General features: G+C 39.0%; 3 protein-coding genes across 10 annotated transcripts; all 3 read left to right on the top strand.

The window, feature by feature from the left end:
- Positions 1-8,862: 8,862 nt before the first annotated feature.
- On the top strand, positions 8,863-21,411 carry LOC131514861 (vascular non-inflammatory molecule 3-like). 2 transcript variants are annotated; one of them, XM_058735312.1, is made up of 8 exons: positions 8,863-9,058; positions 10,905-10,998; positions 11,113-11,243; positions 15,312-15,504; positions 16,719-17,010; positions 17,817-18,190; positions 19,937-20,110; positions 20,780-21,411. In XM_058735312.1, the coding sequence occupies exons 1-8, from the start codon at positions 9,024-9,026 to the stop codon at positions 20,906-20,908; spliced, it is 1,422 nt and encodes a 473-aa protein (XP_058591295.1). In that variant the 5' UTR covers positions 8,863-9,023; the 3' UTR covers positions 20,909-21,411. The 2 variants fall into 2 exon arrangements, with proteins under 2 accessions (XP_058591295.1, XP_058591294.1); XM_058735311.1 differs by lacking the exon at positions 8,863-9,058 and having other exon boundaries at positions 10,712-10,998.
- Positions 21,025-115,375, top strand: VNN1 (vanin 1). Of its 7 annotated transcripts, XM_058735305.1 has the most exons (11): positions 21,513-22,491; positions 41,246-41,357; positions 51,814-51,957; positions 60,960-61,209; positions 62,532-62,662; positions 76,244-76,436; positions 77,114-77,405; positions 77,853-78,214; positions 85,887-86,057; positions 87,299-87,477; positions 115,263-115,375. In XM_058735305.1, the coding sequence occupies exons 4-11, from the start codon at positions 60,997-60,999 to the stop codon at positions 115,354-115,356; spliced, it is 1,635 nt and encodes a 544-aa protein (XP_058591288.1). In that variant the 5' UTR covers positions 21,513-22,491; positions 41,246-41,357; positions 51,814-51,957; positions 60,960-60,996; the 3' UTR covers positions 115,357-115,375. The 7 variants fall into 7 exon arrangements, with proteins under 7 accessions (XP_058591289.1, XP_058591288.1, XP_058591287.1 ...); XM_058735306.1 differs by lacking the exons at positions 21,513-22,491; positions 41,246-41,357 and adding an exon at positions 21,025-21,136; XM_058735304.1 differs by lacking the exon at positions 41,246-41,357 and having other exon boundaries at positions 22,355-22,491.
- Positions 115,376-115,377: 2 nt separating this feature from the next.
- On the top strand, positions 115,378-118,174 carry TAAR1 (trace amine associated receptor 1). The gene has a single exon (XM_058735313.1). The coding sequence runs from the start codon at positions 115,378-115,380 to the stop codon at positions 116,380-116,382; it is 1,005 nt and encodes a 334-aa protein (XP_058591296.1). The 3' UTR covers positions 116,383-118,174.
- The last annotated feature ends 4,516 nt before the right edge of the window (positions 118,175-122,690 follow it).

Raw genomic sequence — 122,690 nt, 5'->3', positions numbered from 1 at the left:
AGTTTCATAGAAGTTAAATTCCTTATTATCTTTCAAATCACAAAAATCATCTTTCTGTTTATTTTCTATACCAGTTCATTTAATTACCCTTTTACAGGTTTAAGGTCAAATCCTAAAATTTCTACGTTAAAGTCTGAGTTTCAAGACTAAAATAACCCTATGGCATAATTTTATACTAAATGGGGGTAGGGAAGTATACTAAATTTTATACTTCAATGGCGATGTGATGTACATATCAATGTGAACAGCCTTCTTCCTCCCTATATTTTTTCTAAGCATCTTAAATTGTAGCCTCGGAATCTTTTGAGTAGAGAAATTGTCTCCTGGAAGTTCCAGTTAAAATGTAGATATCAGCCGAAAGGAATGATATTGAACCAATGATTTTCAAATGTTTTGATCATATATCCCTACTGGAAAAAAAAAATTTTTTTAATGAGTCCTCGGTATGTATATATTTATTTATTTTTGCATTTATAAGTAAAACACAAAACTTCCAAAACCTTTCCTCATAGCTTTGTGGGTTTTGACAATTTCTTTTCATATACAAGTAAACTTTCATATTCTCCTCAAAAATGTGTCTCATACCAGGAATAGAAATTTTTTTTTTTTGAGACTGTTCTTTTTTTTTTTTTTTGAGACTGTTCGCATTAGTATCATTTTTTAACGCACTTTCTTTGCAAGAATCATTTTAAGCTATTCTTCTATTCTGTAAATGTTGAATATTCTATAAATATTCTTCTATTCTGTAAATTCTTAACCTAGTTGGTTAAGCCACTTAACCAGGCCCATGTAAACTGCAGGATGGCACAGTGCAGTGAACGTGGACGAGCTAGTGAGGAATCTCCAGTCATCCTGTGTAAATTAAGGATCGTTCTCCCCTCAGGGTACCTTGGAGACCATTTGTGACCCATGACCTCTGACACATGGACCTATTAAGAGTACCTTTGTCCATCAATTCTTAAAATGCTAGTAAATTTCACTTTCTTTTTATATTTTTTTATATAGAAAATAAATGTAGGGAGACATTTTAATAGTCTCATTCCTAACCTTTGGCATTCCCTATGTTGCAGACCATTTTATTAAACTGTTGACCCTGACTACTGTGTTAAACTAGGTTAGTTTTTGAAGTTTACCTGGAAGGAATAAAAGAGAGTTGAATAAAATGTTTAGTTTCAAGAGCAATTTTGAAAGCTGGACAAGAGTCTCTAAAATTACTTTGGATGGAACATATGGTAAAGAGGGAGGTGTTATCCCTCATCTGATTAGCAGATACTTACTGTTCAGGACGATAACATGCACTATTCTTCTTTGAATCCCTGATACCTGGAAACATAAAAGAGGTTCTTCAGGTTTCAGGAAGCTCATAATCTTCAGGATTCATAGGAAGGTATTTGGCTCCTAACTGGGAGGAAGGAGTAAGGATAAGGTGGGGGGCATGGGACAGAAACAGAGACAGAAAGAGAGAAACTGCATTTTCCCCTGTTTTCCTTGGAAATCTACTTCCAATCACCAGATTCATACACTTCCTGTAGGGTGCCTACCATCGACTATAGCCAAACTTATTACTAACTTTGGAGGGTTTCTGTGAATTATGCCTTCAAGAAACAAGGTTTTTCTGACTGTCCTTTACCTCTGTAACAGTACCACCTCTATTCTGAGCCTGTTTGATGCCCCTAAAATGTCAGAGATAGTGACTTTCGACACCATCTTTGAAGGGTGGTATTTTCATATGCTTTAATATAGTTTTCCATGATTCTGCTGTGACCCTGGTGGAAGATTTTCATGTGGATACCATAGTGTTTCCCATAGTTTGGATGAATGTCTTGTCCCATTGGACAGCTATTGAATTCCGTGTGGCTTAGGCTGTGGGAATGGGGATTCATTTTCTTGTGACCAACACAAGTCATGTCAGCCTACCTTCCAGAAACTACCAAATACAAAGATTTTTATATTTGGTTTAATTATTCCTAATGGTAACAAATAATTCCATTATATTCAAAGTTCACTTGAAATGACACCTTTGTAATTTTCTCCAGTAGAGCATAGGGAAAGTGCTTGAGTATTCAGCGTAATTAGAAGCCTGTGTGCTATCTCAATGTAACTAATATGGTGACATGATCACATGCTCAGTTCTGATGGGGAATCTGGCAGTGTTGGTTTCATTTTTGTTTTTAGAAGATTTCTTCTTTTTTTTTTTAATTTTTTTTTTAAGTTTATTTATTTTTGAGACAGAGAGAGACACAGCATGAACGGGGGAGGGTCAGAGAGAGAGGGAGACACAGAATCGGAAGCAGGCTCCAGGCTCCGAGCCGTCAGCCCAGAGCCCGACGCGGGGCTCGAACTCACGCGAGATCGTGACCTGAGCCGAAGTCGGACGCTCAACCGACTGAGCCACCCAGGCGCCCCTGTTTTTAGAAGATTTCTATTCACAGTCGGTGGTATCTATGCACCATCCTCTCCCAAAGTTTACCATTATGATATGGGAGCAGAGTTGGGAAAGATCATCCTTTTGGAAGCCATAGATTTTTTTTTTTTTTTAATGTTTTTTTATTCTTGGGAGAGAGAGAGAGCATGCGCGCCAGCAGGGGAGGGTCAGAGAGAGAGGGAGACACAGAATCTGAGCAGGCTCCAGGCTCTGAGCTGTCAGCACAGAGCCCGACGTGGGGCTCAAACTCCCAAACCGTGAGACCATGACCTGAGCCGAAGTCAGAAGCTTAACTGACTGAGCCACCCAGGCGCCCCTGGACACATTCACTTATTAAAAAAAAAAAAACGCATATTGCAAGTTATTTAAGAACGTATCACAACAATGTGACACACAGAGGTGTATAAAGGATTGCATAGCAATCACCTGTGGATCTGCTGTTCAGTTTGTGTCACGAAGAAGGCACCCCTTGTATTCCCTTCCAATCACATTCTGGTCCTTTCTTGGGACATAACTACCTTGAGATTTTTCTAGATCATTCCCAGGACATCCTGGTTGTTTATTACACACGTACTTATTCCTACTTGGTACTTTCTGTATCTTTTTGAACTTTGTATATATGCAGATTTATTGCATGCAAATGTATTGCATATTTCTGATTTCTATATAAGAAACTGCGAGCTTAATCCATGTAAATAAGCATCAGTCTAATTTCACCCATTTTCACTGCTGTATGGTGTACAGTTATGTGAATGTGTTCGTTATTAAGCTATTGTCTTTCAGCTCCAAACCTACCCTTCAGTATTCTTCTTTGTGATGCTGGGCTAGGACTAGGCAAGTATGCTTCCCCTTGGCCGCCTGGCTCTCTATTAGATTCTGCCCAGAGGGGGCGCTGAAGGAATACAGAAGGTTGGAGGAGGGGCGACAGGACCTCCTTCCGTTTGCTCACCAGTCAGTGTTGTCCCATCTGCCTGGCAGCAGACCAGTAGTTTGTTCCGATAGCAGGTGCTTCCAGTTTTCAATTCGTTCCCATTCTTTCAGAACCAGTGTCATTGCCTTTCTTCCAAAGTACCAGCACCAGCCATTGTCCCCTCAAGAGAGGTGAGTTCTAGCTCCCTGGGGACAGTCCTCTCAGGATCTGTTCCTCTGCTCCAGCTGGAGAGCACACCCTTCTCAGGGGTTGGAGCCTCGGCAACACAGGCTCCTCTGGAAAGCTTCTCACCCCTAACACCTTCTCTTCCCTCTGTCCCCCCAACACGAGGAGTGGTAGCTGCTTTTTGCAGTTGCTTTGTTACCTAGGTGTTCCTTTCATGTGCTTCAATCATCAAATACCTCTTTAACCGAATCCTTATGTTCTCTGAAAATAACTGGTGTGGATTCTGTTTCCCTAGTTGCACCTTGTCTGGTGCCTGGATGAAAACAATCTTCATGTGTCCTTTCTCTTATTGATAAATAGGGCAAGCACGGCCCGGCTGACTGCACTAACATCTTGGGTAAACTCCATGATGTAGCAACAAACAAAATGTGCAGAAGTGGGGCAGTGGTGGTTCCACGCATGCTGTCAGGACCGCTCCCCCAGCCACCAGTAAAAAAGCAATAGGCCCATTGTCTGGCTTCCTCTGATCTGCTGTGTTCTTCGCTTCACAAGGTCTGTGGAAGCCATGAACTTTGGGTGCACATCTGTGAGAACACAAGCTTTGCGGCCACATGCAAGCAAGTGATTATGTGATTTCTTAGTAACAAGCTGAACCAAGAAGCAACCTTAGCTCACTCTGAGTCATCATTTTTCAATAGTCTTTGTCCCTGAACTTGTTTCTGTGGTTTAGCTTGTTCAACAGATGCTTCGGTTTTCGAATTTTATTTATTTATTTATTACAGTTATTACCACTATTAATTCCTATTTTAAGTAGTTCCTCTGAACGTCCTTGTATGTGTCTCTTTGATCTTAAGTCAAAGAGCTTTTTGGATGCTTACTATCTGTCAGGGAGGCCTTGTGCTGGATGGTGATGATAGAACAAAAGTTCTTTTCTTAAGGATCACAGTCGGGAAGAGGAAACAGAACATCACTATCATCACTGTCTTTCTTTAGCAGAGTCATAATCAAATTTGAACACTTAGAAAATGCTTCACACTGGGCTAAAGCATTTTCAAGCATCTCGTTTAATGCTATAATAAAAGCCATAGAATATGATAATGCTGTGACCAGTATCAGGGCCAGGAAGGAGTCCATTTTACCTTGGAAGACAAGAAAGGTGACTGAGACCAGCTGGGCAAGTCAGTAAGGGCATTCAGGTAGACTTAGTCATGCATACAAAGACATGGGAGAATAGCATGTTGCAAAAAGAGTCCAATAGATTTGGAGGGGTGGGGTGGGCAGGTAAAGGAGGAAGAGGAAGGGGAAACAATAAGAACATGAGCCAAGGACCAGATCACTGAAGCACAAATAAAATGTAGACTGTATCCTGAGGCGAAGAGAAAACCCATTGAAAGATTCTAGAGTCTAATATTATGGTGAGCTAAAGAGTCTTTAAATCATTGATAGTGGTTTGCAGGATGGAGTAGAAAGGAGTAGAGAGAAATTCTAAATGCAGCGTGGCCGTGTAGGAGACAATTCTCAGGGTAGTGGTGGCAGAATAGCCCATCGCGACATGGCTTGAGGAGCAGCAAGGGGACCAATACAGTTGGAGCCACAGGAACCTGGGGGAAGTTAGTAGGAGTTGATGTTAGGAGTAACAGGAGCCCGGATCATAGTGGGGCTTGTAAGCATGGCAAGAACTTGGCTTTTTGCTCTGAGCGAAGTGAGATGCCATTGGATTTTGAGCAGAGGACCGACACAGTTGTTTTTACATTTTAATAGGATTGCTATCGAGCAGAAGTAGAAGCAGAGACACCAAAACCAGGTAGGAAGTTATTGGGGTAATCCAGGCCAGAGATGATGGCGGCTCGGACCGGGATTGCAATAGCAAAAGGTCTCCTGATGCAACATGTGTAGAGTGAGAGACCAAGAGAGAACTAAGGAGAACCCCAAAGGCTTTGGCCTGAAAAACTAGAGGACGAAAAGCCATTAACTGAGATCTGAAAGATTGTAGGAGCGGCAGGAGGGGAAGGCTAAAAGCTCAATTTTGTTTGTGTTGATTTGATGTGTCTATGCAGCCAAATGCAGGTTTTGAGCAGACATTGTGGGCCATGGGCATCTGGAGTCCAGGGGAGAAGTCTGAGTGAAAAGTTATAAATCCGTGAATCACTGAAATATATTTATGGTGTTGAAAGCCATGAAATGAAGGTAATCACCCAGGCAGCGAGTGCAGATAGGAACAGAAGACTTCCAAAAATTGGGATCGGGACGCACTAATGTTAAGAGGTCTGAGGCGGTAAGAAGCAACCAGAAAAAGGCAAATAGATCCACAAAAACATCCAAAGTAAACAAGCACAGAAACTGAGAAGGAGGAAGGAAAAGGAAACCCAGAAGAGCCTGGGGAGAGAAAGCAGATTGAGAATGAGGTAATGGCAAGTGTGCTAATAAGTCAAGTCAGATGGGACCGAAAACTGACCGATGGATTTAGTCACGTGATGATCAACGATGAGCTTGGTGAGATGGTGGAATCATGGGGGCAAAATCTCGGTGGGAGGAAAGGAATTAAAACAGAATGGGCACAAGCCCGTAAAGGAGTTTCGTTGTAAAATGGAGCGGGGAAATGGGGCAGGAACCGTAAGGGAATGTCAGATCAGGAGAGTTCCTTTTTAAGATAGGTGATATAATGGGGTATTTGTATGCTGATTATAACCACCCAATAGGCAGAAATTGATGCTGAGTAAGCGAGAAGGATTCCTAAAGATATATCTTTGGGATCCGCTGCACAAGGACGGAAAGGGGCGTGGGCAGTCATTTACAGTGACAGGAGGGGAGGCAGAGTTGATAGGCTAAGATGCTGGCAAGTGGGCTGATGCTTGCTGGGAACTTAGGGAAGTCTCTGTCTTGTTGGATAAACAGGCCTGGAGTTCAGGAGAAAAGTTTGAGCTAAAGGTAGAGACAGCATAACAGGTAGTCGAAGCTATGCAACAGAAAAGATCTGCTATGGGGAAGAGACGGTCGAATATGGCATGAAAACACCAACTAACAAAATGTGGCTTCTGACCATAAGCACATTAAAAGTTCAGAGAAGAAATGAGCAACAAAGAATGACAAGACTTGAGTCAAAGGGGCAGGACTTAGCGAGACATCATTCCAGGATCAGAGCAGTAGCGAGTGTATTAAAAAGCATAATAAGAAGAGTGGTCTGAGCTAAGAACAGGAGAGAGAAAATGGCACCAAGTGGGAGAAAGTTCTGGTTGTCTGCCTTGATTTGCTATACATATAGGAAGAATTTTAGTTAGTGGGAGCAATGGTTAAGGGAACTTAAATGGTTTGTAATACTGATTGAAGATTAACGTGTCAGGGGTGGGATCAACCCTGTAAGTAAGAGGAATGCTTGGCCACAGAGTTAGGACTCTGATAATGGGAAAGGGGAGGAAGATTAACAATGGATATTAGAAATAAAGACTTGGGGAGGGCAAACAAATTCTTAGAGATTTTATTCTAGGGTGCTTTTCCCCTTTAAAATTTGTGCTTTACATATTTTAAAGCAGAATTATATTTATTTTAATACAAAACTCTCCCTAATCCTGCAAGAATTTCAAACTGTCATTCAGGTTACATAGAAACACCTTGTTTAAATAACTTACACCCACAATCCCCATTCTTTATACACATATGAGGCAAAGCCATTGCTAACCACATTTATTAACATTTAATCCGGGTTTCTGTTGATTTCAATATAATAAAAGTTGGTACATTTCCTGGAATTGGGTACTGGAGAGTAAAGGGAAATTCTCATATGTTTTCTTTTGGTTCTATTTGCACAGTAAGGTGAACCAAGACAATAGAATTTCAATTTGAAATATGAAAATAGTTTCCTTTTTCTCATTACAAAGCAATCTATTCGTTTTACAGAATTTCTATGTCACTTTCAATTTTTTTTTTTTTTTTTTTTTTTTTTTTGCCAAAATGAAAATTTGCATCTAATGAACATCATTTTAGCGTATAAGGACACATGGAAACTCACTGGGGAAACTGGGAGAAGAAAGGAGTATTCAGATAATGGAAAACGGTTACTGGAATGGAAAGATTTTGAACTCTAGAACCAACCAACCAAACAAATGAGAGGCATTAATCTCCAAAACCTATTGGTTTCTCTATGTCAGATGATTAGAAAGAATCCCGGAGAGGGAGAGCAAGTACCAGTATTAATGATTCTAGAATCAGAGATGTAAACCTTAAAAAAAATTCCTTTACATGAACTCACTTTCAAAAAAGGGGATTCATTCCAAAACTAGGACAGGAAATTGAGTTTAACAAATCAGAAAACATTTACAGAGCTTAGCACAGTACAAACCTCCACAAAAGCAGCAGAGAGAATCAAAATGTGGCCCCATTCTTAAGGAATTTATAAGGATAATGCATCAGAAAAATAAGAGAATTAAGAGACAATTTAGAACTCTCTTTGAATTATCTAATAGTCTGGAAGTAGGAAGCAAGAAGCAGGAGTGGATTTATTGTTCTAAACTGTAGAAGATACATGATGTAAACCTCAGTGCAAGAAAGGGTGTTCTAAAAATTTGCAGTGTTCAAACATGAAACAGACTGAAGTTTCAGGTAGCGGATTTCATTCAACAATCATTCATGTATCGGGCTTCCTTACCTATTACACATGTGGGCTGGAGTGATGAGGTTCATCAGTCAGCAAGACGCTTTCTTATCCTCCTGGAGTCACAACCTTGGGACGCATCATCTATAGAGAATTATGGATGTTCTGGAAAGATGCAACAAGATTCTTTTTTAATATCTTTTAAGAAGACAAGACATACATATACAGAACAAAATATCGGAATCGGATTTAAATTGAAGGTCAAGACAACAGCAAGCGGTGAGTGGCATTCACCAGGACAAGAAAAATGTGCTCTGATGGCTCAGAAATATTGCTTAGGACTAGGGGTAGGTTTGAGAGAACTGTACACGGAGTTAGAGCTTAGACAGCGAGCCAGGACATTTCAGGGAGAATTGGGCAGAGAATCATCTAGGTGGAGTAGTGCATGGCGTGTTCAGAGATCAGGGAATGATTCAACTTCACTGAATAAAGTGTTCATAAAGGCAGCTGTAGAGATAAATCCAGGTTGTAGGAGAACTTGAACAATGTCAGCTTTTCCCACATTTCAGGAAATCATGTCATTACGCCATTATCTTTATGATTTTCGTACTAACCATATACCATTTTACTTGGTAATCTTTTAAGACGGATGGACATCTTTTGTGTTGCCTCATCCTAAACTCTACTGTCCGTGGGTTTATGAGTCTTAAATTATCTAATAAACATGATAGTTAATCTGTAACTATTAAAAGTATTTGTCTGTATATCTTGCAAAATCAACCTGCTTTCCCCTCACGGAGCATGGACCACGTTTGGAGAATTAACGTTTTAAATAATGGCAAATCATGCTTTAGATAATGGAATTTAAGTGACATAACAGGAGCTGGATTTTGGAGAAAATTCATCTGGTGGCTATGTGTCGAATGAACAACTTTGGCCATTGTGGGCGGTAGGAAGATCAATTAAAAAGCAGGACCTGCTTTAGCATAAACAATCAGGACAGGAAGAGATTTATTTATTTATTTATTTATTTAATGTTTATATTTGAGAGAGAGAGAGCATGAGTGTGGGAGGGGCGGGCAGAGAGAGAGGGAGACACAGAATCTGAAGCAGGCTCCAGGCTCTGAGCTGTCAGCACAGCGTGCACGAGGGGCTCAAACTCACTGACCAGGAGATCATGACCTGAGCCGAAGTTGGATTCTCAACTGACTGGGTCACTCAGGTGCCCCAGGGCAGGAAGAGATGTTTAAAAGAAACTTTACAATGAATTAGATGTGGGAGCAACGGGAGAGGAAAATGTCTGAGAGTCCAGGTAAATGGATGACACCTATATCTAATATTTTAAAGATGTTCAGCTCTTTAGAGGCACGAGGAAATCATTTCCTGAAAATGAGATTTTGGATGATGTAATAGTACAAGTATTTAGGGAAGAGGACTTCACTTTAAAAAATGGGCAGATTTGGGGCGCCTGGGTGCCTCAGTCAGTCGGGCGTCTGACTTCGGCTCAAGTCATGATCTCGCGGTTCATGAGTTCAAGCCCCGTGTCGGGCTCTGTGCTGATAGCTCAGAGCCGGGAGCCTGCTTCGAATATGTGTCTCCCTCTCTCTCTGACCCTCCCCCACTCACACTCTGTCTCTTTCAAAAATAAATAAACATTAAAAAATTTTGTTTTAAATGGGCCAATTCTATAAAGATGAAGAAATTGTATGATCTGAAGCCTAACTTCTTGGTTTTCAACACATGAGCTCTACAGCAGTAGCCAGATTCTGGACACGCCCAGAGACTCAACTCAGTGGGCACTCATTAACTTATTGACCAGGTTATAATCTGTGTTTTGCAAAGCGGTCAGAGAAACTTCCTACATTTCAGACTATTTTACAGTCTTTCGGAGGGAAGCCAGCAACTGTGGTTCCTGCTGAAATCCTTTTATAATGCAAAAATTGAGGGCCCCTGGTTATGAACCCAATCATAAGCAGGTATATCTATTCTCCTTTGGCTCTGTTTTATGAGCTCTGTTGAAACTGGAGCTTGTCTTACGCTCTGTTCTGTGTCTGCTACAGCCACATGTATAAGTTCTTAGCACATTGTTGTTATGCTGGGTGCCTTCTAGGAGAGAGTTCAGTATTGGCCTTATTAATGGAACCATTGAGCTACCAGGAAAATATATTTTATTTTAAAAAAGAGTTCAACAGGGGTGCCTGGGCGGCTCAGTTGGCCAAGCATCAGACTTCTACTCAGGTCATGATCTCACGGCTCATGAGCCCGAGCCCTGCATTGGGCTCTGTGCTGACTCTCTCTCTCTCTCTCTGTCTCTCTCCCTTCCCCCACTCATGCATGTGCTCTCTGTATCCCAGAATTAATAAATAAACTTTAAAAAAGGAGTTCAACAGCCAGTGGTTTTTGGCTTGAACTCATCTGATTCACTCACTAATTTTACTTCTAGAGGTGAATAACCCTTGAACCACTGTCAACAAGAACATTGCCCACTTGAGTCAATGTCATTTTGTACTTCTGGCTGTCAGTTTTCTTGCACAACATTCTTTCTTAATGTGTTGTGTAATGTTATTTCTGTGAAAATATAAATACCCGGAAGCGAGCCGGGTTTTACCCTAAAACTTTCTCCAGTGATACCAAATATGAGAATCTGAGTTTACCGAAGATCACCAACTTCTAGCTATGATTACATCATATTTTCCAAAATATGTGGCACTATTTGCCATCTGTGTCCTATGTGTCGGTGCACTGGACACTTTCATTGCTGCAGTGTATGAACACGCTGTCATATTACCAAACAGAACAGAGACACCAGTTTCCAAAGAAGAAGCTTTGCTCCTGATGAACAAGAACATAGATGTTTTGGAGAACGCAGTTAAGCTGGCAGCCAGGCAGGTATTGTCCTTTCTTACGCTGGCTGGGATATTGTAGAGGAAATTTGAAACTTGGAAAGAGCGTGGGTATTTGGAATTTGTGAAAGACTGTTTTGCTCATACTTGTTTTGAGCAGGGTGCACATATCATTGTTACCCCAGAAGATGGAATTTATGGCTGGGTTTTCACAAGAGAGACCATTTACCCCTATCTGGAAGATATCCCAGACCCAGAGGTGAACTGGATTCCATGTACAGATCCCCAGAGGTAATGTCATTACCCTTTGATTTTTGAGCAAAAAAATTGTGATATTGCAAAAATACAAATAACAAATCCATTAAACTTGACTCGTTCTCTTTTCTGGCAATCGATTTATGGCTCTGGACCCACGAGCCTCTTCATACTGTGTGCCGTCTGGCATGGCTTGAGATGATGATTCTTGGTTGGTTATTTATTGTGGCTTTCTTTAATGAACGGCCTGTGTGTACATAGTTTTTATAATAAATACACTCCATGGGGTTTCAACAAAGTGAAAAAGTTGTACTAGCTGGACTTCTTTCCCCAAATAAAGTAAGCTCACCCATGAATACCTGCCTCCTTTGCAGGAATGGTGAAAAGATAAATGAACTTATGTTTCCAAAGAGCTCTGATATCACTCTCATTTGCCCTGTGATGAGTATGGCAGGTGGAAACTGCACAGGACTTGAAAAAGGAAACATCGTTTCCAAGACAATACCACCTCCTAGCTGTGTGATGGGCGGCAGATCACCTAAATACTTCACATCTCCGTTTCTTTATCCACGAAACAGCGATAATAAAATTTCCTGTCCTACTTCCTTTACAGAGTAGACAAGAGTGTCAACTGAAGTGATACACGTAGAATCTAAACACAGTTGTGCTGCCTCCAACGTTAGCTGTCACAATTCCTTTTTTTTTTTTTTTTTTTTTCACAAAAATAATTGGATCTGGGGGCACCTGGGGGGCTCAGTCGGTTAAGCGTCCTGCTTCGGCTCAGGTCATGATCTCACGGTTTGTGAGTTCCAGCTCCACATTGGGCTCTGTGCTGACAGCTCAGAGCCTGGAACCTGCTTCGGATTCTGTCTCCCTCTCTCGGTTCCTCCCCCACTCGCACTCTGTCTCTCTCTCTCTCTCAAAAATAAATAACGATTAAAAAAAAATAAAAATAAAGGATAATTGGATCTGAACTTCTTTGTTTTCTTGTCTTTGAGAAATGTAAGCAATTATTAATAGCTATAGTTTAAGCATAACTTTTCAATGTTTATTTTATTTTTGAGAGACAGAGAGACAGAGCATGAGGGGGGTGGGGCAGAGAGAGAGGGAGACACAGAATCCAAAGCAGGCTCCAGGCTCCGAGCTGTCAGCACAGAGCCTGATGCGGGGCTTGACCTCACAAACTGCAAGATCGTGACCTGAGCTAAAGTCGGACACTCAACCAACTGAGCCACCCAGGCACTTCGTTTAAGCATAACTTTCTTAGGGAACATCTGTATAAAACATAAGACAGATTTATGAAATTATTTTAGATGTATTTACCTTTTAAAATAGTTTATATGTAATTCCTTTAAAAGGCAAAATCTATGCATTAAAAAAAAATTTAATTTGCTAATTTTAAACTTGCAGGCATCTGTTCCGAACTATATCTATTGTACAAGAAAAAGAATGTCTTCAATAATTTTAACATTTGAAATTGACTGGGGGGGGGGTCAAGTCCAACGTTGCAACATGGGAGTTCTACTGTGTGGGTCAGTTTTGCCCAGGAGTTTCACCTTTGAAAAAATAATCTAAGTGTTGCATCGTCTATGTTTATAGTAACCGCATTAACTATAACTCAATGTTTACTTGATCATGAGGTTTGTTTTTTTTTCCCCCCAGAGCAGGAAGGACTCATTATCTGCAATAATCCAAGAGGCTGATTCTAAAATTCACTTTATTTGCCTGGGCTGATAATACTGACTTTCCTAGGGGAAAGAGGTCCTGAATCCTGATAATTAATCTCAGATGAATTATTTTAAGTTGGGAAGGTAGATGACTGATGAAACTTCAACATTATTGAGGGTTGCAGACATTTACTCAAATGGTAAGCTTTCAGCCTGACTTACAAAAACAGAAATCCGATATTTAATAAGACGGTAATATTGGTTTTTAAAAAAGCCACCATTTCTTCCCTAGTAATATTTATACTTAAAGGTGATAATAGAGGGCCACCTGGTTATCCGTGTGTATTTAAATACTATCATTTACAATACTGACCTGTCCCATGCTTCCTTGAGCATTACCCATGAGGAGTAATAGAAGATATTAAAATGCCCTAATTATTTAGCAGGAAGAAAGAAAGAAAGAAAGAAAGAAAGAAAGAAAGAAAGAAAGAAAGAAAGAGAGAGAAAGAAAGAAAGAGAGAAAGAAAGAAAGAAAGAAAAAAGAAAATAGGTGATAGTTTTATTGAAAGTTTTAAAGAATATCAATGTTAACAATGTTGCCCTGTTTTTTCCTGAGGGCAAAAAAAAAAAAAAAAAAGAAAAGAAAAGAAAAGAAATGATCTGAAACAGTAGTCATAAATCATAAATCATAAATCAATCACTGTCATAAATTTGCCCTTTCTCTTCAAAGATTAAGTCCACATCAACTGTAGAGAGGCTGGGAGATGCTGGAGAGAACCCAAATGGCTTCTAGAAGCAGTAAATCCATCAGTTTCCTGGGTTGTCCCCCTGTGGTTACAAAGTCCATAATGGCCATTATTTCTTTATGGAGCATCTACGTGGTTCCAGGAATTGTACCTGGTACACTAGACATATTGTCTCATTCACTTTATGTGACAGGTACAACTATTTCTATTTTTCATATCAGGGAAAAAAGGAGGCTTATGGTCTCATATTGGTAATTAACATGGCAGGAAATCAAACCCAGCCATTTCCATCTGAGCCCTGATAACTGGTAGACTTGGAGCACCTGGATGCACCATATTGTATTTGAAATCACCAGTGACCAGTGAATCCACTCCTTTGACAGAATGTTCTGGTTGCAAAATTTTTTTCTCCTCTGCATATCTGTCTCTCTATAACGTTAGTCTTTGTACTGCCTTTATTACTTTATATATTATCATTGTATATATATGACTCACCTCCTTCAGATTAGAGCCTTTCAAATATTTGAAGCCACCTATCATTCCACCTATTTTGTCACCTCAATCTCTTCTTATTTCTTGGTTAATGTCCCCAATGTAGATGGATTTGGCAATACTTTGAGAAGCAATTTCATAGTCTGTATTTATCTCAGGGTTTCTCGTGAACACCCTTGCAGGCAGGCAGAAAGCAATTATGTTATACTGACAGATAAGGAAACTGAGCCAACACAGTGAAGTCCCTTCCTTCCTCCCTCCCTCCCTCCCTCCCTCCTTTCTTTCTTTCTTTCTTTCTTTCTTTCTTTCTTTCTTTCTTTCTTTCTTTCTTTCTTCTTTGTTTCTTTCTTTCTCTCTCTTTCTTTTTCTTTCTCTCCTTTTTCCTTTTCTTTCTTTCTTCCTTTCTTTTCTTTCTCCTTCCTCCCTCCCTTCCTCCCTTCCTCCCTCCCTCCCTCCTTCCCTCCCTTCCTTCCTGAAATATTTCAAGTACATAATGATGCATTTGTTCTCTATAGAAGACGATTGACATAGGAACAACTATTTACTGCTTCCTAGTAAGAGTATGGCTAGAATTATAGAAAAGGTCCTCCCCATTAAAAGAGTGTGTTAAATTTCAAGCCCTTCATTTGCGCCTAGAAGCACTTTATAAGAGAAAGCTTTCCTTCTCTTCTTTCTCCTCTTCCTCCACCATCTTTCCAGTGTTTCAGTCTCACACTGCAGCTGAGAGTCTGGCACATTAAAATAGGTTAGCCTTCAGGGGAGGCGGGGGGATGGGCAAGATGGGCAAAGGGGAGTGGGAGATACAGGATTCCCGTTATGGAATGAATTAGTCATGGACTAAAAGGCATAGTATAGCAAATGTAGTCCATGGTATTGTCATAGTGTTGTATGACACTATGACAGATGATAGCTACACTGGTAGTGAGCATAGCACGACGTCGAGGACTGTCTAATCATTAGGCTGTACACCTAGAACTAATGTAACAATGTGTCAACTATACTTCAATAAAAAATAAACAAAGTAAACTAGATTAGCTTTCATAAATATGAAGACTATATTGCATGTGGAATTTTAGATCTTTTCTGATTTGATTCCTAACCTAGAGCTTGTGTTCTAAGTAACAGGCAAATAAAGTATGTTCTGGAAGATTAGAAATCACTCAAGTACAGTAAGTTTAAGGCCATATCTATTAAATCAGGTTTGGCTACACCCCAGTGCAACAAAGGCTCAGCTGCCTGGCCAAGGACAACTCCATCTACGTTGTGGCAAATATTGGGGACAAGAAGCCATGCAATGCCAGTGACCCTCAGTGTCCCCCCGATGGCCGTTACCAGTACAACACTGATGTGGTGTTTGATTCTGAGGGTAGGCTTTTGGCACGCTACCATAAGGTAAGAATATCTTCTTGTGTTTGTTTGTGGTATATATGTACATTCATTTGTTGAACATGGCCGAAAGAACTGTTATGAACGCGTCTCTTGATTATTACGCTTTAGTTGAAAAGGGGGTTTTATATGAAACTCTGGTCTCATATAAGGGTTCTGAGTTTGAATTAAGCATGAAGTAGAATTTGACAGAATATTGAATGTGATCATAGTCTCACAAAAATGTTAATAGTCTCTGAGAAAGAAGGAGAAATGCTGTTATACCCTGGTTAGTGTTTTGGCTCAATTCATTGACACTCATAGCATGACTGAGTTTTATCAGATGTAGTCTGTCCCTCAGAGGCTCAAAAGACGTCAGCTATTCCTCTAGCTCTCTTAACTTGTGTTACAGCTTTTACTCGAGCTGTGCTTTTAGAGACCCCATGGTGCTCAACATAAAGCTCACATTCTGTAGGAGCAAAATCCAGAGGAAGAGTGTATTTTTGTCCTGCCTTGTAGACCTCGTCATCACGCCTTGACTCCAGTTAGGCTACGTGCCTTCCTTGAGCCGATCCCTGCGTGATGAAGGACAAGCTTCCACCTGCGTGTAGGGTAGAGGAGCAAGTGACCCTCACTGAAGGGGAGGGGGTGTTGCCAGAGCACAAATATGTACACATCAAGCCTCATGGTACATAGTATCTGAGCAAGTACTCTTGACCCGGGGCAAAGTGGAATTGGGGAGCAATAATCAAGCTGGAAAAAAATTACCAATGGCTCACTGATTAACAAGTGTGAGCTATTACCTTGCCTAACTTTAAATGTACTTCACTTCTATAAACCTAGCCGTATCAAAGGGAGATATGACAAAGTTAATTTTATTACTACATGCTAGGTTTCACACTGGCAGTGTTGTTGGTATTTAAAGAATACAGTGACAAAAAATCTGAAGTTTATAAGATTCAGATTTTCAACCTGTGATGTTAAGAGAAATAGTCACCTTTCAAATACCGTTTTTAGATATGATTTCGTTCGTTAGTTGTGGAAAGGTGGAGTTTTCTGACCAGCACCGTCGTAATAAAACTCCTAGACAGTGGTATACTGGGTTTGATTTCTGCAAATGTATGTGCAATAGTTTTAAATATGCATGTCAACATGGCTGGGAAAAAAATTTGATGGGTATGAAACACCTCTCTTTGGTAGTTTTCTCATGAATTTCCCCCTTCTTTGCTTTTTGTTAACAGTACAATCTTTTTGCGCCTGAAATTCAATTTGATTTCCCCAAGGATTCAGAATCTGTGACTTTTGAGACTCCTTTTGGGAAGTTTGGCATTTTCACTTGCTTTGACATTTTTTCTCACACCCCAGCTGTGGTGGTGGTGGATGAGTTTCAAGTGGACAGCGTTCTCTACCCGGTGGCGTGGTACAACACACTGCCCCTTCTGTCGGCTGTTCCCTTCCACTCTGCGTGGGCCAGAGCCATGAGAGTCAACTTGCTTGCTGCGAATACCCACAACACCAGCATGCACATGACAGGTAACTCACACGTGTCCTGCACCGACTGGCCATGATAGCCTTAGACAGTCTTCATTGATTTCCAAGCCACACTTGTCTTTAATAATTCCTTTATTAATTCTAATGTCACAAAATTAATAATAGCCTGGCTTTCAGTGCCAATATGTTTTAAGGACTATTATCCCTATGAGTACGGAAGGAGGTAAACGCTATTATCTCAATTTCACATGAGGGAACATTGGAGTTAAAGAGAAGTCAAGTCACATAAACAAACAAACAAACAAAAACAAGCAAAAAAAGAAAAACAAAGCCAGATCTAAAGAACTTCGCTGCCCGCATCCATCAGTAATAGTGAAATAAATCTTTGTGGTTAAGGTGATAAAATGATTTTAGACTTAACCAGAGTTTATCCTTCATTGCATCCATGTTCAAGGTAATACAAGCTCCCCTCTTGACTGCTTGGGTTATTCATTGATCCAGATGAAGAAACTTAAACACAAATAAATTAGACAGGTCAGCAGAGAGCTAAAATTATTCTTCGTGTTGGGGAATTTTCTAGTTGTTTGTTAAGTCGGTTAAAAAAGAGGTAGTTTAAGTAAAAAAGTCAATTGACCCAAGTCAATTGATAATTTCAGTGCAAGCAGAACCTAATGGAGGACACAGAGGCAAATGGGAACTATGCCAGGCTAACAAGCTATCTCCTTAACTATCCTGAAAGTGCTTATGCTTTCATAAAGCCATATCGAATTTCTCTGGGGGATGATTTTATGAGTTTGTAACCATGCAAAATTTGGAACCAATATTTGCGTTGCCTTGTGTCGTCATAGGGAGTGGAATCTATGCACCGGAAGCGGTCAAAGTGTATCACTATGACATGGAAACAGAGAGTGGCCAGCTGATGCTGTCCGAACTGAAGTCCCGGCCACGAAGTGAACCCACCTATCCTGCAGCTGTTGACTGGAGTGCTTATGCCAGAAGTGTCAAGCCATTCTTGTCTGAACAGTCAAATTTTCCGGGAATGATTTATTTTGATGAGCTCACCTTCATTGAGCTTAAGAGAAACACAGGAAATTACACAGTTTGCCAGAAAGACCTGTGCTGTCACTTAACTTACAAGATGTCGGAGAAACGAACAGATGAGGTTTACGCACTAGGTGCTTTTGATGGACTGCACACAGTAGAAGGTCAATATTACCTACAGGTAAACAATAGTGACGTAAGTTAGAACGGATTGTTTATTAGTTTTTCTTCTGGATCATCGCTGCATTTTTTTTTTTTTTTTTTTTTTTTTTTTTTTATTTATTTTTGGGACAGAGAGAGACAGAGCATGAACAGGGGAGGGGCAGAGAGAGAGGGAGACACAGAATCGGAAACAGGCTCCAGGCTCCGAGCCATCAGCCCAGAGCCTGACGCGGGGCTCGAACTCACGGACCGCGAGATCGTGACCTGGCTGAAGTCGGACGCTTAACCGACTGCGCCACCCAGGCGCCCCCATCGCTGCATTTCTTTAAAAATCGTGCTGGATTCAGTTACTTGGTAGCCCGTTACAGTCATCACTGAAGTTTTCCCCCAGAACACTTTGTTTAGTCTTAGCAAGAACAGAATGTCTTCTCTTGGCTGCAAGGTAAAACATAAAGCGAGTTGATGAGCTCTCAGCCAGCTGGATTCAAGTTGAAAGGCTGCAACCTCCATGCCTTCTCGCTTTGTGTCAGGTTACTTTAGAACAGTGCTTTTCGGGGCGCCTGGGTGGCGCAGTCGGTTAAGCGTCCGACTTCAGCCAGGTCCCGATCTCGCGGTCCGTGAGTTCGAGCCCCGCGTCAGGCTCTGGGCTGATGGCTCGGAGCCTGGAGCCTGTTTCCGATTCTGTGTCTCCCTCTCTCTCTGCTCCTCCCCCATTCATGCTCTGTCTCTCTCTGTCCCAAAAATAAATAAAAAAAAAAAAAAAAAAAAAAAATGTTAAAAAAAAAAAGAACAGTGCTTTTCGAACTGTCTTCAACAGGAGTCCAGAATCAGAAGTCCGTTTCATGTTACGATGCTGTGCGGTCAAGATGCGTGATGGTAATTGAAACAAATATTTTATTTATTACTTCAATTAGAATTAGAAGTAGCCATAATTATGAGCAACAGCAGTCTGACTTTTAAAATCCAATTTATTGCATTTCACTTTATTTAAAAGAGACAGAGAGAGAGAGAGAGAGGGAGAGAGAGAGGGAGGGAGTTAGTACTGACCTGTTGAACTGATTTTCGGATTCACTAATAGCCTCTGACCTCCAGTTTGAAAAGACTGCTTAAGAGGTGTAGGGGATAAAGGCAGGCCATCCCAAGAGGAGCCATTTGGGCATGAAGATTATTGCGAATTAAAAAAGCAATTAAAAGCCAGAAGATTCAGAAAAAGCTCTTTACCTCCCCAACAACTGCCTACAAGAATTTAGGTAGAGGCTCTGCTTCAGAAAGGGAGCTATCAGGGTAAGTAAGGATGTGAGGACAGGAACCAGGTGTGGCAAACAGGGAGGAGCCTCACAAGGCCTGTTGGATCAAAGGCCTCCACATTCCAGAGTTTCTAAGAGGCCTGGCAAATATTTGTGTACCAAATGTTTATTCTTTCTCATCTTACTGTAAATTGCATTCCTTCCCTTTGAAGTCCCAGACCCCTACGCCCTCCTCCTTATTCCAGAACGATATGCGCACCTCATTTTGCCTGTCTTGGGAATTGCCATGTCTGTGTGGATTCCCAAATGTACAAAATTCAATTTGACGTTCTCCTGTTAATCTGTCTCGTGTCCATTCAATTCTTAGTCTGGCCAGAAGGACCTTGACGGGGACAGGAAATTCTTCCTCCCTGACAGATGCGACCTAACAAATCTTCCTCTATTCCTTGAGATTGTGTCTTTCATGGAGAAACTATTTCCAAGATCTCTGACTACTTCTCTCTCCTTCGCCTACACAGATATGCACATTACTGAAGTGTCAAATCAGTGACCTGCGAACTTGTGGGGAGCCCGGGGGGTCAGCTTTCACCAAGTTGGAAGAATTCTCCCTCAGCGGCACATTTGCAACACATTATGTTTTCCCACAGATCATTCTCAGTGGAAGTCAGCTTGCTCCTGAAAGGTATTATGAGGTAGGAGGAATTCAGGATGGTCAATTTCTTTGAACAGATGGGGTAAACTAGCACCATGGAAATCTTTGAGATTGTGACACAGTGTTGCAGTGCTGTGGTTCACATTATACAAGCAGAGCTTTAAAGACACAGGAAGCTTTAATATGGAAGAGAAATTGTGGTTCTAGATGTCTTTAGGCTGTGACAGAGAATTTGGGGTTCACTTTTTCTACATAAATGCGATGCTGAGATCCAAGGCAACAGCAGGGTTATGGACGACGGCAGCTAATGTTCTCTTTATTTGCATAAATAAATAAATTTTTTTTTAATGGTGTGGAAGGCCCAAGTTAAACACATTAAGCAATGCACCTACAGCTTATTTCATGGGTATGTTATTTTGAGAAGTTGTTATAATGATAGCAATAATGAGAGTAATAATGGCGGTGCTTCATGAGTTAAAAGAATTTTTTTTATACGTCATCTTTTTTAACCACCTGTGCGGTAGTTTATTTGCTACACTTTCACCCAAATCTCTCTACCCTTCGACCTTTAGATCTGACACACGGGTCTTCTGACACCAAGTCCCGTGTGCCTGTCTGTTACTATTTTAGAATGATGCTGTCAGAGAAGGTCTCTGGGCTGGAAACCAAAGCTCTGCATTGGAGTTAATCCTTTGCTCTCTTTGATCAGGTCTTGAGAGACGGACGTCTGAGGAGCCGAAGCAGAACCCCTCTGCCTGTCTTAGTTTTGGCCCTGTACGGAAGAGTGTTTGACAAAGACCCTCCGCGCTTGGGGCAAGGACCCCAGAGATTAGAATGATCCCTTTCCACTGGCACACTTTCAGGATTACCCTGGCAAAGAAAGGGAGAGGAAAAAAAAAAAAAAAGCTTCATGTCTGTTTAGAAGAGATGTCACAAATTGGCCGGAACAACAAACTTAAAACGTGAAGGGCAGTGGATGGGTTTTATATGTTTTACGTTTTCCGTATTTGATATATAGCACCAACTCATTTATGGGAGCTGCATGTGGGATCCGTGTAGGTGCAATGTAAGTATATGTGAGTATATGTGTGTGTAGCAGAACATGCAGTTAAATGGAGGGGGACTTAGAAAACTCCTTTTGTGTTAACTACTCTGATATATGTGAATGTTTTTCTATCATTTGTAAATACACAGGGGGCACCTTAAGTATGCAGAGGGCTTTTGATCCTCGTTGATTACGATATAGGAAGTAAAACAACAAAGGCATCTCCTAAAGTAATTATGAGTAACTTTTCAAAAAATTTTGAGCAACTTGTTAACTGATTAAAATTATTCTATTATCTGTTTATTATACTCTTCAGTTCTAATTGAATGGAAATCAGATCCTTAGGACGGAAACAAAAAAGAAAAAATGATCTCCCTCAGACCACACCCTGTCTCCTTCTGGAAATATTCTATCCTAAAATTTATCCAATCCTGATTAAGCCCCCTGGATCCTCAGATTTGTTGCAGTCTGTGTTACACTGGGAGCTTCCTTAGAAAGGGGCACCCTGTCACCTTTCCCCCAGTTACCATTGGTCTCTCAGCCCTGTTACCCCTGAGCTCTTTTTTTTCCAGGTGGTCACTGATTAACACTGGGAAGAGACACACAGGAGAGCAGGGACCTCTCTGGTTCATGCAGGAGTGGTTGGGGATCACTCTGGGCTGGGGACATCTTTTTCACACAGACGATGACAGTTGCTCTCCTAGGCTTCTCCCAGATGCTTATTTCCATTCCATTTCGTTCAACCCAGTTCCAGGAGGCTGGAGATGTTCTGAGCAGCAGACGATCCCCTTGATCTCTGCTCCCGTCAGGTCTGGATTTCCTCTCCAGGGGCTATGACATTCAGATCCCAAGATTGTACCAGTGCCCCGGACTCTTCCATGCGGGACATGGGCATCTTCTGTCCTGATGGTCTTGTGCTGGCTTTTTCTAGAATTCTTCCCTCTCTTTCCTAGACATTTGTCTGGTGACATAATTAGTACCTGGTGGCCCCAGCCTCCTCACCACCCTTCACCCCATGCATGTTATGTAAGCGACCTCTGCCCCCTTTCTCTAGCATGAGGACACTACAGAATCACCAGATCCTGTGAGTTTCTCCACTCCTACTCACGATGACTCAACAAACAAGCTGTCTCTCTGGAAGTTGTTTTGATCCTTATCTTTTAATACCACATGATTTTTATTTCTTTGACCTCTTTAGTCTCTCTCCTATCTCTCCCCCCCCCCCCAACTTTATTTACCATGACTTATAAATGAGGAGCTCTGATAGACTCACTCCTCAGAGCAGCGACTTCCTCATCTAAATTCTTTCTTTGGAGAGTGAAATCCTTCTTTTGACTTCAGCTAGTATTCCTGAGTCAGCAGAGTATAATCTACAGGTGAGCAAAAATGTTTTTTTCTTTTTATGGGAGCCAGTTTGGCCACAGAACAATGGTTAGGACTGATAGTTAAAAAAATAAATGTTTTATTAAGTTCTGTGGCAAAAATATATACATTCTTACAATGTAAATAACTGTACCAATCAGATTCACGTCTGTAGAAAGTTGAAAGTGTTCTAGTCAGTAAGTATTAAATAACAAGAATTCAACTGAGTAAATTTAAAGACTAAATTGGCTTCATTCAGTGATTTATGAGTCCAGCAGCATTTCATCTAGGGGGGAAAAAAACAAAAACAAAACTCCATTGAGGTTTAGAAAAAGGAAGGTTTTTAAAGGCAGAGAGGGAGTGGAAAAAGAAAAATTATTATCAAACAATGCATTATTTTATTCAAGGTGGCTCTCCTACGGGGAGCTTAAGGATTAAGTTCTAGTACAGCCCAGGAAATTTCAGGTTGTCTGGTTAAAGTTCACATTTCTGGGGGAAGCTGAAGCTACCAGTTAAGTTAGGTATTAAGTCTTGGTGGGGTTTAGAATAAGTGACTCCATTTTGGAACTGCTGTCTTCTTTTTAGCAATATTAATATCTAGGCATATATATTTAGTAGCAACACAGAGGCAGATTTCTTATCTTTTATCGTACATAACATACTATAACTCTGACTCTGATCCCACTTCTGATCACCACCTACAATTCTGACACCCAATTCTGAGGTGGGGGAGGAGGGTCCCGTACCATTAAGCAATTGTCTGACACCAGCTGGAGGTCCTACAATTCAACTCAATTCTGATACTATATACCTAGAGACAGTGCTGGGTCCCACAGTTGAGGGGCTTAGCCCCACAAAACTGCCCTCTCCCCACTTTAGACGTCAAGCCCAGATTGTCACCTGTGCTTCTGACTGACTGGTTATACAAAGGAGGGTCCAAGGACCCCCTCCTTCGGTTTGGTTAATTTGCCCTAGTGGCTCACTAGAACTCAGAAACATTTTACTTACTGGATTACTAGTGTAAAAAAAAAAACAAAATTCAACCGAGTAAATTTGAAGATCTAATTGTCTTTGGAAATGATTCATGAGTCAGGCAGGCAGCCTCCCATTGCAAGTGGGGGGGAGCTCCCCGGAGCTAAACAAGAAAAAGGTATTTAAAGGCAGAGAAAGGGCATAAAAAGAAATAAGTAGAAAAATAAAGTAAAATAAAATAAAATAAAATGAAATAAAATAAAATAAAATAAAATAAAATAAAATAAAATAGAAGAAGAAGGAGAAGGAGAAGAAAGGAATTTATTAGCAAGGAATGCATTGTTTAGGCCAAGTTGCCCTTCTAAGTGGTCTAGAATTGACCAGGAAATTTGATGTTGACTGGTTACAGGTTACATAGGGTAACATTTGGGGTGTTGCAATTGCAGTAGGTTAGGTAGTAAGTCTTGGTTTACTTGATGGGGTTTTGGGGTGATGATGGGTTGGTCCAGAGCCAATGGCCAAGGAAGAATTCTTGAAGACGTCTTTGGTGCAAAAAGGTGATTTTATGAAAGCACGGGGACAGGGCCCGTGGGCAGAAAGAGCTGCACTGGGGTTGTGACGGGTAACTGATTATATACCATCAGGTTGGGAGGGGGTCAGGGATAGAGTAAGTCTCTAAGGTATTTTGGAAGCAAGGTTTTCAGGACCTTGAGGCAGCTGAGCTCCTAGAGGGAGGTCACTCTGTCTGTTTCAAGGACTTGTCGATGGGCCATAGGCAGTAAGGGGATTTACTTTTTCATTTGCCTTTGTTTCCCACATCATCATGGCAAGTACTTAAACCCCCTTCCATCTTGATGAGGGTGATAGTAGGGCTCCAGGAAACAGAGTCTATAGGTTTCTGGAGATTAAGCTACGGATAAGATTGCCTTTTTTTTGCATTTTACTAAGTTATCTGTAAACTGAAGGTGACTCCTGTCCTGCATGACTGTGATCTCTATCAGTCAACCATTTGCTTTCTTTCCTTTCCCCTGTTCTTGGGCAGCCAGGGGTGTTTGAGAAATATCACGCATATCCCACCTAGTGATGGCAGGGGGTTCTGTTAGCTTGTACTTTGCCCTCAGCTTGCCCCAGGCTCCCTCATCCTACTTGACTTGGGGCCTTAACCTAAGTGATGCCATTTTGGGTCTGTGATTTTCTTTTTAACAATCCCCTCCTTTTGATCAGACTTTCAACTTACCTGAGAGATGTGATCAAAATTTAAGGCAGTAATGCCACTGCTCTGAAGTTCTTGAAGCTTTTGTTGATTCTTTGTGTGGCGTTCACAGGTCATGACTTTTTTCTTTACCTCTGTGATATCTGCGGATTATGAGTTTAGGTTTGCACCCTATAAGTCAGTCATCCTTGGTTCCTTTGCTGATGCATTTAAAAATTTTGAAAGAATATCAGGTACCAGGAAGGCTATTATGATTACTATAAGTGGGATAATTCCCGACGTTTGGAGTGTACTTTGAAGTCATAGTCCCTGCTGTTGGGTCGTTGAGCGCAACAGTCAAGAAAGAAACCTTGAAACATTTTTGGTGCAAAAAAGGTGCTTTTATTAAAGCCAGGGACAGGACCCAGGGGCAGAAAGAGCTGCACTTGTGATTGTGAGGTGTGACTGATTATATATTTTGGAGTTTAACACGCAGGGATTTCTGTATGTTAAAGAAAACTTCTAGGATCCCGGAGGTCTGGCTATTGTCAAGCTAAGGTTGCTTTTCGTCTCTAGCAAAGCATTAACATTAAGGCAGTTTGTGGGTTCCTTAAGGAATGTCACACTCTGCAGGTCTCAAGTATTTATCAATGGGCTGCAGGTTGTAAGGAAATTTTATTTGCATTTTTTTGCCTTTGTTCTCTTCATTATTCTCTTCCCATCCCGACTCTCCACACCCCACCCCCCCCAACAATTTTGACCATTAAATCTTTGAGATTGCTGAGGTGGAAGGTCTTGTCTTCTGTAACCTTTTCCTATGTAGAGATGTCCCTATCTATGGGTCAACATTGGTCAGTTGGGGAATTTATATAAAGGAGTTACGAAAGGCAGAGGCAGTCAAATCCAAGACAGACAACATACATGAATCTCTTTCATCTGTCAGCTTGAAGTCATGGAAGTGAAGGAGCTTAGGCACCAGGCAGGGAGACACTGGAAGAGACCACAAATTAAGATCAATATTATTATGAGAAAAAGAAGCCTAATAAAGAGACCTGTGGTAGTTGGACTGAAATTTTCCTTCCGTCCAGGAGTTTAACCAATCATTAAGGGAGAGAGAAGGATGATGTAAAGTGCCAATTTGGGGATTCATATCTTTTAGCAATCTTGTTATGTGTTTGTGATAATCTGGAATATATCTTTTAAATATTCTGGAATATATACACTACATTCCGTTTTGATAATGGCACAGGTAACTACTTGTGCAGCTGTTAAAGCATGTAAGGTCATTTAATTTTGTAGAACTGCTTTACATATCTGCTTAATGTCAGCACTGAGTAAGGAAATACTGCTTTGTGAGTCATTTAGTGCTTTTACAGTTTATTGATTAAGGGCTTCCATATGCCAAATGACATTCTCTAGTCCCATTGATGGAACAAAGATGGACATTAAGTGATCATATCGGTGAAGCATTGATCGTGTCCATTGTTGTTTTAAATTTGGAAGATTAGCCAGGGTTGTCATGGTTTTGATAATACACCCATAAGTCCAAGCAAGACTCAAGGGGCAATGACCTATTATCCATCCTGGAGGAAGCCAGGGCCATAGGTTAGATCCACATAACCATTGGATCCCGTTTGGAGCTACCCACCCAATTCTGGGCTACCCTGTCCAATCAGTAGCAAACCAATCAGAAGCAAACCAATCAGTAGCCTGGAATACAATGGTTTGAGAACAGATTTCTAGAGATAGCCAGCCCAAATGTCGTGTGCTGTTTGTCCAGGTATCATATATATGGTTTCTTTGTTTCCAGTGTAAAAATGCCTTTTGACTGAGTTGTCCAATGAAGGGGTGTGAGCCATAAATATTAATCCCAGATTTGGTATATATATTGTCCTGGGTAAATTGATAAGTAGAGTTTTATGATCTAGGCACTCCTTGATGGGCATTAACTAGTGGGCTTGTGAATTCAATTAAAACCTTAGTAGTTGGAGGGTATGAAAAAGTCTGGTTATGACCTGGAAAGTTCCAAGTCATACTGATCATGGGCCAAGAAGAAACATTATGTCTAATGATAGAATTATCACGATACATGCTAGTGTTAGGATTATGTATTATATCTAAAACATAAGTGCATAAGCAGTACTAAGCAGTGCCTTGTAAAGGAGAAACACATCAGGGTAACCCAGACATACGTGACATGGGCAAAACTCCACATATCCAACAATCTATTTGATTCTGAAGTCCAGTATAATGTTGTGCCCATTGTAGAAAGGAATTGTCTATTAAAATGGGTGCACGGAGAATGAAAAGAAATTATACAACCTTCATCGTCATTTGACATCTTCTACAGGTCCACAAGAGTAAGAAGTCATGTTAGTTTGTTCATTGTTTCCTATGAAGGAGTTACCGGTTTTATTCTAGATATGTGAGTCCAGGAAGAGTGTCCCTTTAATTTTATTGCAGTGGGAGTACATAATATGGCCTGATATGGACTTGGGGTTTAAGCCCTCCACTATATTTGACTTCCAATATTTTAAATAAACCATGCCTCCAGGGCTTGCATGGGGTAAGCTTTCAGTTATAGTTAAATTAGATTTGGGGAGCATACGTTCGGTATATGAAGTAATTTATGAATTAACCTGGCTTTAAGTGAGTAATTTAATAAAGTATTATAATCTTTATCTAATAACAGGTCCACTGTAAAATGGTTTTCCATATAATAACTCAAAACAGCTTAGTCCTATAAGTTGTTTTAGAGCAGTCCTCATTCTGAGATGTCCTATTGGTAAGAAAGTAACCCAATTTTCTTGGATCTCCAGACTAAGTTTAGTAAGGTGTTGTTTTCAAGTATGATTAGCTTGGGGCACCTGAGGGGCTTTGTTGGTTGAGCATCTGACTCTTGATTTCGGCTCCGGTCATGTCTCAATGTTTGCAAGATCGAGCTCCCTATCAGCTCTGCACTGACAGCATGGAGCCTGCTTGGGATTCTCTCTCTCAACCTCTTTCACTCTGCACCACCCCTGCTCATGCTCTCTCTTTCTCTCTCAAAAAATAAAAATAAAAATAAAAATAAATAAATATTTTTAAAAACTCAAGTATGATTAGCTTTCTCTACCTTTCCAGGGAATTGTGATGCCAGGCTGAGTGTAAAAAATATATAATTTTTAAGCTCATGCTATTTGTTGAGTTATTCATGCAGTAAAACAAGGGCCATTGTCACTTTGAAGGGCTCATGGAAGGCCAAGTCTAGGAGTAATTTCTCACAACAGGACTTTGGTCACTTCTGTGGTTCTTTCAGTTTTACATGGAAAGGTCTTGACTCATCCAGGGAAAGTATCAACAAACACTAGTAGGAACTTACAGCTTTTGCAAGGAGGCATCTATGTGACATCAAGCTGCCAGTCTTCTTCTGGATATGTTCAAGTCTTCAGACTGGTTTGAAAGACTGTACCTTCCAAATTTACTCGTGCACAAACAATATAGGATCGACAGAGCTATTTCATAGTAGTTGTAAAATTTATTCCATAATATATATATATATATATACATATATATATGTATATATATATATATATGTATATATATATATATTTTAATGATTATTTATTTTTTAGAGAGAGAGAGAGAGAGAGAGAGAACGTGAGTGGGGGAGGGGCAGAGAGAGAGAACGAGGCACAGAATCTGAAGTAAGCTCGAGGCTCTGAGCTGTCAGCACAGAGCCTGATGTAGGGCTTGAACTCATGAACAACGAGATCATGACCTGAGCTGAAGATCGGATACTTTACCCACTGAGCCACCCAGGAGCCCCAATCATCAAATATATTTTAAATTAAATGTTCTAAAGCATTTTTGCCCAAATGAGTAGCCTGCTGTAAACCCTGTACTACTTTTCACTGGTTATTTTTGGATATGAAGATTTTTTTCCCTTGTTATTAGTAAGCCAGTCCCATGTATTTTTTTTTTTTTTAATATCCTCATTCCTGGACTATGTGAATTTCTTGGTCTGAATAGACTGGAGTTATGGATTGTATTAGAATGAAGACTGGTATATGTTCATTTTGTGCTGCCTGCTTCACTTGCATGCTTTGCCAAATTGTTTCTTTTAGACTCTAAATTCATACCCTTTTGATGTCCTCTAGGTGAATTACAGGTCCCTCCTTAGGCAGGTGTACAGCCTCAAGAAGGGTGATTATTTCAGGCCCATATTTGTTTGGGGAATTATGATTTGATAAAAATCCCCTTTCCTTCCAACCTGCCCCATGGTCATGTAGCACCAAGAAAGTGTATTTAGAGTTAGTATAAATATTAATTTTTAGGGCTTTGGCCGATTGAAGAGCATGGGTACGTGCTCTTCATTCAGCCTTTTGGGCAGTTATTCACTGGAAGGGCTTTTGCCCCAGTGGTCTTAGTTAAGATCGCTATAGCATATCCAGCATTTCTTTCTCCCTTATCCAGGAAGCTACTGCCATCAGTAAACCAACCATCGTCTGCATTTTCAATAGGGGAGTCTTTTCAATCTAGTCTGCTAGAATAAACAAGTTTGATAATTTCTGAGCAGTCATGTTCTAGCATAGAGGCATGATGGTCACATCCAAGAATCAGGGTAGCTGGACAGGTTTGACAGGTTTTAAGTATTATTTTGAGAATATCTAAAAGCATAGCCTGTATGTTTAGTATATTGGTCTCCTGTTATTTTCACTGTTTATTTGGTGGTCTTTGGTCTCTAGGACTCTCTGGGCCTGATGTGATGTCATTACTGTCAAGGATGGTCCCACAGTAAGTTTCAAAGCTTCTTCCTCTTGGTGAGCTGTTGTAGCCACTGCTTGAAGACAAGATGGCCGCCCTTGTGCTACATTCTCAAATATCTCTGAAAAATAGTCCACTGTTCTTATTTTATTTCCTAATTTCTTGATAAGAACTCCCAAGGCTTGTCCCTGTTTTTCTGCTACATATAAAGGAAAAGGTTTTTCTAAATTTGGTAAAGCCAAGGCTGGGGTGGACAGCTGTCAAGTTTTTAGTGCTTGAAAGGCTGTCTGTTGGGCTTTAGTCATTAAATCATACAGTAGTGTGGTTAAGAGCCCAAATCCAGGAATCGATAGGTGGCAAAAACTTCCCATGTCTAAGGAAGTGTGGCGTTGCTTCTTTGTAGTTGGGGGCTCAAGATCTAATATAGCCTGTTTCTTGTCAGTAAACAGTGTCCAGTGATCTGGTGTTAATTCATATCCCAGATATTGTACCTTCTGTTTAGATATTTGTGCCTTCTTAGGGATGATGCAATACCCCCATCTGCCAATACATTAAGCAAAGTTATAGAATTACTATCAGACATTTCTTCGGTGGGACTGCAGTTTAAAATATCATCCACATATCAAATTATTCTTCTTTGAGGCAAGGATATATCACATAGGTCTTTGCTAAGTGCAGCCCCTGAAAAGGTGGAGACTGTCTCTAAATTCCTGTGTCAAAACTGTCCATGTTAATCGAGCAGCCTGTGGGCTGAAAGGTGAGGTCCATTCAAAAGCAAATAGTGGCCGTGTTTTTGCACTGAGAGGGATGTAAAGAAGGAAGCTTTTATTATTTATTATTTTTTTTAATGTTAATTTATTTTTAAGAGAGAGAGAGAGAACATATTCAGGGGAGGGGCAGAGAGACAGAAGGAGATACAGAATCTGAAACAGGCTCCAGGCTCTGAGCTGTCAGTGCAGGACCCGATGCAGGGCTCAAACCCACAAACTGGGAGATCATGACCTGAGCTGAAGTTAAATAATTAACTGACTGAGTAACCCCGGTGCCCCTAAGGAAAAAAAAAAAAGGCAGTTTTTAAATCAAGTATCCTAAACCAGTTAGCATCACCAGGGACCTGGGTGAGAATAGTATATGGATTGGGCACTATGGAATGAATAGGTAAAATTGCTTCATTTATAGTTCTTATGTCTTGTACCATTCAATAGTTCCCATATGGCTTTTTTTACTGGCAAAGTTGGAGTATTGTAAGGAGATTGGCAGGGTCTTAAAATATCATGTTTGAGAAACTTATCAACACATGGTTGTAACCCAGCTTTTGCCTCCAGCTTTACAGGATATTGTTTATGAGGTATAGTGGTTGAGTCCTTTTAAGATCACTTTAACTGGTTGGGCTTTAAGAGTCCATCATGGGACCTTGCAATCCCAGATCTGTGGATTTACATCCTTCCAAACATTAGAAGGGATATCAGGGTAAGGTTTTAATTCTCCAAGTGTTAAAGAGAGTAAGCCGTCCTCTTTAGTAAGAGCAAACTGCTTCCTAGTTTATATGTTAAGTCTCATCCAAGAAATGGAGTGGGACAAGACAGAAGGACTAGAAAAACATGAGTAACCAATTGACTTCTGTATTTACAAGTTAAAGGCATTCTCTGATAGTAGTAAGTAAACTTACCCCTCTGTATGAACAATTTTATGGTTAGAAATACCAGTAGGTGCGGAGTTTGGTGAGTTCTTTATAGATTTTGGATACTAGCTCTTTATCTGATATGTCATTTCAAATATCTTTTCCCATTCCATTGGTTGCCTTTTAGTTTTGTTGATTTTTTCCTTTGCAGTGCAGAAGCTTTTTATCTTGATGAGGTCTGGAGAGTATTATACTAAATGAAATAAGTCAGGCAGAGAAAGACATATACCATATGTTTTCACTCATGTACGGATCCTGAGAAACTTAACAAAGGACCATGGGGGAGGGGAAGGGGGAAAAAAAGTTACAGAGAGGGAAGGAGGCAAACCATAAGAGACTCTTAAATACTGAAAACAAACTGAGGGTTGATGAGGGGTGGGGGAGAGGGGGAAATGGGTGATGGGCATTGAAGAGGGCACCTCCTGGGATGAGCACTGGGTGTTGTATAGAAACCAATTTGACAATAAATTATTAAAAAAAAAAAAAGAAAAAGAAATACCAGTAGGGCCTGAGTGCTGAACAAGAACAGAGTGTCTTCTGTGTCAATAAGGAATTGATAAAAATTACCTTCCACATCCAGAGTAGCCTGGGACTCAGTCATCCTGATATCAAAGGGAGCCAGACTAGCCTCAGAGCTTCGTCATGTGAATTCTTCATATACTTGCACTTGTGCAGGGAAGTACATTCTTGTCTTCCTCTTTCTCTGGAGATGAGAATGGTCTCTTTTCCAATGTCCTTCTCTCCACAGATAGGACATGGCCCTACTGGAGAGCATTTGTTTGGACATTCCTTGCTCCAGTATCTGATGGCCACACCTCTAGCATGGGATCTTACCTTGTCCTTTGTCTGATACCTGCTTTTTCTTTGGCTCCTGGTTAGTCTGGCATTGTGGCGAATCTGTGATAGTGGCAGCCAATATTTGAGCCTGTATTTGTCCCTGCAATTTAGCTCTTCAGTCCTTTTCTTGTCTTAAAACCATACTGCTATTATTAAAAATTCCAGTAGTCCTACCTCAAGAAGCAAGAAAATTCTCATATACACAGCTTAACCTTACACCTAGGAGCTAGAAAAGGAACAGCAAAAAGGAATGCTGAGGAAACTCAGCAGAAAGGAACTAATAAAGATTAGAGTGGAAATAAATGATATAGAAACAAAAACAACAACAAAAAGCCCAGTAGAACAAATCAGCAAAACTAGGAACTGGTTCTTTGAAAGAGTTAACAAAATTGATAACCTCCTAGCCAGACTATCAAAAAGAAAAGAGGAAGGACCCAAATAAATAAAATCATGAATGAAAGAGGAGAGATCACAACCAACACCACAGAAATACACACAATTATAACAAAATATTATGAAAAGTTATGTGCCAACAAATTGAGCAATCTGGAAGAAATGGATAAATTCCAAGAAACATACAAATTTCCCAAGCAGGAATAAATAGAAAGTTTGAACAGATCCGTTACCAGAAATGAAAGTGAGGGGCGCCTGGGTGGTGCAGTCGGTTAAGCGTCCGACTTCAGCCAGGTCACGATCTCGCGGTCTGTGAGTTCGAGCCCCGCGTCAGGCTCTGGGCTGATGGCTCGGAGCCTGGAGCCTGTTTCCGATTCTGTGTCTCCCTCTCTCTCTGCCCCTCCCCCGTTCATGCTCTGTCTCTCTCTGTCCCAAAAATAAATAAAAAACGTTGAAAAAAAAAATTAAAAAAAAAAAAAAAAGAAAGTGAATGAGTAATCAAAAATCTCCCAAGAAACAAAAGTTCAAGGCCAGATGGTTTCCTAGGAGAATTCTACCAGACATTTTAAGAAGAGTTAATTTTTCTTAAACTGTTCCAAAAAATAGAAATGGAAGGAAAACCTTTGTTCCAACCTCATTATAAGAGGCCAACTTTATCTGATTCCAAAACCAGACAAAGCAAAGTTGGAGGCATCATGATTCTGGACTTCAAGCTATATAACAAAGCTGTAATCATCAAGACAGTATGGTACTGGCACAAAAACAGACACATAGATCAATGGAACAGAATACAAAACCCAGAAATGGACCTACAGCTATATGGTCAACTAATCTTTGACAAAACAGGAATATACAATGGAAGAATGACAGTCTCTTCAACAAGTGGTGTTGGGAAAACTAGATAGCAACATGCAGAAGAATGAAACTGGGCCATTTTCTTACACTATACACAAAAATAAGTTTAAAATGGATGAAAGACCTAAATGTGAGACAGGAAACCATCAAAATCCTAGAGGAGAACATAGGCAGCAACCTCTTTGACCTTGGCCATAGCAACTTCTTACTAGACATGTCTCCAGAGACAAAGGGAAACAAAAGCAGACGTGAACTACTGGGACTTCATCAAGATAAAAAGCCTCTGCAGAGTGAAGGAGACAATCAACAAAACTGAAAGGCAGCCTATGGAATGGGAGAAGATATTTGCAAATGACATATCCGATAAAGGGTTTGTATCCAAAATCTATAAAGGACTTATCAAACTCAATAGCCAAAAACCAAATAATCCAATTAAGAAATGGGAAGAAGACATGAATAGACACTTTTCCAAAGAAGACATCCGGATGGCTAACAGGCACATAAAAAGATGCTCAACGCCACTTATCATCAGGGAAATGCAAATCAAAACCACCCTGATGAGATACCACCTCACACCTGTCAGAATGGCTAAACTTAACAACCCAAGAAACAACAGGTGTTAGCGAGGATGCAGAGAAAGGGGAACTCTCTTGCACTGTTGGTGAGAGTGCAAACTGGGGCAGCCACTCTGGAAAACAGTAGGATGTCCCTCAAGAAAGTAAAAAGAGAACTACTTTACCATCCAGCAATTGCACTACTAAGTGTTTATCCAAAGGGTACAAAAATACAGATTTGAAGGGGTACATGCACCCTGATTTTTATAGCAGCATTATCAAGAATAACCAAACTATGGAAAGAACCCAAATGTCCATTGAGTGATGAATTAATAAAGAAGATGTGGTACATACATATATAATGCAATATTACTCAGCTATCAAAAAGAAGGAAATCTTGCCATTTGCTGTAATGTGGATGCAGCTAGAGTGTATTATGCTAAGGGAAATAAGTCCATCAGGGAAACAAACCAAAAGAGACTCTTAGAATAGAGAACAAACTGAGGGTGGTTGGAGGGATGTGGGTGGGGGATGGGCTAAAGGGGGGATGGGCATTAAGGAAGGCGCTTGTCTTGTTGAGCACTGGGTGTTATATGTAAGTGATGAATCACTAAATTCTACTCCTGAAACCAATATCACACTACATGTTAACTAAGTAGATTTTTTTTTAAAAATTGGAGAAAAAAATAAAATTTACCCTTCCCCCCCCCGGAAAACTAAAACAAACAAACAAAAAAACGAAAGCAAAACGAACAAACAAACAAAATTAAAACAAAAAACTCCAGGAGGTACCTCTAGTAGACACTGGGTGGGGGTTTGAGGCCCTAAAGCCACTTTAGTCAATTTTTGACAGATGTCAGGTGCCAACTGATTTTTTATAAAATGTACGTTTAATGTAGTTGTTCACTCAGGTGAGGTTGGGTCCAGATTTATATATTTAAGTATGGCTTCTTCAAATGACCCCGAAATAGAGCTGGATTTTCATCAGCTCCTGGAGTAATTTTCTGAATTTTAGCAAAGTTTACAGGTTTAGAGAATCCTTTTTTTCATTCCTACTATTGAACAAGTGATCATATGGTCTCATGTTTTCCTTTTCATCCTACCCTCCTGGTAATTCCAATGTGGTTTGGTATTTGGGCCAGCATTACCCTACTACATAATGATCTTTATCTCTGGGTGCTAGCTCATCAGCAAATTCTTGAGCCCTTGCCCAGAAGGTTCTTTTCCTGAGGGGTGCAGCCATGAGTTAATGTGATATATATATATCACATTATATATTGATATATATATGTCAATCTTGCCAGGTCAAGTGAAACATAATAGAAACTTGTTGAAAACCCTCAATAAATTGAGAAGAGTTTTCAGAATATCATCCTAATTGTTTTGTATGAGTCAAGTCTTCCATGAAGAATGGGATGCGGGTTCTAATAGTGCCCATTTCTCCATTAACAACGTCCCTAAGGGGATATAGTCCAGATGTAGGAGAAGCTCCTGGAAGATGGGGGATTCTGCTCCTGTTAAGTCCAGCCATGCTGGGAGCAGGAGAGTCTTTAGGGTTTGTAAGGAGGAGGGATAATAACAGAGCCAATGTTCTCCTTGTTTGAACTGGCCGGTGATTCCTCCAGTAGCCCAGGTTTGTTAGGAGGAGGGGGCCTATTTACACAATCATTATCCAATATGTCAAGAGTAAACCTTAAAAGAAAAAAAAAAAAGAGGGAAATCTTATGTTCCTATAAAAGTGCATAAGTTCGTTACCATAATTGCCTCCCTTCCCCTGGTTCCTGGGTTGCATCTCATTCAGAATAATGTCAAGGGTTCCTGGTGTTCAAAGCAACCAGAGGCATCCCTCAAAAAGCTGTTTCGAACACCAGCTTGTTTACTGAAGTGATGTTGACGTCTCTTTGCTTCCCTATTTTTTTTTTTTTCCGGGACACAATAGGTGCCAGTAGATGGACCAAAGGCAGACTGCCATTTTAACCCATGGAGATGCTAAGAATTTGCAAGAGCAGAAGTACCTAATATTACAACTTAAGTACTCAGTAGGGGACATTGATGAGGAATAATAAAGTGGAAATCCATCACGGTCTAAGAGACATTCCGACACATGTAGTCTTTAAAACTGACTTCCCCACGTAACACTCCCTGGTTGCAACGGTTTTAAATTCAGTTGCGTACTGGTTTCAGCTGGCTCTAAGCAGAGGTTTTTTGGCCAGAAGTGACTAGACTAGAGATGTGGAGGGGATTGCAGTGACCAATGAGGAGGAAAACTGATATTGGAGTCTTAAGATTGGCAACCATCTTAGTGACTTAGGTGACTGTCCTGTGCCCAAGAAAGACAGCTTTGTATAAGAATAGGAATGAAGAGAGGGCATCAAATATATCTGGATAAATATCTGGCATAAAAAGGTGCTTTCGTTAAAGCGCAGGGACAGGACCTGTGGGTATTGAAAGAGCTGCACTGGGGTTGTGAGGCATGACTGATTATATATTTTGGAGTTGGGGTGGTAGAGATAATGGAAGTCTCTAAAAGTATTTCTGGATGTTAAAGAAACCTTCTAGGATCCTGGAGATCTGGCTATTGTCAAGCTAAGATTGCTTTTCATCTCTAGCAAAGCATTAACATTCAGGCAGTTTGTGAGTTCCTTAAGGAATGTCACACTCTGCAGGTCTCAAGTATTTATCAGTGGGCTGCAGGTTGTAAGGAAATTTAACTTTATCTACATTTCTCTTGCCTTTGTGCTCCTCATCAGTCCCCTAGGCCCAATCTAATCAAAACCAAATAAAAAGACCTCAAGGAAGGAGTCACCTTTTTAATCCAAATGGATCGCTTTGTGACCTTATGTAACGGAGTTTTAACTTCCGCAGAAGTGTTGATCCAGGTATAGCAGGAGAAATTGGTTACAGCAGACACCTCCTTGCTGAGCCAACAGATGATCAAGGGCTATCCTGTTATCAAGAACAACTTTAGCCAGACGGTCTAAGGATCTTTGTTGGGAAGCTATTGCTTTCGCAGTGGATTCTGCAACAATTTCAAGAATTAAAGAGGAGCTCCTGATCACAGCCTCATTTATATTTATCCCTTGCCAGAGAAGTCGGAACCTGCCAAAGGAGTGAGTCCCGAATCACAAGAGCCTCCTGGTAGGCCTTTTCTAACTTGATGATACAAATTCAGGGGAGTCAACCAACGAGATGTAGGGGGTCATTTAGATTTCAGCTTCCTTGCCTGAAATAAAAGGTTGTTGTTCTCAATTCCAGAGGTCACCCATCTCAGAAATGGCCTGGGAGATAAAGATGAAGGGGTTATTTTTCCCAGCCAATTCCAGAGGGAAGGAAGGGGAAGAAGTGAAGAAGAGTGAAAAAGGACAAGGGGTTTCATGTTCAATTAAAGGAGGAAGTCGATCTGGCATCTTGGGTGGAAACAGTCTCCCTCAGCTACTTCTCTTCCCTGTCACTTTGATTCAGAGCTCTCCAGTGTCTCCAGGACCAGGGGTCAGATTGAGTCTTCTTCACCTGTGCAATATGTACCCAAGGCTGTACACCTTCTAGTTTTGTAGCCGTGTCAGTGGTCAGGAACACCTGGTAAGCTTCTTTCTAACGGGGCCGGAGGTCTTGCTCTGATGACATATTCAGAATACCCAATCACGAGGCTCTAAACTGGGACCAACGGGATCCTTTGAATTGGGACCCAGGAAGGCTTCTTTACCCTGTTGATGACAGGCTTGAGCATAAGGCATTAGAGACTTACAGTAGTAGTGGCCATAATAACATGAGACAGCAAGGAATCAGCAAAAGGTTATATATTGATAGAATTCAAGAAGTTTGCAAGGTTTTCATTAAGGCTCAGATGCTTCACCCAGTGAAGCGGGTGCCTTGATCACTGGAGATTAAAGAAAGTATACTCAAAGTGGGAAACACAGTTTTCAGCAGCATCCCACCCCCATCCCATGAGAGCTTCGACTCATCTGGGAAACATGCATACAATAACAAGGACATATTGGTAACCCCTACTAAGTGGCCATTGAATGAAGTCTAGCTGTAGGTAGGGGTTCAAAGAGTCTACAAGGAGATGGTCTGAGGACACTGTAGACAAAAATCAGTTTTTTTCAGGATTATGGGTCTGACACGTTAGACATTTTGGTAGACTGTTTTTGCAATTTTAGAGAGGCTTTCCCACTAATGTCTATGTATAATTTGAGTCATCTTAAATGCACTACAGTGGTCGAAGGAACACAAAAATCAAAAAACGGGGTTTGTCAAGGACCTGGCAAAAACGAAGCAACCATCTTGGGTTTCCGATGGCCCCAACTATTTACAGCCATTTAATTTACAGCCATTGTCTACCCACCTCAATTTCTCTGATTCAGGGGCAGACTGTTGCCATGTTATACGGATATCAGGATGACAACAGCCTGGCAATGAGAAACCATTTTTGCAGAAGCAGAATGGACCTCATCCAGCTGTGCTATAATCATTATAGATTCTGTTGCTGCAGCCTTGTCACAGAAGCCAACTTGATCACATATTGAAAGTTCTTTCCAAATTCCTTTTTTTTTCTATAAACCTTCTATAATTTTCTTTCTTTAACTCAGATTTGTCCTAGGTTTTCCCTCTTTAAATAACCAGCCTCACTTTAGGACAAAATTACTTTATTTTCCCTCAACAAGAATGCATCTCTGTATCTCATAATTTTTTTTCACTGGAAACATCCATCTTATTTTCTTTGCATACAAAGCTTTTTCCCTTATTATTTCCGGTGGTCTAATACATTACATTCATTAGAATTTTGAAGTCTTAGAAACCTTCATGTCTAGTGAACATTAAGTAGTGATTGCGAACTGTCTGTCTTAGCACAATTCTTCAGATTTGCACATTTATGAATATATTTCATAATTTTTAGAAGCATATGCCTTTTTAAATTTTCCAGTGGAGCATGAACAGATCAGGACATCTTTCAGTTTCTCTGTAACTAGAAGTCAAAAATACATAAACCTACGTTTAGTAATTAATGTTTTAGTATCTTGTTTTATTTGGAAGTGATCTAGATATTTAATGAATTTATGTATGTATGTATGTATGTATGCATGTATTCTCCATACCCAGCATGGAGCTCAGTGCGGAGCTTGAACTCGTGACCCCGAGATCAAGACCTGAGGTGAGATCAAGAGTCAGACACTTTTTGGACTGAGCTACCCAGGCGCCCCGATATTTAACAAATTTAACTGAACTCATCGTTTAACCTAACTCAGCAACTTTTTAAGGTTCTAGGTGACCAGTAAGATTTAGGAAAATTATTTAAAAGTTTAGCTTATTTATTTTTTTTTATTTTAGTTATGCTTATTCAATTTACTTGTTCTCAACAATTTATGCTTAGGTTACTCATAAAAACTTTGTGATACATCAAAGTCTGTCTTCCAAGTTATTTTTCTTTTTTGTGAATTATTTTATTTTATTTTTTACTCTTTGAGAGAGAGAGAGAGCACAATCAGGGAGAAGGGCGGAGGGAGAGTGAGAGAGATCATCTTAAGTAGGCTGCATCCTCAACATGGAGCCTGACACGGGGCTTGATTCCATGACCCTGGGATCATGACCTAAGCTGAAACCAAGAGTCTGATGCCCACCCAACTGAGCCACCCAGGCGCTCCTCCAAGCTATTTTTTTTTTTTTAATATTCTGTAACAGAGATAATACTGATTTATAGGACTTTAAGTAAACCCAGGCAGAATAAAAGTTTTAATTTTATTGCTGATAGCTCTGAAGACATGTTTATTTTAATCAAACCAACAACCTTAAACCAGCTTTCATATCGAATATTTTCCTGGATCACATGAACTTGAAAAAAAACACTTGGGTTAGTTTCTATCTTTTTCGGAGGTTTAGAATGGTCAGTCCTTATTAGCACTGGTCTTCAAACCAACTAAATAGAGCTCTTTTGAAAATTAATTTTGCTACAAATATTTGTGGAGATTTTTAACATTTGTATTTGCTCCTAAATTAATCTTAAGAAAGCTGTGTTGGAGTCTGGGCACAAGAGCCCTTTTAGCAGTTACTTTTATTTATTTATTTATTTATTTATTTATTGAGAGGGAGAGAGAAAGAATCCCAAGCAGGCCACACATTCCCACATTCTGTGAGACATACACATGTCATATTCTGACATGGGGCTCCAATTCACAAACCGTGAGGTCATGACCTGAGTCGAAATCAAGAGTTGGACGCTTAACCAACTGAGCCACCCAGGGGCCCTGGCAGTTGATTTTAAAAAAGACTCTTTTTCTTTCTTTTTTTCCCCTTCAGTCTCAGGTAGTTTGGGGCTATATTTACATTGCAAAGACGTGATAAGATGTGTAACTTTAAGGGAAGAGAAAAAAAGGGAGTTCTCCCAAGAAGGACTTTGGTTTTCTAAGGCCAATGATTTACAGGGTTTTTCAGATAAAGAAGAGAAGTTTTGGGATTGGTAAAAGAATAGGCGAATTTGAATAGCCTGTAGACTGACTTTTGTTTTGTAAAAGATTTATAAGAATGTTGTTTTTCTGAGAACAAACTGAGGGTTGATGGGGGGTGGGAGGGAGGGCAGGGTGGGTGATGGGTATTGAGGAGGGCACCTTTTGGGATGAGCACTGGGTGTTGTATGGAAACCAATTTGACAGTAAATTTCATATATTAAAAAATAAAATTAAAAAAAAATGTTGTTTTTAATTCCTCAAAGAACTGGGTTATAAATTAAATGACTTTATAGGTTAATCCATCTATCCTACTACATTATCCTCTTTTTTTTTTTTTCTTTCCTTCTGGATACATAGCTTTGTTGTTTTTTTAATCCCAGTATAATTAGCATACAGTGTTATATTTGTTCCATGTGTAGAGTATAGTGATTCAACAATTGTATACATTACTCAGTGCTCATCGTGATAAGTGTACTCTCAATCCCCTTTATCTATTTCACCCATCTCCCCACAGATCTCCCCTCTGGTAACCATAAGTTTGTTCTCCGTATTTATGAGTCTTTTTTTTTTTTTTGTCTCTTTTTTTTTCTTTGTTGGTTTGTTTTGTTTCTTAAATTCCACATGATGAAATGACATACTATTTGTCTTCCTCTGACTGACTTATTTCAGTTAGCATTATACCCTGTAGATTCATCCATTTTGCTGCAAATGTCATTCTTTTCTTATGGCTGAGTTACATTTATTTTGTGTGTGTGTGTGTGTGTGTGTGTGTGTGTGTGTGTGTGTATCTCACTTCCTTATCTATTCATCAATCGATGGACACTTGGATTGCTTCCATAATTTGGCTATTGTAAGTAATGCTGCATGGGTACATAGTTTTAATTTTAAATATTTCTGGCAGTATTGCATAACATCTCATGGGTGTCCAGCAGGCCCCCAAAGAGGGTGCAAAATATCCTATCTTTCTCAAATCCAGAGTCACTCCCACAGACAGCCAAAAGAAAGAAACAACTTGCATGTACCAGGCAGGCAGAAAGCCTAGCCTATTCACGCAAAAGGAGACAAGAAAGAAGGCAATTCCTATCCCTTGGAGAGAAAAGAACAATACACAATGGGTTTGCATTTGGAAATGAAGGGACAACAGTGAGATTTCATTTTCCTCTCTGGACTGGGCATCACAGACAGAGATTCAGAAGAACTGATTCTGGTAAGAATTTTCATCTTTCACTGGCCTTTGACAGTTTTTCCAGAATCCTGTCTGCAGGCTCTGATATCCACCAGTTCCCTCTTAGCTGTTTAAGGGAAGAATATAGCAGTTTACCAGAAAATTCCTCAGTTTCTTCAACTCTGGGAGGGGGCCCCATGGGGGCCCTTCTCTGAAGGTAGTTACAGGAGTGTCTGTAAAAGCATTAAATTGGCAGACTTTTGCTTTTAATTATGTAGTCTTTCCAGAGCGGGAGAACAATTTAGACAGAGGATTAGTAGAATGGAGTACTCAGAAGAGGATAGAGATGAGCCATGAGAGTTACATCAGTCTAATTGTCTTTTACTGTAGGTATATCAGGGAGCACGAATTTCCTTTTCCTCTCAAGGCCCATCTAGCCAGATTAGGAATCAAACTGACATGAGACAAATTAACAGGAGAAAATTGAATTTGATTTCGTATGTACTGGGAATCCACATGCACATGGAAATTCCAAAGATATCAGGCAAAATGAAGTATATCTGTTACTGTGAAGTAAGGAGAAGAGGGTGGGGCCTGGGACTTCAGAGGGAAGGAATGAAATTCACAGGGAGATAAGAAAGAGTAAATGGTTGGTAAACAAATGTTTGCTAGGCCTCTCAGGAAATGTGAGACAAACAGGACTTTGATGAAACAAGTCTTGCTAGGTTTCTTCCTGTCTGCCACACCTAGTTCATGTCAAAACATAGTTATCTAAGGTGATAGCTCACGTCCTGGAGCAGATCCTCTATCTAAATTCTTTTCAGGCAGTGTGGAGGAGGTAAAGAGCTTTTCCTGAATTTGCTGGATTTTGATTACTTTCTTTTCATCAAATTTTTACTAAATTCTAGTTAGCTAACATATAGCGTAATGTTGGCTTCAGGAGTAGAACTGAGTGATTTATCGCTTGCATACAACATCCAGTGCTCATCCCAGCAAGTGTCCTCCTTAATACCCATCCCCCATCTAGCCCATCCCACGGAACACCTCCTTTCCAGCAACCCTTAGTTTCTTCTCTATAGTTAAGAGTCTCTATGGTTTGCCCCCCCCTTTCTCTTTTTTTCTTTTCCCTGTGTTTATCTGTCTTGTTTCTTAAATTCTACATATGAGTGAAATCCTATGGTATTTGTCTTTCTCTGGCTGACTTATTCCACTTAGCATAATACAGTCTAGCTCCATCTATGTCACTGCAAATGGCAAGATTTCATTCTTTTTGATGGCTGAGTAATATTCCATTGTACCTATATACCACATCTTCTTTATCCATTCATCAGTCAATGGAAAATTGGGATCTTTCCATAGTTTGGTTATTCTTGATAATGCTGTTATAAATATCAGGGTCATGTACCCCTTTGAATCTGTGTTTTTGTATCCTTTGGATAAATATCTAATAGTGCAATTGCTGGATTGTAGGGTAGATCTATTTTTAGTTTCTTGAGGAACCTCCATACTGTTCTCCATACTGCACCAGTTTGCATTCCCACCAACAGTGTAAGAGGGTTCCCTTTATCCACATCCACGCCAACACCTGTTGTTTCTTGTGGTGTTAATTTTAGCCATTCCGTGGTTGAAGATTTATCCACATCTTTCCTTGTGTCTGTTAGCCATCTGGATGTCTTCTTTGGAAAAGTGTCTATTCATGTCTTCTTCCCATTTCTTAATTGGATTATTTGGTTTTTGGCTGTTGAGTTTGATAAGTCTTTTATAGATTTTAGATATTAACCCTTTATAAGATATGTCATTTGCAAATATCTTCTCCCATTCCAAAGGCTGCCTTTCAGTTTTGTTGATTGTCTCCTTCACTCTGCAGAGGCTTTTTATCTTGATGAAGTCCCAGTAGTTCATGTCTGCTTTTGTTTCCCTTTGCCTCTGGAGACGTGTCTAGTAAGAAGTTGCTATGGCCAAGGTTGAAGAAGTTGCTGCCTATGTTCTCCTCTAAGATTTTGATGGTTTCCTGTCTCACATTTAGGTCTTTCATCCATTTTGAATTTATTTTTTGTGTATGGTAAGAAAGTGGTCCAGGTTCATTCTTCTGCATATTGCTGTCTAGTTTTAATACCACTTGTTGAAGAGACTGCCTTTCTTCCATTGGATATTCTTCCTGCTTTGTCAAGGATTAATTGACCATACAGTTGTGGGTCAACAATATTTCTGGGCTTTGTATTCTGTTCCATTGATCTATGTGTCTGTTTTTGTGCATACTGTCTTGATGATTACAGCTTTGTCATACAGCTTGAAGTCCAGAATTATGATGCCTTCTGCTTTCCTTTGCTTTTTCAAAATTGCTTTTGCTCTTTGGGGTCTTTTGTGGTTCATACAAATCTTAGGGTTTATTTTCCAGCCCGTAAAAAAATCTGGTGGTATTTTCATAGGCGTTACATTAAATATGTAGATTGCTTTGGCTAGTATAAACATTTTAACAATGTTTGTTCTTCTAATCCATAAGCATGGGAAGTTTTTCCATTTCTTGTGACCTCTTCAATTTCTTTCGTAAGTGTTCTATAGTTTTCACAGTACAGATCTTTCACCACGTTGGTTAAGTTTTTCCTAGGTATCTTATGGTTTTTGGTGTGATTGTAAATGGGATCGATTCCTTGATTTCTTTTTCTGCTCCTTCATTATTGGTCTGTAGCAATGCAACAGACTTTTTTCTTTCTTTTTTTGTTTTATTGTCAAGTTAGCTAACATACAGTGTGGCGTTGGCTTCAGGAGTAGATTCCCATGATTCATCACTTACATGCAACACTCAGTGCTCATCCCAACAAGTCCCCTCCTCAATGCCCATCACCCATTTTCCCCACTCCCAACTCCCAACCCCATCAACCCTCAGTTTGTTCTCTGTATTTAAGAGTCTTTTATGGTTCGCCTCCCTCTGTATCTTATTTTTCCTTCCCTTCCCTTCCCCTATGGTCTTCTAATAAGCTTTTCAAATTTGATATATGAGTGAAATCATATGATATCTGTCTTTCTCTGACTGATTTATTAGCATAATACCCTCCAGTTCCATCCACGTTGAATGCAACAGATTTCTGTGCATTGATTGTATGTTCTGAGACTTTGCTGAATTAATGTATTAGTTCTAACAATTTTTTGGCAGAGTCTTTGATCTTTCTACATAGAATACCATGTCATGTGCAAATAGTGAAAGTTTGATTTCTTCCTTGCTGATTCGAATGCCTTTTATTTCTTTTTGTTGTCTGATTGCTGAGGCTAAGACTTCCAATACTTTGTTAAATATGGTAAGAGTGGGCATCCCTGTCTTGTTCCTGACTATAAAGGAAAACCTCTCAGTTTTTCCTCACTGAGGATGGTATTAGCTGTGGGTCTTTCATATATGGCCTTTATGATGTTGAAGTGTGTTCTGTCTATCCCTATGTTGTTGAGGGTCTTTATCAAGAATGGATACTGTATTTTGTCAAACACTCTTACTGCATCTATTGAGGGGATCCTATGGTACTTATCCTTTCTTTTATTAATGGGGTGTATCACGTTGATCAATTTGTGAATATTGAACCACCCCTGCTGCCCAGAAACCAATCCTACCTGATCGTGGTGAATAATAATTCTTTTAGTGTACTGCTGGATTTGATTTGCTAGTATCTTGTTGAGAATTTTTGCTGCCCATAATTCTCCTTTTTAGTGGGGTTTTTGGTTTTGGAATAAAGGTAATTTTGGCCTTGTAGATTGAGTTTGGAAGTTTTCCTTCCATTTCTATTCTTTTGAAACAGTTTGAGAAGAGTAGATATGAACTCTTCTTAAATATCTGGTAGAATTCTCCTGGTAAGCCATCTGGCCCTGGACTTTTGTTTATTGCGAGATTTGTGATTACTGACTCACTTTCTTTGCTGGTAATGGATCTGTTCAAATTTTCTATTTCTTCCTGTTTCAGCTTTGGTAGTTTGTATGTTTCCTGGAATTTACCCATTTCTTCCAGACTGCCCAGTTTGTTGGCATATAACTGTTCATAATATTTTCTTGTACTTGTTTGTATTACTGTGGTGTTGGTTGTGATCTCTCCTCTTTAGTTTGTGATTTTGTTTTCTTGGTTTTTCCTCTTTTCTTTCTGATTAAGTCTGGCCAGGGGTTCATCAATTTTATTAATTCTTTCAAAGAACCAGCTCTTTGTTCCATTGATCTTTTCTACTGATTTTTTTGTTTGTTTCTATATAATTTATTTCTGCTCTATGTTTTATTATGTCCCTTCTTTTGCTGGCTTTAGGCTTTATGAGGTAAGCCTGGATTGCTATATACTTCTCTTTTGTGACCTCCTTTGCTGCATCTGAAAGGTTCTGAACTGTCATATTTTCATTTTCATTTGCTTCTATGTATTTTTTTTTTATTTTTTCTTTAATTTTCTGGTTAACCCATTCATTATTTAGTAAGATGTTCTTTAACCTCCATGTATTTGTGGTCTTTCCAAATTTTTTCTTGTGTTTGATTTCATGTTTCATAGCATTGTGGTCTGAAAATATGCATGGTATGATTTCAATCTTTTTGTACTTGCTGAGGCCTGATTTGTGAGTCTGTATGTGATCTATTCTGGAGAATGCTCCATGTTCACTCAAAAAGGATGTGTATTCTGCTGCTTTAGGGTGAAATGTTTTGAATATAATTATAAGTCCATCTGATTCAATGTGGCATTCAAAGCCATTGTTCCCTTGTTGATTTTCTTTTAAGATGATCTGTCCTTTGTTGTAAGTGGGGTGTTAAAGTCTCTTACGATTATTGTATCATTATCAATGAATTTCTTTATGTTTGTGAGTAAGTGATTTATATATTTGGGTGTCACCACATGGGGGGCACATATATTTACAATTGTTAGATCTTGTTGGATAGACCCATTTATTATGATATAGTGACTTTCTTTATCTCTTGCTACAGTTCTGTTTAAAATATAGTTTGTCTGATATAAGTATGGCATGGCTACTCCAGCTTTCTGTTGATGTCCATTAGCATGATAGGTGGTGCTGTATCATCTCACTTTCAATTTGGATGTGTCTTTAGCTCAAAGTAACCTTCATGCCAAAATGGCCCTTCTTGGGACAGCCTCCCTTTTGCCCTACAGTCCCTTTGTCTGAAACTTCCCTGAAGTTTCACACATTAATAAATTGAGTTGGTAGATGATTTCATATTTTCAAACCAGTCTCTTAGTCCTGACAATAGGTCAATTTAGTTAAACTCATTTCAGGAGGTCATGATAAAGGTATATTCTCAAAGTTTGGGCTTTGGTATAAACAACCAGATATTAAATAAGAGACATTTTTATGGAAACAAAAGAAAACAATGGTTAAGGTTTGTATCAAATTATAAACCAATTTCCGAGTTTTGAGGGTAGCCAATCAAGAAGATTTTTATATGTCAGGCTATCTTTTTTTTTTAAATTTTTTTAATGTTTACTTATTTTTGAGAGAGGCAGAGACAGCGTGTGAGCGTGATCGTGACCTGAGTCGAAGTCAGATGCTTAACCAACTGAGCCACCCAGGCACCCGTCAGGCTATCTTTTTGAGCGGTCCACAGAGCAAGAGGCCTGAAGATTGTTTATACATGAGCTATGGTGGTGATTTCTCTAAAATTTATACCAAGTTGTTTATATTGTTTGTAGAGCTTCAGAAATAAAGGCAGTTTTAGTTTTTAAAAGATTTCAAGTCAGAAAGGTGAGAGAAAAAAAATGTTAGTTTGGAGAGTCATAACCAGGCATTGGGGAACACTAGAAGAAATCAGAATCTGGTCCAGTTTAAAAGAAGCAGTATTAAAATCCAATACAGTAAAACCTCGTGTTGCGAGAAACTTGCTCGTGAGTGCTCCGCAAGATAAGCAAATATTTCTAATACATTTTAACTTGATAAAAGAGCAATGTCTTACAATATGAGTAGCACATGATGCTGAATGCCACATGATCATAAGTGAGCCAATGGTTCTTCTCTCTCTCTCTCTCTCTGTGCGATTGTGGGTGATGGTCTCCCATGTTTGGATGCTCAGTCTCAGGCCACAGTGTTTGGCAGAAATCAGTGGTTTTTCAGAACATTAGAAAGTGCCCATAACTGGCACTAGTGTGTTTTTTATCACTTCATAGCAACTATGGACAGTCCTCTACTTTTCCATACAAGAGTAAGCTTAGGAACGCTTTGCTTCATTCTAGGTCAGGCTGCTTGCAGATATAGACCCTTTCCTCTGCTGCCTTATTTCCAGTTACATTAAATACAGTATATGACACTGTACTGTAGTCAACATCCAGTGAAAGTGAAAGTCATCCTATACAATAACCCTCCTCTCTCTTGTCTCCCTCACACCAGTCACTAGGGTTTTCAAAGGTAAGTGCAGGTTAATTTGTTTATTTTTCTTTATATTTTGTATTTTCTTTATTATTTTGTATTATATTACAGAATTGTAATCATTTTTATATGAATATTTTTGGGTTGTGGAAAAAATCATCTGAGTTTCCATTACTTCTTATGGGGAAATTCACTTTGATATACTCACGCTTTGGATTACAAGCATATTCCCTGAATGAATTATGCTCAGAAACCAAGATTTTACTGTACTTACAAAGATGTGTTGAGGAGGAAGAATTTCCTCTGCTATTCAAGGTCCTTCTAGCTGGACTAAGAATCAAATGGATATGAGACGAATGACAGGAGAAAATCAAATTCAATTTCATACATACAGGGAATCCACACAGGCATGAAATTCCTAAAGATACAAAGGGAAGAAAGATCATCAGCAGGAAGCTGAGGACATGTTTGGAAAACAATGCTTGCCTATTGTGCTGATAGATTTATTAGGTAGAGAGAAATCTCTGTTAATACCTGTTTTCCTGATGCAGGCAGTGGAGGAGGAGGTAAAGAGTTTTCCTGAATCTGTTGGGTTCTTTTGCTTTTAACTCAAAATAATGTTCATGCCAAAGTGGCCCATCTTGGGGCAGCCTGCCCTTGGCCCCGGCAGGTAGCTCATCTAAATTTAATTTTTCATTATCCTTTTGCAGTGGATCTTCTAATGAAACTATTTTGAAATTTTGAAACTCTTTGCAGGCGTCTGCTTGCCAATTAAAACAGGTATCCCATTCTGTTTACTTTGGGAACCTTTACTTTCAAGTGTACTCCTTAGATGGCCTTACCTAATTGAAACGTTCTGCATCATGGCCATCATAATTCTATGTTGTTTTTATTAAAGTTTTACCATTTCTGTAGATAATCACAGCCCCCAGCACCATAGTTTTTAGACATAAAATAAGCGGGTGTTCCAGAAGGTGACATGCTTGACTCTTCTGATTTTAAGAATCCCATTAGCTAAGTGTTTGTTCACAGGACACAAGACAAACAAACATGGACACCTTAATGCACCAGCAGTAAACAAAAGTTGTCACTGTGGACTGGCCAAGGGAAGGCTGTGCCCACCACTAGCAATTCCCACTGTGGACTAAACCAGCAGAATTCATTATGGAGACTGCAGACTGGAACTGGGGAAAGGACTAAACCGGGAAACCCCAGTAAATGGGGACTTCAGTGTGGAAGTTAAGAAGGAATCCCAATGTGGAATTGCAGACTGATCAAAGGGCTTAGGACTGGCACTCCATTAAAGCTTCCTATCTGTCTAGACCGACCTGTTGACCATGGACTGGAAAGCCAATTAGGTCAGGAGCTCTGCAAAAACAGCAGAGCTTAACTGAGAGGGACTTACCAATGGCCCTCAGAAGAAGCAAGACAGTGAACTCAGAAGTGTTCACAGAGCATTATACCTGTGTTTCTCATTGCTCCCAAATACAGTCAGAATTGTGCTTCAGATCCTGACAATGCCCCCAAATCTGTTAAAACAAAACAAAACAAAACAAAACAAAACAAAACAAAACAAAACAATTCAGCTGAGTATATTTGAAGATCTAACTAGCTTTATTAAATGATTCATGAATCAGGCAGCATTCCATCTAGCAAATAGACGGGAGCTCCCTTGAGCTAAAGAAGAGGCAGGTTTTGTAACTGAACCAACGTTAAGTTTGCTCCTTGGTGAATCAGAAATTGAACTGGGTTGAGTCGGCACACAAAGAAAGATTTATTTGCAGCAAATAAGGACATTACAGGGAATGGCTTCCAATGCAATGACTCTCCAAGCAAGGGTGAATGGATTCTCTTTACTTAGATTCAGGGTGAATATTTAGATTAGGAAGCCTCCCCTTTGTATGTAGAGGTAGTCATAAGGTCAGGCACATGCCTTAGAGAAACATGCCTATACGTGCATTGTGTGTTATGTCAATGAGGTCTGTGCTCTTCCTTGGGCAGAGATTTTAGTATTATAATGAGGTAAAGGTAGTTTTTGGTCATTCTGGAGGTCACTCTATGGTCCTCCTGTGCAGGTGCAAGTCAGAAGTTAAGCTCAAACTGGTCTTGTTGGTCTGGGCTGGCTGGAGGTCTTGTCAGGGCAGTCACTATGGCCTGAGGAGTGCTTTTGGTTTTTATTTGTCTGAGTTAGGAGATAAGCTGGAAAGAAGAGCTTACGGAAAGATGTGGGACAAAGGTTGGTGAGTACAAGCAGGTGGGGAGTGAGGGTCAGGTCTTGGGGGTCTTGCAGGTAACAGTTTTTGAAGGGAGAGAGAAAGCATAAAAAAAAAGAAAGAAAAAAGGAATTTATTACCAAGGAATGCATTGTTTAGGCAAGGTTGTCTTCCTAAGGGTAGTGGTAGGGGCCTATCAGTAAATTTTCTAGAATTGACCAGGAAATTCCGTGTTGGCTGGTGAATGGTTACATCCTTGGGGTGTTGCAATTATCTACAGGTTAGGTATTAAGTCTTGGTTTACTGACTTGGGGCCCTAAGTGATGCCATTTTGGGGCCTGTGGCTTTCTTTTTAACATTAGTTTCATTAAAAAGGATACATGGAAAGGATGCACAGGGCAAGGTACGGGGAAGGGGCACAGAGTTTCCATGCCCTCTCCAAGGGTGCTGCTCTCCCCATACTTCCATGTGTTCGCCAACCCCAAAGCTCTCCAAACCCCTTCATTACATAGGCACTCATGACTAAATCATGGTTCTCTTGCATTGACCTCCCTTAGATCATCCGGAACAACTGGATTAGCTGCAACAACTGAACAGATAACCAATGAGGGAAGTAAATTATCCAAAGTTCTGTCGAAAGCTGGTGGCAGTCCTGGGGTAATCCCTTAAATGGCACATTTGTTAGGTCTTTTGTGTACCAGGTGTTGTGCTGGGTATTGGGTACATAGAGAAATGCAACAGGCAGTACCCACCCCATTCGGTCTTTGTTCTCCTCTCCTTTCTCCTGTTTCTGGTTCTTTCCACTTGGGCTGGGCAAGATGTGCTGCTGAGTTCCTTTTGGGGTTTGCTACCTGGGTTGCTGTCAGGGAAACCCCAGATGCTGGAGGTCTTATTCCAACACCAGGCAGTGGGATGTTACATATTCCCTCTCAGCGGGTAATCATCTCTATCCTTGCAGGTTTGGTTGGATGTCTGGTGGTATTAATTAAGATTTCTCTCTACCTAAAAGATTTGTTGGGTTTGGGGAGGAAAGTGGTGCCTGGGTGGCTCAGTCAGTTAAGCTTCCAACTCTTGATGTGGACTCAAGTCATGATCTAACGATTTGTGAATTCAAGCCCCTGGTCCCTATGGAGTCTGCTCAGGATTCTCTGTCCCTCCCCTGCTCATGCTCATTCTCTCCTCTCTCTCTCTCTCTCAAAATAAATAAATAAACTTAGGGGCACCTGGGTGGCTCAGTCAGTTGAGCGGCCGACTTCAGCTCAAGTCATGATCTCACAGCCTGTAAGTTTGAGCCCCCCATCGGGCTCTGTGCTGACAGCTCAGAGCATGGATCCTGCTTCAGATCTGTGTCTCCCTCTCTCTCTGCCCCTAACCCACTCACATTCTGTCTCTGTCTCTCTCAAAAGTAGATAAAAATTTAAAAAAAAATTTTTTAAATAAATAAACTTAAAAAAATAAGTTTTGTTCAGACCAAGTTCAGGCCACTCCAAAGTGTGCCACTTTGGCATATTATTTTAAATAAAAATTACTTAAGAAACAGCCAATGCAAAAAGAACAGTCTGACTCCTCCTTGTCGTGAGAAAACAAGAGGGCAAATCTCTTGTGTAAAAAGGTAGTCTCTCTGTGCCTGGAGGTAAATAGATTCTTATCACCAGAGATAGGACATTTAGAACCAAAAAGGCTGTTACTTTTTATTTAATTTACTACCGTAGTCCCTAAATTCTGTTTAGAATTCCTGACTCATTGAAGTTTCCAAAGTTATGTTTTCTTTGTCCTGTCAATTCCTCACCACAGATTTACTGCCCCTTTGTCTAAAAAGTTGAGAAACTGTCTGCCTTGGTAATTTCTTTAGGACTCAATTTCATTATTGGGACTCTGTGTGCACGTATTAAAGCTTTGGCTCCCCCCCACCCCACCCCTCCCCGTTAATCTGTCTCATGTTCATTTAATTCTTAGACCAGCTGGAAATCTTTGAAAGCAGAGGAGGTTGTTCCTCCCCTATGGTTGGCGTGGCCAGCTGGATCAACTTCCGCTGGATATTTGCTCCGAAGATTCTGCAGCTTTGAGGTCTTGGGAGATCTGACGTACAGCCGGCAGAAGGTAAGATTTCTTACCATGCCAGCCTCCTGGAATCTGTGAGGTCTGGTGGAGTGAGAGTGATGACAGCCTTTCTCTCTCTCTCTGTCTCTCTCTCTCTCTCTTTCTCTCTCTCAGATTGGATTAGTAAGAGAAAATATTTGTGGAACTAGTTTCTTTGGCTTAGTCACTCTCGGTAAAAATTTGGTAGAGTACTGTTTGGTTAGTGATCCCTTTCCTCCCAGAGGTGGTCTTTTTTTTTCCCCCTTGGTCTGTGTCTTTCGTGTTATTTTTCTTAAAAGGGATTATTGTAGAGAAGAACTCAAGCATAGACCCTACCAGCCTGCTGTGCAAGCTGATCCCACTGAGTGATGAGTTCACAGTTTCTCATCAGACAGTGTCAGTTCGGACGTACTTTGCTGTGAATCCCCTGTGTCATAACCGGATGAGGGTTTTCCTTTCATGTTGTTCTATGTGGTAAGAGCTTGGCTTTGTGATCAGTGAGAACATTCTCTCTGGCATTCGGAGGGTGCATTTACTGGGGTGCACTTCAGTGGCCAGCTGAATACAGTGGGGATCTGAGACACCCACGGACGAGGAGCCCTCTCTTTCTCCAGCTGTGCCAGCTCTCAGGGGAATTTGTCATAAGAAAATGTCTTATGTCTAGACCATAAGGACCTTTGTCCTCTCAACTTTCATTGCTTGTTAAGTGCTAGAAAAATCCCATTCTGGCAGCACCTGCCTGCTGACACAAATTAGTGGGTCAGGAAGCTTTGCACCTTTTGTGGGAGGCTGGAGACACAGGGTATACCACGTCATTCTTCCCTACTGTCCCCCAAGGCCTTTGCTTTCTTAGGCTATTCTTGAGAGTAGACTTTTGGATCATGGGAACTTCATCAACTATGCCCTCTCTAGGGATGCCTTTTGTATCTTTGGTTAAGCCATGAAAAGACTTACTGGTTTGAGTCACTATTAATAGTAAGATCTTACTCATCAATGACCAGAAGATGAATCTTTTAAATTAGCTACATTAAAAAAAAAATCTTTATAGAGAGCTCTGAATTGTCTTATTAGTATAAGGCTAGCCTTAGGGACTCGCTTAACAAGACAAAGAACAGAAATTAAACTTTCCACTCCGTACAAGATTTGTAGACAGCATTCCAGCTTAATCTCAAGTTCAAAGTATACAAATTACTCATAAATGCTGAAAGCCAAAAAGTAAATTTAGCAGAAGCACCTGAGACAGGCAGTAGGGCTTGCTTTGCTCTAATCAGGCTCTGCCACCTTTAGGCATTTCTATGCAATGACCCTGCCCCCAACAACCATAGAGAATTCATGTACTTTGAACAGCAGCAGATCTTTTAAGTTAGAATGCCCCTTTTCCTCCACTTTCAAAAGACCCTACCAGCTTGGATTAAGTCGGCTAAGCATCCAACTCTTGATCTCAGCTCAGGTCTTGATCTCATGGTCATGAGTTCAAACCCTGCGTGGGGCTCCACCCTGGGCATGAAACCTACTAATATTTCAAAGAAAAGATCCTACCAAATTTAGAGGAATTGGCTTAATGGCTAGTCACAGCTTCACTCACAGAGAACTTGACTGGTTGCTAAGGGAAGTTTCTTTCAGCTCATGATTATATATATGGTTATTAGGCATGACAGAAGGCCCCCTGGAACTCTGCCCCCCTTCATAGAGGAAGCAGAAGACCAAAATTTCTCCTAGGCCCTCCTTCAATTAATCAGTGGAAGGCTGATTCTCAAGGCTTAATATAATAAAAGCTCAAGGTTAAATTTTGTACTTAGGGGGGGGAAAAAGGCTTTTATTAGAGTGCTTTATATAGAGTTTACACAGGCATAAAGGTTTTGATTCCTATTTTCGTTAATCATCTCCCCGGTATAAATATATAATGTTTAGCTAAAAAGGCAGGATGGGCGTCTGGGTGGCTCAGTTGGTTAAGCATCTAACTTCAGCTCAGGGTGTGATCTCACAGTTCATGAGTTTGAGTCCTGCTTCTTTCTCTCCCCCCCCCCCCCTTCTCCTTCTTTCTCTGCCCATCATGGGATTCTCCCTCCCTCTCTCTCTCTCTCTCTCTGCCCCTCACTCATTTGTGCTGTCTCTCTCTCGCTCAATCTCTCAAAAAAAAAAAAAAAAAAAAAAAAAGAGGCAGGTCAATCCCTTGATATTCAGGGTGCAATCCAAATCTTTGGGGGAATTAAAAACAAGTGTCTTTATCTTATAAATCTCTACAAAACTCTAAAATCAAGTCACACCCACCGATCTTTACTAATCTCAAATCTCACAATCTTTCCTATTCCTCTCAAAATGCTTATAGATATTATAAAAGATCAGGATATTGGAGCAAAATTGTCCTAAGAACAGAAATAAATTTTAAATAGCAATTAGCCCACATTTCTTTAAAAAACAAAACAAAACAAAACAAACTTGCATTCTTTCTCTGTCCCTTAAAATTATAAATTTTTATCATACCTTTGAAATGTAAACACAGCCCACAATTGCCTGAGACTGAAGGAAAAAGGCAGAGAAGAAAAAAGGTCTTTTAAAAATACAAACTACTAAGATGGCTCTTGTGCCCAGGCTCTAACATCTCTGATAAGAGGACAATATGTCCCCAAAAGTCCATGTTGGAGAAAACTTGGATGCTTTCTCTATGTCTTTGTGATATCAATTTTCTACCGAAAAGCCATCCTTTGAAATACAAACTCTAAGAAAAAAAGTTTCTCATCAGAAGGAAGACAGAGAGAGAGAGAGAAAAGGTATGTCAAAATCAGACCCATGATGTTCTCTCCATAAAACAAAAACGATAAGATCTTTGTTTACATCTGTAAGTATGTTTGTATGTATGTCCATACTGTTAAATCAACGAAAATCCAACAGAGTAAATTTTAAAGATCTAATCGGCTTTATTAATCAGTTCATGAATTGGGAGCGTCCCATCTAACAATTAGTAAGGAACTCCAGAGTGCTACAGAAAAGGAACTGTTTTTGAAAGCAGAGGTGGAGTGGAAAAAGATAGTTTTTAGCAAAGCATCCATTGTTGTAGGCTTGGTTGCCTTCCTAAGGGAAATGGAAGAGGTCTATCAATAAACTTCTTGTGCTGACCAGGAAATTCCATGTTGACTGGTTAAAGGTTGCATTCCTGGGGAATTGAAATTGCAGTTAGTTCAGGTATTTAGTCGTGGCTTACAGACTTGGAGCCTTAACCTAAGTAATTCCATTTTAGGCCTGTGGTTTTCCTTTTAACAACACATATGTTGTAAGTGTGAGATTTTTTCCCTACATCTGGATGGTATTACTAAAATTAATTTGTAAAAGAGCCCTATTTAGTTGGTCTAAAGGCAAGCGCTTATTTTCAAGTTCATATGATCTGGGAAAATATTCAATGTTAAAGGTAATTTAAGGTGGTTGGTTTAATTAAAATAGATATGTTTTAAAATTATCACCATTAAAACTAAAACTTTTATTCTGCCTCAGTTTAGTTCAAGTCAAATAAGTGGATACTACCTCTGTTGTAAAATGTTTTAAAAATATAATTAGCTTGGGAAGATTTTAATGTCTCATGTAGTTTTTATTGGTAACCTACGCATGACTGTTAAGAACAAGTAAATTGAAGAGATATAACTTTTAAAAGGTTTTTAGGTAAACTTTTAAAGTAGTTTCTCCAGGGACACCTGGGTGGCTCCGTCGCTTAAGCAACCAACTTTGGCTGGGGTCATGATCTCATGGTCCATGAGTTTGAGCCCTATGTTGGGCTCTGTGCTGACAGCTCAGAGCCTGGAGCCTACTTTGGATTCTGTGTCTCCCTCTCTCTGCCCCTCCCTACTCACACTCTGTCTCTCTCTCAAAAACAAATAATAAACATTAAAAAAATTTTTTTGAGTAGCGTTCCCAAATCTTTTTGGCAAGTTGAAACCTTGACGTTTTTTTTAAAAAAATTTTTTTTTCAACGTTTTTTATTTATTTTTGGGACAGAGAGAGACAGAGCATGAACGGGGGAGGGGCAGAGAGAGAGGGAGACACAGAACCGGAAGCAGGCTCCAGGCTCCGAGCCATCAGCCCAGAGCCTGACGCGGGGCTCGAACTCACGGATCATGAGATCGTGACCTGGCTGAAGTCGGACGCTTAACCGACTGCGCCACCCAGGCGCCCCGAAACCTTGACGTTTTGCTAAGTGATAAGTTAGGTTGAATTCATTGACTATCTGGGTCATTTCCAAATAAGATAAAATAATAAACATTAAATACTAAGCATAGGTTTATCTGCTTATAATTTCCTTATTATAGAGAAACTAAAAATAAATTTGGATCTGTTAGCAACCATGTTTTGTGCTTTATTAAAAGATTGCACTATGAAGAAACACATGTTTCTAGAAGTTATGAAATATATTCAGAAAATTGCCAATCTAAAAAATGCTGGAGAAACAGACAATTCACATTTTTTACTACTTAGTTTTCACTAGAAATTAGTTTCTAAGGGTTAAAAGTTGTGATTAATGCATGTGATTAAAGCTGTTAAAAATTAGGGCACTTGGGTGGCTCAGTTGGTTAAGTGTCAGACTCCTGATTTTGGCTGAGGTCATGAACTCACGAACTGTGAGATCAAACCAGGTATCCAGCTTGGCATTGACAGTGTAGAGCCTGCTTGGGATTCTCTCTTTCCCTCTTTCTCTGTGCCTCCCCTACTCTCTCTTTCTCTCTCTCTCTCAAATAAATAAACTTAAAAAAAAATGTAAATGGCTAAGATTAGAATACATTTATTTAAGAATAAGTTTTTGTATCACAAGTACACTCATGGAAAGAAAATTAGAATTTGTTTTTTTCCTCTGTTAAAAGAAAAAAGCTTTCTTAGGTGATTTGTTTGCTTTTTATTAGAAATTGTAATAAAAAATTTCTTTACCTCTAATGTAATCTGCCTAGAAAAAGATTTTGTGTTTTGTTTTAATCAAATCTTTGATCATTCAAGAACCGAGTCTTCTTAATATTAAAAGAGCTAAGATTTGTTTATAACTACGTAATCCTCTATATGTGCCTTTAAAATTTTCTGTTGTCAGAGGGTGCCTGGGTGGCTCAGTTGGTTAGGCATTTGACTTTGGCTCAGGTCATGGTCTTGCGGTTCATGAGTTTCAGCCCCAAGTCGGGCTCTGTGCTGATAGCCTGGAGCCTGTTTTGGATTCTGTGTCTCCCTCTCTCTCTGCCCCTCCCCCTCTCATGCTCTCTCTCTTTCTCTCTCAAAGAATAAATAAACATTAAAAAAAAATTAAAAATCTTTTATTGTCACTTTGTTTAAACTGATAAGTAGTTTTATAATGATCTGTGATCATTCTTTAATTAAATGTTTGAAACTTTTGATATTTTTTGATGACCTTCCCAAAATCAAATTTTTTTTAAGACTTTATTTTTAAGTTATCTCTACACCCAACATGGGGCTTGAACTCACTACCCTGAGATCAAGAGTCACACACTCTTCCAACTGAACCAGCCAGGCACCCGCCAAAATTGAGCTGTAAAATAGTGTTTTGACTACAAGCTAATTGAAATGTTCCAGAGGGCCCCTGGAATAGTTCGATGATTCTATTTCTCATCATAAAAGAGAGATATTAAACTACTTAGGCGTTCTTGGTATGTTAAATTACATAGGAAGTATTATCAAATAAGTAATACTAAACTGTCTTGTATTTGTGTAGATATATGTTACTAAAGTCAGTACTCTGGAAATTGTATGAAACGCCTAGAAATCTGATATGTCCTGGTATGTTATGATCTTAAAATGTTATGTACCAGAAAAATAACCAAATTTCCTTACCAATTACATTGTAATGATTTCTAATCACATCTTTAATCATGGATTTTTAAGGTCCTTTATCATTTACAGACAGTTATACTTTTTCTCAGACGCTTTTACAACAGTTTCCTGCACATGTATTTTATTTCCGGTGAGACTCATGGAAAGAACTCTGACTATAGGTTTATTGTTTGTAAAGCTTTTTGTTTAATTTTTTTAATGTTTGTTTCCTTTTGAGAGAGATAGACTGGGGGAGGGGCAAATAGAGGGAGACACAGAATCCTAAGCAGGCTCCAGGCTCTGAGCTGTCAGCCCAGAACCCGATGCGGGACTCAAACTCATGGACCATGAGATCAGAACCTGAGCCGAAGTCAGATATTTCATTGACTGAGCCACCCAGGCACCACCAGGTTGTTTTAACAACCCTAAGACGTTAAAACTAAACTTGGTTTAGTGGGGAAATTGGATTCAAGCAGAACACAAATTAATATCCTGAGACTAAATGAACTGAGGATGATTATACTTTTTATGACTTTTTTTGTTTGAAGCTTTGCTGATCTTTTAAGGTCTTGCTTTTCCAGATTTGACTAACTTTCTCTTAAGCTAACTATGACCTATAGCAATTTGACCAAGTAAAACTTTTCAACAAATTAAAACATATACCTTTTTCTTCTATCTGATCCCTTCAGAATTTTCAGTGAATATTCTTATATTTTCATGGCAATGTATCCACTTGCATAAGTTCAGTAAGAACCGGTTCCTGTAACAGAACATAATTGGAAACATTGACTGTACTACTGAGGCTTTGACTGGAATGTTATATTTGAGGGAGACCTGCAAAAACTTAGATATTACCAGACAGCTTTAAGGAACTAGTATTAATGACAGGGAGCCAATAAAGCTCCTTGGGAAAACAGCCCAATACCTTGTTTATGGGGTTGCTAGCAACCTTACAGGTAAAGAAGGTCACTTCTTGGCAGGTGCAGGAACCTCAGGATATTTTGAGGACTTCAAGAAGAGAAGAATTAACCTAAATCTATAAATATTAAAGGCAGAGTCTGATGGCAAGGATTTGACTTGGCTTCTGGCCTTCGGAGCCTGTTAAAAGTTGAGTCTAGAGGTTCTTTATAAAAAACTCCAGCAAAGCAGATTTAAAAGGGTCTGTATGATCAAATGCTATTCTTGCTGAACATTTATAAAGAATCAGGCCAATATTTTCAAACTACGTTTATTTTATAAACAAATCAGTCTTAATTTGACTACCTTTGGTAAAATGAGGGTGCTTATAAAAAGAAAATTATGTTTCAGTAACACATCTTTATAGATATTAGATTCTAAAACAGTTCATTATAAATGAGACTAGATCCATGGGGTGCCTGGGTGGCTCAGTTAACTAGAAATCTTTTTAACTGGCTACTCTCAGAACTCAAAACCAGTTTTATAATGTATCTAATCTTAACCATTGGTTTTTTTTATTTGTTTCCATAAAAATGCCTCGTATCTACTATATGATTATTTGAACCATCGGCTTCACTCTGAAAATACACAAGCAGCACAGCCTTCTAAAGTTCATTTAATTTACACTAACCCATTGTTACAACTAAAATACTGTTTAGTGACATAAAACAATCTGCCAGCTCAACTTTGAATGTGCGAAACTTCCAGGGAAGTTTCCGAGGAGGAAACTATAGGGACCAAGGACAGGCCACCCCAAAATGTGACCACTTTGGCATATTGATTATTTTATCTATTTATTTTTATTTTCTTTGCTATCTTTTTCCAATATTTATTATTTATTTATTTTTTTAAAATATAATTTATCGTCAAATTGGCTAACATCCAGTGTGTAAAGTGTGCTCTTTATTTTGGAGGTAGATTCCCGTAGTTCATCGCTTACATCCAACACCCAGCACTTATCCGAACAAGTGCACTTCTCAACACCATCACTCATTTTCCCCGGCATGTTGATTATTTTATTTTATTTTATTTTATTTTATTTTTTATTTATTTATTTATTTATTTTTTTGACGTTTTTATTTATTTTTGAGACAGAGAGAGACAGAGCATGAAGGGGGGAGGGGCAGAGAGAGAAGGAGACACAGAATCGGAAGCAGGCTCCAGGCTCTGAGCCATCAGCCCAGAGCCTGACGCGGGGCTCGAACTCACGGACCGCGAGATCGTGACCTGAGCTGAATCGGACACTTAACCGACTGCGCCACCCAGGCGCCCCATGTTGATTATTTTAAACAAAAGTGACTTAAGAAACAACCAAGGCAAAACAAAACAAAACAAAACAAAACAAAACAAAACAAAACCAGCTCTGGCACCCCCCATCTTCACCTCCAGAAAACAAGAAATACATCTCCCTTGTGAAAGGTAACCTCTCTGTACCAGGAGGTAGAGAGATCCTCATTACCAAAGATAGGAAATTTAGAGCCAAAAAGACTGTATGAACAGCCCTTGTTACTTTTTGTTTAATTTATAACTCTAGCCCAGATTCTGGAAGCCCTTACTAATTGAAGCTCCCGAAGCGTTCTTTGTCCTGTCAGTTTCTCACAGGTTTATTGTCTCATTGTCTAAAAAGTAGGAAAACTGCCTGCCTTGGTTATTTGCCAGAGCATCTGGCAATTAGTCAATGACAGTTAATGTGATCATACCAGTTCTGGCTCCAACCACATGTACCTTAGAATGTGACCTCATTTGGGAATAAGATTGTTTCAGATATAAGTTAAGATGAGGTCATTAGGGAGTAAGGTGGGCACTAAATCTAATGCTCCTGTCCTCGTCAAAAAGGGAAGTTTTGATTCAGACGTGCGCACAGGAGGAATCCATGAGTAGACACAGGGAGAATATCATGTGTAGACACAGGGAGAAGATAGCCGTCTACACAGAGAGAGGCCTTGCCTTCCCTTGTAGCCCTCAAGAGGAACCAGATCTGTTTTCCTCTGAAACCTCTTGCCTCCAGAGCTGTGAGAAAATAAGCTTCTGTTGCTTAAACTCCCCAGTTTCTGGTCCTTTATTATGACAAGCTTGGCAAACTGAAACATACCTTTCCTCATCGGACCCTCACAAATCCCTACAATAAGAGTCCTTTGTTATGTAAGATTTGTTCGCATCTCTATGATGTAAAACCACACGCCTTGCTTATAGTAGATTTTAATTTACTTGTAAGGTACTAAGTCCTGGGAATCACATGATTTATTGTGTTTTCTCTCTGTACATATCAGGACTTGCTCTGTTTATCAGCAGTCATTGGACTTCAGCATGATTACTCCCCAGTTGCTGGCTTATGTGGCAATTTCAGTTTCCTGTATCTTAAAAGTCAGCTCCCTGGATACCTTCATTGCAGCTGTTTATGAACACGCCGTGATATTGCCTAATACTACCCTAATACCAGTGTCCCGTGAAGAGGCATTGGCGTTAATGAACCGAAATCTGGATCTTTTGGAGGGAGCGATCACTTCAGCAGCAAAACAGGTACCATCTCTCGAGTGTGCTAGATTCCATATAGAGGAAGCGTTCGGGGTCTTAGGAGACAGGGTCACTGGAAAGTTCAGTTATACTTTTGGATGACGTAAGTGTCAGGGTAGCCAACAACTTTTGCTGTACAATCAGAGTCCTACCTCCTTCTCAAAATTATTACAGCAAGGACACTATTATGCCTCCCTGAGTGAGACCAAGTGAGGAAAAGAATGGCTTCCTCATCATTAAGGCTCACCAGGCCTTTGAGGAACTTGCTGTGAATTCTACAACTTTGCTCCCATCCTTTTGCTGCACATAAAGGGTGGAAGATAAATGGGTCAGGACCAGGTGCTGTGCTTTAGAGTGTTAGCAGCCTTGGTATACTTTTGTGCTCTTAAGTGGGTGCAGGTTTTCAGATTAGTTCATAACACCAAAATAAAGTTAGTAAGTTGCAAATTAATATGCATTATGTACTTCCTACTTCATTCTAATTACAGGATAAAAGTATATGTTGATGCATAGTAAGTCCTTGAGTTCAATGAAGGGTTAAGTTTAAGTGCATGGTCTGAATGGGTATGGTTTAAATAAGGCATTTGTAGATCAGGTGTAGAGGAGGGATATGTAAAGTGTGATGAGTCGTGAATACATACGTATAACGTACACATCACATCTCACACTTCATCAGCACACGTTCTTATACATACTTACGAACATTTTAAAGGCTACAAGAATTCTGAGGTTCTTTTTCACCCTTAGTCCAGCCATTTTCTCAAAGGCTACAGTAGCTTTCAGGGTGATTCCCCTGTCTGAAGGTGCCCTGGTTAGCGTGGGGTGTACCTCTGGGCTTGGCACACTTCAGGGAACCAGGGTCTGAGTGCCCTCCTTCTGAGAAGCCAGAGTCACTTTTGCAGGATACGGAGCAGGGAAGGCTGGAACGGAGGAGGAAGTAAAACCAAGACTTTGAGTATAAATCAACCCGGTGACACTCAGACACAACATCTGACTGAAGTCCAGAAAAGGGAAGTGATTTTGGGAAGACCAGGGTTTACAGTTAACTGCAGTGGATGGAAAACATGTAAGGCTATTGATGTTTATGGAAGAATGAAAAAGTTGTATAGAAATGGCGACGGTGGGATTAGACAATAAAAATGGCTGGGCCAAGAAAATAAATTCTAAAAATAGTGAAAACAAAGGATTAGGATTGAAAGGGGGGGAAAAAAAAAAGAAAGCCTGGATGGTTGTTTCTCATCCACTCAGTTGCTCAGGTCCTCTTATAAACCCTTCTTGGATCGTTTCCTCAATTGAGAAATATTTCAATTAAGCTACATTTTTCACAGGGTGCACATATTATTGTGACTCCAGAAGATGGTATCTATGGCTGGAATTTTAACAGAGAAACTATCTATCCATACTTGGAGGATATCCCAGACCCTCGAGTGAACTGGATCCCTTGTAATTATCCCAACAGGTAAAGAAACAGATGGTGGACAATTCAATCATGAACATGAACTTACTGTACCTGGGAGAACTTTGTAGAAGATCAGTGCATAAGATTCACTATCAACTCGAAGCTCAAGATGATTTTATTATTTTTCACCTCCTATGGGTACATTTATTAGGGAAGCAAATACGGATTGTGAAATCACAGAGATCAGTGTTGGAAGGTCTCATAGAAACCACCAAATTGTGAATATATTTTCATTGAGAGAATGAATCTGGAAGACAATAGCGTAACTTGCTTATGGTTTACAGGGGTAGTTGGTTAGTGGGAGAACCAGAATCAAACTCTAGTCTCTGACTTCTTACCAGTGAACAAAAAATTGTTTCCCCATGCGGGCACTGTAATCTGAAAACTGTGAGAAAATGGCAAAATAGAGTCATATGTTAGTTTAAGATTAAAAATTTCTCTTTTACATCAATAAGATAGCTAAATGAGGTTAATGTGAATGAAATCCTGAGAGCTTAAGGTAATTATTGGTGTCCTAGAACTGTGTGAGTGGTTTAAGTCTGGCGTAAACTAAAGAAATACAATGTATGATGAAAGCAGCACTATTTTTTTTTAACGTAAGCAAAGCAATACCTTATAGATTTAAGAGAATTATCTCTGTTAACTCACTTCTTTCCAAACGTGCTATTGCTAACATCATTAGGAACTCCCGTTTTGGAAATGCTCTCAAAACCATGCAAACTAACCACTGTAACTGCGTATGGAGGCACCTTGATTTTGACACAGTTCAGTATTATTTATCTTAATCGTCTACTATCTTCATATTTCATTGTATCATAATTATTTTTTATTTGACCACCTCTCATGCCAGATTTTCGGCTGTTAAAGGGCAACACTCTGTGTTCACTTCCATTATGTATTGACGTCACTTGCTTCTGAATGACCTTTTCCCAGAACCACATTTCCAAGGGTTTCCTGGAAATCCCCACCAGACCCTTCCATACATCTCATTTCAAGAAATCTGGTTGCCCTTCTTTTTTTCCATCAACTAATGACATCTCCATTCCTTGCCTTCACTCATTTATTCAACATTTTTTTTGTGTGTGTACTTATTATGTTCAGGCACTCACTATTCTGGACAGTAGAGTAGACAAAATAGATTAAAAATCTCTGTCTTCCTGGAGCTTATATTCTACTGTGGGGAGATAGTCAATGAAAAAAAGATAATATCTATTTAGCTATCTGTTATCTATCTACTGCTCTATGCCATGTAGCAAAGGTAAATGTTACAGAGAAAAACAAAAGCAGGACCGGTGAATATGGCGGAAAGCATGGGGCTTACCATGGAGTCGACTCCATGGTAACATCTAAACAGAGACTTGGAAGAAGTGAGTGAGTAGGTAATAGGGGTGTATTTTCTAACAAAGCATTTTGGAGCCTTTCCTGGATAGAGTAAACAGTCTGAAAAATGTGGTTTAAATGTAAATATATTAGAATATCTGATGTACTTTCAAGATTAATAGACAGGAGGGAAATATGTAATCGGGACTGTTTAAGAAATCCCAAACACCAGGCTTCTATCTCAATATACTATTCTACCATTTGTGGAGATCTGAAAAGACTTGGGCTAAATATGTTTCAAGTGGTTCAATGTGTTGTGTTTACATCTATGTCGTTCAGGAATTAATTGAAGAAAACAGGGAGAACAACTATCAAATAGTTGTTCTTTATATAAATGCATTAAAATAATAATTTTTACATGTGGTTTATCATCCTCATTGGTCTTTTTCAAGGATATGTTTTGTAGATAATTGCTTATGTTAATGTTACCGATTTGTAGATCTAACAGTATAGATTTGATACTCAAAGAAAGCTCCAGCAGATGGCACCAATATCCCATTCATTTAACAGTAATTTTACCCTTCTCAGCTATTCTTCAATAACCTAGTATTAACCATTTAATATTTAAGGATTGTGCCAGTAGAGTACATATGGCTATATGTTATATATTCTGAGGCCTCACTTCTGAAGATTGTATTTTAGTTGATTTACTGGGACAACTTGGTAACATGATAAAGAATAAAGAAATCAAACATTAACAAATGTTCCAATATTTCCAGTTTTCCATACTGTCTGGCATCGCCCTAGCCCAACCCTTGTTGCTTTTAACTTGAACTATTCCAACAGTTTCCCAACAATTCCCTACATTTAGTCTCTCACCATTCTAGTACATTTTATACCCTAATGCCCTATTATCTGAAAAATAATTGAGATCATGTTACTTCTGTCTTTAAAACCTTTAATGGTACTTTTCTATCTATTAAATTTAAAATAAGCTTTTTAGCTTCTTGTGCTGAGCTCTATCTTTTATGACCCCCAAATGCATCTTTTTAAATTTCCTCTTCCCTTTTCTTCCTTAAGGATGTCTCTGCACCAGCCAGATTGACTAGTTCCCTGAACAAGATTTCCCTTTTCTTAGCCGACAAAAGGTTACTTTTTTCTAATATTCTTTACTGGGGTAAAATACACATAACATAAAATTTACCATCTTAACCCTTTTTAAATGTGCAGTCAGTAGTATTAAGTCTGTTTATGTTGTTGTTCGACCATCACTCTCATCCACCTCCAGAACTCTTTTTTATCTAGCAAAACACAAAACCTTGTGGCCCTTGCACAAGGATAACATGCAAATTCCTGAAGCACGCCATATTTTTAGAAATGAAAGAGGAGACATTATGTTTACATGATATCACAGAAGTACTACAGATCATAAGACACTACTCTGAACAATTATATGCCGACAAATTGGACAACTTAGAAGAAATTCATAGATTTCTAGAAACAGGCAACCTACCAAGACCAAATCATGAAGAAATAGAAAATCTGAACACACCGATAATGAGTAAGGATATTGGATCAGTAATCAAAAAACTCTCAACAAAGGAAAGCCCAGAACCAGATGGTTCACAGATAAATTCTATCAAACTTTTAAAGAATAATTAATTCCAGTTCATCTCAAACTCATCCAAAAAATTTAAGAGGAGAGAATAGTCCCAAACTTATTTTATGAGGCCAACATTACCTTAATGCCAGAGTTAGGTAAGGATACCACAATAAAATAAAACTACAGCCCAATATCTCTGATGAATATAGATGTAAAAATTCTTACCAAAATACTAGCAAACCAAATTCAACAGCATATTAAAAGGATCATAGACCATGGTTAAGTGGAATTTGTCCCTGGGATGCAAGAATGTTTCAACGCATGTAATCGAAGCATATGATACACCACATTAATAGAATGAAATATAAAAATCATATCATTTCAATAGATACAGAAAAATCATTTGACGAAATTCAACATCCTTTCATTTTAGAAACTTTCAACAAAATGGGTATAAAAGGAACATACCTCAACATAATGAAGGCCATAAATAGCAAGCCCACAGCTAACATCATATTCAGTGATGAAATTTGAAGATTTTCTCTCTAAGATCAAGAAAAGACAGTATCAGTACTCTATTTAATTAGTACTGGAAGTCTTAGCCAGAGCAATTAGGCAAGAAAAAGAAACACATAGACCAGTTGAACAGACTCGAGAGCCCAGAAATAAACCATGTGTATATGGTCAATGAACATTTGACTAAAGAGCCAGGAATACTCAATGGGGAGAGGACAGTCTGTTCAATAAATGGTGTTGGGAAAACTGTATATTCACATGCAAAAGAGTAAAATTGAACCTTTATCTTACACCATTCACAAAAATTAACTCAAAAGGGGTTAAAGACTTAAATATAAGACCTAAACAATAAAAATCCTAGAAGAAAACATGGGGGATAATCTCCTTGAAATTGGTATTGCCAGGGGCAGAAACTTCCTGAGAGAAAAAGCTCAGTGAAGACCAGGCAGGCCCATAAAAGGACAGGTCCTGTTGGCCATAACTAGGTTCTCATCCTTGAAACAAGTAGAAGCTCTGCATCTTGTAACAAGTCTCTGAAATACAAAGGGAAATAATAATCTGGCCAAGCACCTCTGATGAAAATCAAATCACAGGAGGGGCACCTGGGTGGCTCAGTCGGTTAAGCATCCGACTTTGGCTCAGGTCATGATCTCACAGTCCGTGAGTTCGAGCCCCATGTCGGGCTCTGTGCTGACAGCTCAGAGCCTGGAGCCTGCTTCGGATTCTGTGTCTCCATCTCTCTCTGACCCTCCCCCGTTCATGCTCTGTCTCTCTCTGTCTCAAAAATAAATAAACTTAAAAAAAAAAGAAAGAAAGAAAATCAAATCACAGGAGCAGCATCGAGACCCTGAGCTTGTTTCACTTCTGAAACACAGGTAGATCAGCTCCAAACCATTTTGAACACCTAAGAAACTGATCTGAGGATTAACACAACAATCTGCATAACTTGAGCCACAAAACTCGGCAGGTACATGGCATGGAAAGGTGAACAGGGGGAGAGAAAAGCCACAGAGGCTAGGGAGCTGTTTTTGCAGAGAGAGGACAGAGAAAGAGAAAGGGGGAGAGTGCAGCACATCAGATTGTGCAAGAAAAGTACTCCCCCAAAAGTAGCTGGAGAGAAAGAGAGGGAAAGAGTGAAAATACTTGCAGGGGCCTGATCAAGAAATCTGTTCCCCAAAACCGTTGATGGGAAGAAAAGAGAGGATTACCACCAGGATTCTATAAACACTGGAGTGCAGAGTGTGAAGTTTCTGAGCTCAATGCCTGGTGGTACTCTGGTGAGGAAGTAGTGTGAATTCCCAGGAGCAGGCAGTGGGGTCTGAGGGGTCCATGTGCCACACAGGGGAAGCAGTTCCCTTGCTTGGAAAGCATTTGGTAAAGGCCATACATTCTCCCCATAGGCAAAGGTCCCAGCAGACACTGGAGAGTGGCCACGTTTGCTGGTATTGGGACAAAGACTCCAGAGTGCAGTGAAATCTGGCACTGGCTGTGTGTTGTAATTTGCCATAATCTCTGAATCTGTGCTATTGAACGATTGCACAAATGTTTTCTGGGGCAAGCCAACACCTGGCCATTGCTCAGCGAGACCCTTCCCCAGAGAGTCAGATGGGTCCAAGCCACGGGGGTCTCTGAAGTGTGGGATTTTGAAACACAACCCCATCTGAGATAAAACTCTGGAAAGAGATGTCACCTGGCAGGTGGACAGCTTGGACACAGACAAGGTAGAGGTGGGGAGTGGACAGAGGCCTCAGACAAAGGAGTGGTGCTTGATCGTAAGTTGGTAAGAGCACAGAGTTTCCGTTTTAGAGATTAGGGAGCTGGATGAAGCCATTTCCACCTTTCCCACACACATGCAAGTGCACATGCACATGCATGCCACACTGATCCACCCCAGTAAGCTAAGCAGCACCACCTAGTGACGAATGGAACTATTACACCAAGCCCTGCCCAACTGCACCCTCCAAGCACATCCCCTAGAAGACCAGCACAAACCACTCCACCTGTTTAGTGTATGGACTATAGAAGGCTTCATAGTTTCAGTTCTAGAGGAAACTGGATGTAACTTCATCCAGAGTTCACTCTGTTTGCTGATTCATTTATTTGTTCCTTTTCTTTCCATCTGTTTTTGCTTAAATTGTTTTCTTTTTTCTTTCTTTCCATCCTCTTTCTTGGATACAGAAAGAGAAACATTTATTTTTATTTCTTTTTTACATTATTTTTTATTTAAAAAATTTTTATTCTATTTCATTTTATTTTATTATATAAAATATTTTATTTAAAATTTTTTCTTACCTTTTTTTTCTTTCCTTTTTTTACTCTATTATATCAAGCTTCTTTCAACAAGCAGACTAAAACACACAAAACAGCTAGGATCTAGCTTCCTTTATTTGATTTTTTGTTTTGTGTTTAATTTTTTTATTTTAATTTTTAATCTTATTAATTTTTTTCTTCCTCCAAAATGACAAAAAGAAGGAATTTACCCCAAAATAAAGAACAGGAGGAAATGACAGCCAGGGGCTTAGTCAATACAGATATAAGAAAGATGTCTGAACTAGGATTTATAGCCACAATAATAAGAATATTAGCTGCTTTTGCAGAAAGCATAGAGTCCCTCTCTGTGGAGATAAAATAAATAAAATCTAGTCGGGATGAGATTAAAAATGCTATAACCAAGATGCAATCTTGAATGATGCCACGATGGCAAGGATGGGCAGAGCAGAGCAGCGAATCCATGGTAGAGAAGATAAAATTATGGAGGATAATGAAGCAGAAAAAAAAGGAGGGAAACAAAGACAAAAGATCATGATACAATTAGAGAACTCAGTGACTTGTCAACAAGGAATAGCATCCAAATCATAGGAGTCCCAGAAGATGAATAGAGAGAAAAAGAGGCAGAAGATTTATGTGAGCAAATTATAGTGGAAAAGTTTCCTTAATCTGAGGAAGTTCACAGACATCAAAATCCAAGAAGCACAGAGAACTCCCAATAGATTCAACAAAAACCAACCATTACCAAGACCTATCACAGTCAAATTCACAAAATACATAGACAAGGAAAGAATTATGAAAGTGGCCAGGGAAAAAACGTCCTTAACCTATAAAGGAAGACAGATCAGGTGCACAGCAGACCTATCCACAGAAACTTGGCAGTCCAGAAAGGAGTGACAGGATATATTCAATGTGTTGCAGGATATACGCAGCCAAGAATTCTTTATCCAGCAAGGCTGTCATTCAAAATAGGAGAGATAAAGAGTTTCCCAGACAAACAAAAACTAAAGGAGTTTGTTACTACTAAACCAGCCCTGCAAGAAATTTTAAGGGGGACTCTGTGAGTGGAGAAAAGACCAAACAAAACAAAAATTACCAAAAGCAACAAAGACTAGAAAGGACCAGAGAACATTACCAGAAACACCAATGCTACAGGGAACACAATGGCACTAAATTCACATCTTGCAGTACTCGCTGTAAATGTCAATGGACGAAATTCTCCAATCAAAAGACATAGGGTATCAGAATGCATAAGAAAACAAGACCCATCTATATGTTGCCTACAAAAGACTCATTATAGACCTAAAGACACCTGCAGAGTGGAAGTAAGGGGATGGAGAACCATCTATCATGCTAATGGTCATCAAAAGAAAGCTGGGGTAGCCATACTTATATCAGACAAACTAGATTTTAAAATAAAGACTGTAACAAGAGATAAAGAAGGGCATTATATTATAATTAAGGGGTCTATCCACCAATAAGATATAATGATTGTAAATGTTTATGCCTCCAATATGCAGCCATCCAAATATATAAATCAGTTAATCACAAACATAAAGAAACTCATTGATAATAATACCATAATGGTAGGGGACTTCAACACCTCACTTACAGCAATGGACAGACCATATAGACAGAAAATCAACAAGGAAACAATGGCTTTGAATGACACACTCAACCAGATGGACTTAACAGATATATTTGGAACATTTCATCCTAAAGCAGAAGAATACACATTCTTCTCAAGTGCACGTGGAACATTCTCCAGTATAGATCACTTACTGGGACACAAATCAGCCCTCAACAAGTATAAAAAAATTGGGATCATACCTTGCATATTTTCAAACCACAACACTATGAAACTTGAAATCAACCCCAAGAAAAAATTTGGAAAGACCCTGAATACTTGGAGATTAAAGAACATCCTACTAAAGAATGAATGAATTAACCAAGAAATTAAAAAGGAAATTAAAAAGTACATGGAAGCCAATGAAAATGAAAACATGACAGTCCAAAACCTCTGGAATGCAGCAAAGATGGTTATAAGAGGGAAGTATATAGCAACCGAGGCCTTTCTAAAGAAGGAAGAAAGGTCTCAAGTACACAACCTAACCTTACACCTAAAACATTTGGAAAAAGAAGAGCAAACTAAGCCCCAAACCAGCAGTAGAAGGGAAATAGTAAAGCATAGAGCAGACATCAATGATATCGAGGAAAAGCAACAACAGTAGAACAGATCAATGAAACCAGGAGCTGATTATTAGAAAGAATTAATAAATTGATAACCTCCTAGCCAGATTGATCAAAAAGAAAAAGGAAAGGACCCAAATTCATAAAATCACGAATGTGGGTGCCTGGGTGTCTCACTCAGTTAAGCGTCCAACTTCAGCTCAGGTCATGATCTCACGGCTTGTGAGTTCAAGCCTCGCATCGGGCTCCGTGGCTGACAGCTCAGAGCCTGGAGCCTGCTTCAGATTCTGTGTCTCCCTCTCTCTCTGCCTCTTCCCTGCTTGTGCTCTGTCTCTCTCTCTCAAAAGTAAATAAACATTAAAAGTTTTTTAAAAATCATGAATGAAAGAGGAGAGATCACAACCAACACCACAGGAATGCAAACAATAATAGAATGTCATGAACAATTATATGCCAACAAATTAGACAATCTGGAAGAAATGTACAAATTCCTAGAAACATAAACTGACAAACTGAAACAGGGAAAAATAGAAAATTTGAACAGATCCATAACCAGTAAAGAAAGTGAATCGGTAATCAAAAATCTCCCAAGAAACAAGAGTCCAGAGCCGGAAGGCTTTCCAGGGGAATTCTATCAAACATCTAAAGAGTTAACACCTATTCTTTTGAAGCTGTCCCAAAAAATAGAAGCAGAAGGAAAACTTCCAAACTGTTTCTACAAGGCCAGCATTACCTTGATTCCAAAACCAGACAAAGACCCCACCAACATTTTTGCATGAACACGTATGCAAAAATTCTCAATAAGGTCCTAGCAAACCACATCAAACAATACACTAAAAGAATTATTCACCACGATCCAGTGGGATTTATTTATGGGATGCAGGGCTGGTTCAATATCTGCAAATCAATCAATGTGATACATCACATTAATAAAAGAAAGGATAAGAACCACATGATCCTCTCAATAGATGCGGAAAAAAGCTTTTGACAAAATATAACATCCTTTTTTTATTCCTTTAAAAATTTTTTTATTGCTTGATTGATTGTTTAATTTGCATCCAAGTTAGTTAGCATATAGTGCAATAATGATTTCAGGAGAAGATTCCAGTGATCCACCCTCTATGTGTAACACCCAGTGCCCATCCCAAGTGTCTTCCTTAATGTCCCTTACCCATTTAGCCCATTTAACCCCCTACCCAACACCCTGCCAGCAACCGTCAGTTTGTTCTCTGTATAGAAGAGTCTCTTATGGTTTGTCTCCCTCTCTGTTGTTATATTATTTTTGCTTCCCTTCTCTTATGTTCATCTGTTTTGTTTCTTAAACTCCACATCTGAGTGAACTCATATGATATTTGTCTTTCTCTGACTAATTTCGCTTAGCATAAAACCCTCTGGTTCCATCCATGTAGTTGCAAATGGCAAGATTTCATTCTTTTTGATTGCCAAGTAATACTCCATTGTATATACCACATCTTCTTTATCCATTCATCAGTCAATGGACATTTGGGCACTTTCCATACTTCAGCTATTGTCGATAGTGTTGCTATAAACATTGGGGTGCATGTGCCCCTTCGAAACACACACCTGTATCCCTTGGATAAATACCTAGTAGTGCAATTGCTGGATCGTAGGGTAGTTCTAGTTTTAATTTTTTGAGGAACCTCCACACTGTTTTTGAGAGTGGCTGCACCATCAGCAGTGCAAAAGAGATCCTCTTTCTCCACATCCTCACCAACATTGTAGTTGCCTACGTTGTTAATTTTAGTCATTCTGACAGATGTGAGGTTTTAATTTGTATTTCCCTAATGATGAGTGATGTTGAGCATATTTTCATGTGTCTGTTAGCCATCTGGATGCCTTCTTTGGAAAAGTGTCTATTCACATCTTTTGCCCATTTCTTCATTGGACTATTTGTTTTTGGGTGTTGAGTTTGATAAGTTCTTTATAGATTTTGGATACTAATGCTTTATCTGATACGTCATTTGCAAATATCTTCTCCCATTCCATTGGTTGCCTTTTAGTTTTGTTGATTGTTTCCTTCAAGGCGCAGAAACTTTTTATCTTGATGAGGTCCCAATAGTTCATGTTTGCTTTTGTTTCTCTTGCCTCCGGAGACATGTTGTGTAAGAAGTTGCTGTGGCTGAGGTCAGAGGTTTTTGCCTGCTTTCTCCTCTAGGATTTTGATGGCTTCCTGTCTCAAGTTTAGGTCTTTCATCCATTTTGAGTTTATTTTTGTATATGGTGTAAGAAAGTGGCCCAGGTTCATTCTTCTGCATGTCTCTATCCAGTTTTCCCAGTAACATTTACTGAAGAGACTGTCTATATTCCACTGACTATTGTTTCCTGCTTTGTCAAAGATTAGATGGCCATACGTTTGTGGGTCCATTTCTGGGTTCTCTATTATGTTCCATTGATCTATGTATCTGTTTTTGTTCCAGTACCATACTGTCTTGATGATTACAGCTTTGGAATACAGCTTGAAGTCCAGGATTTTGATGCCTCCATCTTTGGTTTTCTTTTTCAGGATTGCTTTGGCTATACGGGGTCTTTTCTGGTTCCATACAAATTTTAAGATTGTTTGTTCTAGCTCTGTGAAGAATGCTGGTGTTATTTTGATAAGGATTGCATTGAGTATATACATTGCTTTGCGTAGTATCAACACTTTAACAATATTTGTTCTTCCAATCCATGAGCACGGAATATTTTTCCTTTTTTTGTGTGTGTCTTCTTCAATTTCTTTCATAAAGTTTCTATAGTTCTCAGTGTATAGATTTTTCACCTCTTTGGTTAGGTTTATTCCTAGGTATTTTATGGTTTTGGTGCAATTGTAAATGGGATCGAATCCTTGATTTCTCTTTCTGTTGCTTCATTATTGGTTTATAGGAATGCAACTGATTTCTGTGCGTTGATTTTATGCCCTGTGACTTTGCTGAATTCATGGATCAGTTCTAGCAGTTTTTTGGTGGAATCTTTTGGGTTTTTCAGGTAGAGTATCATGTTAGCTGCAAAGAGTAAAAGTCTGACTTCCTCTTTGCCGATTTGGATGCCTTTTATTCCTTTGTGTTGTCTGATTGCTGAGGCCAGGACTTCCAACACTACGTTGAATAACAGTAGTGAGAGTGGACATCCCTGTCGTGTTCCGGATGTCAAGGGGAAAGCTCTCAATTTTTCCTCATTGAAGATGATACTAGCTGTGGGTCTTTCATATATGGTTTTAAGATCTTGACGTATGGTCCTTCTATCCCTACTTTCTTGAGGGTTTTTATCAAAAAAAGAACAGACCTACCAGTAATATTGGCCATTTGTATGGCCTTTTTTTTTTTTTTTTTTTTGAGAAAAGTCTATTCCAGTCTTTTGCCCATTTTTAAATCAGGGTTTTTGTTGTTGAATTTTAAGAGTTCTCTGTTGTATTGTGAATGTTAATATACAATTCTCTTCTCTGTCTCTTATAATCTTTTTTTTTAATTTAAAGTCAATTATGTCAGATATTAGCATAGAATATCTTAATTTCCCCCTCACATTTGAAGGACAGTGTTGCTGAATATAGGATTTTTAGTTGAAAGTTTTTTTCTTTCAGTGCTTTAAATATATTGGCCCCCTGCTTTCTGGCCTCTAAAGTGTCTGATTAAAAACTGTGATAATCTTACTGAGGATTGGTTGTATGTTATCAATCACTTATCTCTTGTGGCCTTCAACATTCTTATTTTGTCTTTGGCTTTTGATAATTTGATTAGAATGTGTGTTGATATGGGTGTCTTTGAGTTCATCCTTCTTGGAGATCATTTAACTTCTTGGATCTTTATAGTCATGTCTTTATTCAAATTTGGAAAGTTTTTGGACATTATTTCTTCAAATAATCTCTCTGTTCCTTTATCTCACTCTTCTTGAACTCCTAGAATGTGTATATTCGTCCACTTGGTGGTGTCCTACAGCTCCCTTAGGCCTTGTTCACATCAGTCTTTTTCTCTTTTCATTCTTTCAACTCAATCATTTCAATTGCATTACCTTTAAGTTTATTGATTCTTTCTTCTGCCAACTCAAATCCATCTCTGAATCCCTTTAGTAAATTTTCTTATTTTAAACATTGTAATTTTCAGCTCCAGAATTTCTTTTTGGTTTATTTTAGGTTTTCCATCTTTTTTATTGATATTTCCTTTTTGTTCATACATCATTTTCTTGACTTCCTCTGCATTTGCTTTTAGTTCTTTGAGCATCTTTAAAACCGTTGTTTTTGTCTTTGTCCAGGAAGTTTGCCATCTGGTCGTACTCAAGGATAGTTTCTGTAGGTTTATTCTTATTTTCCTTGGAATGGGGACACACTTTCCTCTTTATTTGTATACCTTATGATTTTTTTGTTGACAAGTTGGTATTTGAATCTTAAAATGTGATAATTTTGGAAATCAAATTTTCCCCCTTCCCCAGGGTTTACTGCCTTTTGTTTGTTTATCTGTTTTGATTGGTGTAGGTGTTTCTGTGCTAGGCATAAGCTTGAGGTATAAAATCTTTTGAAGCCTTGTCTTAGCCTTTATTTTACCCTGAGCATATGTGGCGACTTTTTAAAATCTCCTATATATATGATTGCTTTTGTATATCCTAGTCCTTCAATGTCTGGTTCCCAAAAGAAAGAAAAAAAAAAAAGCAAAATTAAGGAAGGGGGAGAGAAGAAGACTCTGGCTTTTTAAATCCTCTAGAAATTACTTCAGTTAGTGGGGGAAGGACTGACAACATTATAGTGGTGGAGATGCAACAATGGCTACCTGTCCCTGTGTCTGCACCTCCAGGACAAGAGGCAGTCATCAGTGATCAGAATATAGTTTCCTGATATTTAGAGGACAGGGTTTCTATTGTCTAACCTGATCCCATAAACTACCTACACAGTATTGCAGGAACACTTGCATGGCTGCCTGCCATGGGGCTTGGGGTGGGGTAGAGCATGGGTAGCCACTACTGAGATAAGAGCTGAAATTGACTGAAACTAACTGAAATTTAGTGAAATTTAGTGAAATTACTGAAATAGTTAGCTTAGACAGACTAAATGTTAATGTGAGTTTAAAATAGCAATAGCAATCATGCAATCCCTTTTCACTTCTCTATTTCAAATGCCATTTCCAACATCACTTTCAGGAAGCGGCATCTATGCACCTTCCAAGCCTTCCCCCTGGAACTCACAACCCTTGGAATAGACTCCAAAATTTCAGTTAGATTCTGCCAACACAAATATCATTTACATGGAAGGATGGATTCCTGGTGCTTTGTACTCAGCCATCTTCCCCAAATTCTCTTAATTCCAAGTTGTTCTTATTTCAATTGAAATATTTTTTTTAATGCTTCTTTTCTGCCAGGGTTAATGAACAGAAGATGTATATCTTTGCCCAAAATATCTATGAGATATGACACGGATCATAAGATAAACACATAAGGAATACTGATTATAGATGATGATAAATGCTGTGAAGAAAAAAGATACATGACCTAGAATCTTATCCTAGAACAGTTTTCTACAACCAAATTCCCACAAGTGTGTACTTCCTCCAGTCTATTCTTGTTTTAATCCTTCCCTTCTATTATGTTATTTAGAATTTAGTTTTGTGTATGTCACATGATAGCTTCAGGCAATATAACGCTGAATTTTATTAAGAGGTAAGCTTGATTTTTGTTTTCCTCTTCAAATGAACACATATTAGGTTTGGCCACACCCCAGTGCAAGAAAGACTCAGCTGCCTGGCCAAGCACAACTCTATCTACGTTGTGGCAAATATTGGGGACAAGAAGCCATGCAATGCCAGTGACCCTCAGTGTCCCCCCGATGGCCGTTACCAGTACAACACTGATGTGGTGTTTGATTCTCAGGGAAAACTGGTGGCACGCTACCATAAGGTAAAATTAATTTGCACACAGTTCAGATACTGAATGTTTTACAAAATAAAGTGGGAAAAAAGGGGGAAAAACATTAATATTTATAAGAAGCATACTTTAGAAGCAGAGTAGAGACAAAGCATAAAAAACGATGATTAGGCGTGGTAAGCTCCTATAAAGAGGCTCAAGAGGTTTTCTATGCATTTAGGAGCACAGGAATGTATCTTTGGAAGTATGTGAGAATCAGCAGGAGGTACCTGCACTGAAATATAATGTTGCCTTTTAGACTTTGTCTTTTTAAGGACATGCCCTGGCAATGGGTCAAGACTAGAACAAAAAAAACTACCTACCAGATAGACTTGGTTTTGAAGAGAAAGGAGCAATTTTGTCTACAGAAAATATTTAGGTGTTCTTGGCAAATAGAAGTTACCTATTTCACTCTTAGGTCTTGTAAGATTCAGTAGGGTCTTAATACATAAGGATTCCCTTCTACAGATCTCTAAAATGTAGAGATTGAACCAAAGGCTCCTATCAGCCATAGTAATCTCTGATTCTCTAACACTTTTTCCCTGTGAGGACGGTGGTTATGGATGAAATTGGCACTAAGAGATGTTGGCTTGCACTTTTTCAGACACATTGACACCCAGGCCAACTTCTGAAAAGAGACTTTTACCCACTTCATCTTCTGTTTATTGCAGTACAACCTTTTCATGGGTGAGAATCAATTCAATGTACCAAAGAAGCCTGAGGTTGTGACTTTCGACACCATCTTTGGAAGATTTGGCATTTTCACATGCTTCGATATACTCTTCCATGATCCCGCTGTTACTCTGGTGAAAGATTTCCATGTGGATACCATAGTTTTCCCAACAGCGTGGATGAATGTCTTGCCACATTTATCAGCTATTGAATTCCACTCGGCGTGGGCAGTGGGCATGGGGGTTAACTTCCTTGCAGCCAACATACACCACCCCCACAAGAGGATGACAGGTAATGTGTAACCTCTAAGATGTACAAACTTTATGCCATAACCAAAAAAGCAAAATAATGATTTTTTTTTTCTAGCTAACGTGTACTCCCTAATATAATGTTTTCCAACTCTTATTTTTTGCACCTCTGGCTGGTGACATACCGTAGAAGCCATCTCAATCTAAATTGTTTTGTAGATTTATTTAGTTCTATTCAACTTACAGGCACACTTTTTTTCCCCCTCAAGATTGACCACTTCTGACCCGAAAGTTTCTCTTATTGGCTTCTCAGTATCAAACCCTGTTGGATTTCCTCTCACCTGTTTCCTTGTCAGTATATTTTACTGAAATTACTGAAATAGTTAGCTTAGCCAGACTACATGTTAATGTGACTTTAAAATAGCAGTAGCAATCATGCAATCCCTTTTCACTTCTCTATTTCAAATGCCATTTCCAACATCACTTTCAGGAAGCGGCATCTATGCACCTGACTCTCCAAGAGCATTTCATTATGACATGAAGACAAAGGAAGGAAAACTCCTCATCTCACGACTGAATTCTTCTTCATACGACCCTGGAGTGGTAAATTGGGCTTCTTATGCCAGTAGTATAAAAGCATTCTCCACAGGAAATCAGGAATTTAAAAGTACTGTGTTTTTTGATGAATTCACCTTCTTGGAGCTCACAAGAGTCACAGGAAATTACACAGTTTGTCAGAAAGAACTCTGCTGCCATCTAAGCTACAAGATGTCTGAGAAGAAACCAGATGAAGTTTATGCCCTAGGGGCATTTGATGGACTACATATTGTCGAAGGGAGTTATTATCTACAGGTAATGCTTGTTTTGCTGGCAGGGGCATTAACCAAGCAAAATATAGGACACCCAGTTGAATTTGACTCTCAGATAAACAATGAATTGTTTCATTGTAAGTGTGTCCCACTTCAAGAAAAAAAAAAATGGGTCCCACTTTTGAGGATATATGCACACTAAAAATTTTGTTATTTACCTGAAATTCAAACTTAGTTGGGCATCCTGAATTCTTATTTGCCAAAACTTGCAATCCTAGATGTCCAATTTTAAACTGGCTGGAAAAAGGCAGAAGATTTATTTACAGTACCCGCATTTAAAATGATACAGTAATCAAATTACAGATGATTTTAAAGGATGATTAACCTGTGATAGTTCTTCCCTGAACAAACATACCCATTTTCTTGATATGTTCGCTAAAGCTTTTTATTTTTATTTTTAATTTGTTTCAATATTTATTTTCGAGAGCAGGAGAGACAGAGCGTGAGTGGGGAGGGGCAGAGAGAGAGAGAGAGAGAGACGCACAGAATCTGAAGCAGGCTCCAAGCTCTAGGCTGTCAGCACAGAGCCCAACACGGGGCTCAAACTCACGAAGTGCGAGATCATGACCTGAGCCGAAGTCGGACGCTCAACCGACTGAGCCACCCAGCCCCCCCCCCCCTTTTTTTTTTTTTACTTAAGAACTTGACACTAAGTATGTCCTGGAGACCTCTAGGGTTGACCTCTGAGACATGCAGTAGAGTAGTTTACTGGTGCAGAGACTTGGTATCTCGCAGCCCTCAACATCAGAGGAAGAGCTATGGTGAGTTGCAACAAGCAACTTTCATGTTCCTCTCATTCTGCTCTCCTCTTCCTTGATCGGGCTCCTATCCTATGTCACCCACACTGTGCAACATCTGAACAGGGCTTCCTGTTGACAGTTTCAGCTCCATCCCATCCACTTCCCATACTCTAATTATACCAATTACTAAAAGCCATTTCTGATTATTTCCCTGCCTTGCTTAAAAGGCCTCACTGTCTTCTCATTGGCAAATCAATTTCCTCACCAAAAAGCTACTCAGAAATGCTTGACGTGTACCTCTTCCTACTCTCTGTTCTCTTCTCTCACTTCTACCCACATGTGCCCTGGGCTCCTCTCATGTTGAGGCATTTCTTCATCCCCAATGTGCCGGCATCTGCAGAACCTCTGGATGTTTGCACAGGTTGTCTCCTCTATCTATGATGGCCCCACCTCCTCACCATTCATGGTGCTTTTCGGGTGTTATCTTCACCCCGAGGGCTGCCCTGACACTTCCTGTAGCACCAAGCCCACCTCCCCACCCGAGCTAGATACCTCAGGCATCCTACGCTCAGCTTTATTAAGGACGTACTATGTGAAATGATGCACATACTTGTGCATAAGTGCTGGAACTGTGCCCAATGTGCAAAATGTTGTTTGCTGTGTGATAAGCACCGTCTTAATGCATCTTTACCTGGACACTTGTTGGTGTATATATTCAGTGCTAATGATATGAAGACAAATAAGCCAAGCCCCTCCTCTTGAAGAATTTAGCAGGGGGGAAAGACATAGGACCAGGTAATGTCAGTACAAATCAGCATGTGATAGAACATAGAGTGCACATTTTGTTGTAGGAAATACTAAGGAGCTATACCTAGCCTGATATGGGGATTCAGGGAGGTTTCTGGAGACATGATGTATGAGCTTATGCTTATGCTATTCTCCAGATGAAAAAGAGTGGGAGGAAATTCTAGGTGGAGTGGAGAGTGTGAGCAAGGGTGAGGACATGTCAAGAAGTAGGGTATACGGGTCAGTGTCACCAAGGCATAACGTAAGAAGCAAGGATTGGTGGAAGATGGGCTTAGAGGCAGGATCACGTTTGGCAGGATCTTACCCGTCATTCCTAAGGTTTGGGCTTTATTCTCTGGGTGCCAGTCTCCCGTGGGAAGGTGTTCAGCCAGGGAATGATGTGATCAGATCTGCTGTTGAGTTAGATCGCTGTGGCAGCACTGTGGAGGGGGGAGCGAGGGCACAAAGACTGGTTAGATTTTAAAAATAGTCCTATTAAAACCTGTATCAAGATTATGTCAGTAGGAGTAAGAGCAGGGTGTGGAGGCTGGCAATATGTAGAAGACTAAACTTAGTAGCTAATTGGATACAGAACAGGAAAGCAGAATGAAGGGGCTAGAATGCCAGGTTTCCGACAAGAGTAGCTGGGTGAATGTATGTTTCAGGATGTTAGGAGGGGAGCAGGCTGGCAGAGGAGAGATGCTCAGTTCAGCTTTGGATATTCTGGTTTCAAAGTATTTATGGGACATTCAGCTGGAGCCCTGGTACCTGACATCACCAGCAGAGTCTGGAGCAGCACCCCAGATAAAACGTATTCATGTGTCTGCTGGAAAACGTGGGATTATGCACCCTAAATAACTTAAATAAAAACAGGATAGCCTTATGTTAGTTCAAGTTAGGTTTCAATGTCCAATGTGCTACAAAAGCCTTTATTTTCAGAGAAGTTTGGCCTTGGAATTAAGAATGAGGGATTTGGGAACTGGATTATATTCATAATCTTTCATAGTCTGTGACGATAATTAATGCCAGAAAAATCTCTATAACACCAACATCTAGTTCTTAACTAAGAAGAGAAGACAAAAAAAAAAAAAAAAAAAGAAATAAGGGTACAATAACTCTGCATCTTGCCACGGAGATTTTCCTAATGTTCTATAGTGAATTTTAAGGACGTAGGGAAAGAAGGTGCTTGTAGCATGTTCTAGAGTAGAGGATGGTAAAAGATTGGGTAAAAATTTATAGCAGTGGTTATAGGAGAGTGGGAGAAGCAGCCTACATATTTTAAAGAATCATTGAGTAAATCAATTAATAAAGAAGGAATAAACTAAACAAAAGTTCATTCCCTTTACCCCATATAACCTGGGAGATCTTCCTCTTGAGATTATTTTCTGTACCCTTTGTCCTCTCCATTTCCTCCCACCAAGGTAAGAGTCATCCAAATCACCAGCCTGTCTCTTCTAGAATGTAAAACTATTTCCCAACAGGGTAAGAAATTAGGGATATGACATGGTGAGAACATAGATTCTGGAGTCAGAAATTCTGGGTAAATCGCTTCTTAACTGTATAGTGGCCACCTGGCCCTGGGCCAACCTCTTTAAATCCCTGGTTCCTCATCTGTAACATGTGGAATCATTTTCATTCACCAAATATTTATGTAATGCTTTCTGTGTGCAAGCACTTGGTACAGCCTGAGGATATTAAGATGAGCAAGACAGATACTGTCACTGTCTTCATAGAGCTTAATGCTGGTGGGGACACAGGCATTGAAGAGAAAACTAAGGAAATCACTAGTTGATTTTAGCTGGGACAAATGTTACCAAAGGAAAGTACCACGGACAATTAAACCATACAACTGTAGGACCTAACTCAATCCTAGGAGAGAAGTAAGAATGATGACAATAATAATAATAATAGCTATTATTATTATTTATGGCATTTGGGGGAACTTTGATTTCATAAATAAATGTAAACAGGGACACCCGGGTGGCTCAGTCAGTTAAGCGTCTAACTCTTCATTTTGGCTCAGGTCATGCTTTCATAGTTTGTGAATTTGAGCCCCACGTCTGGCTCCGCACTGTCTTCCTTTCTCTCTACCTCTCCCCTGCTTGTGCTCAATCTCTCTCTTTCCCTGCCCCCCCCCCCCCGCCCCGATCAAAGTAAAGAAATAAACATTAAAAATAAGTAAATATATAAACTAACAAATAAATGTAAAGAATTCAGCACCGTGCCTACACATAAAAAGTCCTCAATGAATGTTAACTTTTATTATTGTTGTTGTTGTTGCTGCTAAAAAAAAGTAACATAAACTTTTCTTTTAACTGTCAGACCTATACGACCAGGTTTGCTCACGTGAACACTGGCTGCATTGCAAGCAGCTCCTGAGTCAACTCCTTTGTTTCTTGAGTCCTTGTCATATGCCAGATGTTCTCTCCCTTCCTACCACCTGGATTGCCTCTATCACTTCTTTCTTCATTTTAATAAAAGTAATGCATGGGCACACCTAATAAAATCTTGTGAAACACCGGTTTCTTCCCTAATCCATCTTGTCCTTCTTTCTGAAAGCAAACACTTTTGAATCTTTTAACTGTTTCTTCTGAAATTTACTCGTCTGACATCATCTACCAGGAGCTAATGCGGAGTCCACAGACTCAGGGCTCAGTCCCACAAGACTGGTCCCCTCCCCATTTGAGACTCCAATCACAAGTCCAGGTTGTCACCCACGCTTCTGACCTGACTGACTGTAAATCAGGGGCTCCCGCGATCTCTGCCTTGGGTTTGCTAATTTTCTGGAATGGCTCATAGAACCTAGGAAAGTGCTTTATGTACTACTAACAATTTATTACAGAGGACGTTTCACAGAATACAAATGAACAGCCAGATGAAGAGACACATACGGCAAGGTCTGGGAGTATCCCAAGCATAGGAGTTTCTGTCCCATGGAGTTTGGGGTATGCCACCTTCCCATCATGTAGATACGGCATTCTTGTTCACCAACCTGGATTCTCTCTGAACTCCATACTTTAGGGATTTTCATGGAGGCTTAATTTCATGGACATGGTTGATTCAAGTTATTGACCATTGGTGCTTAATTTAGCCTCCAGCTCCTCTTCCCTCCGCAGATATAGGGGTGGGGATGGCGACGCTGAAAATTCCAACTCTCTAACCAGGTGGTTGGTTTCCCTGGTCACCAGTTTCCATCCTGTGGTTATTTAAGGCTCTCCAAAAATCTCCTCATTACCATGAACTCAGTCGTGGTTGAAAGAGGCTTGTTATTAGTAACAAAAGCCCCTCTTTTCACATTTCACCTCTCATCACTAAGGAAATTCCAAGGATTTTAGAGCTCTTCTTGCCAGGCACTAGAAAAAGACCAAATATATATTTCTTATTATATTTTCTTACACAGTACCACCCACCTCCTTTGTTGTTGTTGGTGTAAGTTCCTGGAAGATCACTCTGAGTGGGTGATAAAATATTTTCAACTTACAAGTCTGAAAATGCCTTTCCTTTCATATTTGACGGAGGATTTCCCTAGGTATAAAATTCAAGGTCATTGTATTGCTACTGAGAATTCTTGAGTTATTTTGATTCCTGGTGTTTTGTATGTGTATCCCTCTTCCTACTGTTTGCTCAGAAACCTTATAGAATTTCCTCCCCTCCACGGTTTCCTCTTTTGGAACTCCTATTTTTGGAATCATGTGTTTTTTGGGTTTGTTCTCTAATATTTTTGTATCTTTTCTTTGTTTTCTTTCTTTCTTTCTTTCTTTCTTTCTTTCTTTCTTTCCTGCTTTATCTTTCTCTCTTTCTTTTTTTCTTTCTCTCTTTTTTTCATTTACTCCTCTTGATCTTTCAAGCCTTACATTGAGTCATTTATTTTTGTTAACATGTTTTTATTTTTCAAGAACTATTTTTTTGGCTTTATGAATTTTTTTCTGTTGATGTTGTTTTGTGGATCCAGTATTTTATCTCTCTGAGACTGGTAAGGATTTTTTTTTTCTTTTTTTCTTTCTTTTAAATGTTTATTCATTTATTTTGAGAGAGAGAGAGAGAGAGAGAGACAATAAGGGTGAGTGGGGGAGGCACAGAGAGATGGGGGAGAGAGAATCCCAAGTGGGTGCTGCACTGTCAGTGCAGAGTTTGAAAGGGGGCTCAATCTCCAGAGCTGTGAGATTGCAACTTGAGTCAAAATCAAGATTCAGACACTTAACTGACTGAGCCACCCAGGTGCCCTACAGAAAATTTTTTCTTGAAGCTTCTTCTCTTTAAATAGTCTCTTTTTCCCTAAAGTTTCTTTTATCTACTTGTTCTGCTCTCTCTTTCATGTTAGAAGCTTTCCTCAGAAATATAGTAACCCTTTAACCTTACCAAAAACTAAGTGAAGGGCCGAGCATGAGTGATATTTGCCCACTTAAACTTCAAGGTAGGGTGATCTAACCAGGCATTTTGTTAGGGGAAACAGTAAGTAAGTATATTTGGAGACTTCCTCTTGGGATGGGTCAGGTTTCTCAGTCTTTAAAATTCTTCTAATTCTCTTCCTGAATAATGTTATCTAATTTAGCAAATTGAAATACAGGGTGCCCTAGTAAATTCAAAGTTCGGATAAACAACAAATACTTAAAAAATATAAGATTGTCCCATTCAATATTTGAGACATACTTACACACTAAAAACCATTTTTGATACTATTAGTATATTTAAACTTCAAATTTAAATTGAGCTCCTGTCCTGTATTTATCTGGTAATTTTATTTCTGAAGGGTAAATTCATTGCTGACAGCATTTAGAGAACCAGGTGGGAGCAATGACCTTGCTGGATGCATCCATGGTGGAGGGGAATGATCTCAACAAAATTTCATTCATGTAATCCCCTTCAACCAGGTTTTTCAAAACCTCTACTAAAAATCATCTGCCTTACCCTCTCTGGGAATAAATGCCCCATCTTTTACTGGAATAGAGGAAGGAGAGTTGCCCATCCGTGGTGGGGGACTCAGAATCTGAGGCATCCTTAACAAATTCCTACCAATTTTCCCTACATTAGCCACCACAACTTTACCAGTTCCTGAGGTACCTGGTGCTCCCAGGGGTGGAATCTTCTGAGTATTCTGCCGTGTAGATAGGGTTGATTTGTGGCTCTCTTATTGCCAGATTAGGACTTGGCTTTCCTTAGGCTTGGGAAATCAGCCACTACTTTTGCATCAACCGTCCCAACTTCCAGCATTAAGCCATGCTCTAGCCTCCTGTTTTCCTATCCTTATGGGTTCATGTCTTAAACAAACAAACTAAGTTTGGCTTAGGTAAGATATAGGGAATAAAACAGACGCATGTATTCGTTGTTCCTTTATCTGAAAGCTATTTGTATCCCATCTTAACATACTTGCTCTAAAGCTCTTACTCTCTGACTTCAAAAGTAGAAACAGGGAGACCAGTTAAAGCTGTTGCTTTAGTCAGGCAGGAGGTAAGGTGGCTTGAAATAAGGTTTGGAAGATGCAGTACAGGTTCAATGAATATGGATCTTCCTTTTGGGGACTTTGCATCTGCATAGTGAGATGATTCCTAAACTTAGATTTTACATTTACATTTACATGTACATTACATTTACATTATTATGTAGTAGAGTAGAGTAGAATATAACTGTGTAGTATAGTGAGAACTATTTCAGTTCTTGCTCAGATATAAAGTGTGTGACTTTTCCCATTCACAGGGATTGCCTCTAGATCAACTCTAGGGTTCATTACAACTTTAAATTTCTTTTATTGCGGGAAATAGGCAAAAATGCAGAGATGAAACTAGATTTAACCTTTTGGGAAAAAAAATGGAAGTCAATGATTAAAAGCATTGCCAGCTTGAGAACAATGAGGGTATAGTTGTTCATCGCTATAGACCAAGGGTCTGATTGTTTCTTCATGAGATTTAATCTGTTTGACCGTGAATGGCAGAAAGCATTAGGGTCTGAAGTCGTTTATTTTTATTACTAGTTGAATTAGCTATCCATCAATGAATTGAATTAATCGAATGGAAAAATAACATTGTTTTATCAAACAAAAGAGCCTAGGCATAGCAGAGGCAATATTTGTAGGTCAGAAGGGTGCATCAGTTGGCTTTCTTAGGACTCACTGGTTTGCATTTACTTTCCTAGATTTGTACTCTGCTGAAGTGTAAAACACCAGACTTACGCACTTGTGGTGATGCGGTTGAATCTGCTTCCACCGGGTTTGAAATGTTTTCCCTCAGTGGCACTTTTGGAACCCAACATGTCTTCCCTGAGGTGTTGCTGAGTGACAGTCAGCTTGCACCTGGGGAATTTCAGGTAAGAATCTTTGCTGAATATTGACAATTCATTTCATGTAAGAGGGAGCACTTTTTGAGTATGAAACCGACTCAAGTGTTTACAAATATCACAAAAATCTCCATTTGGAAAGGATAAAATTGTTCTTAGGAATCAGGAAGCGCACTGAGCACGTTGAATTTTTTGTCTGGAAATTCTTACTATAATAATTAGCGTCCTTGAGAATAGTATATATATGTATATACATAATATATATATGTATATACATATATATATTATGTACATAATATATATTATGTATATACATATATATATTATGTACATAATATATGTATATATGTATATACATAATATATATATGTATATACATATATACATATATTATGTACATAATATATATATGTATATACATATATATTATGTACATAATATATATATGTATATATATTATGTATACATATATACATATATATATTATGGAGACTACTGGGAGGAGGCTGGCTGTTTCGGATCCCCTGAGTAGGAAGAAGACTCCAGAAGGGTTTTAGGACCAGTCCCACCAGAGGGAACCCCTTCACATCAAGAGCAGTGATAGCCTAGCAAAATTAAAGGGAATTCCTTTCATTGTTGTGTAAAGACCTTTTGTGATCACAGGAGGAAAAAGAAGGAAGGAAAAGCTAAGGAGAGAGAATCTGATGGTAGCTGAAATCGTCAAGAAACAAAACACTTTTTTTTTTTTTAAAGACCGGAAATAGTTCCTTACTGTATAAGCTCTGCCCAGCCACATTCTTCCCCTGGCTTTCCTGCAGGTTCTGCTCTTACTCTGTATTCCTTGTAGGAACAGCTACTGTGGGGCATTGGGTCAATGAACATGTTGGGGGGCTGTGGTGAGCGAGTGACAGGGTTGACGGAGGCTCAGCTCAACCCCCTCAGTCAGTCCCTTCTGTCCACTTGGAAGAGCCTATTTTGTCTGAGAACATTAGATTTCCCAAACCCATTGCTTTATGCTTGTTTCCTCATGGAATGCTTCCTCAAATAAGTCAATTATAAGATATTGATTATAGCCATTTCAATAATAAATGAATCCATGCCAATTCCACACCTCCAATTTTTCCCGTGATCTGTACCATTTCAAAATTTCTGACAGAAGGTAGCCATTATTTTTACTGTTTCTTCATCCAGTTGCACTGAATTTTAAAAGTGTGTGGTGGGGTTGTAGAACTTCCAGGGAGACCCGGTTAACTTCTCTGTGCTTTCAATAGGTGTTAAGTGATGGACGCTTGTTTAGCGTGAAGCCGCCATCTGGACCTGTCTTGACCGTAACTCTGTTTGGGAGGTTGTATGAGAAGGACTGGATATTAAAGGCTTCATCAGACCTTAGGGCACAAGCACCGGGAGTAATGCTCGTAGTTATAGCACTGACTGTGTGCTCATTCAGTTGGTAAAATAGTTCTATTTCCCTTTTTATTTTGCATGATTTAAAAAATGATGGGTGACAACAGAAGCATGGATGTGGGCTTTTGATAAGAGTGGTCATGGTCTTTTGTACAAGTGAATACAATTATTTATACATATATATTTCTCTGTTTTTAGACGCATACACACACACACACGGACACCAGATAATAGAAGCCAGATACACAGTGACATAATTTTGAAAGGTAAAAATCCATAAAATGAAAATAACAATTATACCTACATTTTAGGGATTTTTGGTGAGGAAAAAAAAATACACTTAAAGTCCTTAGACCAGTTACTGGATCATGGAAAGGACTGCACGTGTGCTAACTATCACAACTGTGAATGGCTGTCACAGGAGAACCATGCACGATATATTGACTGCTAAAACTGTATCACTCTAATTGTCTAAAGTGCAAACATTTTCCAATGGTTCAGTCACCCTGCATATTTCAGTTAGAAAATCAGTGAATTCGGGGTGCCTGGGTGGCTTAGTCGGTTAAGCATCTGACTTGAGCTCAGGTCATGATCTCAAAGTCCATGAGTTCAAGCCCCGTTACTGCACTCTGTGCTGACAGCTCAGAGCCTGGAGCCTGCTTCAGATTCTGTGTCTCCCTCTCTCTCCCTGCCCCTTCCCCACTCATGCTCTGTCTCAGAGCGTGTCTCTCAATGAATTCAACATCAGCTAATTGGCTTTGGCTTGGTACCTAGCAATGAGGTATTCTAGAAGGCAGCTGGGCTTCCACCTAGGAACTTGTTAGAAGGCCTTCATGTTTTTTGTGGTTTTCAGTGTCTCTTTAGTGTTTTGTCTACCTTGTCAGCCTATAAGTATAGTAATAAGGAGGCTCTAAGACATTTACCACATCTGGCCTGTGATCTATTTTTGCATAGCCCGTTAGCTAAGAAAGGGTTTTATGTTTCTAAATGGTTGAAAAAGAGGAAGAATCCCAAGAAGAAGATTTTGTGATACATGAAAATGATCTGAAGTTCAAATTTTAGTCTTAATACCTAAAGTTTTATTGAACACAGCTACGTTTGTTTAAGTATTGCTGATGACTGTTTTTAATTAAAAAAAAATTTTTTTTTAACGTTTATTTATTTTTGAGACAGAGAGAGACAGAGCATGAATGGGGGAGGGGCAGAGAGAGAGGGAGACACAGAATCGGAAGCAGGCTCCAGGCTCTGAGCCATCAACCCAGAGCCCGACGCGGGGCTCGAACTCACGGACCGCAAGATTGTGACCTGAGCTGAAGTCGGACGCTTAACCGACTGAGCCACCCAGGCGACCCTGCTGATGACTGTTTTTATGCTATGGTGACAAAGTTGGGTACTTATGACACAGAAAAGCTGTTATGGCCAGTTATGGCCAGTTATGGCCAGAAAAGCTGCAAATATTTACTGCTTGGCCCTTTCCACAAAAAGTTTGTTAACTCCTGCTCTGAAGTATTAAATAACTACAGATGTTAGTATTAAAAGCCTTTAAAGAAATTCAGTGGGCAAATTGCCTGTGTCTTTCATAAAAAGAGAAATAGAATATCTTTATTTGCTTTGTATTATATACCATCACACACACACATGTGCAAAGATTACCTTGATTAACGTATGGCCAAATGTGCTAAGTAGATTAATACCCCAAATAAGATCATTTTTATAAACATGGTTCATGTCCATTCACTGTAAGATACCACATCACAAAGCCTTTTGATGGATTTGGTATGTTCTCAAATTCCTGGGAGAAAGCACATTAGTTTTTATTTTCAAATTTTTCCTGAAGATCAACTAAGAACTATTCATATGAATACACTATCTGGTATTTTAACTTCAGCAAACCCACCAGCTTGTCTTAGAATGATTTTTCTTAAAATTAAACATTACAGGCAATGAATTTACTTTTTTAAAAATCGTATTTACAACATCCATACCCAGATCTGATTACTTTTTCGCTGTGCATTTCTTTAACACATACGTACGTATTTTACAATAGTTTTGATGTGCTTTTTAACTGTGACTTTTTTTCTTCTGCGTAAAACATTTGTAATGCTCTTTTAATACAAACAACCCAATTCCAAAAAAGACCAATGCTCAAATATATGTTCCTTAATCTCTTTATACCTGGATCAATTTGAATGGTCCTGTCTATGGCCATACCACCCTGAACGCACCTCCTCTGAATGGTCCAGAGAGCAATTTTTGATACTTCCTCATTTAAAGATATCATTTGTTATCAACTTCATGATGATGATGATGTAACCACTTCCTCTCTCACTGTAGTAGCCTTTTTCCAAGCTGGTCCCCAGTGATTCCCACCCAGGCTCCATGGAGAAATTCTCCACGATTAATTGTTTTGTTGTTACTGATTCTTATATTAATTTTTATATGGCTTCTGAGCCTTGTCACTTATAATAAATATGAATTCATTCTTACTTGTGTTATAACATATCTGTTATTCAGCTCTGCTTAAGTGTTCTATTGATTTTACTTATTTGGTCTTTTAGTTTTTTTTATTGAAACAATCTATTTCAGGTCTCCTATAGGTTGAATTATGTCCCCCCTCAAGTTCACATATTGAAGTCTGAATTCCATGCCTCAGAATGTGATTGCATTTGAAGATAAAGTCTTTTAAGAGGTAAAATGATGGCATTAGGGTGGGCCCTAATCCAATATGACTGGTATTCTTATAAGAAGAGAAGATTAGGACATAGACACTATGGAAACTATGTGAAACTATGTGAAGACGCAAAGGAAGATGGCCATCTACAAGCCAAGGAGAAAGGCCCTCAGAAGAAATCAACCCTGTTGACAGTTTGATTTGGATTTCTGGCCTCCCGAATCTTGAGAAAATAAATTTCTGTTGTTTAAACTAATCTGTGGTACTTTATAATGGCAGCCCTAGAAAACCGGTACAAATTCTAATCCCCTCTCCTCTCCATTTCTACCATAAACTGAAGCTTAAACAGAATGGTTACCTAGTTAAGAAGATCCAGCTAGCCTGGTTCCGTGAGACTCAACTAGATACTCTCAGAGAAGCATTGCTGATGAATTGATGCTGAAACCATCAGACCATCTGGATGCTGGGAAAGCAGAAAGTCACACGGATGAAATCATGTAATTGATCTGTCCTTAAATATTCTTTTTTAGTAACAAAAGAATCTGTTGATACAACTTAGTGAAACAAAGGACATCGTTTAAGTCAAAAACATCTCTCAACCGGTAGACTATCCACATAGCCCTGAGATCAGCCCCACACTATACGAAGCATGCCCTTCTGCAAAGGAGAGCATGATCCATACCAGTAATATATCATTTTGAAATAAACATTTTTGTGGTAGATACTTTAAAAAAAAATACTATCTCATCCAATAATATTTGAGTAAAATTCATCTTATACTTTTGGGTGATATTAACTACCTTTTAAAAAGGGCCCATTAGAAAATAACCCCCTATGTATTTGGGGACCGCAATCATCATGGCAAGCCTCAATACTTCATACAATTTTAATTTAAAGAAGAAAATAGTTGTAACAGTGTTAAGTTTAAAATATTGAAGCCTTCATTAAACCCTAAGGGCTTCTTTGCTATTCTATTTTGGCAAATATATCACATATCCATTGTAGCACAGCAAATTACTGGTAATGTAACAGCTTAAAACAGCAAACATTTATTATCTGACACAGTTTCTAGGAGTCAGGATCTGGGAATGGCTTAAATGGGTTTTCTGGCTTAAGGTCTCCCTTAACGTTGTAATAAACCTGTCCCCGGGGTTACAATCATCTTAAGTTCCTCTGGGCCTGAAGACTCCACTGCTAAGATCACTTACATGGTTGTTGATGGTCCTCAGCTCCTTGCTGGAAGCTGGCTGTGGCCTTTTTCCTTATGCATGGGCTACCTGAAATTTTTCACAAAAAAGCAACTGGCGTCTCCAAGAGTGAGTGATGAGATAGACAAATATATCTATCTATATCTGTATCTATATCTATATCTACATCTATATCTATATCTATCTATATCATTGATATCTATATCATCTATATCTATATCTATCTATATCCATATCACGTGTATCTATATCATCTATATCTATATCTATATATAGAAGGGTGTGGATATTTCAGTCTTTTATAGCCTAATTTTGGAAGTGACGTCACTTCTGCCATATGCTATTTGTCACACAGACCAACAGTGGTACAATGTGGGAGAGAATCACACAAAGATAAGAATATCAAGAGACAAGGATCTTTGCAGACCAATTGGGATGCTGGCTATTACGATAAGTATGTATTTATATTTATACGTATTTCTATATAATTTTAAAACATAGGACGGTTTCCTTTTCTTTTTGCTATATATGTAATATGTCTTTCAAAATATACTCCCAATATTTACATATGAAAAGTATTGTGCCAAAGGACTTTCTACAATTATTTTCTATGCTAAAGATTAAATAATTTAATGATTTCTGCTCTTGGTAAAATTTAAATTGGTTGGATTAACTCATTTGTGGTGGCTTCATCTTCTCCTGATACACACCTGTGACTTTTACAGTCACTTCTTAGAAGTCTACTTTATAAAAGAATACACATTAAAAAAGTAACATAGAATAGGAGTGCCTGGGTGGCTCAGTCGGTTGGGCGTCCGACTTTGGCTCAGGTCATGATCACGTGGTTCATGAGTTCGAGCCCCGAATTGGGCTCTGTGCTGATGGCTCAGAGCCTGGAGCCTGCTTCGGATTCTGTGTCTTCCTCTCTCTGCTCCTCCCCCACTCATGCGCGCGCTCTCTCTCTCTCTCTCTCTCTCTGTCTCTCAAAAATAAACAAAGCTTAAAAAACAAGTAACATAGAATAAACAGCATAAGTTCCAGAATCATTAATTCATGAAATGACACTACTAGGAAAAAGGGTCTTAAGAACATCAACATATTAACTGTTTTTTTTTCTTTTTGAATCAGCAAGGATGTTTTTCTACTAATCTATAAAAATATAAAACAAATGGAAAATAACAATTGAAGTGTTCTGAATATGGCAACAATCAACTAGAAAGTCATTATCAATGTCAAAAGCTGCACTGAAATCTATCACTTGGCTCTTACATCGAAAATTAACCTTGCATTCCCCACATTCTTCCAATTCTCTATTCTGGATATCTTGAGTGTATTCCAAATGCATTACCTTAATTTTGCTTTTGTAATCACCGAGTCTTGGATGGGGAAAATACCTATATCCACGGGTAATACTGTAGCATGCTGCCATAATCGATAAGTTTAGTGTTTTAAGTACAGACACTACAAAACCAAATTTCTTTCACTCTGCTATACTTTTTCTTTATCGTGTGTATTAGGATAGGCTAGCTTGTGGCGTAGTAACAAATAAAACCAAAAATCTCCTGGCTAAATAAGATGAAAATTCATTTCTCACTCAAAGTCTACTCCAGGGCAGCTAGCCTCTGTGTCAAAGCTCAGAACCTCAGGCTTTTTCATTATGTGTTGTTTCCTTATTACCAATGCTCCCATAATTTCTGGAGCATGACAGAAGAATATGGAGAAATTGCACACTGTCTTTTAAATGCTTTCATCTAGAAGCGACCGGGTGGCTCAGTTGGTTGGGCATCTGACCCCAGCTCAGGTCATGATCTTGTGCTTTGTGAGTTTGAGCCCCACATTGGGCTCTGTGCTGTTAGTGTGGAGCCCACTTCAGATCTTCTGTCCCCCCTACCCTGCCCTTCCCCTGCTATGTGTGCTCTTTCTCTCTCTCAAAAATGAATAAACATTTTTAAAAAAGGTTTTCATATAGTGATACTTGTCATTCCCATTCGTATTTTCTTGGCCAAAGCAAGTCCTATGGACTTGCCAAATTGAAATGCACAGAAAGCATAATTTCCCTGTGTGTCCAGGAAAGGGAAGGGATTCATAAATATTGGTTAGCACTAGTAATATCTATCTTTTAATGAAAGTCTTCAAAGGCATGCATCTTACGTTCTTTTTCCACTTCCATTTATTTCCACCCAATAAATGTCTGCCATGAGTCACCAGCACTGCTATTTATCATTTATTTTCCAATGTATAGTGAGACTATAATCCTTGCCTCCTACCCCATACTTTGTTGACAGCCTCATGTGCCTGCCAGTTGCAAACCAAGATGACCACTTCCTTCAGACTTTACTTGCCCTTCCCATTAATCTGAAGGCAACTTCGCCTGTGTCTTCTTACCCAGAGTATGCAAAGACATCACTAATGTCTTACATATAGTGTTTCATAGTTTACAAAACATTTTCAGATACATTTTCTATTATTTCACAAAGTAGGTACTTTTTTTTTCTTCTTCCATTTTTTACCTTAGAGAGCAAAGTGTTGTTTTCTGCTCTTCTTACTTAGGTGTATCAGATCCTCAAAGGGGAATCTTTTAATTTTATGTCCAATGCTTTTTCTAGTATTACAGGTTACTAATGGTTTCTTACACACTAGACTGTGGCTTTCTGAAAGACTCAGTGTTAATCTTGTTGATTCAAATGCTGGATACTGATTATTTGCTTAGTGAGCTGGACACTGATTATTTGCTTAGGATTATTATTATATTTTTAAGAATATTTTTTTTAATTTTTTAATGTTTACTTACTTTTGAGAGAGAGAGAGAGAGAGAGAGAGAGAGAGAGAGCAGGAGAGGGACAAGGAGAGAGGGAGAGAGAGAATCCCAAGCAGGTTCCATGCTGTCAGCATAGAACCTGATGTGGGTTCAAATTCACGAATTGTGAGATCATGACCTGAGTCAAAATCAAGAGTTGGAAGCTTAACCAACTAAGCCACCCAGGCACCCCTTTGCTTAGTGATTATTAAAGCCAGCTTTTAATTGCATCCTTACCTTTACAGGAAAGATATGCCACATTCTACATAGTCTCATAGCTTTAATAGCTCAGACTTTGACAGAATGCAGGATGAGAGCTAAGGTGAAAGTACACGATTAATATTAAAGCATATATATCTCCTGGAACAAAGATTGAACTTAGTTGGTCATTTTTGTTGACGTGGCATGGAGAATAAAAATTTGCCTTGAAAAATTAGGAGAAGATTATCAAAATGAAGAGTGGGAATTTTTCAGTCTTGAGAGGTAAGTTTAGAAGCATCAGTGACTATGTGTTAACAGTAGAGTGAGCTCTTTTAATCTTTCTATTTTGAAATTAGTTGCATATGGTGGTCTAGCCACAGAAATATGGCAAGAGCTCTTATCAGTGTTAGCAGCTATTCAGCTATCAATACCTTCTAGAAACTTTGAACTCCTGCCAAGGCAAATAAGGCCCACCTGTCAGTATGGTGGTAGATTACCTAATAAAAAGTTAATGTTTGGGCAATGTGCTTTGTAGACATGTTTATTGGATAAACTTTGAATTGAGTTGTGAAAATATTAGTAAAACAAAATACTCTTTTAACAGATTGCAATGTTGACTTAACTGAAATTCATTGTGAACCAGCTGATTTTTTTCTTTCTGTCTATGATAAAATTTCATCTTGTTCTATCAAAGACAATTACTGAGGGTTTATTTGCTGTTGCAATATGAATAAAAATTGATTGAAAAGCCTGCCTGCCACTGTGTACCTAGTTATAGGAAAGTAGTTGTTCTAGAGGTAGATTATGAAAGCACTATGGCAAAAAAATAAAATAAAATCTAAACACTGAAATTATTCCTTAAGTACATATATAATTTAATTTTAACTGAAATAAAGATGTGAGCATTATCTTCAGAGACTGTTGATAAAAATATATTACAATGATGTTATTAAGACAATTACAAATACTATTTTGAAAATGTTCTGATACTACTATTTAGTTTGTTATAACTTCACCTTGCTTAGCTTGTAATTAATAAGATTCCCCAACCCACCGATCCATAGATGGATGTTAGCTGAAATTTTCATTAAGGTAGTAATTATCTCAGTTTTCCCTATCCAGCTATTTGGAGGGTATTGGGAATAAACCAGAGAGATTTCATGTAATGCCTTTTGCCCAGTGACTGGTCTAAGTTCAGTAAGTTTTTTCCCCTCCCTTTCTCTTCTCTTCCTCTTTCTCTCTTTTTCCTCCTCCTCCTATGTTCCCTCCTCTTCTTTCTCTTCCTCCTAAACCACTGCTCTTTACCCTTCTCATCCTCCTTATAATTTCTCTTTATTACTATTGACATGAACAAAGCATTGGCTGTGCCCACACGAGCAGTATGTTCAGGTTCTGTCTTCAAGATCCTAAAATGTGAGAAAAGGTTCTGAGCAGCACACTGTGGGGGAATTCACTATTTTAAATTGCTGCCCTAGTTTATTCCTCCTCTCGCCTCCAATGGAGAAAACAAACAAAAAAGGTGAAAGAGATGAAGTTACTTTATACTGGGTCTCTCCATTCTGGGGCCCTGAGGAGTAGAGATCTGGTATAAAAACCCAAAGGCTGCCTTCTATAGGTTCAAGTGAATATAATATCTGGCTCAGAGATTCAAGTTCAATAAGAAACTAACATCAAGGTGACATGTCTTAGGATAGGTTCAAAAAGAGAAAATATCCTTCCTAAAATATATAAGCTGAATGCCCCTTACATTCCATTCTTCTCTTTGTAGTGGCCAAAGAATAGATATACAGACAATCCTCTAAAACTCATGAAAATATTCAGAGTTTATGGCATCAGGATGATTTTATTTATCTGTCAACCTATTTTATGAAAGCGGTTTTAAGAGATTTCTGAGACTTGCTAGCATTTGGTCTATCCTCAGGACTCCGAACTGAACACAGTTTTTGAAGCATCACTTGCTATTTAGCCTCCTTATTATTAGTTTCCAGAACTATTACTTACTGGGTTTCTAGACCCCAGATGCTGTACTAGGCCCTTAAGATATAAATGCTTCAGGGGTACCTGGGTGGCTCAGTAGGTTAAATGTGGGACTTCGGCTCAGGTCATGATCTCCCAGTTCACAAGTGGTTCACGAGTTCGAGTCACACGTGGGGCTCTGTGCTGACAGCTCAGAGTCTGGAGCTTGCTTTCTATTGTGTGTCTCCCTTTCTCTCTCTGCCCCTCCCCCACTCACATTCTCTCCTCTTTCTCTCTCTCTCTCACTCAAAAATAAACATTAAAAAAATATATAAATGATTCAGACGCACTAAGGTATTTAGATAGAAGTGGCCTCAGATAGAATATTCAGCTCTAATGTAGAGATTTGCATGGAATTTTCTGTAGAGTCACTTGCTTCAGTAGCTACTGGATTCCATGCCCTTGGATGGCCTCATGCTTTCACAAGGTATCATGGTCATATCCTGTACTTATACACTGTCTGAAAATATAGTCAAGAGATTGATATGGTACAAAGTTGCCCTTTTTTGGAAGGGAGACGGTTCTATTCCCTGTCTGTTCTCTATACTGTAAGCTCTAAAACTCAGTCTCAGTGTCACCAGAAATGATCAGCCTCTGGGAAACTGAGCCACTTTAACTAAACTCACCAAAGACAATTTATAAATCGGAGTGTGTCTAGTTGTCTGTAAAACGGGAGAAATAAAATGACAGCAGAGAGAAATGGAACTTCAGAGTTAGACCTTCCTTTGATTCCTGGCTTTACCACTTTCTGCTATGAGACCAAATTCCTTAGTTGTCTTGAGCATCAGTCTTTTTAAAGGCAATAGGACAGTACGTGTCTGGCATCCAGGAAGCACTCCATAAATCATTGACTGCGTCTTACCAAACCAGTTGGATACTCATGTCAGAACAGCAGCATCTTTCATGATACAAAGCTTGCTTGGGAAACCCAAATACATTTGATCGTTGAACAACACAAGTTTGAACTGTGTGGGTCCACTTATACTCATATTTTTAAAATAAATACAGTACAGAGCTGTAAATGTATTTTCTATTCTCCAAAATTTTCTTAATAAGATTTTCTTTTCTCTAGCTTGAGAACACAATATGTAATACATGTAACATGCAAAATATATGTTAATTGTGTTATCAATAAGGCTTCCAGTCAACATAGGCTATTAATAGTTAAGTTTCTGGAGACTCAAAAGTTATACACAGATTTTCAACTGTATGAGAGGTCAGCACCCGTAACACCTGTATTGTTCAAGAGTCAACTGTAATACATATAGGTTTGCTTGCTAAAAATCAATTAAAAATTATAGTAAAAGACATTTATATTCATGTGGAATATTTTTCAGGAGGCCATGATAGTTTGCTGGGTCAGTTTTCTTTCACAATAGAAGGAGTACTGCCTACCTGACCATATACATGTCCCATGTAAGGAAAGGCTTCGTCCTAGACAATGCCAGGGCTATCCTGTGATTTCAGGGGCTTGAAGCCACATTCTTTATACCAAGATCTTTGTCCCATCTGCCCCAAATTCCATAAGTTGAGACATTCTTTTATGCATTGAAGACCTGGTTTGTTTAAGTTCTTTCAATGGAAGCATCTCTGGGCATAGCCATATTTGTTTTGCTGTTGAAAAGTTGGGGTCATTGATGACCATTCACTGGAAAGATGGGTTCTAAAATGGAAAGAAGAGGGAGGGCATCTGAGAATAATGAAACCATCAGAAAAAAATCTTTGCTACATTTACAGTAAAAAATTTAGGGGTGCTTAGGAAAGGGGAAGGCTCTGCATATCAGAGATTTCTCCTTAAGTCTAAGCCATTCTGGAATAGTTTCCAAGTAATAACCAATCATGCCTATGGTAACTTTATAAAGAGGCTTATATTACAGTCTCTTGCTGTAACAACCTTGCTTTCTTTTTATGTCAGTAGAAAACATCCCCAAATGTAAAACTCAAATGGAATTATAAAGTCTTTCCTTTTCCTTATTTTTGCCTCCATAGACTGATTTTTTCCCCATTGCAAGTGATATCTCTACCCTAGTTATCTTCTGTATTTTTAGCAGAATGGAGAAAAGGATCTTACCAGTAAAATGGATTTGAATTCCCATTATTTTGCTTTGATTGATGATATGAACCCCCATAATATCTCTTCTATAGTCCATATCAGGGGTCAGTAAACTATTTCCTGTAAATATAATTTTATTGGACACTGATACACCCATTCACTTATGTATCATCTATGACTACTTTCATGTTACAATGACAGAATTGAATAGTTGCCACGTACCTATGGCCTTCAAAGCGTATGGCATTTACTATCTAGCCTTTTACAGAAACAATTTGCTGATTCCTCACCTACATGGTAAGGAAAACCTCTATGAATCTAAAAGCAGACACTTTACTCCTTGCCTATACATTTCATGACTTATCATCTTTTCTAAAAATTTGATTCATTTATGGTGCTAGCTGGCCTTAGTACTCATCTTTTTCCATCATATTGGAAAAGAGTATTTGCACCAATTACATTCTTCCCTGATGAAAAAAGAAATATTAGTTTGATTTCTGGCTTTGCCATTTGCTAGTAATATGACATTGGAAAAGCTACTTAAGTTCTCCCAGACTCATCATAACCTGTAAAGTGGAATAATGAGATCTACTCCATTTGGTTACTGTGAGGGTTAAGTGAAAATATTACTTTAGCACTTAGCATAATTCCACTCATAATGAGTGCTCAATGCGTTTTATTTGCATATAATAGAAGTAACTTTAAAAACATATTTTGAAAATATCAACATACCCACAGAAACATGCCATTTATAAAAATGATACTAAGTAATTCCCAATACAAACAAAGATACCTTAGTTTTGTTCTTTGCAAATAAAACAAGAAGGATAAATCTAATCATTAACTTGGAGTTCATTGAGCTTTGATAGTGAGAATGAAGACATTTGCTAATTTCTATTTTTTAAGTGTGTGTGTGTGTGTGTGTGTAACAAGAAGGAATTAGAAACTAACTTGAATGCCTACAGTACACAGTCAAAACACTTCTGTTGATAAAAAAAAAGGTGCTGGAATAAGATAATAAAAATGTAAAACATGATTGTTACTGATTAACAGATTTTAATTGTCTGCTATGAAATTATTTTCTTAGGATTAAATATGAAGTTTTTGCATATGTTTCCCTATTCTAAATTTAGCCTGTTTGTGAAGTGCTCTGAGTCCTTCTTTTCTGTTTCAGTTTATATGCGACCTGCAGGCAATCCTTTCCTAGCTACCGTGTGTGGGTTCCAGATCTGTCTTATGTGCTCCCATAACTCAACCTTTCTGTTTTTCTTTAGCACTTTCTATATTGTACTTTATCTGTTTGCATGTCTAACTCACCATTAGCTACATATTCCTGGAAAGAAGAATCATAATTATATTTTATCCTGCACACTTACCACGCAGTGATTGTCAGTTAGTTAAATAAATGTTCAGGTTAAAAGAAAGAATGTGACACACATAAAATGGAAAGAAGGCTTTTCAGTGCAGTTTTATAATTAACACAAGTGAAATTATGAGAATCCCATATTCATGCAATATTCTGATTTAAAAACCTTTAAAAATGAAAAATGAAGTCAATTAGTAATTTAACATCATTCAACCAACAAATATTTATTGAGCAAATGATTTGCAGGCACTATTTTAGGTGATGGGGAGACAGTAATGAACAAAGCAGGTAAGATCTCTGATTTCCTAGAGCATCATAAACTCCCATACATGAGGCATTGTGCTTGCTTGCAAAGAAAACTCACTCACAAAATGACAAATGTACGTGTTATTGAGGCAAACTCTGAACTCATGTTTGGAAAGATGAATGATATTTTCTATTCACTGTTGTAAGCCGTGAACTTGGATGTTATTTCTTGAACCATCCTTTAATATCTAGAAATTTCTGAAGCAGGAGTTATAATCACCTAGTAAAATGTCAACTTCACTTATGTAAAACATAATTTTCATTTTATGCTGTTTCTGTTTTTGCTATCACAGTTTTTGTTAGTGACTATTTAGATCACAAGTGACCCATCATGTGGTATCAGTGTTTCTCTGTGTCAGTGTTTCTGCAAGGTGGGGGATTGGGGTAATAGATCTCAGTGGCTTCTTTCAGAAAAACAATTAGCACAGTGATTTATTGCCATGAAAATTCTGTGTAGCAAACCACCCTGAAACTCATTGGACCAATGGGCTTCACTGGGGCTTGGTCTTCTCATGGGAAAGCATGGAGGACATTCATAAATATAGAGTTCTCCTAATGACACGGCTTAGAACTGGCACACTTTTATTTCTGTCCATATTCTTTTGGCTAAAACAAGTAAAGTAACAAAGCTCAAGTTCTAAGGACAGGGTAGTAGTTTCCATTCTCAGAGAAGAAAAGACACAAGTGTAGATGCCAGGAGAGTGAAGAACTGGGACCAACAGTAGCCTATCACAATAATCCTATGATTTACTATGGCTGAGTAACAAACAGAAATGGATGAGAAATTGTACTTAAGATAGTCATTTTGCTCTACGGAAGGATCTGGCTCCATTTTGGAAGTTTTATACAGAGGAATTAAAAAATTGATGGACCGAACGTATGTGACCACCTACCCTCAAAACCGGTGTTTCTGTAATTGTGATTAGTAACATTATTGGGGGGATAAATCCCACTAATTAAACAAAGAAATAAAATAGAAAATATCAGAGTGGGTTGAATGAAGTAAGCGTTTTGTTTAATGAAAACGTTTGCTTCTGTTATGGAGGCATACTTACATGTGTACTGAGTCATGATACAAAATACGTTTCTTCCTATTGTGGTTAAAACAAAGCTTGGGAAAGCCGTTGTTCTAACTTATTTTCTATCTGTAAGATGTTATTGGCTTTAAGTACATTCTAATTTTTCAAAATAGTCCTTGGGCAGGCGTGTCATCTGTTTTGAAATTGAACCGTTTTTTCAGTGCTCGTTTTTTCCTTTGTAAGGATATCTAATACAGGAGTACTTTTCTTTCAAATCAATCAACAATTAAGGCAGTTTTAATGGACACGTGTTTTTATACATATGCTGGTAACACCCATGACTGTGGTTACTGGTGGCCCATGTTTGAGATTATTTTAAAAGTAATGGTAATATTTACCTTCTCTATTTAGCTTGCTCATTGCCAGCTTCCTGATGCTGGTTTAGAATAAAAGCACTTCCCAGTTATATGTATCAATAATAATACTGTTACCTTGCTTCAGAAAGATTTATTATCAGCTTATCTTTTCCAGATTTCAATATTTGCGTCATCTGTCTAGGTGAACTGTGGCCTATGGTAACACAGCAGTGGCTCTAGTCAGTAGCTGTCCAGGGGACACATGCGGAGGGGGCCTCCTCCCCAAAGGCAGTGTTTCTGCAGCCGGCTTGTCCCCTCTCTGGTCACTCTAACCTGAGAAGGTAGGTCTGAATGCTCATAGGGACTAGCCCGAGGGCCTAGGCAATCTTTCACTGAGAAAATGCTGACAGCCAGGAAAGTTATCAATGGTTTGGTACTTACTAATACATTAAAATTTAGGATTATTTAATAGAAAAGTTAACAAGGTTTCTATAATTTAGTTTCATAAAACCTGAGTTAGTAAGAGAAGGTAAAAAATAGTGACATATTTTTAAATAGCATGCTTTACCTGTGCTTTTAAAATGTTTCACGTTTATTAAAAATTCACCTATGAGGACCTAGGAAACCTGAAAAGTTGAAACATGATTTTTTATCTCCATTTCTCGTAAATGAAGGAAATTCCTTCTGTGTATGTTGGCTAGTGTTAGCATTATAAAAACGATCCCCACAGAGATTTTTATACATTTTAAAATTAAATCACATGTTATTGTTACTATTTGCTCAATTACAAAACTAAAATCTTATTTGCACAAGTATTATTTGGTGGGAAAAATCCTGGCCCTTTGCCAAATGACTTCACTCTTTAGCGTGTGTGTGTGTGTGTGTGTGTGTGTCTGTTTACGTGCCGTATATTAGATTGATTAGATTAGGAAGTTTTTAGTTATGATGACCTAAATTTGATACATATCATCTTATGCAAGTCTACATACCAGAAAAATTTTCCAGTATAGTTGATTTACCTGCTCATAATATTGCTGAAGATTCTTTTTTCTCTTTTCAATTGGAATGGGTTGATGGATAAGCAAACGAATGGAACTTGCCATGCTTCCTGTTTCTTTAAGATGGAAAAGATTGCTTCCAGTGACATCACCTTCTCAAGACTCATGACTTAAATATTTGAAAAAGTTGTTTCTCCTACCCCTTCTTTCTTTCTCTTTTTTAAAATAAGTGTTTTACCCTAGAGGAGAAAGCAGGAAAAGACCTCTCTGACCTCAGCTGTAGCAATTTCTTACTTGACACATCCCCAAAGGCAAGGGCATTAAAAGCAAAAATGAACTACTGGGACCTTATGAAGATAAAAAGCTTCTGCACAGCAAAGGAAACAACCAACAAAACTAAAAGGCAACCAACGGAATGGGAAAAGATCTTTGCAAATGACATATCGGACAAAGGGCTAGTATCCAAAATATATAAAGAGCTCACCAAACTCCACACCCAAAAAACAAATAACCCAGTGAAGAAATGGGCAGAAAACATGAATAGACATTTCTCTAAAGAAGACATCCAGATGGCCAACAGGCACATGAAAAGATGCTCAACGTCACTCCTCATCAGGGAAATACAAATCAAAACCACACTCAGATATCACCTCACGCCAGTCAGAGTGGCCAAAATGAACAAATCAGGAGACTATAGATGCTGGAGAGGATGTGGATAAACGGGAGCCCTCTTGCACTGTTGGTGGGAATGCAAACTGGTGCAGCCACTCTGGTAAACAGTGTGGAGGTTCCTCAAAAAATTAAAAATAGACCTACCCTACGACCCAGCAATAGCACTGCTAGGAATTTACCCAAGGGATACAGGAGTACTGATGCATAGGGGCACTTGTACCCCAGTGTTTATAGCAGCACTCTCAACAATAACCAAATTATGGAAAGAGCCTAAATGTCCATCAACTGACGAATGGATAAAGAATGGAGCCTGTTTCGGATTCTGTGTCTCCCTCTCTCTCTGCCCCTCCCCCGCTCATGCTCTGCCTCTCTCTGTCAAAAACAAATAAACAGTAAAAATTAAAAAAAAAAAAAAAAGAAATTGTGGTTTATATACACAATGGAGTACTACGTGGCAATGAGAAAGAGTGAAATATGGCCCTTTGTAGCAACGTGGATGGAACTGGAGAGTGTGATGCTAAGTGAAATAAGCCATACAGAGAAAGACAGATACCATATGGTTTCACTCTTATGTGGATCCTGAGAAACTTAACAGAAATCCATGGGGGAGGGGAAGGAAAAAAAAAGAGGTTAGAGTGGAAGAGAGCCAAAGCATAAGAGACTCTTAAAAACTGAGAACAAACTGAGGGTTGATGGGGGTGGGAGGGAGGGGAGTATGGGTGATGGGTATTGAGAGGGCACCTTTTGGGATGAGCACTGGGTGTTGTATGGAAACCAATTTGACAATAAACTTCATATATTGAAAAAAATAAAAATAAAATAAGTGTTTTACAAAACACTTTTGGTATTGTAATAAAGAATAGTGGATAAATTAGAGAGCTGCAAACCTATTTTTAGAATAAAATTATTATCAAGTTTATTTCTAGTTTTATTTCTAAATCTGTATAGAACAAAAACAGGATATGAGGGCATTTCAGAAACTTTAGGGCATTTAGCAAAACTTTAATTTTAATATAAGACTAATGTGGATAAATAACTCATGTAAAGAATTATATAAGCACAAAAAGCACAAATTGTATAATTTCTTAATAATTACTCACCAAGAAGTTTTTTTTTTTAAAGTATGGTTAAAGTTTTGTTTGAAGCAATTCATAGACAATACATTTAATTTTATTAAATACTTTTTTCTGGTTATGAAAGTAAAACATTCTTATAGTAGAAAACTTGGAATATGTAGAAAACATAGAGAAGAAAGTAAAACCTTCCTATTCTTTCACCACCCAGGAAATTTTGTTAGTAAAATTTGGTATTATTTTTCTTATTTGCTGTTGTTTAATTTTTTTTTTTGAGTTTCAATTTCACCACCTCTGAGTTAATGATATTAAGCATTTAGAGTATACCATTCCATACCTATTTTCCATGCCTATACAAATGTGTGTGTTTATGTGTGTGTGTGTGTGTGTGTGTGTGTGTGTGTGTTTAAGCAGCATTGTTGAGATATAATTGATATGCAAAGAACCATACACATTTAACATGTACAATGAAGGAATTTCTAACTGGATGACTAGAAGATTTTCTTCTTTATCTTTGAAATCAGAACCAAGCTAAGTGTATGTGCCCTACTTTATAATGGCCCCAGGGGGCACAGAAATGAACTAATGAACTCCTTAGTTCATTTGTTCATTCATTCAATCCTTTATTCATTTTTGTGCTCAATGTTCTAGACATTTCCCAGGCCCTGGGGCTATAGCAATGAATAAAACAGTCCATTCCCTTATGACATACTCCCTTCTTTGATTCATTTCATCTTGATTTTTCCCTGTTCATCCCCCTTTTCTCATTGCTTTCCCTCTGCCTATAGTGACCTTTAAAATTTTTTTTTAACGTTTTATTTATTTTTGAGACAGAGAGAGACAGAGCATGAACAGGGGAGGAGCAGAGAGAGAGGGAGACACAGAATCTGAAGCAGGCTCCAGGCTCTGAGCCATCAGCCCAGACCCTGACGCGGGACTCGAACTCACGGACCGTGAGATCGTGACCTGAGCTGAAGTCGGCCGCTTAACCGACTGAGCCACCCAGGCGGCCCTATAGTGACCTTTTAGAATGTACCTTTTTAATGTTGATTTAAATATATATTTGTATTCTTGTAAGAGTTTCCTGATGCTTTTTTATATATTCCCTTAACATGTCTATAACATTCTTCTTGGATGTTTACTTATTTGATAAACTATGCACAGGATACTATTGTAAGTAAACACTTTACAAATGTTAACTCATTCCAGCCTCATAAAACCTCAAGAAATAGATTTTTATTTATTTATTTATTTATTTATTTATTTATTGCATAAGAAAACTATAGGCCCAAGAGTTTGGGTAGCCTGTCCAAGGGCACAGAATAGGTGAATGGCCAGACCTGCCTGGACTTGAAAGGCCACACTCTTCAGCACACAGCTCCAACCTCATAAATTCAAAACCCAACTCCTGATTTCTTCCTGTTTCTTGCCCTTCTCCAATCACCATCTTTTTCATCTCCTTAAACGGGACCCTCCGCCTTCAAGCTGCTCAAAACAAAAGCCTTGCTATTTCCCTTGATAACTTCCTCCCAGCCCACACTCAGTCGATGTGCAAGTTCTGCCTGCTGTATCTTTAGAACATTTCCAAACTTGACCACTACTCTTCACACTCACTGCCCCTGCTATGTCCAAACCATCATCTTCCCTCGCCAGATTATAGTGACAACGTCCTAATCATCTCATCTTTGTCCTTACCCTCTGCCTCTGTTCTCAGCACAGTAGCCAGGGTGGATCTGTCAGAACCTGTCAACTCATGTTGCTGGGTTCAAAACCCTCCAGTGACTTCCTTTTTTCACGCAAGGGCAAACAAAGCTAGAATTCTTACTGTGACCCGAAAGGCCCAATTCAGTGTAGCTCTGTACAGCTTCCGTGGCTTCCCCATCTATTTTTTCTCTGTGTTCCTGGCTTTGTGCTATCCCCATTGACATCTGCTAATTTTGCAAACACACTAAGCATGTTCCCATCTCAAGACTTTGGAGTCTGCTATATCCCCTCCCTGGATTGTGCTTCCCCTACATATCCATGTGGTTAGCTTCTCGGTTCCTTCAGATATATATATATATATATATATATATATATATATATATATATATATTATTCAGTCAGCTTTTTATTTAAGTTTTCCATGGCTACCTTATCCTGAAGCTCAATCCTCTCCCCAAACCTTGCAGTTCTCTCTTCTTTGCTTTATTTTTTCTCCTTAGTAACTATTGCATTCTAATTTCATGTTTATTGAGAACATGAAGTGTCCCCCAACCCACACCTGAATGTAAGTTCCTGAAGGGCAGGAAGTTTTGTTATGTCTTTTCACCCTAGTACCTGGTATCTGACAGAGGGAAGGCATTTACCCAATATTTATGAAAAAGGATGTGTGAATTTCTATTTCTTTGTATTTTAGCTTAATGTATGCAATGTTCTTCCACTTGATTCACAAGGTCAGTGATTTGGTCTTCAGTTGTGACTATTCTCTTTTATAACTTCTTTATGGATTTTAAAAATACCTGAGATAATTTCTTTTGCTTTCAGAACCTTTTTCCGTGCTCTAATTTGATCTTCTTGGGTGCTTTTGCTAAATTTTGTTTAAAGCTCTCATTTTTCTGCCTCTAGAGTAGTTTTTTCTTTTCTTTTCTTTTTTAATTCAAATGTTTATTTATTTATGGAGAAAGAGAGAGAGAGAGAGAGAGAGAGAGCAAGCGTGAGAGGGACAGAGAGAGAGGGAGAAAGAGGATCCCAAGCAGGCTCTGCACTGTCAGCATGCAGCCCAATGTGGGGCTCAAACTCACAAACTATGAGATCAGGATCTGAGCCAAAATCAAGAGTCGGATGCTTAACCTACTGATCCACCCAGATGCCCCAGGTCCGTATTACTATTTAAAAATTCCCTCCCTCACATCAGTCAGAGTACTATATACCTCAAAGTTTCTCTTATAAATAACCATGGATAGTTCTAGAACAAAAAATGAAATCCTGGGTTACAAGGTTTTATATCTCTATTCCGAATTTTGCATTATGTATTAACTATAAAGTCACCATCTAGAAGAAATGGAAAGTCACTTAAATGAATCCAAAGAAGCCAACAAAGCATTGAGACCGGCTTCTATTTAGGCCAAGGACAGCTATTTATTCTTAGTTTCCTTTAAGGTATCAAGCAGTCCTTGCCTTGAATTCCCTGGTAATTTAACTGCTCTACATTTCCTCCTTGGAAACTGCTTTTGTATTTCTACATTTTGTACATTTCTACATTTGTGCATTTTGCTAAGGACATACCAGAAGATTCTGCACTGTTGTAACTCCAGGCCATTCATTTTACTATTGTTTCCTTGAATAGCTGCCAGTTCCCTTGGGGCAAAAGGTCTTGATATCTCTCTAAATGTGCCTTGGAAAAGGTGACTTTTTCCTGTAGTGTTTGGGAGTGCTGAGAAATTCCTTATCTAAGCTTGTGTAACTTCTGCTTCTCCCTGGTTCTGTTCACCAGTGATTGCAGCTTTATTAAAAGAATTTTTTTAATGTTTGTTATATATCTTTGAGAGAGAGACAGAGTGCAAGTGGGGAAGGGGCAGAGAGAGAGGGAGACACAGAATCTGAAGCAGGCTCCAGGCTCTGAGCTATTAGCACAGAGCCCAATGCGGGGCTCAAACCCACGAACCATGAGATCATGACCTGAGCTGAAGTTGGATCCTTAGTCAACTGAGCCACCCAGGCTCCCCAACAGTTTTATTTTCAAAAGCTATGATTTTTCCACTCTATTCTCCGTGATTATCTTTTGAAGGGGCACAGTGGGCCTCCTTTCCTTTCACTTTGTAACTAATTATTACAACTGATGGCAAACAGAATGAATTTCTCTTCTGCTTAACATTGTCTGTCAGACATACTTTCTATTCCTTTCACATAATTCACTCATATTCTTTACCTTTTACGAAAGAGTGGTGAGGAAGAAACCAATCCACTCCTTGGCTTAGAAGCTATGTATTCAAGTAAAACAGAAAGGAAGGGAAAAAAGAAAAGAATCAGGGAAGCCAGCTAGGAGCTACCAATTTTGGCTCGGACCATGAGAACTGGTCCATTATGGATATATTTTCAATGAAGTGTCAAAATATCTACTGATGGGTTGGTTATATTGTTGAGTGTAAGAAAGAGTAGTCAATGATTACTTCAAGGACCAGGACTGAGGATTTTCAAGAATGAGTTGCCATTTTCTAGATGTGTAGGAAGGAAGAGGAGCTGGACACATGTTGTGAAGATTTGAGGCTTTAAACATAGTCAGTGGATATATCCTCTAGGCAGCAGGAGATGTTTGTCCAGAGTACAAGCAGGAGGCCATGGCTGGAGGTATTTATTTGAGACCCATCAGCATACAGATTAGCCTAAAGCCAGGAGACTAAGAAATCACGTAGGGAGCTGTTCTAAGTAGAGAAGAGAATCAAAGACTTGCCTTAGGGCAAGTGACTTAAGGACGAACTAGCAACGAAGACTGAAAAGAGTAACCAGCGAGGTATCAGAGCTTTAAGAGTGGTGACCTGGGAGCCAAGGAAAGAAATCGTTTCAAGAAGTACCTTGAGATACGGAGCATGATGAGTAGATGAAGTCTGAGCATTTATCACTGGGTTTAGAACAGAGGACAACATGATTAAAAATTGTTTTCCACTCTCAGCATCAGTGCCATCTTCTGGGAAACCTCTGTGCCACAGAGCCAAGAGGAAGAAGCAGTGGGTGAACAGGCTGAAGCGGAAAAGAAGAAAGATGAGGCAGAGGTCCAAGTAAATTGCCAGCTTGTGCACCCACGGAAGTCACAGGAACAGAAATGAGGAAAGCCAGAGGTCAGGGATGTTTGTACAAATTGTTGGACTGCACGCCTACTTTCTAGAACTTGATCCAGTGGATCTAGACATCCATCATCATTTGATCACAATGACCACCTTTGAGAAACCCACCTTTGTCATACCAAAACAGTCCCTTTTGATCCTTTGCCAAGGAGCCTTGACTTCCAGGACTCATTCTGTTTTCATCTGTGGCTGAATGTAACACATGTAAAATAAATCATCTCTTCTGCTGTCTTAGCTGAAGAAAAAAGCTTTTAATGAAGTGCTGACAATAAAGGTCTCTTTGGAGTGTATTCAAAGGGTTAGTAAGAGGGGCACCCGGGTGGTTCAGTTACTTGAGTTTTAGACTCTTGATTTTCGGCTCAGGTCATGATCCCAGCGTCAGGGGCTCTGCACTGAGTATGGAGCCTGCTTAAGATTCTGTCTCTCCCTCTGCCCCTCTCCCCACCCCGCTTTCTCTCAAATAATAATAAAAACAGGTTAGTAGGAGAAGAAAGGAAGACAGGGAGTGAAAATTACTCTTTTGAAGAAGTTTTGTTTTTCGAAGTGAATTTAAAAATAATTGCTTTTTGTGGAATTTATTCTTTTTATGGAAGAGTACTACATATTTGGGTACTGCAGGTAATTATTTACAAGGGAAATACTAAAGAGCCAGGGAAGAGAGGAGAATTGTAGGTTATGTCCTTGAACAGGTACAAAGAGATGTTTACTGGGCATGTGCAATGAGACATGGTTGGTTATTTGCATTAATAAGACAGAGGATTAAGTATACAAACAGATGAAGGCTGGGAGGTAAGTGAAGAGATACAGTGTGGACATTTTCTTCTGATCGGGTGTGTTTTTTCAGTGAAACAGGATCAAGGCCATCAGAGAATGAAGATGAGAGAGAAGGTATCTGAGATAGAAAGAGGGAGCAGGTGTGAAACAGTCATCTCAGAGAGAAGGAGAACAAAAGTAATAGAAGGAGGGGTAGGATCCTTGAGCAGCTCTAGTGGCCAATACTCGTCATGAATTTAACAGGAGGCCCCTTGTGTGTTTTTCTCCACCACACTCAGCTGCATGAATGCAGGAGGAGAGCAAGAGGAGAACTGGATTGGACAAAGGTTCAGGTTTTGCTAGGAAAGTCTGTTAACGAGGAGTTGTAAGATAATGTCAAAAACGATTGGAATCTAACTGGGTAAACAGGGCGCCTGGGTGGCTCAGTCGGTTGAGCGTCCGACTTCGGCTCAGGTCACGATCCCACGGTCTGTGAGTTCGAGCCCCACGTCAGGCTCTGTGCTGTCAGTTCAGAGCCTGGAGCCTGCTTCGGATTCTGTGTCTCCTTCTCTCTCTGTCCCTCCCGCACTCAGGTTCTGTCTCTCTCTATCAAAAAATGAATAAAGATTAAAACAAAATTAAAAAAAAAACGAGATGAGCCTGAGGGAATGAGGAATAGTGAAAAGATGATAAAATAAATGAATGAAGGGCTTCAAGGGGGTTGAAAAAGTGTTAAAAGAAGAGCACTAGTGGCATGGATTAGGAAGACAAAGTGTGGAGCTTGAAGTTAATATTTTGAAATGACTGCATTACTGATGAAGACAAATTCCAGGGCATGGCCATGGGAGTTTGAGATAAAATAGAATGGGGGTCATACTTATTGGAAGACAAAGGGTCAAGGAGCTGAAAGCTCATTCCTGGATCATTATGTGACATTAAAATTATCAAGAGTTTTGGCAGGAGTAAACTTGGAGAGAGTGGCGGTAGGTCAGGAGTTAACCTTTGCAAGAAATAAAGAGAAATGACTTGGGAGTCTGTAGATGTCTACAAATGAAGGAGGTGTAGTTTGAACACAGAACTTCAAACTTTCAAGGGGTGGTGGTTAGGAAGGATGGCGGCACAACGATCTGCAGTGGCAGTCTTGCATTGACTACTTTTCCTCTAAGCTGTATGGTACAAAGGGGAATCTACTTTTCCTCTAAGCTGTATGGTACAAAGGGGATTAAGGATGCAGGAGAGAGAACAGCCACCTTTGACAAAGCTCCAGGTGATGAGGTGTACTCAGGGAAGAGATGGTTTTGGTTAGAACAGAGTGAGGGAAATATTTGAGAAGAGTTTGAGGAGTTTGAGGAGTGGGGTGATGACCCAAGATCCAAAAGGCACACTTGGAAGGGTTTTGTGAGTAATGGCAGATAGGTGCAGATTAGGGAGTTGTACAGAACAGAGACTGAGCCGTTAGAGGTGGAACCAGGGACCAAGGGCATGGTGAGATTAGTACTGATGGTCTTTTACCGGGAAGTGGGAACACTCGACCACTGAGTTCCTATCATGTCAGACAGATTTATTTTAAACTATAACTCCTATCAGTATATTTTTAATTCATATGCCATTTTCAAACATTAGGTGATGAGATCGTTTGTACAGAATCGGTTGTTTAGCGAGCTGATCAAAGAGATTCATTAACTTTCCATATTACAATCTTGCATTATTTATATATACAAGTAATGATTATTTCTAGTTAGCTAAATTCTCAGAGCTGGAAGAAAAGAAACAAAAGTACTATTATGTCATGTTCTTAGGTAAGCATTTAACGCATAATATCATCATACGCCATTTATTTAAGCAATTAAATCTGTTTAAAAGCAAATTATAACACTTTAATCAATACTTGCTATAAATTATGTGTAATATTCTTTAAGATAAGCAGGAAAAAGTTTTAAGTGTTTTTCAATGTTTATTTATTTTTGAGAGAGAGAGAGTGAGAGAGAGAGAGGGGGCACAAGCGGGGGAGGGGCAGAGGGAGAGGGAGACACAGAATCTGAAGCAGGCTCCAGGCTCCAAACTGTCAGCACAGCTCTTTTATTTTTTTATTTTTCATTTATTTGGAGACAGACAGAGACAGCACGAGTGGGGGAAGGGCAGAGAGAGGGAGGGAGAGAATCTGTACTGTCAGCGCAAAGCCTGATGTGGGGCCTGAACTCACGAACTGTGAGATCCTGACCTGTGCCCAAACCAAGAGTCAGACGCCTAACCGTTGACTGAGCCACCCAGGCGCCCCGCAGGAAAATTTTCTACTCAAGTGTCATTAATTTATCAACAATTTCCAAGATATTGTGCTTAACACTCTATTTCTCTGAAACCAGTATGTGCAACTATGAGAAGAAAGCCTCTGAGTCCTTTGTTTTTTATCTAGGAACCGAATATTTTGATTCACAAAGAACAAAGTATACAGAGTTGTCAGATGACTTTCCCATCCTCTATGAATTTCATATTCAAAAACTGAACAGCAAGTTTGTTCCCCCCCACCTTCCCTTACTTCTTTTTGGACTCTGAATCCGTATTTAGCATACCAGGTAAGGATGTGACTTTGACAGAAATTAATTAGCAAACATTCCTAAACAGTGATTAGCGTGTGTTGCTTGATTCCTTTAATATGTCAAAAGCATACGTAAAAGAAGGAAGGAAAAGGGGGAAATAGACAAAAAGTCTATGTAGAAGATTTATAACTTAAGTGATAGAGTATATTTAGGTGCACATTTAAATTACATAGTAAAAAACCCATCATTCTTTTCGTGAAATCTGAATTATAATTCAAATGTTACTGAGTTCAAATAACCTAACTAGTTGTAACTTGCTATTTGTTCTGTCATGGAAGAGGCCTGGGTGTCTGTGGAAATGCATCTTACAGATTCATTTGGCATAAATATGTTTCTTTCCGGGAATAGAGAGCAGGAAGGAATTGGGGAGAGGTGTTTCAAATTTATTAAAATATGCATTTTAGTACCTAAATATTTTATTCCTCCAATTCTAGTTCTGGATACATTTAGGTTTTTTTATTTCGTTTTGAGAGAGAGAGAGAGAGAGACAGAGACAGAGAGAGAGACAAAGTGAGCACAAGGAGAGGAGGGGCAGAGAGAGAGGGAGACACAGAATCTGAAACAGGCTTCAGGCTCTGAGCTGTCAGCACAGAGCTTGGCACAGGACTCAAACCTGCAAACTGCGAGATCATGATCTGAACCGAACCAAAGTCAGGTGCTTAACCAACTGAGCCACCCAGGCACCCCTGGATGCATTTAGATTTCTATGTAGTCTTGATCTAAACTGTCAGCCCAGAGGGAAATGCAGGAGATGGAAACGATGACAGACTCCTGGAATTCTAAGGCTTGTTGCTGTTTTCTAGCATTTCAACCTAGTGACAGTTTGTTCATTGACAGCAGAAATTCACATTCTTCTCCCTCTCTCTCTCTCTCTCCCTCTCTCTGTGTATATGTATGTGTGTGTATACATACACACACACACACATATTTGTGTATATATATATATACTCCATATATACATATATTTTCAAAATATATTGAAAATTCCAGAATTTAGCTGAGAATTGCAGAATCATATAGAAACAGAGGGACATTTTTAAACTCGGTCTCATGGAGACTTGGGTTTTTAATGAGGCATGAGGAAGAAGGAAGTGTCATCTCTGTTTTAACAAGATTTTACTTTTATTCGTTTTATAAATTGGGATTACATGAAAAAAAATTTTTTTAATCAGTTTCAGAGCTTTAAAGAAAAAACCAAAACAAGCTCCAGTGCTGTGCCCACAGCCCACACCGAAGCTCAGTTTCTCTGGGTTTCTCACCTCAGCTGTCTTTTCTCTGGGCCACATCATTTCTTACCATAACTTTGGTCCATATATTTAAAATCTCTAATAGTTTGGACCACAACATAATACTTCACTGGCGGGTACCACTTTTCAAGACAGCCTATGTCCTCACATGAAAACTAAAAGCTTAATATTCTTGAAAATAATTCATCTGTGTTGGTGCTTTCTGCCGTGGAAAGAAAATATGGATTGGTAACGATGAAACTGTACAAGTAATTGAGACCTCAGATCATATTCCAGCTTTAATGGTTTCGTGAACTAAGCCTCGATTTCTTGCCAGTATAATTACACTTACAAAACATGCCATGTCCTCCTTATAAGGAACAGTGTTTATATTGTAGATGTGAAATGTTAAATGAAGTAACACTTGGAATATTATATCTCAGTGCTTTGCAAACTGGAAGTAAAGGTATGTAAGCTTCTTTCCATTGCAATTCATTCTGTAATTAGAAATGACTTATATGGGGCACCTGGGTGGCTCAGTCGGTTAAGCGTCCAGCTTCAGCACAGGTCATGATCTCACAGGTGGTGGGTTCGAGCCCTGCATCGGACTCTGTGCTGACAGTTCAGAGCCTGGATCTTGCTTCAGATTCTGTGTCTCCCTCTCTCTCTGTGCCCCTCCCCCATTCATGCTCTGTCTCTCTCTTTCTCAAAAATTAAAAAAAAAACATTAAAAAAAAAAGAAAGAACTTATATATTATCAAGTGCAAAAGGAGGCACTAGGGGATATTACCTGTTTACAAGAGGCACACGTAAAATATTGCACTTTTTCTTCTAAAATTTCTAAAATTTTAATTCTAAAATTTCTGGGAACTTGTATCTACCCTTTAGAATATAAAGCTCTCCCTCAAGACTGTCTTTTGAACAAAGACTATTTCCATAGATTAAGCATATAAAGAATTCATCATTTGACCTTCTCTGGCCTCAAAAAGGTGCCGTTTCATATACTTTAACCTAATAATTCAACTTTTCATTTCTAGCACAGTATCCGACATCAAGTAGATGTTTAAAAAAATTATTGAACTGAACCATTGAATTAAGCTTAGAAATGAAAGCTCTTTCTAAAATAACTATTTTGGCGGGGCGCCTGGGTGGCTCAGTTGGTTAAGCGTCCGACTTTGGCTCAGGTCATGATCTCACAGTTCGTGAGTTCAAGCCCCGCTTCGGGCTCTGTGCTGACAGCTCGGAGCCTGGAGCCTATTTCAGATTCTGTGTCTCCCTCTCTCTCTCTGACCCTCCCCTGTTCATGCTCTGTCTCTCTCTGTCTCAAAAATAAATAAACGTTAAAAAAAATAAATAAAATAACTATTTTGGTGGGCGGGCACCTGGGTGGTTCAGTCGGTTGGGCAGCCATCTACGGCTCAGGTCATGATCTCATGGTCTGTGAGTTCGAGTCCTGCGTTGGGCTCTGTCCTGAGAGCTCAGAGCCTGGAACCTGCTTTGGATTCTGTGTCTCCCTCTCTCTCTGCCCCTTCCCTGCTTGCTTTCTGTCTCTCTGTCTCTCTCAAAAATAATAAACAATAAACAAATTTTAAAAAAAGAATTAGTTTTTTAGCAAGAAGTAATAGGTAAATGTGTTAGAAGTTAAAAGAATCAAATTGCCAATGATTCGCTCTCTCTTTTTTTTTCCCCCTCCCAGGTTTCTGGAATGGGTTTACGGAAAGCAAAGAAGAAACTCTAACCTGAGTATGGATTTTGAAGAAAGATTCCTCAACATGCAAAGGAAGAAATAAGCTGGTGGATAGCCCTCAGAAATGATGTCCTTTTGCCACAATGTCATTAATATTTCTTGTGTGAAAAGCAGCTGGTCAAATGATGTCCGTGCTTCCCTGTACAGTTTAATGGTGCTCATAATTCTGACCACACTCATTGGCAATCTGATAGTCATTATTTCCATATCACACTTCAGGCAACTTCATACCCCAACGAATTGGCTCATTCATTCCATGGCGACTGCGGATTTTCTGCTGGGGTGCCTGGTCATGCCTTATAGTATGGTGAGATCTGTTGAGCATGGCTGGTACTTTGGAGAAGTCTTCTGTAAAATTCACACCAGCACTGACATTATGCTGAGCTCGGCGTCCATTTTCCACTTGTCCTTCATTTCCATTGACCGCTACTATGCCGTGTGTGACCCACTGAGATACAAAGCCAAGATCAGTATCTTGGTTATTTTTGTGATGATCTTCATTAGTTGGAGTGTCCCCGCTCTTTTTGCATTTGGAATGATCTTTCTGGAGCTCAACTTCAAAGGAGCTGAAGAGATATATTACAAGTACATTCACTGCATAGGAGGTTGCTCTGTCTTCTTTAGCAAAACATCTGGGGTACTGGCCTTTATGACTTCTTTCTATATACCTGGATCTATTATGTTGTGTGTCTATTCCAGAATATACTTCATAGCTCAAGGACAGGCAAGATCCATTAATGATGCAATTGGATTGGAAGAGAAAAATGGAATGTCACAAAACAAAGAAAGGAAAGCTGCAAAGACTTTAGGGATTGTGGTGGGAGTTTTCCTAATATGCTGGTGTCCTTTCTTTGTCTGCATGGTCATGGACCCTTTCCTGGACTATGCTATTCCACCCACCTTAAATGATGCATTGGTCTGGTGTGGCTACCTGAACTCTACTTTCAATCCAATGGTTTATGCATTTTTCTACCCCTGGTTCAGAAAAGCACTGAAGATGATTCTATGTGGTAAAATTTTCCAAAAAGACTCTTGTAGGCATAAACTATTTTTAGAGTCACATCCATAGAATTATTATATTTACTGTTTACTGCTTTGCAAAACAGCTGGTGATCATAATTTTGAACACAACATAATTAACCACATGCACCAATTGAGGGGTCTTTCATCAAATGTTTGAGCCAAAGAATGGATAGTGACATATAATGCTTTTATTTCACTTCCTTTTTGGGACACAGTGGGTGTAATCCTTGCCATGCTTACTATTACATAGAAGCTTTGCAAGTCCAGAATTTAAGGCCCTACGTTAAGAGCCTTTCTTGCCCTTAGCTGAACTGCCATGAATTGACAATTGTTCAATGCTGAAATTATGGGGTCGCAATTGGATATGCAAATTAGAATTACTTTGTCATCCATTTGCTCGAATATATATGTCTTTTTGTGAAATCAAATAAAGTACACATTAAATGATATTAAATACTTTTTATACATAATTTGCTATTTATCATGAATTCTTATTAATATGTATTCCACTTGTAAAATATTTTGATTTTCATCTTTTTATAATATGCTTTCTTGATTCTCATACTTGCAGAAATTTGGAAAATAAGGAAAAATAAAAATAAAATATCGTATAGAAACAAAATGAAAATAAAGATATCACTCATAGTTCACCTCCTGAAAAAACTTAAAATTCTTGACAACATAATTTTTTGGTAACTCTATACTGTTACATTGTATGGATGCACAAAGATTTTTTTAGACCATTTCTCTGTTGACCGCTTAGACTTCAGTTTCTTTTTTTTGTTTTGTTTTTTAATAATGGAAATGAAACCAACTTTCTGTCTGTCACCTGCTACTGAAAGTTAGGAAAGTGTCTGAAAGGATTTCACTGTATTTCAAGGTTGTGCCTGGTATGGCAGGACTCAAAATACAAGCTCTAGGAAGTAAGACAAATCCATTTGTTGGGTTCCAGGCTGCATCGAAAGAGAAACAGATGGCATCCACACGAGGAGAAAAAGGAACAGGGGCGCCTGGGTGGCTCAGTCGGTTGAGCCTCCGGCTTCGGCTCAGGTCATGATCTCACAGCTTGTGAGTTTGAGCCCCGCGTCGGGCTCTGTGTCTCCCTCTCTCTCTGCCCTCTCTCTCTTCCCCAACTCATGCTCTGCCTCTTTCTCTCTCAGGAATAAATAAACGTTAAAAAAAAAAAGAAAAAGAAAATAAAGAACAAATGATAGTTTCAAATAAGATTCCCTAACAGGAGTGGGCAACCATTCTTAATTGTAAGCACTGATTTCCAGTTGAACTGTTTCTCATACAGGCTTCAAGTAGTCTGTTGCATGGGGAGTAACCCTAGGGATTTGGATTTATTTATTTAATAAAAGAGACTTATGCTCATGAGTACGTTAGGGTAAGGCAGCTAATTTTAAATGAAATTAAAACACACCTTCTTGCATACAAATGTGTGTTCACAAACTTGATGATCTCCGAGGATATGTTAAATCCTTCTAGCTCTCACAGTCTGTTTCAAGACTACATGTTTTGTTTCATTGATCTGACTAGAGTTTTGTTCTGGTACATTTAAAAAACACAAGTTACCTTTTCATTGAGTGTATGATAAGACAAATTGTCATTATTTACTCCTAGTGTCAAAAATTACCTTGACTTTTTTTTAGCTGAGATGATTCTGTCAGATTCTAAAAAGGGAACAAAAGCATTTAGACGGCTTTCTGTACATTATAGCAAGTTTCTGTGGTGTTCTCCATTTGCTCCCACACAATCCTCTTAAAATTATTCCTAGACATTTTGTACTTTTGTGTATGTGTGTTTTGCCTATTGTGAATAAATCTTTTTTTAAGCCACTATGTTTTTTGGTACCCAATATTGCTGGCATGCAGTAAAATTAATTTTAGCTTTTCCGTTGATTTGTTTGGGCTTCTACTCTGTAGTCATATTATCCTCAAACAATGCTAAATTTTATCTCCCGTCCAATAGTTATGATTTTTATTTATATTCTTTGTTATACTTTATTAGTCAGAATTTCCAAAGAAATACTGATAGTGGTAATAAGAGTCATCCTTGTCTTACATCTCTTTTAAATTAATACTCAGGTTTTAATATTGATTCCACATTTTTCTTGGGACAAGTTCATGACTCAGATAATTCTACCTTTTTTACTCAACGTTATGGCCTCATAGCCTATGTTTTTAATACTCATAATAAGAGATAGCCCATAACCCACCCTCTCAGTGAAACAAGAAGAAAGACTCATTTTGTCTTTCCATATTTCCAGCTTTATTCCAGCTTTCACTCTGTCATGAAGAAAGCATTTTTGTCTTTTAGCTCTCCAGAATCCATTTCCCAACTGGCATTCAATTAGCTTTTGAGAAATGTGGCATTCCGACATCGTTATGGGTATCCATAGTTCTGGATATAGTTTGTGGGAACTATAGGGAAAAGATAGACCCCTGCTGTTCCCCTTAGCTAAATAGACAGGTTGGTAAACCAAGCTAAGATTTTCAGAAAGCCTTTCTTTGGAATTTGGACCTTTACCAGAGTGAGAAATACAGTGATCTTTAGCAGAATCGTTAGTAGAAAACAGTGAAAACATGTGGATTTCCATGACATCTACATGGTAAAATCATGATCAGACTGCTCTTGGTCTTGCTGGGGCTCTTGCTTACCAGACCCTGGAGCTGCCTCACTGTCCATTTCCAAATTAACTTCTCCAGTCTCTCGTGTATTCCATGAATCCCAGATAATCTTCTGATAAATCCTCTTTGAGAATAATTCTTGGTTGCATCCACGGAAAGAACCTTAACTTGATATACTGTGTTATGGTAAAGGCCAAGAAAATGACTGCAATGGCATAACATTCCTTTCCTCAAGTCCAGCCAATTTCCAATCAAAACAGTCTCCTTTTCCACTCTCCTCTCAAAGAGGAGAATTTTTATAAAGTACCACGAAGGAAGAGATAAAAATAGACACATTAGCAAGGAAGTGTGTTGGAACTTATTTATTATTGATAATAATAAAACCATCTTAAGAGATCAATAGACTAGAAGACCCATTCCCATTTAAACTTGATTCTTAAACTCAATAATCCAGTCTTTGGAGCGTCATAAATACTTGCCAAAAACATAAGGCAAACCATATGAACTCTAACCCATTGCAGATTCTGGTGAGTCATAGTTTCTGTTTAGTTGAACATTGTCAACAAGAACTTGAACTTTAACTTCAGTGTGTAAAGATGTATGTAGAATGATTTGTTTTTAAATTTAGCAGACTATTAAGTGTACTAATAAAATAACTCTCCAAAGAGATATTTTGAATGCTGCACTCAAATAATCTAGATGACATAAGAATCAGATCAAAGTGTTGTTGTTTTTTTTTTTTAAGATAAGGTATATGTGCATTTTCCAATACAGGTTATTGAGTATATGGTCAGCAGTAAAAAGTATTCAAAGGACATAAATTTATCTTTGCCAGGTCCTGACCATCTTTTCTGCATCACTCCTTCTCCTGAAACCCCTTTCCCAAGTCATTACACCCCCAGTGATTTTATACACCATTTTAACTTGGTTGAGGCTGGTTCTCCTGTGAAGTCATAATAAATATCAGCATGTAATTTGTTTCTCTCTTTGATTTTTCCTGGGAGAGAGAAATCCTTGACTCATACAAATTAAAAGTTCTTAGTGTATATATCAACTTAAGTGACTTTGAAGCTTGAAGTGAAGCCACTCACAATGGTTTATCAATGGTAAACTGTCTTCTTCCTAAATATACAAGTCAGATAAACAATAATAGATAGATGATAAACTCTAAGATTTGTTTATTGGTCAATGTCTTCACTATGCGATGTGTTAAAAAGTAGAGCCTCTCAACCCTGGCTGCTGCTCAGGGAGCAATAATGTAAAATAAGTAGTGTGGATACTCGGGTCCTATGCCAAGAAAACGATCTGCGGTAGAAAGGGAAAGCTTAGAAGCCAGCCACTATGGGTTTATATTCTGGAGCCCTATTTATCAGCTATTATTTGGACAAAGTTATTTAAAAACTCTAAGCTTTAGTTCTTTAGTTCACTCACCTACAAAAGGAGGCCAGTGATAGTACCCACCCCACTGACTTGATTACTGGGTGAACATGGGGCCTTTCACGAAAATGCTCAGCAAACATACATTATTAGTATTATCCTTGTCATTTTATTGGCATACGCTACAGTGATGCTCGCTCAGAATATGCTCAGGCAATGTCCACAGAGAAGTTGACACAGGCAAACCGTCCATAGCAGGTTGTTTTGTGGGGTTTTTTTTAAGGTAGTGCAGAATTACATCATCCTCGTTCCTAATAAATTTCAAAATTACAATTATGCCACAGAATAGCAGAAGATTTATTTCCAGGTCTATACACAGAAGGAAGTTGAACCTGGTGTTTACATATTTAGATTGCTGGTCTGTGGCGTGTCGGTGTTGGGCATACAGTATGTTTGAGAGGCTATGGGGATTTTTATTTCTTTAGAAAATAATTTATATAAAAATGTGTGTGTGTATCATACCTATGTATTTATATATACATATATGATACTGATATTTGCAAAATAACTATTATCTGCCTATCTAATAAGTTTGAATGGATACTTTGTGTAAGCCCTGGTGCACATTGGCGTAAAACAGAGTCCTGCAGCACCCCACACATGGGGGCGTCTTCAGGCTTTGGAATCGGGCAAACCTGGGTTCAAATCCTAGCTCTCTTCGTAGTCCCTGTGCTTTCTCTCCTTTATGCCTTTGCTTCTGCAGCCCCTGATGCCTGGAATGCCTCCTCCCTAACTCCACCTCCCTTTACTGGCTGACATTTACTCATTTTAAAGGACTCATCTTGAGGGGAACCTCTCCAGGAAGCCATCTTTAATCTTTCCAGATCAGGTAAGTGTTTTTCCCTGAACTCCCAAATATCCTACGCACTTCCTTGTTGGTGCACTTATTACTTGTGTTAAGATGTCCTTTGCCCCAAAGAACTTTGAATTGCTGAAGTAAGAGAGTATGTTTTAGTCATCGTTGTACCCTGTGCTTAGCACAGTGCCTGGCACAGACAAGCCACTCTATGCATGTTTTTAAGAGGGAGTAAATGAAGACGGGATGATTAGGTATCCAAGGGGATCAAGCTTATAAAAGTTAGAGACAGATTTGAGCCCCAGTCTGTCTGGCTACAAACTCCACCTTCCAGGAAACCTATTTCAGAAAGTGGAGCCAACTATAGGGAAACTATAAGGACTCATAGTTTAAAAAAAAAAAAAAAATTTTAACATTTATTTTTTTTCTTTTAATTTTTTTTTTAACGCTTTATTTATTTTTGAGACAGAGAGAGACAGAACGTGAACAGGGGAGGGGCAGAGAGAGAGGGAGACAGAGAATCCGAAACAGGCTCCAGGCTCTGAACTGTCAGCACAGAGCCCGACGCGGGGCTGGAACCCACAGACGGCGAGATCAAGACCTGAGCCGAAGTCGGACACTTAACCGACCGAGCCACCCAGGCGCCCCACATTTATTTATTTTTGAGACAGAGAGAGAGAGAGTGAGCATGAACAGGGGAGGGTCAGAGGAAGAGGGAGACATAGAATCTGAAACAGGCTCCAGGCTCTGAGCTGTCAGCACAGAACCTGACGCGGGCCTCGAACCCACAGACCGCAAGATCATGACCTGAGCCAAAGCCGGACGCTTAACCGACTGAGCCACCCAGGAGTCCCCAAGGACTCATAGTTTTATCTCCAGTCAACTCTAAGCAGATGTGCCTAGATGGGTTTAATTTGGGTAATAAATGCGTATTCATTGTGAATAGAAATGATTTGAAGAGTTAAGTTATTAAAACTTGTATTCTGAAACTAACTACGTTTAGCTTACAGCTACTACCTAAGGCAATGTTTGAAGCCCTAACCGCCCTGGAAGTTTTGGGGCATGTTTGGACTGAGACTGAGAAATCTTTAGTTTCAACTAGCAACCTAGGTCCTTTGAGCTACATTTCTTCTAACAACCATGGACTTGGATCCTTAAGATAAAGGTATTCTGAATTTTTCAGTTCATATAGTACAGTGAAAACTTAGAGAGATAATAAATACTATACCATGTTTTAAAAGGAGCTTAGAAACCCTGGTGTGTTCATCTCCAGCACCTGCCACAGGGCCTTGGTACAGGGTGGTTGCCCCAGGAAAGTTTGTTCAAGGACGGGAGAGAAGAAAGATAAGTGATTAGAATGTGGCATTTTTAAAGCAGCAAGAAAAATTATTTCTCAAGTTATCTTTTGAAATTTAGGAATTTTATTTTATTTATTTATTTATTATTTTTTAATGTTTATTTATTTTTTGAGGTGGGGGGGGACAGAGCAAG

The sequence above is a fragment of the Neofelis nebulosa genome, chromosome 6, assembly GCF_028018385.1.
Source record: "Neofelis nebulosa isolate mNeoNeb1 chromosome 6, mNeoNeb1.pri, whole genome shotgun sequence".
Lineage (NCBI taxonomy): Eukaryota > Metazoa > Chordata > Mammalia > Carnivora > Felidae > Neofelis > Neofelis nebulosa.
Note: the sequence above shows the minus strand (reverse complement) of the source record. Positions and strands in the feature narration are given on the sequence as shown.

What these genes read in the sequence shown, in the direction of transcription:
- LOC131514861 (XM_058735311.1), top strand. Translation starts at nt 10,786, where the DNA reads ATGATTACATCATATTTTCCAAAATATGTGGCACTATTTGCCATCTGT. An exon ending in CCATGTACAGATCCCCAGAG is followed by an intron (nt 11,244 to 15,311) that starts GTAATGTCATTA and finishes CTATTAAATCAG; the next exon opens with GTTTGGCTACACCCCAGTGC. An exon ending in TTTTGGCACGCTACCATAAG is followed by an intron (nt 15,505 to 16,718) that starts GTAAGAATATCT and finishes TTTTGTTAACAG; the next exon opens with TACAATCTTTTTGCGCCTGA.
- VNN1 (XM_058735306.1), top strand. Translation starts at nt 60,997, where the DNA reads ATGATTACTCCCCAGTTGCTGGCTTATGTGGCAATTTCAGTTTCCTGT. An exon ending in TGGTGGCACGCTACCATAAG is followed by an intron (nt 76,437 to 77,113) that starts GTAAAATTAATT and finishes TGTTTATTGCAG; the next exon opens with TACAACCTTTTCATGGGTGA. An exon ending in AAGGGAGTTATTATCTACAG is followed by an intron (nt 78,215 to 85,886) that starts GTAATGCTTGTT and finishes TTACTTTCCTAG; the next exon opens with ATTTGTACTCTGCTGAAGTG.
- TAAR1 (XM_058735313.1), top strand. Translation starts at nt 115,378, where the DNA reads ATGATGTCCTTTTGCCACAATGTCATTAATATTTCTTGTGTGAAAAGC.